The 144179-nt window shown below is 44.9% G+C and overlaps 1 protein-coding gene and 1 long non-coding RNA gene across 2 annotated transcripts; both read right to left on the minus strand.

Moving 5' to 3' along the window:
* Positions 1-40183: 40183 nt before the first annotated feature.
* On the minus strand, positions 40184-46837 carry LOC135312832 (uncharacterized). Its single transcript, XR_010372454.1, has 3 exons — positions 46750-46837; positions 43780-43879; positions 40184-41029 (listed from the first exon to the last, which is right to left on the minus strand). It is a non-coding gene; the product is annotated as an uncharacterized LOC135312832 (long non-coding RNA).
* Positions 46838-64163: 17326 nt separating this feature from the next.
* Positions 64164-91419, minus strand: DUSP10 (dual specificity phosphatase 10). Its single transcript, XM_064446305.1, has 4 exons — positions 91272-91419; positions 88828-89664; positions 69761-70138; positions 64164-66434 (listed from the first exon to the last, which is right to left on the minus strand). Exons 2-4 carry the CDS (start codon positions 89618-89620, stop codon positions 66169-66171), a joined length of 1437 nt encoding a protein of 478 aa, XP_064302375.1. The 5' UTR covers positions 89621-89664; positions 91272-91419; the 3' UTR covers positions 64164-66168.
* Between the last annotated feature and the right edge of the window lie 52760 nt (positions 91420-144179).

Genomic DNA, 144179 nt, shown 5'->3' on the forward strand with positions numbered 1-144179 from the left:
TCAAAAGTTTTATGCAAATGACTTGCCACTGTTGTTTTATTTTACCCTAACCACATTGGAGATTAAAGTGTTCAGGGACAGAAGCCAATTTTAGCAAGTTCCCGAAACCAGTGCATAGCTTTTTCTGGAATAGAGATGGGCAGAGACACATGATACATTTTGGCTCCATTCGGGTGTCCCCAGTGTGCCTTTGGAACTGAGGAGCCAAACACAGAAATCCACTCTGGATCCTCAAAATAACTTTCACAACCATCTGTAAAATGGTGTGAACTAGGAAGAAATGAAAGGAAGCTGGTGGAAGGGAACAGCTGAGTAGATAAACTCTGAGCAAAGCTCTGCAGGTTTCCGAAGGGGATCTAGAGAGGGTTGGTGAGCAATCGGGTAGATCCCATAGGACAAAGAGTTGCCAGGAAAGGACCCTGAGAGAGTAAAGCTGAAGAGCTCTGATCTACAGCTGTCATCTATATTTTTTCGAACATCTAGTAAGCCAGAAATACAAAATTCAGAAATCAGGCTTGACAATGGCTCTGTTTGTTGAAGTGATTAATTTGCCAATATCAGCTGATGATTACATGGATATGACAAAACACCTTTGTTAGCAGGCCAGGAGAGAAAACTTCCCATGACTGCATCCAATGTTAACAACCATGTCTGCCAGCATTTAGAGTTACATCAATAAAGTATACCTTTAGGAAGTATCTCCAAGTGGTTGCTGGGAAAAGCTAGGAACCTGCATTTCTACCTAGTTTTGTTTTATACAAATGTGTTTGTGCTTGACTGCCCTGCCTCATGGTGTGAGGGCAAAAAGCCCAAATTTATAGGCTTACCCCTTCACGCCCATTTCTACAGTGGAGCCTCAGGCTCAGCTATCCCCAAGTGTCGTCACTGAATTTTGCCCCTGTGAGTGCTCTGATTGGGTTTTGGTTTGTGCAAGCCAGAGGCAGCAATCATATGGATGGAAAGGCAGGAGAGGCAGTGTGCAACCTGGCTGTTCCACGTCACGTGGGGGTACCAGAAACACATGTTCTCTCTGATAAAGACTGAAGGAAAGGGATCTCACAGTAGGACTGCCTCTCTGTCTTTGCATTCAAAGGTGAGAGACAGGATGATGGCAATGAACGAAGGGACGCAGGATGAATCAGTTACATGGGCACACATCAGAGGTCTGGTTCTGCACAGGGTTTTAAACTAAGAGGTCCTTAAACAATCCCAGCAAAAAGTTCAGTGTTACATATTTGCAGTTTAACGTTTTGGCTATAGCTTGTTAACTTGCCATATAACTGCTGATGATTTGTTCATTATATTAGCCTAATTGCTGTAAGCCTAGTTTGTCTGAATCAATCAAAGTTAAAACAACAGAACTACATTTTTACATAATCACATTTGACTAGAAACCAAGCTGTGCAGGAGGAGGTTCCACATGATGTTCTTAGATATCTTTAAAAAGGAATGATAATTAATTCTGCACTACTTCTTCTGAGGGGATAGAAGATGGGAAAAGATAATGGTCGGTGGTGGTTATGTAAACCCTGCCCATTTGGTTTGCTGCAGTATGCTGATAATGAACTATCTGAAGTATAAAGCTACTTTGAGCCCTAGCCCAAGGAAAGCTTAACACACGCATCGGGACAAAATGAACACCTCCATTTTCTGGACAGGAGCTGGGTGACTTTTAGCCTGGTTCACAATGACAGCTCAGACCCATTTACGATGGTTCTGGGAGGCTGAGTGGCAGCAAGCAGATTGCCTTGGAAAGCACGCTCAAGCACAGGGTGAAGACCATTTGACACACAGAGCACACCAGAGCTGAATAATCAGCTCACCAGGTCCAAATCCAGGTTTTCAATCCAGGCTAGGCACCTTAACAAGTTGACATTTACTCCCAGTTCTAGCAATGGGTTAAACTAAACTAAAGGTCCAGATGAAGGATGGTTTCTCTTTTCCTCGCTCATTCTTCCTCTCCCTGTGAACTTCTCCCTGGGACCCACAGAGGTCCTATCATCTCTGCTGAGGTGAAAATTTCTTGGAGAATATCTTCCTTTGCACTTACACACATATGCCAAGTTCCTCCTCTGAGGTCATTCTGAGAAGTGGAAGAACACATTTATGAGGAACTAGTGACATACATGGAAGAGCATATCACATACTAAGTGCCTGGGATGTTTCAGTAGAAAATCAAAATGTTTTGGAAATCCTCTGCTTTGGGAGGTTTCTGAAATTTTGTGGTTTCTGAGGAAAGTAAGGTACGCTCTTATTCAGGGAAAAATGATATTTTGACAAGACAAATGAAAGGCATTTGACCAGTAAAAATCAGATGCAGCTCTGAGCTTTGTCCAGTCTAGAAGTGGTTAGATACAATACGCCAGAGAAGGGCAGGGGGACACTTCTAGTCAAAATAAGGAAAAACTTGTATTTTCAGATTGAATCCCGGCAGAAAGCAGCAGTTATAACTGATTTGTTTGACTGTAGGTTTTAGATACCTATATGAAACAGAAACCAGATGGTACTTCTGAGCCTTGAAGAAAGCTGAGGCTGGATGAAAGTCCCAGAGTGAGCTCTCTCCTGCTTTATCCAAGCTACTTCACTCCTTTCCACTTGTGTTGCCATCTTTCCTCAGTTATCACACGATATTGTACCAACATAGCAAGGGACTGCGTTAGCCATACAATGAGCAAACTGTAGAATGAACGCACATATTAGTCACCAAAATACCTGCCATTAATTCTAATATGGCCCGATTACATTCTTAGACAGCTGGTTTTTGAATCATGCAGAGAAATGGGTTGTTTCAAAATATATGGAAAAATCTTGTGAATCCACACTGTGTAATATCGCAGTGCTCGGATATCTATTATTAATTATAATTTATCCTTACTGCAGAACCTGGAAAATGAAATGCCTGTATTTTATCTTGTAGAAGGTTCCTCCACTTTAAAACAATTTTAAATAGAAAAGTGAAACTATTTAAATTTTAAAAATGAATGAATTGTAGGGGTGTTGGCACCACTATCAGCATCACTGAAGGCTCTTGATGTAAATGACTACCATTGTCTGACTGTGGCATGTTCAAAGAAAAACTTGCTGTGATTTCACAGAACTTCAGAAAATTGTTTTTTTGGAGCTAATGCCTTCAGCAACTGGGTAAGGCAACCTAGCTAGCAATCTTTGATCTGAAAGCCATCCCGAAATTTTGCATTACTCTAGCAGAAGAATAAACACAGAGATGCTGTGGTCAGGAGCAATACATGTAGAAGCTTAGGCCAACCTAGCATTAATGCTGCCAGATCCACGTTACAAAACCTCACCCAATGCATTGAAAGCAAACACCAGCACATCTCCGAGGACTGCACAAAAGGGCTTTGTTATCTCAACCTCCATTTTAAGGACATGGCACATGAGGCATTGTGAACAGAAAGGATTTGCTTAACCTTAGTCAGGTGGTACCAAGGAGAGAGAAAATTGCTCTGCATCTCTCACGTGTTGTCTTGTAACATTTATAAATTTCTTACAATGCTAGGGGCATGCTGATGCCCCACAGAGGGACAGGGTGCTAAGAATCCCACATCAGACCAGACCCAAGCTGGTTCCCTCCTGTGGAGGAGTGCAACATTTTGCAGAGGTACCAGTTTGTGTCCTTACAGCAGGGCTTACAGCTTCAGGTGTGGCACTGTGAAGGGGTTCACTCTGCCTTCTTGTGTGAGCAATGCACCTTGCACTGGTGACCCATGCTGAAAGCTGGGGTCTCTAGGTACCACAGCAATGCACACAACATTTGTGGCATAGCAGGTGAAACAAAGCGGAGGTCTTGCAATAGGAAAGGTGTTGTCAGAAGGAGCTATTTTTCTCAAACCCAGTAAGGCTAACTGAGTTTTGGGAAGAAGGGCTTGCCACATCATTGCACATATTACTCTCATAGGTAGTGACGTTTGTTGACTTACATCATGGTTAAAAGAAGAGCAGACACACACCTACCTAATGCAAATTCATTAATGTGGTATGTTCTCCTTGTAGCTTATCTGCTATTAATTTATTCATGTGCCCCAGCCCATAAATACTTTCTGGATTTTGCCATTCCTGACACAAAACCAAAATACATATTGCCACCATAGCAATGTTAGAGAAAGTAGTAAACAAAAACTTGTTACAAGTACAGAAAATACTCTGAAGAAAAGCCTAAGTAATTTTGGATTTCAGTATCCGTTCAGCTAGTTTATACCATTAAAATAGTAATAAAAGACAGAATAGCTTTCAACCCAAGCGATTACTTCATTTAGTATCTGATGCCACTGAAGTGTTGATAGACTTCTGGTTACTTCTGCATAGTTTCCTTCCATTGTTTTCGCTATACGCCACTATCAATTTAATATTTGGAATAACAGCCACACCAGAGAAAACATGAGTTCTGACTAAGGACTCCTGCCACTGGGTCTGTATGGAAAGCATATGAAAGAAAGACATATAGAGGGTCATGGCTATGGGAAATAAGCTGTATTCTTATATTTTCTTCCCTTTCTCCTTCCCCAAATTCTTAATGGGGGTCATCTCTTTCCTTGCCAGGAACATGGGAACCATGAAGGTGGAAAGGCATCTCTTCCTTCAGTGGATGGGAAGAGAACTATGATGTCTCTGGGAGGAGCAACTGCACCAGGGAATCCAATGGCAACCCCCCATATTCATCTAAATTAAGTCTCTCATGCCAGCTTTGAGGTATTTTAAAATGTATAGCTCTGTGCCTGTAGAGTCACAAGGATTGAAGGAGGCTGCAGTAAAGTGACTCTCAAATGCATTGCTGCAAGTCAGGAGAAAGGAATAGTATGCAAGCCCCCAAGCGTGGCCTGAATTTGGCCAGGGTTATGGCACTGGAAATTTGTTTTCCTAACCTCTTAAAACAGAAAAAAAAAAAATCTTTCAAGTCATAAGGTGCCACAATATCTTCAACAACAGTAAGCTGAGAAACAGCCTTCATGATTTGGGAATTTTACTGTCAGACTCAAGGGGAGAAAAATTGATCACTCAAGTTGGCAACCTATACAGAAAGTCTTAGTTTGCTCTAACCTTTGACATATCTTCAGCTTTTACGATATAAATGTTAACAGTGATTAACATGGAGCTGGCACGGGCCAAAGCAACTTGTCATAATTCAATACATAGCTATTATGACACACTCCAGGGACAAGTGGATTGAAAACAGCTGGCTTTGCAAATTTACACCAGAACTTGTCTCAGTACTATAAGGAAAATAAGATATTAATAAAAATACTCTAGAATCCCCAAATCTATATGAATTTGTGCCAAAAACTCATCCAAAACAAAATCATTATTCAATAGTCATTACTCTTCTATTTATAAAGTTTCTGTCCCTCACTGGCAAACAGAGATAATAGCATTTAACCGGGAAGACAAATCACAAACCATGGAAAGCTGAAAGTGAATTGCAAGTCATCAGCCTGAGCATGTTGCAGGCAGGCTGAAAAGTGTTGGCCCAAACTGTTCTGAGAATCTTTATGAATAACAAATACATTTGAAGAAACCCAGATCATTTCACGCACAGCTCAACCAGAGAAAAACAGGCTAAATTTATGAGCATCACTCACAGTGGACAAATTAATCAGCTTGTGATATGCTGCAACTACGATCAGAGAAAGTATCTAGCATCAAGCATGAGTAAAATTTCAAGTGGCATTCCCCAGAAACAAACTTCAACTGCTTTAATGCAGTTTCAGGCTTGTTTTCTTTCCCGGGGATGAAGTGGTAGAGATGAGTTGTCCCAGCTTGTCCATACGAACACATAATACCTCTGGTATTGGATGGGTTCTCAAGAGCGTGTACTTTGCATTCCCCTTTGCAAACAAATGGCCAACAGTTGGGAATGTTGGCAGGACATGACACAAAGGGCAGGCTACTCTGAGAGACGCAAACGGCATTAGGACAAGCATGATTTATAGCAGTGACTTTGGGGTTTCCATATCTCTTTTGGATTATTCTTGACATGAGCACACTGACTCAGAGGAGCTAAGAGCTTTGAGTTGGAATAGATACCGGATGTTTGGCTTCAGGCTTGGCAATCTTGTCATGACCTTGGCAATTACAGCCAAGGGAGAAGAGATAAAATGGAATGGATGAACTGGGTGATGGAAATAGCCCAATCAGAGCCCTGTAGGTTTCCCTCATAGCCCCATGCAGGAACACCATGCAAAGCGTGTCCAAGTCAAAACCTCAGGGTAGTATTTGTGGATAGGAAATACATCACACTAATGCATAATGAAGTGAATAGGAATCATCACAGAATAACACCACCAAAAACAAGGGTTCTGCAGCCTTACAGACCCTGCAGCTTGGGGTTATTTTCACTCCTGTCCCTCATTGCCTTCACACTCATGATCTCTCAGGCCTCTGCCTTCTCCTCACGCAGCATCTTCCTGACCTGGACCTTCTTGTCCACAGTTTCTGTAAAATCTCTGGCTTTCATCTCACCAATTTCTGTCCTCCTCTATCTATCTAGAAGATCTTAGCCTCTTCCTACTTTATTTCTGTGACCAGTGTCTATTCAGGCTCCTCACAATGCTGCTATCTTTTTTTCTGTGACATGATCACTTGGAGGCTCTGCAGATTGCCTGGTGCCACTCCCCCCTGTCCTCCTGCCCCTATTCCCTGTCACAATCTGCTCTTGCTGCTCTGTGGGACAAAGTAATGCGCCTGCTCATGCTCCCCCGTCCCATCTCTTCCTTTCCTTTGATCACATCCCTAATTTCTGTGGCTTGCTTAAGGGAAGGTGATGCATCCATAGGTTTATAAAAACACACACATGCACAGAAACTTTCGCTTCCACTGTCCTCAGCCACCACTTCTGGAAGACTCATCCTGGCAGCATGCTTCTGCGGGAGCCATAGGGCCCATTCCCCAAGACCACTTAGGCTACCTCTAAGGGTATTCAAACACCATGAGGAAAAAATGTCCAAACCTTCAGTGTCTTCCCTCAGACAAAGAAAATCATGGCATGCAACCCAGGGAAGCTGCAGTCAAGGTTAGCCTTGTTAAGGCCACCTGGTATAGGTACGTAGATGAAGCTGTAGGTTTGGGTTGCTTTGTTTTAAATTGCATCATGCAAAAATGGTCCACCAATACACACAAAAAGATGCACAGTCAAATAGCCCCGGGAAATAGAAAAAGAGACAGATGGAGAATTTGCCTGGCTAATTTTCTCCCCTGTGCCTACTGTGGTGTTTCGGTTAGAAAGAATGTGGAAGGAGGCAGAGTGAATAAATACAAACTAACTTTGTGGGATGCATAGATAACTGTAGTATTTTTTTAAGTCCACATGAAAAACACCAGTGAAAAGAAAAAAGGATTAGTGAAAGCCAGAAAAAAGACATTATAACTCAAACTAAGAGTGAAGTGAAATTTTTTTTTATTCTGGTAAAGTTCTTTGTTCAGTTTTGTGAACACGGAACACTTTTGTTCCTTAATTTAATACCTCTGAAGGGACCTAACTGTACACTTGAGGTAAAGATCATGAGAAAACATTTTACCAAAAAGAGGATTTCAATGTTTGCTTCAATTAGATCCAATGAGATTCTTTATATTTACCAAGTGTCTAGCTGTGAGCAAACCCGGGGGCTGCTCTGCCCTGCTTTGCAGAGCTGGGCAGGCATTGCTGGTGGGGCATTGAAGCTCATTAGGGCCTCATCAAATGACCTCTGAGACACAGCGTTACCTGCTGGTGCTACCTGGCAATGGGCAGGAGGATCCATCAAACTCCTGAACCAGAGCAACGGTAACGAAACATTTTCTACCCTGTCCTCTGAGCCAGGCATGCAGAGGCTGGGGGGTGTGGGCCAGGCAGGTGGTGTGGGGGGGAGGCGGGCTGGGGGAGCGGGCAGGCTGCATGGGGCACAAATGGTGCCCAGCACGGTCACTGAGTGCAGATGGCATGTGCCTGGCTGCCCAGTGGGTTCAGAATGACCTGCTTTCCTCAGAGTGACAGTCAGTGGGGGGAAGTGGCAGCTGCTCACTCATCTCCCCGAGACCTTTTGATCCATCCTTTCTCCCTGCATCCTCCCTTCAACCTCCTCAGTCAAGATTGCTGCCTGTTGTCACCTCTGGTGATTTCCAAGGAGTGGTTCTGCCATTTCAATAATTTACTGCCTTTCCCCCAGTTCACCCCAGCCAAACCTGTGGGTTCCCCAGCGCTGCTCTTGTCCCTCTGGGCAGCTGCAGCGATGTGACATGGGTCAGACCCCAGGCTGCGAGTGCAGGATGCCAGCAGCGTGCTGCAGCTGTCAGAGACATGCTTGCAGCAACATACACGTTTGGGTCGCTTGGGTTTTTTTTCTTGGTTTTTTTTTTTTTCTTGGTTTTTTTTTTTTTGCTTGCTTTGCTGGCTTGCCCTATCTCTTATTCCTCACACACCACATTAGGAAAAGGCTAGCCATAAAATCCTGTATGTATTTTTCTTAGCATCTCTGGCTGCTTAGTCAAATGTCAAAAATATATCTACTTCAGAGAAATGGTTTCCTTTTATGTACAAAAGGCGAAAGGCAGGGAAAGAGAATTCTGTCTATGTTAAGTATTTTCTTTGCTTTTGTTCACAAAGGGAAGGAATTAGGCAGTTAAAATAATACTAAAACCTGTAACATTCATTTTGAATGTTGTTTACAGTAGGGGGTTATTTTTAAGGCTTCTGTTCTCCCCCCCTCCCTTTCTCTCTTACTGAATAGAAGGGAAATTGCCTAATTTAGTTTCGTTGCTTGGTTGGCCATATTAGTGCATCTCACTCAGAAGAGCATCCCCGAGAAGAATGGCATGTTTTTAATGCCCACTTAATATCAGTTTTTGCATTTCTGCTTAGTGTTGATTAGTTTCATTACTGAAACATTCAGCTCATACATCAGATAGTAGATAAGAAGTTACTCTGAAAATCCGATTTACAAGCTATTCTCCTGGTCTCTGAAAGAATGTTAGCTATTTCTTGGCTGGAGAATTACTGTACTTGTAGCCTGACCTCCAGATGTAAACATCTGCTCTGTTCACCCCTTGTAAGGGTAAAATTGGAACATTTTCTTATATGCCCATTTTTGTACCTCCAGTTCCATCTCTCTTGAAAAGCTATATACATTGGTCCCTGAAATAGTAAGTAATCCCCTTAAATACATAGGTGAGCCTGTCTTAGATGGAGTAAACCCTGTGTACAGATGTGTTTTGGCTTCTGCAGGTACAGTAACAATTAAAGGACCAGTGAGCGATGGCAGCGGCCATTCCTATGCTCAGAGCATTTGCCTTAGAAAAGCAGCAAAAGTGACTTTGCAGAGTCAAGTTCTGCACTGGCAAGGAGGCACTGTAGTTAAACAGAGCACTTGGAAAACAAAAATATTTGTCTTTGAATTACCTCCATCCTAAAGCATGATTGCTGTCATGGAGCGGTGCCTAGGGATGATTTCTCCCATTACAAGGACCATTAGAGGGACAAGGTTTTGTCTTGGCAGGACTGAGAACCACAACCAGGAGGTCACGTAATGGTGTGTGGTTACTGGCCCAGTTTGAAGTTTTTCTGATTTTATTCTATAGCAAAGGGCCAGCACAGACAAGTGCTTGGGCTCTGTTACAGGTCCCCAAAGGTACCCTGTACAGATACTATGCCCTAGAAAGTGTGTGCATTTAATCAGAACAGACTTGACTATTTTCAGCAAACCATGTTTTCAGTGTATAGCCATCCTTTCACACATTTCATCTTTCAGCAATTACAATGCTTCCCAATTGCACCTGTTTCTCACCAACCTAACATTTGCTTTCTCAAAGAAGGAGACACTTGTTGAAAGCCTACCGAACCATGCTGGTGGAAAACCTTGTCTGACAGCTCTTGCAGAAGAGTTTCACAGGAAGCAAATAAAGTGGGCAGCACACTAATTATCTTTCTTCAAACAAATGATTTTAAACCCATTTCCTCCTACCATTAGCTGAATTTTCATGCTGGTATGGGCACTGTCAGTCATGTGCTGCTGTTGTTGCACATGGCAAAGCCGACGGCGGAGAGCAGTCTGGCACATCACTGAACACATAGCTCTCCCCATCGCTGACCTGACTTAGCCTGGGGACAAATTCAGGCCTGACATACATGGGTATTGCTTCCATTATAGCTGTTTTGCAGAGATGAGGGACACAGAAGTTAAAGAAAGAGGGCTCCAGAGCTATCTTTCATCTTTCTGTAATCTGTTTTTCCTACTGCATTTGTTTTATTAGCCTGCAAGGCTCATTCCTCATCAGAAGAGGTCATGCTAATTTGCCACTCACACCCATTTTATTACAAACACGTACCCAATGTGCAATTTACTCCCCCGGTTATAATCACAGCTGGAATTATCACAGAGCCCTCCTAGTTGTTTCTTTTTCAGTGTTTTTGCAAGCTTCTGCTGGGCTTAGTTTGGCAAACCCAGAGGAAGATCTTTCCAATGAGACAGAGGACCACCAATACTGGAGGCACTGCACCACTGCTGATGGTGGGGAGGTTCAGTGCCCAAGATGTCCTCATTGGGCAACAGGTTCCACTTGGCTTGAGAAAGCATATGAAGAGTAAGTAAAAACAATATGGAATAAAAGCACGAATACCTCCAGTTCTCTTTTCTAGTGTTTAGCAGGAAAACACGCTTGGAAACAAAAAGATTGCTCAGTCTTTAAGACAATGAGTGATACTCCCTAAACACATCTAAGTAGCTCTAAGGTCTAATTTCACCAACTTTCCAAACATAAAAAGTATCAAGGCACCTATTTCCTTACTAAAATCTGCAACAGGTAACCTAAGTACCAGGACCCTACAACCCTAGCAGGGCTGGTCATGAAACTTTGAAATCACATAAGATAATATTTGCAGAACCACATTCTTTTTCCCTCTCAAATGGGAATTTACACACCAATTCCTTCCATTTCAAGTTACTACAAATGTGGGGCAAGATATTGCTTACTGTATAAAGAAGAGTGGTGCACGCTGCAGGACTGATGGCCCAGCAAGGAAGGGCAGGATAACCCAAGCACCAGAGGAGAGCAAAGGGATACCAGCAGGACAGCACGGGATCTTTAATAGGTTTGAATAATAACCCGCACTTGGTGCTGCCTAATATATTCCCACCACTAAATGGGAACAGATTGGCTAGGCTTGTGCCAATCTGCCTGGGAAAGGCAAGAATTCAGGTGTGGTCTGGCTAAAATTAAGCCAGCAGGCAAATTTGCATATCAATTTCCTATGGCCATTACTTGCAAGACCATTTATTCTGTTGCCCATAAATGTCCCCTGGAGGTTATCAATCCGTACAATGGTTTCACAATGTCAGGTTTCTGTATCTGCTGCTGTACCCCAGCAAAACAACCCAGAAGAGTTGCTCTGTGCTCAGGTCAGTGTCAGGTCAAGCTCATTTCTCTCACTTCAGCTTTCATAAATTTCAGTTCAAATTCTCAAGACTGGTTGGCACAGAAACTGGTACAAATTCCTGATACTTTTCCTGGGCAGACCTATTGCAGCAATGGATGAACTTTGCACAGAATCAGCTTTTTCTATCCCTCTTCCACCTCTCTGCTTCTCTGAGTGACTGCCCTGCAACCTCTTTCTCTAAGCTGCCGGAGGCTGAGACAGGCAGGGCCAGAGTGATGGGGATGCTCAGGCGTTGTGCTGGGGCTAGTGAGACCTCACTGTGGCAGGGGTGGGCAGGATCCACCTGCACATAACACAGCAAATCTGGAAACCTCTGTCTCATCTTTTATGAGAAAAACCAACACGGTACATCTAGTGCAGGACCATGGCACTGAGGCAGAGACAGGAGCTGTCTAAAAAGATGAAGTCAGAAGAAAAGGAGAACTGTGTTTTGTCCCAGAATGAGACCTCCCATGAAAATTTTCAAGTAGAAGTATTTGGCCTAGCCTTCCCTACTGCCTTTGAAGCTTTCCGTAGGGATGGCTTCATTTTTCCACTCCAGCCACTGATGCGCAACCTCCACATGACAGTGCCCTTCCCTTGGCTTATAAATCTCATAAATTCCCCTTTATAGGCACTGGCAGTTCTGCAATGAGTGGTGTGAGACTTATCTCCCTGCTGAGATTAGATGTGCATGCGATACCAACTCTGCGTTATCTGTACATCCCCCAGGGCTGTCAGATGCGATAAGGATCCCCTACAGGATGGATGTAACTGGCAGAGCGAGGAGAAGTGGGCATTCAGAGGGAAGGAAGAGGTGAGATGCCCTCTGGCAGGAGCTGTACACCTTGCTTCCAGATGATTTTGTTCTGTAGGCCTTGGGTTGCTGTTCTGCAATTTCACTGCCTGGGGATTGCAGAGGACAAAAATATTTCTCCCCTTACCAGCTATGCTGAAGTAGAAGTTGTCTGCAAGCACAGCTATCCAGTGTTTGGTATATGACGAGCCAGTGATCTGAGCCTAACTCCTAATACAAAGGATCCTGGAAAAACTGCCATATCTCTGCAATCTAATAAAAATGGTGTTCAGAAAACCCCCTTAAAAACTGAGCTTCAAAGGCAAGTTCTCTAATGGTAGATGGTAGGATCAAATTGCCCATTCAAATTTTATTTTGCTCTTTTCTGCACATTCATTATTACGCAGCTTTTAGCTACATTCTACATCCTATGAGCAAAGAGCTCTTATCTCCTTCACTGAACATGATGGATGGAATGAAGGAGGGACGTGGAGTTAAAATGTAGGTTCCTGGCAGGGAAGATTTTATCCAAACTACTGAAGTCTGGCAGACTGTAAGCAAATGAATGCAGGATTTCTCACTGCAAAGTATCTGGTAAACTTAACTGTGACAACAGCCCTAACGATAATAGTGCAGTGACTCCCACGGGAAAAACAATTTGATTTAAATACTCTTCATTCCCCTTTAAAAGTTCTGTTTACATGATAAAGATATCATATCATAAATGCATATGAAATGAGACAAGGGAGGCTTCTGGGGAGGAGGAGAGATAGGGAGGCACAGTGGGAAGACTATAGATGCTTTTGAATCAATGGGAAACAAAACTTTTAGGAAGCTGGCCAGTAGGATTGTCAGATAATGCTTCCTATAAGCTTTATGGAAAAAAAAATGTATTTATTCAAAAGAGATACAAACAGTGAAACAGCAAATCTGCTTTAAATTTTGAAAAATGTCTATTTGCTTGCAAATCTCTTGTCAGCTGCAGAAGAGATCAGAAAAAGATAGGACTGAAAGTCAATTTGCTTGCAAATCCTACAGATAAAGACAACACTGGTATTGAAGAAATAACATGCACATCGTTTTCCTCATTTTGTCATTTGGAGCTTATGAAATTTTTCTGCAGCATATCAGCAAGTGAATTTTAAGGGGTAAAAAAAAGCTGGACTGTGTTTATTTGAACAAAGTTTAGATAGCAAGTTGTCTACACTTTGGCAAACTCACAGTTCTGTGGGAGCAAAAATAAACAGTTTAATTTTATTTCCAAAGAAAGAATGAAAGATAATAAACTCAAACTGCAGGAAACAAGAGTAGTCACTCTCATTGCTGCTTTTGAAACAGTAAGCTTTGGTGTAAGTTATCTTATGTTCAAAACTCAACAACCAGAAAGGTAATATTCATAATAGATGTGCAATTTTTCCCAACTTCTTTTTTTTTCTACTTTTCTTTCTGTATTCATAAAAGTTCACAGAAGCAGAAAAACATTATATTCGCTTTGCAGATCATACGCCAAGTAGACAACTGTGTATAAGAACTGTCTTCTCTCTACATGCAAATGAGTTATTTTTTTATAGAACGTAAAGGATACAAATGCAAATTATGCAGAAGTATTTTCATCAAGCATCTTAAAAAAAAAATAAAGCTTCCAACAGCAAGATTAGCAGCTGGTGTAAATGTAGCTCCACATTTCCCTTTTGTTTCTGTCAGACTAAATTCTGTCTTGCTCTGGCCATAGTCCACAGGGCTCCCCACCCCAAAGCCGGCAGCAGCTCTCTGCTTTCTCACATGCCTACCTCTCTGCCTGGAGAAGTGAGGGGATGCCAGCACCCACATCTCCTGCTCCCCATCTCCAACCCTTCCATTTATACTCGCTGCTGCCATGGCACGAGCAAGGACCTTGCTGGCAAGCAACCTGCCACCGTAAGGCACCCACACCTCGTCTCTTTGCACATACGCACCTCATGCAGGTCTTCCTGCAACCTTCCTGGCACAGGGACTTTGCACAGGGACCATGCTTTCGCCATGGCATTATGGTTCATGGCTGCACACACACGTGGTCTGGTGAAAGGAAATAATATGGTGTCTGAAAGAAAAGCTTTACCAGTGCGAGCAGTGGAAGAAACAGTCGATATCACATGTGCAATGAGGGGGCTGAGGCTTTAGCAGTACTGCCCCAACCAACCATCTCGGCTGAACAGAGCTAAAAAATGATGCAGGCAGAACACAGCAGCACAAAGCTGAGTAGGTAAAACAGGAAAAACCCTCAAATAAGGGCGGACCCCAAGAAATGTAAACCATAGGTGGCAACTGGAGCATATGCAGTCCATATTGCTGTTCAAAAGCCACCCCACCTTGACCCCACGCTTTCTCAAAACACCCCTCAGCAGTTTCCATTCACTGGGGCTTTTGCTGTTTGCCTAGCAAGTCTTCAGAGGGCAGGCTAAGGTTTTTAACATGCAAGATGAGTAGCTACCCCACGATCAGGCTGGGATCATGCAGCTGCCTGTGTCCTCAGGTACCATGTGTCATCAGAGCATTTCTGGCTCTGTTCAGTCCCCTCTTCGCTAATGTGAGCCCTGGGGTTATTTCTAGTGAAACAGGAGCATGGGAGATGAACCCTCCCCAAGCATCCTGTGCTACATCCCAAACACCTTCCCTGTACAGTTAAAGACCTCAACTTTTATTATAAAACAAAGATTTGGCCCTTGCCTGCGGGGTCGATGTGCCCATGAGTCAGAGATGGCTGCGGTGGCCATGGCTGGGAGGGGGAGGCATTTCACGCAAGGGGCAGCCTCTCAGAGGGGCACTGATGAATTGGGTCACAGCCCACCTTGAAGATCCTTTGCAACACCTTCATCTTCCCACAAGTTTTCCTCAGTCAAGGAATCCTGCTCAAAGCTGAAAGCCCTCATGCTATTGACTGCAAGAGAGAGAAATTAAATCTAGTCCAACCCATTCTTTCTTTCCTCCACAAAAGAAAAACCACTAATCCTAGCAGATCTTTGACCAAGAAAAAAAAAGAGAGAACGGCACAAACTCCATGAAACCCCTAAAGGAGATGGCTACGTGTAAGAAGTAGGCAGATAGTCAAGTGAACAGTGCCAGTAAAAGGCCGAAGTCAAGAGGCATGGCCATCCTCCCTGCTCCCCTTCAGCTGTCAGCCCCATCCTGTCCCAGCTGGCTCAGACACACACTGACCCATGGCTGGCTGGAGCTGTCTGGCTTCAGCGGGGCTGGGTATGGGACCAGCACAGACCTTACCACCCAAGCGACTTGTTGCATCTCCGAGTGTATGTATGCTGCTGTGACTGAGTTAGATTGCCTGAAAAGTTGGGCCTGCCTGGGCAAAACTAAGCTTTTTCCTCCCAGCAGCCTCCAGGAGATGGGCAGCACTGAGAGCATTAGTTCCCCAGAACATTTGTTTCCATGCTGCTAAACCAGCAAGGAAACCAGCAACAAACATAAGCAGTGGGGACTGCCATTTAGACTGATAATGCTTCATTAAGCCGTTCCCATTGGTTGCAAAGCTACTCTGGGATGAACTTCAGCATTCATGGCTCAGCATGAGGAAGTGTGAAGAATTACTGCAGAATGAAAGCCCGAGAAGGGAAAGGCTCATTCATTCTTACTGTGTGAATGCACACACTGTAATTGTGTATTTTAAAAGCATTCTAATTTTCACAGCTATTACGTCAGTCAATGCAGCTTGAAGAGACAGTTGACTATTTATATGTCTCTGCTTTCCAACAGGAGAAGAATAAGGGTATTACTGATGATAAATACGGCATCTTGCTTACTTTGCTGAATTTAACATCAGCCAAAACTTCACATTTTTGTGAGGGCTGGGTAATCAGGTAAGCCCCAGAATGATTTTGTCATTTCCAGCAGTAGTCTCACTCAGGTATGTGGGAGGGATAGTATTTTTTTCACTGACTGCACACAATTTCTTCCATTATCTTTTTCTCAAAGTAAAATAGGCTGTGCCAAATTTTCAGGACTTCACAAGCATGGCTGGTAAAGAAATATCTTCCCTGTTCTGATAGTCAATTCAGAGGCCAGCAGGCCAAACAGCTTTGCATCCTGAAGAAGTGGGATCAACATGAAGAAGGGAACAGGTCTGTGGCTTAGGCACTGGGTTACAGTGCAAGAAAATGGAATTTAATTCCTGGCCATAGTGATTGTCCGTGCCTCTCAGCAATTCCTTCACTCTTGGTGTGCTCCAGCTCTCCACCTGTAGGAAGCTTCCCTTACACCTTCAAGTTACAGGGGTTCTGCAAAGATAATCTCATCATATTTAAGTGTCAGAGAAAAACAGAAGCATTAATAACTTCTGCAGCTTCCACTGGTTTTTGTTATTATTATGTTATGCCCAAATGGACTGAGAATTATTCATGGTAGGAGGTAGGTAGGTGGCAGATTGAAGAGATGTATCTTTTTGTCCCAGAAGGATGCATCAGAAAGTGTTAAAGCAGCAAGATCCCGTTAGTTGCAATTTCAGCCAAATGCAGAATTTTGGATGAAAATTTCCTGAGAGGTTGGGGTGTTTGCCTCCACAGTTGTATTTCTGGCAGATGTCATGTTTAATCTATTTTGTCAAACACATAGCCTTAATCAGGGAATGTTATATGAGGGCTAAGCACAAACAGATCACAAAGGAACATACTGTCTTCAGAATACTAATGAAAGATTAGCTCTTCAATTCAGCCTCTGAATTTTGAGGAATATTTTGTTTTGTTTTTAGGTTAAACTAAGGGCAGAATAAGCAGCAAAGCATGCAGACGAGGCACTGCCATGAGAAAATAATAATTTGTTTCACTGCAATATGAAATCTCATTTACATAAAATGAGAAATAATTAAATTGGAGCTGAACTGTGTGTCTATCAGTTTAATTGAATCTGAGATACATGTCTATGGCTGTTTTATCAGGGCTGGTTCCTGGAAAGCATTTATTATTAGTCATGTTTGCAGCAAAAAGATGAATCAACACTTTTTAACTGAGCAAGAGAAATAAGTCCTGGAATAAACTCCTGCTGAGCACCACAGATCAATACAAACAACAGTGCTGTGCCTGTAGAGCTGTGGAGACCTTAGTCAACAGGGAATTTAAAATATTGGTGAAGAAAGCCTTCTGTGTATAATTGATGCCAAAGATGACTGCTATAGCTATCCACTCTGACCATTTTAACAACTCAGGCCATACGATTTCTCCACATAACTTCTTCCTTCCTAACTACTTCCTTACTACATGAACAATAAAGCCCTTAGTGAAGGTAGAACATGTTGTTCAAGATTGAAGTTTCCCCATCAAGGAAGTCCATCCAGCCAATTTATGTTCAGAAAGTCCTCCAGAGTTGCCTGCCATCAAAGATTGTGTTTTATTTTCCTGTTTGCTTTTAATCTCAATATTCATTCATTGCATATCCTCCCATTTTCCTCCTAAACTATGAAAGCCCTCAGAAATCACATGTTGTCTAGAAAAACACAGACCATCAATAACAGGGCTTTCACCCTTTTCTTAGAGAAGTCTAGTCAATTGAAAATCCTGCTTCCCAACTACAAGGCACATCCCCTAGAGCTTTACACTATTTCATGGGTCTTTCTGAAATCCCTCCAGACACCTTGACTACACAGCATTTCCAACTGTGACTTGATCTCACCTTTTTGTATACACGTACCTCTTTCAAATTTCTTGAGCCTTAAGGGAAAGTTTCCGGTATGCCCATCTATATGGTAATGAGGTCCCCAGCTTCTCTGTTTCTTCAGCCGAGGAACTTGACTGTTCCTTTCAATACCCCCAATCCCAACCAGCTACACCTGAAAAATCACCTTTTCCCCATCCCTGTTTGACACAGGAATTCTTCTTTCATTACTCACAACATTTCATCAACAATCCCTGATGGAAAATACTCAGAGTGTGAGTTGGGTATGATCTAGCCTCACCAACAACATCTGATGTGTATTGGTCATCCGGATCACATGAGGTTGTTTCAAAGCTAAGATGAGACTGTAAGTTTGGGACTTACCAGATTGGTTTAAGAGTGACCGCAGAAGGTTTATCCTAAAATGAATTAAATCAATGATCTCATGCTGTATTTCAGCAAGCCTTGCCAGCTGTGAACACACTGTTCCAACATTGTGCTATGCTCCTTCCAACGCATCTTTGGAAATATATGCCACAACCTCCCACTTGTAGACCTCTGCTTCAGGTGTGGTCTCCCCTTCTGGCAGGCCAGGGCAAGAGCTGAGACTGGAAGAACAGAAAGAGCAACCTGCACTACTCAGTATGTGTTTGCCTAAGGAATTTACAGTTCATATTAAAGAAAGCTCCTGTGCTATCAGCTTCTTGGCACGGTTCAAACATGTTTGGGACTCAGACAAAGGAAAGGAAATATCAGTGGTTCATTATCACCATTATGCAATAAATGTTTTAGGCAGTCCTCAAAAAATAATGCAAAGAAGTAGATAATCTGAAGTGCCTGAGGCACTCGAAGCTTGAGTGTCCTGTTAAAACCACAAAGGAAATCTGGGCAGAATGGGAAATGGAGTGTATCCCCACTCAGTACCAAACCCCAGAATCTCTTGACTACAAAAACAATAATTCCAAAAGTTCACAAGTGTTATTCAAAACCAGTTACATTTGTGCTCTTAAATGGTGATTTTAAGTCTCACACTCACCAATGGGCATCTTCACGCTGCTGAGTAAATCTAGACAAATCTTCAGAGTTTTTTGACTACATGCAAGTGACATAGTAATGTCAGAATAAGACTAGCACTTGTGAGGTCTTGGCTTCTAGTCTTATGATTAACTCATCAACTAGAAAATATGGCCATCTCTAAAGAGTACCATTAGGGAAATGAATGGCAGGTTCATATGTGACCAAAGACTTTTTTTGTGATAAGAGCTTGAAGGAAATTTTTTCTTCTATGGATTTGTTTTGGGCAAATCAACCCACCCAAGTTTAGCCATTCTACATAAACTCAAATTGATTTTGCTGAATGATTTACTGGAAAATATCTTTACATATCTTCCTTGAAATGCCTGCCTTTTATATTTCCTCAGTGAAACAGTCAGAATTTTCTAATTGAAATGATTTTATTCCGAAGTTCCTTTTCCTTTCATTTACAACAAGAAGAAAATATTTCTTAAAAGATCATACAAATGACATAAGACCTTTTCAAAATATACTACATAATGAATCTCCAGTATTTGACCTACTAACACTACCAAGAAACACTTAAGATGCAAAAGTTCCAGAATAAAAGAGTGGACAGCTCAGCCCAGCTCCTGCAGCTCCTTTTACAGTCATCACCTCTGTCACTAGAAATATGGCAAACTTCCTGGTAATCTCAGCTCAGAGCTCAAAGCATCTGAAAACTATATCTGGAGAAGTCAAAGAGAACAGCAAAAGAAAAAGCAGAGAGGCTAGAGCAGAAGGATGCTTCAAAGGGTGTGTACTTTTGTTGTTGACTGGCCAACTGTCTGTTGCAAGCAAAATAGCAAAACATCCAACAGCTTTTTTTTCTTCATTAACTTTTCTACAGCTTCCATCTATCATGAAACTTACTGTATTTGGGGAAACATTTGTGACATACATCTTTTTATCAAATCTAGTTGAGAGTGAGCACTGGTTCGGAAGTGACTGTGAAAAGGCAAGGAGAAGAACTGGTAGACAAAACTCTCCCTTAAGCCTGATTTCCTATACCAACATATTTTTTAAAAAGCTTGTGAGAGAGAAAGAACAGGGAAATTTGAGGTTGAAAGAAGTAAAAGTGAAAACGAACAGGAAAAAATAGGGTGGGAAAAGAGGTGGATTGAAGGGTGTAACTGTCCTCCATCCCCTGGTAGGAGAGTTCCTTTGGAAAATGTTTGTTTACTGGAGACAGCATTATGCAGAGGAAGATAAAATTTTCTGGTTTTTGCAAGGGAAGGTGGCTGGAAGATGACTCTTCCAGAAGCTGGTGCATACAGGGGATGAAGCAAACTTACAGTTTTTCTATCTGATCCAAGTCCAAACTGACCACAGCCTTGGGAGAAGTAAAGCTTACTTTGGTTATCACTTGATTTGCTGTTCTCCCTCTCCTGAAACACACCTTTCAGGTAGAAGGCCTGTTTTTTCTTTACATATGAAAAACCTGACATTTTCTGCTCCTTCTGCACATTATTCTATAGGCTTTGTGTATAGGATGACTCTACTTCAAACAGCACAGCTGCATGGGGGAAGCTTGGCCAGCCTTCACCAGAAGCCAAAGGCAGTGGCTGCACAGAGAAACCCTGCCTTCATCTGGGACTCTTCTCACTAACTGCACCAAGGCCTGAGCCCAAAGAGGCCTTCTCCAGGCTAAGAGGTGCTCACATCCTCCACCTTCAAAATGTCTTTCAGGCAACATCTGAAAGACATACCTTTTGTTGGTGCTCTCTGCTTCATTTTAACTGCAAAGGTAAGACTTGGATGACGTAGCAGCCACTTAGAGTGATGTCCTCAGAATGAAATGCCTTGGAGGGCTGGGCTATAGGTATTGCCCATCCCCCTGATAAGTGCTAACTGATTGATGAGAAATCAGATTTGCTTTGCAGGGCTCAGCATTATCTCCTTCCAACTTTTTCTAGACAACCACTAGCTTCAGTCTGGTGAGGAGATCTGCCACAGGCCATTTGGGTCAGTACAATGTTCCACAGTACATTTCTTAGTAATGGACAGGGACCTTCACAAAGTGGCATTTGGTCTTCGCCAGATCTTGTCCAAGCACTATTTTTACCTTCCTACCTACATCAGTTTTGGGAGAGGGGAGTGGAGGGGGGCACAGGCTTGGAGAAGAGCTTGGGCAGGGTCATGGAGCAACACTGGATATAGAGCCACCACATGCCTCATGCTTCTCTTTTCAGTGGTGCCATAGACCCTACATGGCTCCTGATTCAGGGCCCACTAAGACTGCCTCTTGCTTGTGGCACAGTCTGTCATCTCACAAAAGCTCTGTTATGGTTATCAAGGTATTTTTATCTTTCTAGGTTGAAGGCATGTTGGAAGTTTGCTGACAGCAGGTGACGATTGCACACCAGCCATCAGGCCCCCAGGTGGGAGGTGTGGTGCCAGCAGTTCTGGGAACAGGTAACTTGCTGGGGGCCGAAGCTGGCAGAAAACCTATCCCCCTGGCACAAATCCCTTTCAGCTTTCCCTGCTCCAATATAAAACTTGGGAAAAGGGTTGTGGAGGGTCACCTTCATATGTGGTACTGCAACAAGCAACTGAAAACGGAGACAGAGCTTTTCTCGTTTTTGGCCCAAGTGGTGAATGCTTTGGGCATTTTAGCGTTGTGACTTTTTCAGTCAGTAGTTTGAAGTACTTGGTTAGGCAATGTGCTACTCCATCCAGGTACTTCTCAAGGAGAAAACTGTAATTAAGCGCAAAGAAATTAGTTTTAAAGGAATTTTATTGCTCTGTGAACCTGTCTTATTTAAGGTAAAAGCTATTAGAAAACATTTGTCTTTAAATGGGGAAATACTTCAATAAATTTGAGCACATGTCCCTCCAATGCAAATATTGTTTCTAGAGGAGATGTGAACCACCATTTATCCTCCATTTCCTGAACACAGTGCAACTTTTAGCATAATCATGGCTACAGATAGGCAGGAAATGTTTCTTCTCTTATTTGGAGATAATCCTGTGCTTAGTCCCATTCCTCAGCTGCATAACCTGCATGTGCACACAGGATTAACCCGTCAAAAGGATTTACTCACATATGTGCCATCTGAAGAGAGCTGTATTCATACTGGAGTCTGCTTTGCAGTGAGGTCACAGTGTTGTAGGAAAGGCAAAACACCCTGCATGTTGACAGAGCTCCACCTGTCATCTCTCCTGGTTCACCTAGTTTTTTCAGCCCAGCTCCATCCAAAAAACATAAATGAGTAAGTTAATGCAGTGAAGACCAGGAAAGATGCATCACCCATCAATTCAGTCACGGATCATTCACACATTTTTAAAGGTGAGTGAATGGAACGAACCTACGTCTTCCTGCCACCTGATTAAGCAGAATAATCATATTCCTTATATAATGCCATAATGGAAAAAAAGTACAACCTGCTTTTGAAATCAGCCCTATAAGATAAACAACTGTTAAGCTAAACACAGTTTGTGTGATCATAAGCCAAACACACCGTTAATGTGATCATTGCAATCATCAGAATAAAAATGTGACTCATTTTTCCCCCTACTTATGCAGCTACCACCTGCTTCCTCAAGCCTTGCCATCCTGCTGGCAGGACCCAGGTGTCAGGAAGCCTCCCAGCAGGACACTGATGACACATCTCAGCTGTAGCAGGGGAACCCGTTTAAGGTTCTCTGCCCTTGGGCTCCTCACACTTCTGGGAAATTTTGGAAGACACAGATCTGACATACCGTCTATTTGCTGAACAAAACTTCTGTGAGTTATCCCATTTGAACTCCCCTTTCCAGTGCAACTGCTCCCCTGCAAGGACTTGCAGTGGCGTGCTAACCACTACCGCTGCCCAGAGCTGGAAGGAAATCTGCTATCAGCACCTTTGTGCTTGTTTTGAATATAAACAGTTTGTACGGCAGTGGTGGGGAAGCAGCACCTCAAGACGCAAGAGCCGATTTACCCTGTGTGTGCTTTGCAAGCTGTCTCCTGGAATACTGGCATAAATGAAGAGTAATTCCAACGGCTCAATGAATTTGCAGTGCTGAAGCTAAAGTGAATGAGCAAAGGGGCAAAGCCGCTATGCCCAGGTGCAGGATTTCATCCAGCAGGCTGGAACTACCGGCTTGAATGTGGTCTGAGCTTCATCCCATATGTTCACACTTGCTATGGACACACAGGCCAGAATCGTAAAACTGTGGTGGCAGGCCTTCCTTTCCCCATTCACACCACGTCACTTGCCAGGGGTGTAAGACACCATACTTCTTGCAACCACATGTGAATTCAAGGCTCTTGTTGTACATCCTGGAGCAGAGTGCACAGTCAGAGAGCATCAGAGGGTGGAATAACGACTAATGCTTTGCACAGAGAAACAAGGCAATGGATGGTTCATTCACCTTCCCCTCAAACATCCTTTCATTCATCCAGAAAGGCTCAGCTACAGTCTGTCCCTACATCTTGCTTCGTGTATTCAGCTTTACTGGTGTTTTAGGACTATCAATTTAATTCTCATTTTTCCCTCACTGGATTGTTGTGAACAAGTTAAAAGAAAGCAAATAAAAAAACAATCCCAAAGTTGTAATTTCATGTATGGTGCATGGGGCCCAAGTGAAGACTCAAGAGGAATTTTTATTATGAACTGAGTTGTTCATCTAGCTGTGGTTATTCTGCTAGAGATATCTGCAAAAATAAGTTCGTATGAAAGCAAGATTAGACTCTGGCAGAGCACAGTTGTGCAGAGACCTCCAATGCAGACTTGGTACCTGCAATAGAAGGTGAATGGGACTTCTGTACCTACAGGCTTTTTTGACCTTTCTGGACCTCACCTTCCCTCATAAAATAGAAATGTCAGAACTTATTTATATTTTCAAAAGGCTGTAGGAAAAGTGCCCTTGCTTAGTCTCATGGTTTATTTAATTCAGTATGCTCTTTTCAGTAGCAAAGTGATCATCTTTCACAGCTAGAGTTGTGAGAACTAATTAATAGCCTTGCCTTCAAACATGTGAAGAACTATGTACGTGTCAAGTATAAGATTAGGCATGATCATTTTTAAATATTCCTAAAAGCATTTGATGCTTACTTCTGAAATGATCCATTGTTTATAGAACAGCCCAAAGGAGGCCCTAGTCTATGGAAGAAGCAGGGCAGGCAGCCAGGAGCCCCCAGCACTGTCTGGCTCAGCTTTAGTACTCCCCTATGTGCCACTGCACCCACAACGAAAGCCCTCTCAGTGCTTTGCTAAAGATGCTATGGGAAATAGTGAGGATGATAACAGTAGGGAGAAGACAGAGCAGTGGCTGCTCCTGCGGAATGACCCCACAGTTGGGTCGGGGGACAGGGCAGACACACATGGCTGGTGGGTGCTGAGCAGCTGGGATCTGAAAGTGCACCCACCACAGCCTTCAGTCAGTACAGGTGCAGTGCTGAAGGCAATACGTTCCTATTTGAAATGCAATGTCACTTTATAGTGCCTTCACTAGAAGGTCAAATGAAATTATAGCTCTGGGGAAATATCATACTTTACAACTTACAAGGTTGCCTAAGGGAATAGAGGAAACAGAGACAGATAAATAGTAAAACGCTTATACCTAATTAAATGCAATATTCTAATATTTCATTTTTTGATTGTCTGTTTTAAAGGCATAGCTGTAGATAAGATCTGTGGCCCTGAACATCACTTTTTCTTCTTTACTCTGAGCAGAAAGACTGGAGTCAGTATACTACAGCCTAGCCAAGAGTTTCTCCAGGATGGACCCAGAGCTGAATTGTTTTTCTTCCCAAGTCAAGGCTGTTATTCATTTTTTCCCCACTCAAAAATCTTGCAGATTTTGCAAGATCCTCCAGTAAAACATGGCAACACTCTGTTTGCACACAAACTCTCTCTCTTAGTTCCACGTATATTAACATTGGCCCAGTTGGGGAAAACGAAAAAAATCCAAACCCTAAGCCCTCCCCAAAATGAAAGGAGCCAAAATTAAAGCCATCTGATTGTAAAGAATCGCTGGAAAGAGGGAGAGGAAAGCCATTTTCTCTGTCCAGTCAGGACAGGAACTGGTGGTCTAAAAAACCTTCTAAAGCCAAGCATTGCAAGGATGTCAGCAGGAGGCTGCATCTGAATTCAAGAGCAGGTAAGACAATTGTTTTTCAAGGATAGTCTTAAAAAGCTAATCCCAGGTTGTGGCAGGACATGACATTTCGGAGTCCCTTCCACTGCCTTTCTTACTATTTCTGTAACAGCTACACTGATACCAGTCACACTGGCTAAGGATCAGGCCTAGAAAGATAAAATAACATTGCCCTAGCTTCTCTACATATACTCTGTAAAACCTCAGCCTGAGGCTTCACTTCAGGCTTTGCTGTTCCTGTTACATGTTCTCCACCCTGCGCCAAAACCAAATTCTCACTCCAGCCTGAGGGCAGGTCCCACTTCTCTTTCATGTAAGTGAGAGAACAAGTCAGCTGCACCAGTGAGCTAGCAAAACCCACTTAACACTTGCCATCACAAAATCCACCTGCTAGCAGTTTCATGCCAGAACTGATAGCCTACTATGACATTTCCCTAAACTAGAGTTTTCCTGCAGTAAAGATACTCCAGGGATGGCCTGGAATCACTTCCCTCAAGATGAAAGTATCAGCTTCAACACTACTATATAATTTGGTATTTCAAAATTATTTAAAATAATCTGAAAGCTGACTACTAGAGAAATGTAGGGATGCACGCTCCTTCAGACTGCAAAACCCTAGAGCAGAGGCCCTCCTAGGTCTTTTTGCAGCCTCTTTTTCTCTATGACACCAAACATGGACCCATAGAGCAGAAGCAAGAGCTATTTTTGAACCTAAATCAGAGATGCAAATGTTGCACCTCTCCAACAGCCTGAAGGAGAATTCTTCATCTCGACTTCCTCTCCCAGTACACCCTCCTCCTTCCCTTGCTTCAAAATGAATAAATAGAGAGAAGTCTGAAACTGAGTCAGTGCTAAACTGTGCAGTTTGTGTCTGCTATTCCCTCTCCTTCTTTCTAAGAGATGTTATGAAGGCTCAGTGACGGTGAGTCTCGGGAAGACTTAGTTGAGTTAATTTACTGATGAAGAAAACTGGTAGGTTCAACACACTGTTGCATAAGGAGATGCTTCACTTCATTATATCTGAATTCTGGAGAAAGGAAAGTGAACCTTAGCTCTGTGCTCACACAGGAGTGACCACGTGTCCCAGTGTTTCAGCAGCTCCTGAAGTGGAAATGAGTGACCCTGGATTTGGCTGGTCCTGTTCAACCTATGGGATGCTGCACTCCAGCCCACGTGGCCCTACTCTTCTACCATCATTTTGTATGCTGACCATAGAAGAGTCATACAACATGTATCACTTCCTATTTTGCTAGCTAAACGTGCAACTAGGAACCTCAAGAAAACTAGGATACCTTGTTTTTGGTTTTGTTGCAAAATCACAACTGATCATTTTGTGCCTGGGGCAAAGAATTAGGGTTGCCATCTTTTATACTTCTCCAGAAATTCCAATGCAATTCATGCTGATGGAGAGCTCCAGTCACTTACTAGATAGCAGCATTATGAGATGGTTTAAAGACTCATCTAGGGAAATTTTGGCCATGCTGTATATGAAAACCACTATTCCCCACAGCCGAATTACTAAGCAACACTCCATTATTTTTTAAAGAGCAACTATAGTAGTTAAAGTGGCTATGAATGAAGTTACTGTCTCACAACTGCAGACACAAAACCCTCCACTGGCAGATTCTTCCCCAATACCATTGATCTCTGCAAGTTGGTGGAAAATATCACCCTATCTTTTCCTCAGTTCAGCAGTTACTTACACTTCCTTTTATTCATTTTTCCCTGTAACCCCAACTTGTCTGATGTGGCAGCAGCAGACTAATTCCCTGGAAAATACTTGAAGCCTGCAGAGGACTGCAGAGGGTGTTGTAGAGAAGATAACTTGTCTTATGGCAGCTTGAATGTTCCATGAAGAAACATCAGCCATCCAGGTGGCTCAACAGTAACATCAGAAGCAACAGTCCAGGCAGTCATTTACCCATTCTGGCAACCTGAAGAAGAAGAACTGGTTGTGACTTGGGATGTGCACAGAAATGGCAAATCTCTGCTAATGAAAGAAAAGTATGACAGTACTTGATGGGTTGCCTTCTCTTACTCATGGGTCACTCCCACAATAATGGAGGTGGCAGTCTGGAAGAACTGCTTCAAGAGCCATTGGAGCATATAGATACCACAGTATGAGCAGGATTCTGCCTTTGATAGATCATTCATGAGGAAAACAGACTGGGCACTCTTTAAAAGGACATTGCTATGGAGCCAAGCATTTGAACTGTTCATATTATATTTGTCTGGGATGCAATGAAAACAAAACAAAATAGTCACATCTTATGCATATACTATATGCAGACATCTCTACAGGCATATATACACACACATATACCCAACATGTCTGTCTTCTCTCATATACAGAAAGAACTTCAGAGACAGGCAGAATTAATCATTAAAAATATGAAGACCTCTTAGTTCATCACCTTTGTACGTACAAGCACAGCAGCTGCAGACTCTTTGAGCCACTATAAAGGGATCCAGATGTTCTTCTTTGATAGAGTGAGATATGGGGGGCTGGAAGCAAACGGATGACAGACTGTGATCATCAGACTATGATCACGCTGCTTCAGCCCAGAAATCCTTTGCTACATTGCAATCATTTACTTTGAGAAAATGCATGGCAGAAAGGCACCAAAAGACTTAATCTAAGGACTCCTGGGCCCTAAAAAAAGCAACTTAATGTCTCTTTATTCTTACTCAGCCCTCAGTAACTGCAGCGCTGTTGATCACATTGCATTTTAAGACTTGGTGATTACAAAAAATAAAACCTGTTTGCCTACTTGCCAAGCAACTGTATTTGATCCAGAAATCCCTAAGAGACCATGAAAGAAACCTCCATTCATGTTTTCTTTCTGTACCACATTCGAATTACAAGAATTCTCTTAAAGCACTTTAAGGTCCAAAAGAGTAGTTCCTATTTTCTGCTAATTTATGTGGTTTATAATAATGCATGATTTCCTATTTTAATAAATACTTTAGCCCCTTCTTGCTGAGGAAGATGTTGCAACTCCTGCTTTATGAAACATGCAATATGAGCAGGTAAGGAATTGTCTGGTTAGAGTTTCTCACTAATTAAAGGTCTCACTAGAGGTATGAGGGGAAATGGAAGAACATTTACACTACCTACGGACAATGTCTAACTACAGGTACAAAGTAAATAAAGAAATGAAAAAAGGGGGGAGGGGATCCAATTTCTCATAGTTAAAATAATGGGAGACAGCAATGATGATTACCCACTGGAACACGTTCATTCATTGCAGTGGTAGGTGGGTGTGTTATATGTCAGTTCAATAAGTACCAAAGAAAAGTGCAGGGCACAGAACATGGCCAAGCACATTTTTCAAATATTCAATGCGTAAAGATGATTGGGGAGCACGGAGGTGTTATTGGAGAACATTTTAAAGGGTGAACTCATACCTCTCATATCTTCTACTGTAAGGTAAAAATATATATGAAGTACTAGCAGCCTCTCTGTTCGGTTCTTAGCGTGCTTCAGCTTTTGTTTTCACTCTCTTTGTGCTGCTTTTAATTGAGAGGTTTGGTTTAACCAAGGCCAGATCCTTCAAACTCTCAGGATACGTGAGGCACACTCATGCTTTCTTGTGCGCATTTGTTGTATCTGGACCTCCAGCTGCCAGTTCTGCAAGGAGGACAGACCCTTGCACCGGCACAGAGTACTCATTGGCAGCTGGGTCTTGTCACTTTCAATCAGCCTGGTCAGTACCTTGCTCTATCAGTGCTATCACCGAAACAAGAGGAATGGGGAAGCAATAAAGAACTAGTGATCAAAGGCAGCAGAACCTGGCTTTTGAGAGAACGCATACACTTTTCAGACAAATGGTTTCTCACATTTTTCATCAGACTAATCACTAGGCAAACACATCTACAGCACTACCCAAAGCAGGAACAGATCAGTAGCAAATGGAGAACTATCTCAAAACAGCAGAGAGTAGAAAAGGAAGCAGGAAGCCTTGGAAAAACTCTGCCTCTTTCATAGGGAATTAAAGGGGGGGGGGGGAATGACAGTGCCTCATCTTCATTAAATGGATAACTTGTGTGCATTTTGGATGTAACTCCAGCCTGACTTTCCATCCTATATTATGCCTTTGCAGAAAGATCTATCACATACAGGTGCCATTTCACCCCGAGCTGATCCAGAGTGTGCAGGTGCCCTAAAATGTTGGACTTCCACAATGAATGTTGCTGATGTTGCTATTTTATTCTTTCAGTCATCTATGACCTACTTATAAGCCCCTCTGATAGCCAGCACTTCCAGCACCTTCTACATGTATGCTATTTTTAGGAGGCACACTTTATACTTATACTTACATCTGTCATCAGGAGATCTATGGCCAACATCTTATTTATGCTACTGTACTTTGACACATTGTCAGGCCTGCATTTCAGCTGAAGCTTGATGTTATATTGAAGGTCATGTCTTTGGTACGATTTGGACAGGCACTTTTCTAATGCAGACTGTGAACACTGATCCCACCTAAATTCAAGTGCACTGTTTAGGGAAGGAGTCACCACTACCTTGCCACCCTCCCAGCACCAGAAGGGCAAGTGAAGGAAAAGACCAAGGGGTCTCTTTTAAACAGTAAAGCGTGGTGGGAAGGGCTAGAGCAGTATGGCATGGAAGAACTAGACCTGACTTTGGAACACCTTTGAACTTTTAATCAGGACTGACTGGACATAAAGATTTTTTTTTAAATTAAAAGCATATTTTTAAAATCCCAGAGGGAAAAAAAAAAAAGGCAAGCCTAAGGGAAAGTTACACAAAATTTGTCAGTTTTAAGTAGAACATTTTCCTTTCTACAGAAAGTGTAGTCCTTTCTAGAAGTCCCACAAGAGGCAGAGGGGAGCACTTGTCACAGCTGAGTGAGAGGCACAAATCTGACTTTCCTTCAAGTAAGATTGGTGCAATGTGGCCATCCATTTTTTATTTGTATAATTTAGAGAAGATCTGTACTCATCCCTTCATACTTTGCCTTGAGATTGGCATGTAAGGCTAGACATAAGCCAGCAAGTCATACAGAAAACTGAGACGGGTCTTCATTTACTTCATCCCCATAAGCAAACAGCTGAGTGCTGCTTTGAGACAGAGAGGTTCCTCCAGGAATGAGTTATGCTCTTAAAAGCAAAAGTACGGGGTGCTGAGAGCAGATCTCTCTACTCTGAACCCAGCCTCTGGCAAGCCTGTCACAGCCATCACTTCCTTAGCCAGGAAAAGGAGCAGCAGCCCCAGATTCCTCGCACTGTGAGATATGTCCCTTGTCCTGCAGCCACCGCAGTGACACCGCTGCATTATACGCTTCTGAGGCCAGCAAATGAAGGACAGTGCAACCTGTGACTGCTTCCCCATAAAACATACACACAAACCCAGAGATATGTGAGCTTCTGCTCTGGCGGGAAGACTTTATGCCCTTTGGGTTGAAGAGGAGCTCTTCTGACTGCTGGTTTGAATGCAATAGTTTATGTCAGGCTATGCAGGCTGACGCATCTGCTTGGGAAGGGCTGGCCATCAGGAAGCCTCTTCCCCCCACTTCTTAAGGATATTTTTTCTTACTTCTAATTTTAAATACTTTGATTTTTTCCTTTCCTCTCCAGTATGAGATCAGCAAAGCATTTGCTGAGCTATGTAGCAGGACTTGATGCAATCAGATCTCCCTGGGATAAAAATAAGAAACAGAAGTCACCTGAGCACTGGAGATCATGGGGACTGTAAACCTCAATGAGAACGGGCAAGTCAGCCTACTCTGAGTATTAACTGGAATAGCAAGGAGACAAAATTCATGCCAAGTCCATGGCATGGTTGCATTTTAAATGAAACTGTACATCTTTCACTGAAACTGAATCCCCAGAAAGCAAAATATTTTTAATGTGGATAATCTGTGTCCCCGTATGTGTTTCCTGTTCAAGACTCCTACTGTGGCATGGCCACTGAGGAGGAGGAGGATTACAGAAAGATTGCTAAGTACAACCATTATCTGTAGAGCTCCTTAAGGAGAAGGGAAAAGCTTTACAGCTCCTTCTAGATGCCACAGCTCTGTTTCAGGATTGCCTGTCTGCTAGGGGGACCTGGAACCCCAAATCTCATGTTTTCAAGAAGAGCTATATCATCTACCAGAGGAAATACCACTGCTTGCATCTTCACAGATGGGTAAGTGAGCCCAGGAACTGCTCTGAGACCAGGGGAGTTGCATTCTACATTACGGGCTAGCAGGAGCAACAGCTGGACCTGGTTTAGGGTGAGCCTGATATTTCCAGGGGCATGCAGGTACTCCAAGTGTGCCCAGACCATGCGAGGTCTTTCCTAGGGCCTTTTTTGGTCATCCCCAATGCATTTCCTAACAGAACTCTAACTTGCTCCACACCAAAAGACAGAGGACAAGCGCGTCCTGGGACTAGGAGTGCAGGCATGTGTTACCCAGTCCTAGGACGTTCCTGCAACTCAGGAGGTAGCCAGAGCCACATGCTCAGCTGCAGATCAGATCCAGCCATTAGTCCTATTTCCCAGGGGAGGAAACTGAGGCAGAGAATGACAGTAGGAGCAACCATCCTGGGTCAGACCAAGCACCTGTCTAGTTTTATTTGGTACCCCCAACATCTTTGTATTTGGGAATTACAGGGCAGCAATAGATCTATGGTTTTTAACCATACTGATAATTCCAATTACAATTAGCAGGCTTAGAAGTCAGTACAGAAAGAACACCAGGAACTGCCTATGAAAGACTAGTTTTGTTGCATTGCCCAGGATTTCAGAATAAGTTCTGTAAAAATATGAAGACTTAATGCCTGTTCATTTCTATGCAGTTCTTTAATATTGCTCTATCCTGGGTATAGAAACAACTAGACAGAATAACTCAAACCTGCAGCATAAATCACTCTATCACGTGCTCAGTGCTGCTGCTGTCTGGGGATTGGTGGATCCAGCTGAAGGAAAGCGGCAAGATTTGCCTCTAACCACTTTTTCCGGTTGTTGCTGTTGAACCCTTGCCTACCCCTCAGATGACAGGTTATGGAAACTACCACATGCAGGACCCTGTAGCCTGGGAGCTAATGTGCATGGTTACTCGCCTGGTAGGGAGTTTAACAGCTGCGGGATTACACCATGATCTTCATGTAAATCATCCTATGTAAAACTAAGGGTGCTTCGTCCAGTTTTTTGGAAACAATGCAGCCCATTTTATCCACAGCGATTGTTTGGATGGCTGAGAAGGTTTCTTGTGTGGGGCCCATGGGTGGAAGCATGGGCAGAGGTGGGATTACAAAGTATTGTTTCCACTGTTCCTGCTTGCAGCATAACCTCACCACAGACATCCCCCATGCGTGGACACTTGGCTGAGCAGCATCCCATAGGGATCTTGGTTCGATTTCTCTGTAATACAGCAAATATGTGTGCCAGATTAAACCACCTGTCCTTTGCTCCAGGTGGCCAGTCTTCATCAAAATCTATTTCCCCCAAAAATTGACAGTCAGCATCTGTACACAGCAAACCACATCCCTCTCCTCCACACTCACGCCATAGCCTTCAGCCCCAGGGACAGCTTTTCCCATTTTCTAAAGGACAAAATGTTCAGGTGACAGCATATCAGGAAAAAAATGAGAATGCTGAAACTGAGCATAAAAACTGTGTTAAATCTCATTAAGACTTTTGCCCCTGCCCCTTTCCATAGCATCTAGCACATCATAACCCTGACAACCATTACATTTTCAGTGATTCCTTTGTCAGTTTTGAAAGGCTAAACTATAAAAATATTCACTTGGAAGAGATGTCATGGGAGAGAGAGGCAAGATCTGTCTGCCTGGTTTTTAAAGCCTGGGTTTCCCTGGAGCTGGAAACCCTTTTTGAAATGGAATTGCATCATGCTGGAGAAAAACACCAGGGGACGCAAAGGCCAAGACATAGGATTAGCAACTGGAGATCCTTTTGTGAATCCCGTAAACACTTTACCAGGTGAGCAAAACTTATTGTCCTCTTTTGCTGTATGGCATTTCACAGCTACATTACATCTCCAAATATCTACCAAAAGGCACTGAGGCTAAAATGTCAAGCACTCTTAAAGTTGTTTGGAGGGAGAAACTAAGGTAATCTTGTCTACTATAACAGTCTTTAATTATATGAAGCCATGCTATTTTTTTCCCTAGCCTCTGTTTTGTTCAATAAGGAGTTATTGAGGCACACCTTCCTCTTCTCCCACACACCACATGCCCCATATCAGCTACCAAATGCTGTGACTGTTTGCCTGTGGTGCCCTGCACCAGGTATCTTCAGTGAAATTCAGGAGGATGCAGGCACCCAAGGAGATCTCTGCCCCTTAGCTGCAGAGGGGCATCAGTGGGTCACCCCATGAGGTTCAGCTAGCAGAAGAAGCTGAGGCCCAGGTCTTCACACTAGGCTCTGCAGCTGCTTTCTGGAAGTGGAGGACAAAGGCTCAGGGCCTTTTCAGACCCTGTGGAGGACATTCTTCAGTGCTCAGGTTCTTCCACCCTGTTCTTTCTCAGCCCCTTTCCAGAGCAGGTCTCCTTTCCCTCTACCTCTCACTTACTGACTCCTTGCTTATCTTGGCTCTTTTTCCAGTCTCAGTTTTGCCCCAATGCACTTGGCTTCCTCCCAAGTCCCTCAGCTTTCTCCAAGTTCACCATTCTGGTGCCACTATCCTCCTTCCCCCACTGCATCCCACTCTCAGTGCCTTCCCCACCAGGTCCTTGCCCCAGAATAACTCCACCAGTCTTCCTAGAGGAAGCCTTTGCCCTCCCTTGAATTTAAACTCAGGCTATAGCTTTAGCTTATAAAAAAAAGAAATCAAAAAGTGTTGTTTTGGGGTGCTTTTCTGAGAACCTTTTCTAGGATAATACGGCAGGCACAGGCAGCTGCAGCTGTTCTTCAACCAGCACTGCATGAAATAGCCTTCCCTTTATCCTCAAAGGTTCACATAGGTCATATCCTGCAAGCTGGCATCCCTTCAAGTCACTACCAATAATAGGTGCAATGTATTCCCCTTCCCAGGGCACTGCACATGGCCAGGCGTGCTGGGGTCTACCTTTGACAAGAGAGGTGGATCTGAGTTCAGCCGTTCCCCAGACCAGAGGGGTTCTCATTTTAGCAGCACCAGCCAGTGCTCCCACTGACTGCAGCAGCTGCAGAGTGAGCCCACAGGAGCTGCACAGAGCTCTGATGAGCATAATTATCATCACTCAGAGCACAGTACTCTGAACTGCAGATCCTAACCAATGTGAGGTACATCCTGGGTGAACGCTTAACATTCGGGGAATCTACCCTCCACACAAAATCCGAGCGTTTTCTCACCTGTTTATATGGCATATTTCACCCAATAAACGTATGAAATATTGGCTTTCCAACTAATCACTTTTAACCATCTCTGTTGCTTTGAAGCAGCTGTGAAGGCATCTGGCTGGGCTGTGCAAGCCCACACATCAGGTGTTTGCTCAGCTTCAAATCCACAGACACAATGTAAAAGAAGCAGCTGAGGATTAAAAGCAGTGTATCTCTGCAGACAACAGAGAATTTCCCTTAAGTGGCCAGATCACATCCTTTTCTTTTTCCTTCCCCTCAGTTTCCACGTGCAAGCAGAAACAAAAGACCTCATTTCTCCAAGCACCAGTCTCACCTGCTTCTGGATTTGGCAGAACACAAAATCAAGAACCTCTCTAAGCAAACAGTCCATGTTTCTTTCCCAAGACAGATTTTATTTGGAGGTTTGGCTTCCAAAGCCCTTAGTGTACTCCCTGTAAGCTAGAGTGTCTTGGGAAAAACTTTTGTTTTCTTTTTTTTTTTTTTTTTGAGAAACTCCTACAAGCATCTACAAAATGTCTCCATTGCAGAGCCCTCTTGCCAAGTTACCCACAGACAACCTGACAGCTCGTAGATTGCCAGTTGCCCCAGGTCCTCTGTCTGTGATGCTGACTAGCACCATTTTGTTATTTCCTTGTCATTTCCTGCATGTCTTAGACCATTTGGTCTCAGACTGTGGAGTTACTTGGGAGTGGGGGGCTTCAACCACAGAACACCCAGCACTGCCACGCTCTGGGTAGGAAGCAGGCAGTGACAGCTCCTCTCGAGCTTTTGCATGGGAAAAACTATAAGGTAACGTCACAACTGTTCATTACTGCAAAAGTGACACCTCTCCATCAATAAATTTCATGTTCAGTTCCATCTGAGAGCTCACTGACACAGAAGCAGGTAACAAACCACTGTCCTCTTAATGTCAGATGACGTAGCGGAGCCAGCTGGCTCCCAGGAGGGAGTGTTACGCAAAGCAGCTCCCACCTTACCTGAGCTTTGTTATCAGAGCTGTCTGCTGACACTGCACCTGCTGCTTCTAAAAAGTGATAGAGGAAATCTTATAATATACCCAGCTATTACATTACAACCCATGTGGCATGTAGCAAAGAATTGCACAAAGCCCCCAGCGACAGATTGCTAAGTTATAAATAGGTACAGGACCTACATAACTGGAGTGACTTGTAGCTGCAGAGCGGGCCTCCAAATTAATGACATTTATGAAGTTTCTTGCTGCAGCTGGCTTGCTGGCTGCCAAATAACTGACTCTGTAGACTGGGCAGCAGCAGCTTCCCTCCAAGTGCCAGCAGAGAAAGCGAGCGCATCCAGTCACAAAAAAATTGATGGAAATGTGCAAACAGAATAGAAGGCATACACGTGGGGGAAAATGTTTTTATGTAAAACTCTCCACTTACAGGGAGCGTTATGTTCACAGCATCCGCCTGTATGCAATGCCAAATCTTGTATTGTTTATCCACATAAAGCCATGCAATGACATAGTCCCAAGAGCAACGTGAACAGAAAATGACGGAGTTTTTCTATTTACTCAACCCAATTATCATCTTATCTGCCTGTTTGCATTGTTCTGACTCCTCCTTACAAGTGATTTAATTAAAAAAGAAGAAAAAAAAAGATTTCTCGATGGAGTTTTAATGATGTTTATACCATTGTTTATAGCAGAAATACCCATGACCCATGTTTAGGGCACGCATTCCCTGAATTGCTGCTCTGAGCCACAAGTCAGTACCCCACTTCAAGCACTCCCAGAAGAAGACCATCTGTCATGGCCTGCACGGCGGCTGGGTTGGGAGAGCAAACCTGTCCCCTGCACCTGGCTGGGCACGTTGGCTGAGAAGCCACCTACTCTAATTGACTGGTTTGTTTTCACATGAAGAGTCATCAGAGATGGGGCAACCATTACATCCACTGGATTTTTTTTTTCCCAGAATAGCAAAACCAGAACGTTGTCATCACATTTCAGAGTTTATAATCCACTAAAATAGGGATTATTTTATGCCTGATGAGCTGCTTCCAGCAACCTGTGGGCTCCAACACGCACAGTAGAGCATGCTAACTGATTGGCAGTAACCTTCCTTGGGCACACTCTCACCTCAAAAAGCACACAGTGTCTGAAATAGTTTAACCCTCCCTTAAAAAAAAAAAACAAAACCAAAAAACCAAGCAAACAAACAAACAAAAAAACCCCCAAAACCACCAACCTTTCCCCCCCAACCCCACTAAACTAACTTAAACCAGCTTGTATTTGCTGTGAGACAACAGCAAGCCAGCAGATGGCTATGACAGATTAGCCGAGGAGAGACAATCTGCACTTTTCCAAACCTTATGTAATTCAATTTTATATTTTGGCTGAGGTTTTAACACCTTCCTAACTCCAAGAGTTTGCAACAGCATTTTCCCTTCACGGGATGCATCTGTCAAAGCCAGTTCTTTGCCCGGGGTAAGTAGACATTTATACTGGAAATTCTCAGATGGGATTTGGTCACATTATGCTGTGTCCATACATCTTTATCATCCTGGCTATAGTCCATATCTTTATATTCTTGCCCTGAAATACTGATTGTCTAAAGAGCATGCCAAATATACTCCAGTTTCTAAGAAAGTCTTTCTTAGGCATTTAATTTTCAAACATGTTGCACAGGGTCTATAGATAGCTGAATCATGCACAGAGATGTCCCACATGCCATGGATACAGGCACTGCAAAAGGCAGGTAAGGGTACTTTAAGATTATGGGCCTTACTGACCTGGTAATGACCTATTGCAGGAGTCTTTATGCCCCTACATATTTGTATTGTATTTTATGCGATCATGGATATTACATCATGCAGCCTGATCCCTTTTTTTTTTGGCATTACCCCATATTCTTGGCTGTAAGGCCCTCCTTTAGCAGGAAGACCCCTACAATGGACAGTGTCTTAAAAACAAATATAACAAATTCTTGGTTTGCCAAGTAGTCAAATACTAAAGAGGCTACAAACCAATTCAGTCTCGCACCTCTGATCTAGAAGAGAAATTGTGCTTCTTTTCTTTCTTGTAGCCTTTTCCCTTTTTCTTGCCTTTAGTCATCTTTTAATGTAAAATCCCTGCCCCTCTATACTCCTCTTGCTCACAATTAATCCTTTTACCATTCTCTGGATCCCCCCAGGACCACCCCAACCTATTTCTTTTTCTACTTCAAACTCAGGCTCAAATACCTGATTCTCTCTCTCTCTCTCGTTTCCATTTTCCTCTTGACTCCCCCAGAAACATTTTTCCTCTTGATGGACCCACTGCTTTCAGCTTCCAAATCACTTCTCAAAGCCCCCACCACACTTCTCCTGCCCTCTCCGACCTGCCTGCCCTTGACTGGGTGCAAAATGCCATGCCTGGTAAAGGCCAGGACATTTTAATTGAGTATTTTCAGTCGCCCACCAACTTTGGCTGTGTCCAGCAGGTTGTGTTAGAGGAGATGGAGTAAAGGTTGGCATTGCATGCAGTGAGGATGCCTGGAGGAGCTATGCTGTGGGCATGCTTGGCCAGTCATCCCAGGAGCCGGGCACGCCAAGCCAAGTACAGCATCAGGCTTGTGAAGCCAATGCATAACTAGTTTTCAGAAAAGCTTAAATGCCCGCTGGAGAACTGACAGCCTAAAGATTGCAGTGTTAATAGTGGGCCTAAAAATATCCCCTTGGGAATTCAGAGTGCATAGCATAATCATTAGGACTTCTGATTTCCAATAAAGTCGGAAGGTATTTTATCTATAAAAAACACCTGATCTCATGAAAGTTTTCAAAGAAATCTTCTGGCAGTTCCAGCTCTTACTGAAGTGCTTTAGATTAGGTTTCATATTGAAGGTAAGAATAGAAATACACAAAGAAACCCCAACCCTTTCCACCAAAATAGCACCTGCAGTGTCCCATGGTAAATGTTGTCCTTCAGCAGCCTCAGCTCCTCATTCAATTCCTGCACATACAATAAAACTGCTGGTGATTGGGGACTGGGAGTTGTGGAAATACCACACAAAGCAATTTTTGGAAAGGTTAGGATGGGGTAGATAGAGTTCTGCATCCCAACTTCCCCTGTAGCTGGCAGCATTGCCTGGCAGCAGCCAAACACATGCTGCAGTATTTTGCTTTCCCTCCCTGTATCTCGCTGGAGAGCTGCTCTCGGTAGTGCAACAAGGAGCTGAAGATACTGAAACTGTTGGGTATATATTAAGTTAGAAAAATATCTGTTAGCCTGCTAAATCAATGTAAGGCATCAAGAGGCATTTTAGACACTGAGATTAGAAAACTTGGTCCTATTTCCAGTTCTGCCTCTCATCTGCTGTCTCAAGTTGGTGACTTGGCTTCCCTGCTGGTGACATTTCTCTTCCCTCTTAAAACCTCCGAAGTGCTGAGAAAAGTATGCAATGAGAGCCAGTGAGCTCCTAACTGGAACTAATACCAGAAAGAAAGAAAGAAGTAAATATTTATTTCATTACTATTTGTCTGTTGCTTTTAAGGCAACCTCTTCTCACACATCTCGAAAAAGATGCAAAAAGGCTGAAGTGAAATTGTTGTCTTAATCTGCAGCTAAAATATTTAGTAAGAAAAAACATCTCTTTCAGGCATGACTGCTGCTAACATCTCAGTGAAATCTTAAGCAGATAGGCCCCCGTGAGTAGTCCCCCTCAAAAATACAAATTTATAATCATTTGGGCCTCAGGCAATTGGGGCTAGAAATTTGGTAGCAAGAGCTGAGAGAAAACGTCATATTGCTCTGTGTAGGAAGGACAACTAAAAATAAAGTAATATCAAAGCTGAGATGACTGCGTCATGCTCTTTGGACATTATTTTGATCTTTCAGTACACTGGAAGTAAGGCTTATAAATTATAGATGTTATTGGGAGCGGCATGTAAATATCACAAGACAGAAACAGGTTATTAAAGAGAAAGTAAGGAATAAAGAAAGATGGAAAAAAAATTGAGACAGCCTGAGGAAAACAGTAAAATCTGTTCTTGGCTACAACTGTATACAGAGAGGTTTTAATTGGAAGAAGTAGCTTTTTCTGTCAAATACAGCACTATGTTGTCATTGACATCCCAGCAACAAATACAAATATATGAGTCAATGCTTTGAAAAAATACAGGACAGATTAATGAGTCATTATCTCCTACAAACCTCCAAATCATGTGAGTGAACAAGGCGACAAGCTCCTGAAGCATCCCTCTCTAACATAGCTTTCTCATTCAGCATTACAACCAGGAATTCAGTGTGAGATCTTGTTTTGGAGGAGTCAAACTGCCAGAACTAGAATATGCCTATATTTTTCAAATTATCGACAACAATTTCAACCATTTCCTGACTCAAAAAGGCTGTATCTTGACTTGTTCTGGCCAATAAAAAGGAGACACAAAATGAAAACAGAAACCAAGTGGTTACACTTTGGTACATGTGAGTGCTTTGGCTATTCGTTTTGAACATCACAGATGAACAGCCCAAACCACTGATCTAACTCTACAACCTGCCATTTCACACAGCTAAAAATATTTGACAATGAGATGGAACAAAGACACATAAAAATATGAGTTATCATTGTTTAAGAGCATTCAATAATTTTAAAAGCCCTTGGTGAAGGGCTTTTAAAGAGGAGACGTGAGCAACTGCACAGCTGAAACAACATTGAAAACCTAAGCTATAACACATAGCCAAATGCGGAAGTTGTTAACTGATAATACAAATTTAAATAGAAAATAATAGACGATTTAAAAAAGAAACTGAATTCAGCACTAAATAAAGAGAACTGGGGTTTTCTGAGGATGCTAAGAAAAGCAAACGATACAAAAACAGTGGCATTATCAGTAGTAACAACGAAAATACAGTAGCAGTCAATAGATAGTTCTGTGCTACAGAAAGAAGTAGAAGAGCATCAGCTTGTATCATATGGTGATGAAATACCCTGTGTTATAAAAATAACAGGAGAAGGTTTAATGAAAGCTAATGCGGATTCAAGTTTTCAAAAAGAACTGTCCAAAGGGTTGTTTAGATCACTGAAGCCAAATCTTTAAACCTTTGAATGTTGGAGAAGTTCCAGGAGAGTACAAGAACATGGATATTGTACCACAGGCACCTGATTTTGGCCAAGGCAAGAGGACGGCTGGTGTGGGACTTCATAACAGAGGTAGTTTAGTTTTTACCTTTCTGCAATAGCTTGCCTTCTGGACCAAAGAACGACAACAATACAAATCCATGTAGCACATGCCAAGTGGCTCTCAATTTGGACAGTGGTCAGATCTCCAGCTGCAGATAAGGGATCATTTCCAAACACAGGTGGGTTTTTGTGGGTTTCTGTGGGAACCAGTCCTCACACAGTGTTATTTACAACTTTTTGTCAGTGACCTTACAGCACAAGCAAAATCACTCTTGATCCAGGGTTACAAATGACAGACAGATCTAAAGACCAGTAAATAAGGAGGATAGGTGCTGATGCTTGGTGACCTAAATTGCTGGTAAGCTGAGAAAAAGAAAACACCTCCCACACTCCAGGAGAGCGAACTCAGCAGCTCTGTACCCGAGGGAAGAACCCAGGCCACGCTTACCAGGGAACCAGCAACTTTTAAAAAAGGCTTGTGTTTACAGCAATTATCAATCCACTGTGACTTACTGTGATCCGTATATTTAAAGCATGCAAACGGGAGTATCAAGGAGCCAAACAACCTCTCATTTGGCTCTGTTGCAACTACTGCTGTGCTCCATTCTGGTATCCACATGCCTAGAAAGCACCTGAAAAACATTAAAGGGATCAGTGAACAATGAAAACCGTTGAAGAATGAGGGATGTACAAAATTCAGTCTATTTAATTTATGGAAAAGAGTATTACAAACGTTTTCATCGCAGTTTAATCACCAACTACCACAACTGCCATAATACTAGAGGATCTTACACTGACCAAACAAGAGTATAGCGGGAGTCAATTGGTGGAAGATGAAGCTAGGCAAATTAATCCTAGAGATAAAACACAGACCAAGAGTGGAATAACTGATTGTTGGAATTATGTATCTAAAACCTTATGATGGATCTTCCCTTACCGGAAGTCTTAAATCAAGAAAAATAAAACATCATCTGAAAGCTATGCTCCAGATCAACTCTAAAGCAGACTTTGTATTATAGTTAATTCCAGGGAATTGTTATGACCTTTGCAACATAAGAGTTAATCGCTTACACCCTTATGTATTCTCCAAACAATTCTGCTTGTAACCCTGAAATTTAAAAATGGAAATCAGTATAATTCACCAAAATATACACTTTTCATACATTTTGAGGCTTCTGTGCTATCCCATGACCTCACAGTATCTCCATATGGATATATCTTTGTACATCTGTTATGCTGATCGCTGAAAGAGTAGTTTCTTGGAAGCAGCAGACAGCAGCATTAGAATTCAATATTTGGCTCAACTCCACCTCAGCAACAATATCCAAAAAGACCAGGGCAAAAGAAAAAGGTGAACTGACACACATCATAAAAATGTTCTGAGAGCAAGTGGGGCAGATTTTTGAAATCACGATGGGCTGCTCCCTCTGAAGACAAGAGGTAGCTGTGTGTCTGAGGCCCCTCATGAGCAAGGCTTTGGTCCATGGCCAGCAGTGGGACTGTGCCATGAACTTCATCAGTTTGCCCCCGCACCCTCTGAGCTGTCCTGTCCTGCTTCCCCACCCCACCATGCCGTGGAGCTGCGTGCTTGTGGCATCATTGCTATCCATTCCCCCAGCTCTTGCAGGCTGAAACAGCCACTGCCCACATTCCCATTGCTCCCTATGAGGAGCATCTAAGCTGGTAGACCCATTTTGAACTCTGAAACCCTCCTGCTTTGCTCTGTGTTGATGGATGAAGCATAAAGAGGGAGACATGCCACTTTGCTTGTGGATTTTCCCAGAAAAGTGATTTTTAAGGACAAAGATCTTCTGGTGACTGCGGAGCACAGGAACAACAAATTATGCACCTAAAAGCCAGGGTATATATTAACCTGTTTCTTGTAGCCTGGTCACACTTAACTTGCAATCCAGCAGAAATGATAACATCAGAGAAATGCTGGCAATAAAACTTCCTTCTTTCTGTCCTCTAGCCAGGCTGCAGTTTGTACTGGGACATCTCCTTTCTTCCAGAGGGAATCCAGTGTGCCAAAGCCCAAACTGGTTTTATTGTACTAGTCTGCCAAACTCAGTTTCTGTTCCCTCAATAAGCCTCTAAGATCTGATACTTTCCTTTCCTGGGTACCTGACGGAGACCCCTAAAGGTCACCTGAGACCTAAAGCACACTTGGAGCATTCCTGGGAGCTAAAGGCAAGTGCAGGGTTGCTGGGGTTGATGCTCTGCCACCTCCTCAACTCTGATGAGCCAAACACTTGGCTCTCCAGCCAGCTGAACTCATCCTGTTGCACAATGGTTGTTTTTCCCCGAGGTGAACAGCAGAGGAAGAACTGTTGCCTGTTGGTAGGAATTAGGGCACCCTAATCTCAAGCAGGGATAAAGAAGCTGTGGGAGAACTCCAGAAGCCCCCTGCCAGCTGTATTGCTCACTCATAGCATTTCTCCACATAAGCCATTAACACTTTGTGTCTTGTCTGAGTCAACTATGAAACACAATTAGGAGGTGCTGTGAGGCATAATGAAAAGCATGTTATCAAAGGCTGTCTGATGCGCAAGTTATCTAAATGCAAAACACCCCTCCTTTGCCCCTAAATGTTTACACAATGCTATGTACAAGTCAAGCACTCTCACAGAGAAGTTACTGCAAAACTCTCTTATCACTGACTCCCACAATCACTGTAGAGTCAATAAGTCATTCAAAGTTAAGCATGAAATATTCAAACAGAAATATCTTGGAAACAGCAGTCTCCGTAAAACAGCAAAGCAGGTCATGATAGAGGCCACAGGAAGATAAATTTTCATAGAAAGGGTTGTCGTATGTAAGCACTGGCCTAGTAAAAAGTCAGAGGTAAGAGGGCAGGCAGAGAGATGGAAAGAAAGATCATGCTATTTTCCAAAGGACAAGCATGAGATACAGAAAAAAACTCTAGGATGGCCCATAACACTACAGCCTGACTTCTGAAGGAACATAGGTTGGAAAATGCATTTATTATTGTCTCTAATCTATTATATCCGTCAGTGCAACAATGAAGAGAGTAATTTGATTTTGGAGCTGGAGAAAATGCTGTAGATGTTTAATCAAACCTTATCCGTAATTGCTACTGTCCATAACTGTGGTTATTTTAAGGAAGGGTGAATAAGCTACCTTGCAGGAAGAAAAGGGCTCGTCACCAGTACTTTGCAGGTGGACTGACTCCGGGAAAGGGACACTGAAATGAGGATACATTTAGCAATTCCATCCAGGCAATGCCTGGAATCAGGTTAGATTTGAGACTCAGAAAAACATACAGAAAGAAAACAAGTAGTTGAGCATCTATCCCTCAAAAATACCACGAGGGCATTGCCAAGACAATGTTACCATTCTACTGTTATGGGTTTGTCCATACCTATTTGTTCACAGCAGCCCCATGTCCCAGCCACAGTTTGCACCTCTTTGGGTGTGATTCTCTGCTGAAATAACTCAGTTGAGCATATGTCTTTGAGTTGCTGCAGAAAATAAGAGACTAAAGATATTGTATAATTGTAATCAGTTAAAAAAACTGCAGATCTTAAAAATCAAAGCTTGACTGGCAGGAAAAATAATCTAGAAAACAAGACTTTTTGCTTTATTTCCACGTGTTGAAGGGAGAGCAGTGTCTTTAAAGGCAGCCTTTTTTAGATGGGTAAGTTCACTGACACATATATGACTCACTGCTAGTGTAGGTCATGTATAGACAGCCTGAACATCAAGGGTACGGGTTTCCTGTACACATCTAGCCTACTGCATAAAAGACTCTTTGGACAGTGCAAACAAAAGGGAAGGGGCAGAGTGTATAAGTGACTGCTGATCTCTTCTTGCCCTATTAATTCAAGATCATCCATCATGTTGGATTTTTCTTTTTAAAAAGTGCATATACCTATGTATTTTATGTGCCCAAGTATGCTGTTTCTTCTTAGTATGTTGAATACCTCCCATTCAATCACTTTGAGTGATTTACCATGAAAGATCCAGCAGGTATTTCTATTGTCTGAAGTGGGGGAACCTTGCGAGAAGCTTGGGATTCCAGTCCCCATCTTATAGTGGTGCTTCTGCTGTGTTTTGGAGATAGGGAAGTGCTATATTATTTTCTGATAGGCCTTGGGGCCCAATACTACAAAAGATGACCACAAGCAGAACTCTTCTCCAAGTTTTTGTGGAGTTCCTCTCCCTGTTCTAGCTACAAAACCAGAACAGACACTACCATATTTTATATTCACTGCATATTCTCTGATAGTTCAAGTGAATTAAGTCCCATTTTGGGCAAATAGCAAATACAGCATGTCAGAAAAAAAAAAAAAAAAAGCAGCATGCATCTTTATATAAAGCTTCATTTAATGTCCTTTGAAATCAACGTAAAGCCTTGCATTGACGTCAGTGAGCTTTCAGTCAGACTCATACCACTGTGAATGTAAATTCAAGCTTTCCAGTAGTAGAACTCATGTAATAAAACCACATTTTTGATGTATTGAACAGTGCAATCAGACTTACTTTCTTTTGATGATCCACAGCAATCTTCTGTGGGTTTTAAAGTGTGTTACAAAGGGAGGCAAGCATCACCAGCCTCAATTTACAAGCAAGAAAGAAGAGGCAGGAGGAGACAAAATGATTAGCAAGGCTGCCTAATACGTCAGTAGAGAGATGAGAATATAGCACACACTTCCCAACACCAGGCTGAGGTCTCATTGTATTTAATAAGTCACACTGATAGAGGATCTAGTTTGTTACTGAGATATCAAAATAATCCTTCCTCTTTATCTTCTTAGGCAGAGCCTTCAGAAGGAATGAGCTCCAAAAGCTTCAGACGCAAATTCCAATAGATACGGACGTTAAAAAAAACCCCAACCAACCAACCAAAAAAGACACCCCCAAAAGTCATAAACAAAACTGAAATGGTGCAAAGTAAAAACCTCATGTGACCTCTGCATGATTCAAAATCAGGCTCAGGTCCACAGTGAAATTTCACATGTGAACCTTACCTTTAAATGGGCAAAGGTTCATGGGAGCTATATTTTTGATATCTCCTGGCTCCTTTCTCCTCCTGGGAGTGGGGTCCCTGACTGGATGACATCTTCTATGACATACCACTGTGTCACTTCTTGCTGAATGGGTCATCTCCATGCTTTATTGCACATCCTCCTAAGAGGAGGTGGCCCCTCATTCCAGCCAGCTGGCATTGTAGGGCAGCCACAGCTCCAATTTCCACCTGGAAGTTAACTAGCAATCAGAGAGGGCAATTGCTCTGTGCACAGCCTTAGCCCTGCCCAGTTGTGGGCATCACCCATCCCAACATTCAGCTCCTACAACAGTTAGCGGCTCCTCTGAGGGATTACCTGCATGATGCTCTACCCTCTGGACACCAAAAACCTGCCAGTGGGCTAGTCAGCTGTGGCACTGTGCAGCACCCCACCTTGGGGACCACCCATGGGCTGCAAGCCCTCAAAGTGAGAAAAATATATAAATGACTAAATTAAAGGAATAAAAAAAAGTTTCACAGTTGAAACTTTTCATATTGCTGCGGTCAGGTATAACACCATGTGCTGACCTTACGGGTGGACAGGTGGAAAAAGGAGGAAAGTCTGATCAATTTGCATTAGGCCAAGCAACTACATATTTATTCCGTTTAAAAGAACTAATATCAGGTCCATTCAAATAAAGAACCTATCTAATATTTTACACATCATTTCCCCTGCTCAGAAACTGCAGCACTGTCTTGCACCACTGTTAGTCATTTGTGAGTAGTTTGCTTTCCCTAAATTTCAATGGACAGCATGAAGATAGCAATATCAGATTGCTTGCCAGAAGTCCTCATCATTTATGCAGAGAAAAGCCTGATTAATTAATCAGTCTTTATTTAAGCACAGAAGAGGAAGGGAAAGCAGAGATACCGAGCCACTCCAAAAGAGACTCTGTAAGGAAATGCTATTTTTAATATAAAAGATTGGCTCCCAGTGCAGTGCTCAAAGTCAGAAGGACTTAAAAATTGTTTTCTATTTCTGTTAGCAGAGCAGTTGCAGTTAGGAAAGCTGGAGCCCACTGCTGTTTGTGCATCAGCAACAAACCTATTTATGTAAGCTTCCAAGTATTAATATATACAAAATTGCAGTGCACACAGTTTGTAAACAGGCAGACAATGCTGGAGAGCCAGGGACGCAAACACACACACTCAAACTTCATCTCCTCTCCAAGAGGAGCAGGAAACACTGTGCACTGAACTACCTGAACTTTGGAGGCTCTTCCAAAAGTCAAATCTGAAGCTGCCAGATAAATGTTTCCTCGGATGCATCTATGCATATTTATGACATCCTGTGGCAGGTTCAGTTAGTCTCAAGTCTCTTACCTACACTTTCCCCATGCAGCACTACAACTTTTGTCCTTCCCCACCAGCCCCAGCCCCGGGACAATGGTGGATGCAGGCGGCTGCTCCATCACAGCCTGCTCTGCTCAAGGCTGGAATGAGCAAGAGGGCTTTGTTTTAATCAGCTCCTGGGTTAATTAGTATCTTTCTGTCTTTTCTCACCTGGTGGTCAGCGTTGCACCCCTTTCCATTGATCATCTCCCCTGCTGTGGGATAGAGGCAGCACTCCGAGCCCTCCTGCTATTTTCTCCTGCTTCCCTGCGAGAGCACGCGTTTTACCAGGGGACATGGGGCATTGCCACGCTGTTTGCTGCACATCACATTGCCTTTTAATACTTCACGCACAGATCCAGAAACAGCAGTGCATTTTTTCCTGACACAGGACATAGACCACATGGCCTTACAGCCTTACAGCCCCCACCTCCAGCAATCTGTGCTTCTCTAAGGTGCTCTTATGTTTAATCTTAAATCCAGTCCCTCTCCTTAGGTAATTGCCATTCATTTAGAGGGCCACAAGCAATAGCTTTCCTCTGTGTCAGAGGAAAACCTTTGGTTTAAGTCTTTGAGATGTGCCTTGCCCCAGAGGAGGTCTTAGATGGCTTGAAGAGCTGGCTGGCAGCTTCACTGGCATGAAATACATGAAGATCCTTTATGCAGATGGCATATAGGATAACCCAGTCAGGTTGACTAGGCCTTTCCCAAGAAGGTTAAAATCTTTAACTATTTTAGAGTCTGTTGAGATGCAGCTAGTGGACTAACAAAGTCTAGGGAACAGGGCTGTGTCCCTTTCTTGATGGGTGGAGGTGATGGTGGTGATAGGGCCAGTTCAAACCTCAAGGATGAACAGTTTTTCCATTAAAAAAGATAATATAAAAGTCATCTGTATTTATTTGCAGCAGCACTTTCATAAGAGCTGACTGAAGCAATATTAGGACTGTGCCTCAATGGAATTTATTAATCATACATAAAATACATATGTTCCTCTGGGACTTGTTAACAGGGCCAGGGGCAGATGGGGCTGAGACCACACTTCTTGATGGTTAGATGGGAAAGGGAGATTTGCCTACTAGAAAGGCTTGAGAATCACTGCCGTAATGATCGGTGATTTAACGCTAGGAAAAACTGTAACCCCTCAGTAAAGGTACTTGGACTAGATTTTATGTAAGTAAATGCAGAAAATCCTTACTCATTCTTATGTCACTAACCCACACACCTCATAATTTGCACAGGGTGAGGGGAGGAGAGGAAAATCAGCACACTGCTGCTTGCCAGCCAAAACGTAACACTGATTTCTTACTACCCAGATTTCATTAATTTTCTACAAGACAATAGCAGAGTGTTTACTAACACATGCAAAACCACACACAGACCCCTGGAGGTATTAATTGCCTTTGCTCTTCAATACTCATGTATAACCAAATGTCTATGCACAGGCAGGTGTAGAGGCACAGCCTTTTTTGGCGTGCTACATTTTAATGGTCACAATGAAATGAAATTATGCCATTGGCTGTTATTTGGGGGCATCATCCTTCTTTTCCCGTATGGTTGAAACTCAAATATTTTACAGATCAGCAGGTAGTGTCTTAATGTTAAGTCAGTCTTTCTGTGCATCCTTGTGTGTTCTCTGTTCTTGGAAAGACAGCACAGTCATTATCTCCTCTGCTTTTCCATCCTTCCCTCTACCCACAAACACTTCAGAGGCATTGAGTAATTCAGTCCCTGCTTTCTCATAGCTGCCTCCTTACCTACTGCAAGAGTGTATTTTTAGATAAGAGCAACTAATGAAAGAGAGCCTTTGAGAAGGTAAGGGACCCTGCATGCACAAAGCATAGGGTCCCTTCATCAGTAGGAATACACACATGCTGAGCTCCACGTACCCCAACATACGTCATATCAACTGAGTCATATGCAGGGACTTGGTAAGCTTCCACTTCATGAAGCAATGGATGTCCTTTAAGCACCCATTGGCAGTACCCAGAAGAGTGTCTGCATAAGCAGAAAAAGAAAATTAATTAGTTGCTAAACCTTTCCCAGGAACCACATTACCCTCAGACTTGATGATGTCATCTGGTGGTTGCTGGCTTTGGGGTTCTTCTTAACAGCCTCTGATGCTCTTGGTCCTCTTTCCCTGGGAACACTGCATTTTTCATACACAGGCACATAATTGTCAAGGCCAAATGGTAACATCTGCTCTGTTCAAAGTTATTGCTCCACAAGTACACCATCATGTTATGAAAAAGTACAAGCACCCACAAATCTGTCTCATTCCTCCTTAATTGGGCCCTACAAGACCTTAGGACTACAGATAGCAATAAGGAACTGAACAAACATATCCACTAAACAAGCCAAACCAGAACTATTTAACAAAAAGTTTCCAAATGTTCTTGCCCTTAGAAATTTTGCTACCAAGTACCTTGTGGAAAGGAAAATATAATGTCCTGACCTTACTGCACCATCATTTTGTGTTTGGTAGGAGACTCTCATTGCCTCTTCAGCAAAGACCAACCAACCACCCAAATTTTGCTCTAGTGATCTGCACACGGAGCTCCCTCACACCAGCATCTGCCTTGCCCTACCCAGCAGCAGGAAATGGCCCATAGTGTCAGTCCTGACAGGTCCCGTTCACAGCAGCACTTTCACACAATACAGACATTGGTGTACTCATGCTGTGGAGCCAGAGGCAACCACGGCACTTCAGTTGGCAACAGCACTGCTCTGCTGCCTCCCTCCAAGAAAAGGGGAAGACGATGACCAGGACTACTCACTCCGTGGTCATAATCTGTTGTAACCCTCTGGGAAAATGCAGTATAAGCTTAGGGGAGCTTTAGCCTGCATGTTTGCCTGCTTGGTCTCCACAAAGGTGGGAAAAATGTATATTCAGGATCATGAGAACTTGCAAGAACATGACTGATGCCCACAACTTTGCCTAGCCACAGCCAAAAGCTTATGCTGTAGAAGAGAACTAGACATTTTGGAGACCCTCCTGAGGAAGCCTGTTCATTTTTTTTCTGAAAACAGGGCACTGGTGTATAATCAGAACTGCAAATGCAGACACTGAGTCACCCACACCTTTCTGTCACGTAGCTCTAAGAAAGCTGTGGTTCACCACAGCTGCTGCTTTAGACACTTCTAGCAATGCATGCATGAAAACTGACACCAAGTTTCATGAGTTCCGGCCAAGCTATAATTCACGCTTTCTGACAATTATTGTAATTTTATGGTTTTTAATTGTGATATTTTGATCTTATTACATCTAACTAGATAAGCCATGATTTTATGAGACTGCACTTTACACCAGTTGCTGGCTATTTAGTTATATGTGACATCCAGCATTTTATTAATTTTAGTTCCCTTTTAATTTCAGCTTTACTCCAACTTCATGCCACATTTATAACGAAATGCTGGATTCCCATATACCCTTGGGGCTCCCAGCCCTTAGGCTTGGGGAACGCAGTCCCCTGAAAACAGAGGCAGCGTGGCAGCTACATCTCACCATTCTTGTGTCACTGAGGTTCAAGTCAGGAGTCTCTGCAAACTTCCCACAGGGAGAGGAGGCAAAGCACATGGCAACACAGGCTGGTAACTCAGCATTAGCACTTCACATGTGCATGAAATTGTGTCTCATCCTCCCTGAACACTTCCCTTTCTGAGGGAAAGCATCAGAAACATCAGGATCTCTTGGAAAATCCACTGTTACTTTAGGATGAACTAGAACAGTTACCACAGTTTTTGACACACACTTTTTTGGGCAATGCGCAGATGTTCTGGACTCAAGATCATTTCCAAGTCCTTATTTAAGCACTGCATAATGATTGCATCAACCCATTATTTCCTCTGATGGAAATTCTCATTCCCAGCTGCCTATTTCCACCCTTTCTAGTCAGTTAGAAAACATTATTTCTTGGGCAAGCCCAGTCCTAACCTATGTCCTCTTAACCAAGTCCTCTCCTTCATGATCAACAAGGGACAGATGTGGAGAGAGGACTGTGGTGCTCCTTATTATCCAGAAAGCATCTTCTTTTTTAAACATCTTAAATTTGGTTTATTCAAGATATTTAATTCAACCCTTTCTCACCCCAAATTTTATGCCACTCAGAAACACTATTCAGCCCTGCCTGGAGGCAATTACTATGGTCCAAGTTTGTTTCGGGATTTATGAAAAGGCTTCTACAGATTTTGGCAACAGATTTGTTTGTTATTTTTAAGGAGCTTTCATAGTCTGCAGGTGATCACTGAAGGTGAGAGTGTTATTGCCAAAGAACTACATCCAGGTTGGCAGTAGCACTATATTAATGTAAAATAAATAAAAGGAAAGGTAGGTCAGTTTCCCTGCCCATGCACATAGACCAAGAACAACAATGCCTTTAAATGAAAGCTATTGCTTACATAGTAAAAAAAGCACGTTTTAATGGAGGACTGCAGGTTCCAACCTACAGCTGGGTTTTACTGATGCTGAAATCACAACTAACTGATGCATTTCACATATGACACAGATGTGTCTCAGCTTTTGGAAACTGCCTGGCTGGACTGGATTTCCTAAGTGACCTGACAATGCAGATGGACTTACCCTTCTGCCAAGCCACCTGATCACAAGAACCTAGAGAGTTAACACTCAAACTCAAAGCTAAATTAGTTTTTCAAGAAGAAACTTAAAGACCATGCTGTCCATTAGGAAGGAAGGCGATCACAGGAACACAGTGCTTCAGAAATTGAATTTGTCAGGTCAGAGTAGCTTAGAAGCAAGGAATGAGGTTTACTTCTTCCTGACTTAGAAGTTAATTTAAGTTATTCATTGAAATTTCAAAACCCAGTGTTACTATCAGGATTGTAATGCAGTAAGGATATAAAAACCTCAAAACAATTAGGGTAAAAAAATGATGTAAAGTACATTAATAAAATAAATACATTAAATAATTATCCCCTTATTTGCATTCAAAAAGAAATCCTTTAAAGGATTACTGAATAAGCTTGAAATAAAATTATTCAATCAACAAGCTAGTGTGTGGTTAGGATGACAGAAAGCAGACTATCTAATTGTTTGTGGAAGGTTATTTCTGTAGCATTCAACCTCGGGGTCAGTTCAGGAGAAGATGATGAAGGAGCAAAGCTGAGCAAAAGCAAAACAGTGTGAACAACTAGTAGTGGGAAAAATATACTGTCGGTGGATTGAGGTGGGTCAAATTGTAACACGACCAACGATCACCACAATCCAAAAAGCTGGTGCTAAACATGACAAAGCTTGAAAATCTGGATTTATAAGTAGCTACTTTCAAATAGGATCATAGATTTTGGCTTGAACTGCCAAAATTAGTGAGTAATTTTAAAAGTATGGGTACAGAGAGGCAGACTTATTTTGTAATCGCTCCAACATTGTGATTTTGATAACTAGACTGGAATTTGAACTTTCACTGATTTATTTTCTGGGTTAGAGTGGCGCTGATAAGGAAGAAAAAAGCACCATATTTTCTGAGAACTATTGCATTCTGTCTGGAACAGGATAATTGAGTGTTCAAAACATAATAAGGAGTGGGGGAATCTAGAAAAAAATACATTTTTCTTTACAAATTATCTCTCTCTTTCCATTTACAGAACACAACCAGAACCTGGGGAGAGGCGCAAGAGGAACCAGGTGCGTGTAATGAGCATCAAAGCCTCCAACTTTCTGAGAGCTTCAGCTTCAGGCAGTGTTCGCAGGACTTTCAAGATCAGTGGTCTGAGAGGGTTTCCCTTTGCAGGAGCTTAGAAGCTTTGGAGATTTCAGCCCCAAGGCAGTAAATAGGAAAATAAGATGCTTAAAAGGAGGTTTGCAAACTCATCAGTCACCTGGACTTTGGCAGAGGATGTGGTGCTCTAAATGTAAAACCACCAGACTGCCTCTCTAACTACATCACTTTGCACCACTGAGTGGTGAAGGGTGAAGGGTGAAGAAGTCATTTCTCTTGGAGAGCTGAGGATGCCAGTGCTCCCTTCACTAGATCACCAGCCTGACAGGTGGGACACCCCAGCCATATCCTCCATTTTCCTGGTTTCTGAACTTGGTTTTGCTCAGCTATGCCACACTGAATATTTGGACAGTTTCTAACCGGGGTCTTCCAAGAAACCACACACATCTTTCCTGAGGCTGCTGTTCAAAGACATGCAGAAAAGGCCATGACGCAAAGACTGCATGTCTCTCACTTTCTTAAAAGTTCACTCACAACTGCTAATTGCAAAGATGGTTTTGAGGAAATCAGATTGCTAATGCTGTGATCACAGGTCTGTAAAAATTTTGCTAGCAAAGTCCAAAAAGTGCTATAAAGTTTATAAAATAATTCGGAGGAAGCAATCCTAGTTTCATCCATGCAAAACCAAAACTGTGCAAACAAGATATGAAATTCTGCACTTTACATTTTAATAGAGAAAAGTTGCTGGAAAATTATTTAAAGCGATACCTTTTACCTCATCAGTGGAATTATCCGTATGAAATGAACAATTGCCCCTGGTAGCTGTCCTGCAAACAATGTGCGGATGTTTTTTAAAGACATAAGAGGTAATTTACCAACTTTTATATATATATATGAATTATGAAGATATTAAAATCCCTTTTCGGCATACTTTGCTTGCTTTTAACTCAACCTTAGATGCCAGCTTCTCCACAGGACTGGTTTCATCATAATTGTGAACCATTTTGTTCTTTTCAGCACATTCTCAGCTAATTTTCTCGTATTGTATTGCAGGTCTTTATACCAGCTTTTACTGCTTGTTCTCTTTTATCACAGGGAAACCAACTTCAACATGTTGCTTTTTTCCTTTCACAATTTTCTTGACTACACTAAACATCAAACCTCCTTTAATTTAGCATTAATCATCCCTAGTGAATACCTAAACACTTTTGCTGCATCTCTGAATGACCCAGGATAATTCTGCACAAAAGCATGGGGATCATATAGCTGAAAAGACAACAGCAATGTTTTACGCCGAGATGAACTAAATGCTCTGAATTATAAAAGCCATGTGTTGCCTTTATCTCTAGCCTGGTATTCAGGCATACCTCGATTTCTTACCAGCATCTTGCAATAGGAAAAATATGCTTTCACTCAGGCTCAGAACGAGCACGGCACTTCAGGCACAAGGCTGTCGGCACAGCTGAGCACTAGGAAAGCAGAGCTGAGCAAATCAGTCATGGGCAATGTGAGGCCCTTGGCTTTCAAGCGTATGAACTTTCATACTCCCTACTTCTTGAATTGCTCTTTGGCAATTCAAAGCACTATATTGACTTCAGTTGCATAATATTGTTTCACAAACATATTAGTGTTCCTGCTCTTGTTAACAAGCATTCCTATCCCGTTACCACATGCAGTGTCAAGTGCTCTTCAAGTGCTTTCAGGGTGAATCCAGAGAAGTACACCGGCATTTGCTCCTTAGGCCACAACTCCTCTCTGAGGACCTCCAACCTAACTTCTTCCATCCACACTCTCTGCAAGGAGCATGGAGCTCTGAGATGTAAACTATTCCCTCCCCTCATTTTACAGGCAAGAACGCTGAGCATGACAATTAAGATCACACTTCAGCACAGAAGTGTCTGCTTGTCCGGGAAGAGGACCAGAAACAAGGTAAACCTCCCCTGACATACCTGTCAGGTGAGATCCCAGATCAGGGAGATCAGCCCCTGCTGTAACCTCTACACTGGCTGGTGGCCACCTCAGGTCAGGATGTGCTCCAGGAAAGGGATGAAGCAGCTCACATTTCTCAGAGTGGGAACACAGCATTGCTATAGCCCAACCCTCAGCAGCATGGCTTGTTCTTGATGTTGGCTTGGATTCGATAGTTTCCAGGGCTGGACCCTCACATGGAGATCCAACACTGAACACCCAGCTCAAACACATGCCCAGAGTCAATAGCTCAGTCAGGAGGAGTTGCACCTTCCAAGACTACAAAGATAAAACTCCTGTAAGATCTTCTCCTACTACTTTCAGGACATCAAGTGAAGGCTTTTCTCAGTAGACATAGCTGAGTACTTCTAGCCTGAGTGCTCCAAAGGAGATCAGGCAAACAAATATTAGGAAGAAAGAAAAGAAATACCGGCATAAAGTATGTTGTTAGAAACTGTCACCTAGAAGGAAAGCTTCACTTCCCCTTAAGTCTGGCAGGCTGAAGAGACTGAAGTAGTAGTTTGGAAAAGCTTGAAACTCTGGGGAGCCTCTGTAAGTCAGTATTTTTTAAGATCTCTCATGAATGTAAGAGTATGTCATTGTTTTCTATAAAGAGAATTTCACCTTCACATTAAGACCCAATTCAGGGATAACTATTTGGCCCCCCTTTGCAATTAAATAGTCCTGGTAAAACAAATACAATGTCAACACCTACCCTCCAGGAAAGATGCAGCAGTATTGTAGGTGCTGTTAGCTGTTGACTCAGACATTTTCCTATCTCAACCATAGCCCCTTAAAGTGGGGTTTAGCAGTAGCATGACTAGGAGTCCATGCCACAGACCAAACTGCCTGAAGACAATATGAACAGGAAACAGGAGCTTCTTCCTGTTTTCTCTCTCCCACCAATGCCAGGTTGGACCCTTCTCCTACCCGGTTCCAACCACGAGTGAACTCTTGGACTCACCTGGAAGAGCAGGAGCCACATTTCAAGGTGTCAGCACACCACTCTGTCATCATTAACAGATCTGGGTAACACTCATGATGCAGGCAGTTGAGGCAGGCGCTGTGTACCAGCAGTCCCACCAGTGACCCACACAGACCCTGCACAAGCCCCTGGTGAGGCACCTCCACAGCCTCAGGGTGCTTCAAAGACTGTAAAACAAATGAGGCAGTCAGGCAAATCTCCTCTCTCTGCTCACATTTGCTATTTGGGATTATTATCCACTGCGAAATACTGACATTCTTTATTGGAAGAAGCACCATCATTTCAAAAACTGCCTGCACCAAGCCATTTACAAAATGGTTAATTTACAGATGACTGAAAAATTTTGACAAAAGTCAAAGCACTTCTCTCCAGCAGCAACTTCTTAGATATGCATTCAGAAGATGAAGCCCTTTTTTTGGGGGGTGAGCAATCAAATTATTTCATCACTAAAAAGGCCAAAGTAACACACTCTGACCCAATTATTTTCTAAACAAAAACCTTATTAGAATTACGCATTCCATGCAATGCTTTGCTGTTAATGAAATGAATAATTCTCGTTATGAAAATTAAATTATTTTCATTTTCCTAATGAATAAAAATCAAAACATCTTACTCAAAAAATCCTCGTCAGTTCAAGCTAAAAGAGGATTACCTAAGAACACAATGGAAATAAACTAAATTAGCTTCAGATGAGTGCAAAGGGCTTAGCCTTGACACCCACCCAGGATGGAAATATTTAGCCCCAAATAGCTCAAGTTCAGCGAAGTTATAAGGAACTGAAACCCGAGCCTTCTCATGATAAGTGCAAGGATAAGGAAACTGCGATGATACTAACAGAGCCAGCGGGGTGATGACAGAATGCCCAAGTCCCCTGCATGAGGCAACAGAATTTAACCTTCATAGCAAAAGGGTTGCAAGGAAGCCAAGATGGTTCTCAGGTGGGCAAAGCTGCCAATAAGCTGGACACCCAGGCTTGTCTCCCAGCATTAGGATGCCAGCTGGACCCAACTGGCTTTCGGTCATCAGGATGCAGCTAGCCCCAGGCCCTCCCTGGGAAGTTGAAAACTCCTGCAGCATCTCAAACCTTCAGATGAGAACACAATGTCTCCATTGCCTTCTGCAGGTATCCTATCCCAACCCAGCTCCCCCCACTGCCCAGAGCAGGGACTAAGGTGGACTTTTGGCCACGTAGAAACTCCCTTTCTGCTAGGGTCACTGTTTCCATCTCTCTGAACCAGGCCAATGATATCATAAAGAAATGCGTGAAGCAAAATTACTGTTTTGCTCCAGCCCAGCTCCCAGGACCCCATTCTTTTCCTGGTCAGCAGTTCATCTCAAGTGGTCCACCTACTGACTGCCAGGGGTGGTGTTCCTGATTCCCCATCACTCAGCAGAGATCCAGCATTGTCCCTCAAACCCAGGTGAGGAGGCACTCTCACTTCTGTGCCCAGGTTTCCCTGTGCGTGCCGTCCTCTCCTTCTTAGCATCTCCCAAGTGTGGTGTTTTCCAGCAAGGTGGTTATGCCTTTTCCACCCTCCAGTCATTAAAAGCCTAAATTTTTTTCACCTTAAAGGTGAAAAAAGAAACAAAGAGAAATACTATCTCCAGCTGAAGCAGAAAGGAGAATTTTAATAAGCAAGACATCATTATTCTGTGGGTGTAGACCACGCATGTAGAGTGCTACTGAAGGCATCCAGCAGGCAGAAACATAGAACAGGAGAGATTAAAGCAGCAAAAATACTATACTATATTTCCTTAGGACCTTAGAATGATCCAGAAATCCTTTTGCCCAGTTTCTCCATACATGACCCTTACTCTGACAGATTGCACTAAGTCATGGCTTCTCTGCTTCCTCATGTACAATATGAGGTCATCCTAGCGAAATCAAGGCAAAGGTAGCAGGAGTTTATTTATTTAACTCCCCAGTGGTTTATCTAGCCACGTCCAGGCCAGTCATCCCAGGAATTCACCTGAGAGGGACATTAGGTCCAGTGTATCCTGGATCAAACAACTTGCAACAAGCAGCTCTTTGCAAGGTGGTGAGTGGGAAAGGGCTTTGCGCTGCAGAGGCCTGTCTTGAACCAGGTTGGTACCGATCAAGCAGATGCAGATGGCTGTCAGATTCAGCTGACACATCAGGGTGTGCTATAAGGTGTTGCTGTCTAGCTGTTCAGTCTTCAAAGCCAATAGGATACACACAATTAAAATGAAGAAAATAGATGAGGAAAACATTCCTAGCTCTCAATTGGCATTAGCCTGTCCCAAAACCAAATCTCCTGCCTGCACGATACTTAGTGAACTGCATACCATATGGGTATGGGGCAGAAAACCAAACCCCCATTTAGCAGCCAAAACAGTGGTACCATTGCACGTGTGCTTGCCCTGTTGCTATGGTCCCTGTTTTTGCACTACTGTCCTCCAACCTGTTACACCAGGTAGGCGGCACTCTGCACCTCATGATGCACTGTGCAGCCTCTGCCCTAAGCAGGACCGTTTCCCAAGTCACTGTCTGACTCCAGCCTCAGCTTTCTCGTTTGTGTAGTACCTGACTCCAGGCTCCTACCGCAAGGATTTCAGGACGATTGCAATAGTACTGAGTGCCATTAAAGACTCAGGTTCAGATTTCAAGAGTAGCTCACACCATCTCTCGGGAGAAAATTTCTGCAATCACAGCTTAGACTGAAGTCACTGAGGACAGCAAGAAAACACAGGCTTGGCTTGTTAACAGTGCTTATTATAGCCCCCGGAAAAGCTTTGTGCAGGTGTCCAGGAAGAAAGGGGACAAATAGAAGGGAGTCTGGGCTGGGCAGGCAGGGATGGCAGCTGCTGTTCCCCAAACTGTGGAGCTGGCACACAGCAGCTCAGTGCCATCACCTGAGCCCGGCTGCATCCATCACCCCTCTCCAGGCTGGCTGCTCCATGCCCAAGGCTTCTGAGAGCAGCTGCCTTTGGGGCATCGAGCTGGAGCTTCGCCTTGGGGCTCGCTGGCCGGCTCCTGCACAACAGCACAGGCCCTTTGCCCAACAGCTCCCTCTGAATTATATCTTCTGGCTTTAAAGCGAAGGCTGTAGCAGTGTAAAGCCATGCCGGGTGGGGCCAGGGAGCAGTTCCTACCATGCTGGTGCTTGTGCTGTGCAGCTGACAGTTGCCGGCACGGGCAGCAGCCCCACCACCCCAAGTGATTAGAGATGCTGGTGTGATGTTTCACTGCTCACCGGCATGGCCACCTGTGCTGAGGCACCTGCCAAACCAGCACTCTTGCTCAGCCTAAAGTCGGGGTTGCACAGACATCCGCGCCCTCCCCAGTAGTCCCCCAAAATGCTGTGAAGCCCCTCACACCCTGGGTTATCTCTGCTGTGGAAAGGCAGCCCAGCCAAGGGCAAGTCCCTTTGAAGCTGCGCTGGAAGCTCATCTTTTCCAAATACGTCGAAAAGAGAAGGCCAGGGCTGGATGCAGGTTTGCTGAGATCAGGGCTATTCTGGTGCAGACAGGCTATGTGCTGCTGATAGGGAGGATTAATGAGCCAGGCTGCTCATCCATTGCAATTAGAAACAACACTACAACTATTTTCGTGCCATTTCTCTGCAGAGTACTCAAAAGGCTTATCAACCCCTTCTATATCTCCATGTAATCATGGCTTTGTTAAATATAGGATGGTAAACTGCCTTACATATGCATTGCTCTTCACTTAGAGCTAAGGTGCAGAGTATCATTTGCTAATGCTCATACAGCAGTAAGAAGGGATTTAGTCAATGGCACTAATAAGACTTCAGTGTCACTTCGTTGAAGCTAAAATTGCTCTGGCATTTTCAGTGCATATAGGACAGCTGGACACAATAAGGACCTAATTTGCTTTGGCTTCCAGGAGAAGAGCATCAATGTCCGAAGCTGTAGCTAATAACCACATTTATCAGCAACCAGATGAAGTTTTCAGAAATGGATTTGTAACATTAGTAAAGCAAGAGTTCTAGCTCCTGGGCTCTGCTCCTCACTCTGCTCTGTTACCATGGTCATCCCTGTCCTCTGCCCCCCCAAACTGCAAAGTGGAAGGATATCACCTGTCTAAAGCATAAGGTCTTGCCTCCTGCTTCCACAGTGTTATTTACAAGCGTGGGTGAAAATTAGCAGCAGAGAGGACTCCCAGAGAAACCCAGTGCTGCCTTATAGCCAACATACTGTTTCATACAGATCCTATAGACCTGTAAACATTTTATCTGCCTAGATTCCCCAACAAAGTTTATGTACTCATGACTGCACCAAATCCTCAATAAGCATCAGAAATTGAGCATAGGTACCAGGTTCTCATTTCAAGCTTTCTGAGATTTTTACTGAAGCTACATGGGCAGTTCAGCTGAGTCAATTGGCAGCAACAGCCCACCCAGCCTGCTTGAATTTCCCTTTCAAGCACTGCAACAGACCCCAGCCCAGAAGAGCCAAGCCCAGAGGGGTTTCTCCATAGGCTGCACTCCAGTATGATCAACAGCTGAAGCACAGCTGGACTCCACACCATGACCTGATGGTCACTGCAGCCCTTGCCACTCAAGAAGCACAGCTGAAAACAAAAGAGGGCTTGGAGAAGGAGCACAAACTGCCAGTCTGCTCCTCGGCACCACTTGTCTGCCGCTGGAAAAAAATCCCTACAAGATATCATCAGTAACTGCAAGTTTGGCCTTAGGTGTTGGAGTTTTACAAGACAGAGCAAAGGAATGTGAGGCAGATGCACAGCACTGCATCGAAACTGGATGCCTTGAAAAGAGCTTTCAGATAGATGCTAGCAGGGCAAAGCTTTGTTCAGGACTGTCAGACCTTGTTCAGACCTCTGAAAATGTAAATGGCTCCAGTCAAGCTCCTCAGCCCCGCTGCCAATATAGTTTTTCATGCCAGCATCCTTTCCACCACCCCAATGGGTTTTAACAAATGACCAGAACATGCCCTCAGGAAAGCTGCTGCCTATGCCTCTGGCTAGACGTTTTGTACCTGCATGGGTCCTGGACCAGAGAGAGATCTTACAAATCTGGTGTCTCTCTATTAAGAGTCCCTCTATTCAGACAAACTTCTGTCCATCCTTATAGCAACTTACTACTGTGCTCTACAATGTGATCTTCTTTAAATGCTCCACTGGCATCCGCCAGAAGCGCAACTTGATATGAAACCTCCAAGTGCCAGACAGCTCCTTCATCTCTCCATGACAAATAAATCTTCATGATAAATCCGTGCTCTCCAATGTCACCTCTTATATATAGACAATCAAAGAAGCTAAGGTACACAAGTGTGAAGATAAGGTATATGAATCAAATTACATTTAACCTCTGGTTAAGTGTTTTTATGTATGAGAAATTGTTTGTTACATGTTTTAACTTTACTCCCTGATTCATGTTAGGTTTTTTAAAATGTTTCTGTACTGTGCTGAACTCTTTCCCTCCCAGATCCAGCAATTCTTATCCCCAGGAATAGAACTTTAGGTTATTTTTCCTCGTCACTGAAATGAACCCAGCCCTGAGGCAGGAGTTCACAGGCTCTGTGCTCACTCTGACAAACTTGTGTCACAGCCCAGGAACATGCCAAACAGATGGGCATCTCATGGTGGAGGATTTAAGCCAGACTGGATCCAGTCATATTTAACAGGGGCTCAGACAGCTTTTGAGGCAAGGGACCGTATCTCTACATACTCCAGCATACTGGCTCCATAAAGATGCAAAGAGCAGATCAGTCACTGAGTGACCATCAGGATTTCTGGCTGCACACCGGATAAGTCCTGCTACAGCTCATTGCACACCTGACAGGCCTCCCCACACTGGGCAGGACCAACTAGAGACCAGCATGCTTCTCAGCAGGTGATTGCAGTATGCAATTTTGTCATTCCAACAGTGTCCTTTGTTTCTAGTAACAATGTGGTTGCAAGCTCACAAGCAGGAATAGCTGCAGAAGGTGATCTTGGGCTCTGGCCTCCCTAGGAGAAATGCTGTCTGGATAATACCCAAATCAAACGAGGAGCCCATCAGGGTGGCTGAAAACATTCATCCCACCACATACACCTTGAAAATGACTGGCTTTAAATAGCTTTCCTCTTGCCTGAGGAATGACAGGGTTGGAAAAGATGCAGAAGACAGCTACAGCAAGACAAGAAAGGAGACCACTCTTCCATCTCAGGCTCCACTGGGACAAGAGTCCAACAGATGGTGTGGAGATAGCAGAAGAAAGAAACCCCTCAGCAAAAGGAGCACCTGATTGAGCAGACAGGTTAATACTGCACCCAGCAGTGGGAGGATGCCGGGGGCTGGCAGCACCCAGGACTGCTGGGAACGCAGCATGGCTTGAACCACCTCACTTTGCTGCCAGCAGCATCATGCCCAGGGGGAAAACCAATGGCTCTAATTATCGGCTGCTGATGTCAGGCTGTGCTCAAACCATTTGAAACCTGCTCATCAGTAACCTCCTCCGTGGTACCTTCAGGAAAGCAGATACTACCAATGAGACAGCCATAAACCACTTGTTATCTCTCTGATTACTTTCTTAACTCAAAGAGATAGCATGCTTTATTTTTGTCCTCCCTACTGAATCAGCATCTTCAGTTCCCAGAGGCTTTCCTGCTGCTGGCAGTGCACGCGCTGGGAGCCAGCTCCATCGCGGCCGAGTGGGACCCAAGGCCAAAACGCTCCCAGTCTGCTCGGCACTTTCCCACACCCCTTGTGGCTCCTATCTCGGTCTCATCAGCTCCTGCGTGTGCTTTTGGACACGCCTCCCTGCAATGAGTTGTTGCCAGATCTTGTGACCATAAAGTAACAACGCACTCCCTACACGATTGCTTCATCTTGAAACATTCCTAGCCCATATCTGTCAAGCAGGTAGGAGAGGGACCTTTGATTTGTCTTTCTCCAAAGGGTGTTAGCACATTTGTGAAAGAGAAAGTCGTAAGAAGCCTCAGAAAATCATCTGTCAAGACAAAAAGGGGGATTTGGTTTGGTCCCTGGTGTGACCCAGAAGAATAAAGCATATGAGATACTTAGCAAGGAACTTTAAACAATCTCTTGGGTCTGAAAGTCCAACCTTGGAATCCGGATAGCTTGCAAGATCAATGAATTGAACAGTTTTAGCTTTAATAGAGATTTACAGAAGGTCTTAACACTCTCACACACTGATAGTTCACCATTCCATAGAATTCCCAGTTTATAAAGAGAAAGTAAATTCACAACCAGAAGTGACACTCACTCCAAACACCCTGCCTTGCTTTACAAGCTCAGTCTGAGGGACCTACTCATGAGACCCAGGTCTCGAGGGCAATGCTCTCAGAAACAAGTACTCAGGGGTCTATCCCAAGCGCCCAAAGGGGAGAAATGGTTAATAAGTTATGAGGTAATCAATTTTCCAGGACCGTACCTATTTTAGCATACCTTGCACACAAGCAAGAATGCTGACGCTGAGCTGGGAAAAGCAGGTCCTGCCCTCGCTGACACGCATGTGTACATCAAAGGCTATTGAAGTATTTTCCTGATTTATGTTTATTTTATCTGTGCCCTACCTTGGAGAGGCTGGGATTGTGTTGCAGCCAGCAGTAAGAGCAGGGGATTGGTGATCAAGCTTCGGTTCTGACCTTAAAGTCAGAAATAACCTTTCTGGGGGGGTTCTGTGGTAAAGCAACGCCTATGTCTGCTTAAACGCCTTTGCAACTGTAGCCCCCACCCCTTCAAGCCTTGCTTTCTCCTAGAAATGGGGCAAATCTATTTTTCTTTTTCTGGCTCTAAGGGAACAGGTCTGCACAAATGAAGGGTTTGATCCACTCTGTCTCCACTACCGACAGACCCACAGCAAACCCCACTCACAACCTCACATCGTCCCGTCCTATCATTTCCAAATTCATCACACTGGAAAGCAACATCAGGCACTACCTCCCACCATGACAAGCATAAAGACTGACAGGGTTTCTGCAGCAGGGAGCAAGCCCTCCAAACTCCACATTCATGCATGCAGGAGCAGCGCTGCTCAGCCTTACCAAGGCAAATGCATCGGACCCTCCACTGCCAGTAACTTAGGGCTGCGAGGATTATTCTTTCTTAGGTAAGAATCAAACACAAGAACTTACATGGCTGCAACCTTGATCCTGACCCAAGGAAGCATGTCGCAGCCAAGGCTGAACCAGAGAGGACGCTGTGAGTCACATCGGTGTGGCAGGCCCTTCCTCCCACTGGAGATGTTCATATCAGGCCATTTAGCACAAGCACAAGAAACCCGCAGTAACAGGGAAGACTGATTTTGAATTTAGTCCTCCTTTCCCTCACGCTTAGGAGAGCTGTGTCCCAGGTAGGCAGCTTGCACGCTCCCCTTGCTGAATAACCCATTTCCCTCACAGAGCATCAGCGCTGTTATGCAGCACTTACAGCCACAAGCACAGGCTGCGAGGACCAACTTTTCCGTCAGCCCTCAGCCCTGCTGCCGCTTTTAGTTCTCTGGAAAGGAACAAAAATATTTTCTAACCTCCTCCCTGCTATCAAATGACCCGCACCTGCAAGTTCATGGAGAACAGCTGGAAGAGGTTGAGTCCAAACACAAGGAAAGGGGGGAGGCAGACCATCTTTGTTAAGAGACCACCTTCCTCCTGGAGCACAAAGGTTCCCAACCAGCAAACAGTGACTTCTCTGTCCAGACAGTCTCTCCTTAGTCCCTGGAGCAGTCAGACTCCGAGAGGTTTTGCCACCTAGGCAATGCTTGCTGCCAAGGGTGTCTCACTGAAAGGACCAATATTAATTGTAGAAAAGAAAAAAAAAAATAAATAAAAAAATCAATTCCAGTAGAAAAATAATTTAATAAAGGGATAAGTTTCAAGAAAATACCTGTATAGTAACAACATTTTAAGTAAAATGTTCACAAAAATATACATGTCTAATGTGATTATACATAAGTTTTCTGACAGGTCCTGTTTTAAACTTGGTTCAGTCCACCTACGTTTTCATTTAGGAAAAACCTTTGCTGCTACCAGACTTCCTGGGATATATCAGTTTCCACAACAGAATCATTAAGAGAAGTGTTTTCTACCTCATTTTAGGCTCCTACAAATAAACTGTAGAGTTGGTAACAGTCCAGAAGAGATGAGGTTATAGCACATAATTAAAAAAAAGTAAATACAAAGAAAGCAAAATTCAGCCATCTAACGGACACTGTCAGGCAGAAACATCAGCCCTAGAAATACACACCACACTTAACACTGACACAGCTGGAAAAGGCAGGCAATGAAGGAAAGATGGGCAAGAGAGAGGGAAAATGCCAGGAGGAGGATTCCCAGGAATCATGGAACTGCTAGAGGAGCAGGCTATAGAGAGGCCAGGAAAAAGCACACAAGAGACCAACATATTTCTAGAAACCGGACAATTTTATAACATAGAACATAAGCTAATTGCAGAAAGATCAAAAGGAATCAGTGCAGAATATTTATTTCTTATTTTTCCAAATGGCTACTGAGCTGTAGAAATAACAGGTCTGTCCCAAAGAGCCCTCACTGATAGGGCTAATTCAGCTGAACAGCTCCGAGACTGATGTACTTCCAAAAGAGAAAAATCCGGTTACAGAAATTGAAGGATGGAACAGTACAGTAGAGACTAAAGAAAACATGTTCCACCAGCAGAGGACAGGAATGAAACACTGAAAAGGAGATGCCAAGAGTTATCAGTTTTGTCAAAGGGGAGATGTACGCTGCAACAAAAAACAAAACAAAAAGAACAGAGCATAAACCCATCCTACAGAAAGAAAACGGAAATTGCTAAAGAAATAAAAGGACACACATTTTCCAAAAGAGTTTTTGTTTTATAATCAAATTTTTTACATAGACAACTGAAACACACCAATATTCTGTGCGAAAAATATTTTTAAATAAACTTTGCTCGTTCTTAATTTTTGTACATTCTGATATACATATGTAACAAGGTTTATGGCACTGTAACCAGGATCAAAATCATACAAAGGAACGAAATAATTGCTCTCATTTATCCTTTCTGAACCAAGCTGGCTGCTGTTGCACTATTAGACTTCAAAAATTATTTATTATTAATGGGCAGCCACCTCTAATTGGTTTAAACACTCAAAATAAACCCAAAATTATTATTGCACAAGAAGCCAGTGAAGGCATATGGCATAGAATGATCAAAGTCCCTTACTGTTAAAACCTTACACCCCAAAATAGAAAAATAGAACTGGAACATGAAACACGCCAAATAAACTTTTCTTTTTCTTTAGTTTGAGTCAGGGTGTGAAAAGTGCCTTGCAGCCTTTTTAAGCTGCTCCGATTTCCATTGCATCGGTGAGCATTTAGCTAGGTTATCTTTAGCAATACCTTTGCAGAACAAAGGCCCTTATGTTTCAGGGAGGTTTTTTTCCTGCTTTGTTTTGGCTGTTTGTGTTTCATCTTCAACTTAGGTTTCTTCAGTCTATGAACCTGCACAGACTACTTCGCCATAAACTCTACAAATAGCTGGAGAAGAGGGAAAAATAAAAAGAAAAAAAAAGCCCCATATTTCTTCTTCTTGTTTTGATTTTAAGAAGTACTCCTTCTGCTCTGAAGCCTCCCTGCTCTGCCAGCGTCTGGGAAGGAAATCACAACAGCATCCCAAACACGGGGAAGTTCTTGGATCTCTTAAAAACCTTTCCTTACAAAAAAAGGTTTTTATTCACAAAAAGTTTGCCACAAAACCCCCCTTGAAAGCTAAAAAGAAAAACCCACAACCCACCCATCACTGCCCCAAATCAGGTGAAGAATAGGTTAACCCCTTCATTGACCACCTCCTCACAGCTTTGCCATCACACGACAGTCTCTACGCCGATCAACTTTGGTGTGAGGATTCGTGGTGTAACACCGTTGTTTAGATCTTCTTCAAACTCCAGTAACTGCCCCATAAAGTTAAGGTTAGGGGAAATGATTGGTCGTTTGCCTTTTACAAATTTATAGGCATCCGTCATGGTCATGCGCGTGTGCTTCATTAAGTATGCGATAACTATGGTGGCAGATCGGGAGACACCAGCCTGGCAGTGGATGAGGAGACCTTTTCCACACTGATGAGCTTCCTCTGGAAACAAGAAAGACAGAAGAAAGCAAGATTATTTTTTTTGCCAGTTTGTGAATCAGAAAAGGCTCAGTGCAATTAAGAGTAACTTAATATGGAAAGACCCTTTATTTCATTAAAAGCACAGCAGTTTGTGTCCCATCCTCCACCCCATCCAGTCCATCTTCCTTTGGGGTTTCAGAGTTACTGAATGTGAAACACAGGCCAGTCTAACACTGAAGATACTCATATCGATTATCATCTCTTTATTAGATGAGCTGCACACAGAGACACTGCAGCACCGCTCCCGTGTGCTGCCAGGGGGCATTTACTAAGGAGGTCATGGCCCACAGTGAGGCAGCCTGGACCCCATCTCCACCTCTATCACAACACCGCTGCATTTTGTCAGCATCTCAACCTCCCTGTCTTTCAGAGCAGGACACCCCCTTTCCAAAAAACCAGGTATTTTCAGATTCAATTCATAACAATACATCTGTTTCAAAGCCCTATTCTTTAAGACCTCAAATTCTGACTCCTCACCTTCTGCATATCAAGCTCTTTTTGTTTTGACTTGATCACCTTCAGCGGTGTGAAAAAGGGATTTGCCATCCCTGTCTCTTCATGATTTAAGCACACCATCGCATCCTGCTGAACGCTACCCCTCCAGAGCTGCTCACTGGGAATGGTGGGGAAAGGATAAGGTGGGGAGGGAGGGTGAACAAACCATGCTCACACTCCCCACCAAGATGCATCACTTAGAGGGATGCAACCTGGGCAGGATTTAGGGAGGGCAGAACCCCTGGAACCACATGCTAACAGGACACAAGAAAAAGGAGAGTCATCACCATACCATCCTCATCTCCGACAGCTTGCCTTTAAAACAGGAGATAAAACTTTAATGATGTGACACTTCAACCTATTTCTTCTGTTTTAATCCACAGGAGAAGCATGAATTTAGTTTACAAGTTTTGGCATGAATCCAACCCCACCAAGAGTATAGTTCCTCCTACCCCGCATGTTCAACCTGTGTTGTGAAAGCACAAATGTAGCCAACTTCCCTCTAGATATTTTTGCCAGTTATTGTTTCAGAAAACTGAAACTCTGTGCATTTTGACACACTTTCCCAGACAATTTTGGATGATTTCACTTCCTATGGCTTTAGTCTTAGCTAAACCTGGGTTTGGTTGTGGTTTTTTCGGGACTTATTTGAAGAAGCACAGGCCGATGATCTGCTCTTTAAACATTTCCAAATCTTCTCAAATGTAATTTAAAGTTTACCCTGAGGAAGGGAAGGCTTTGACTAGTTACTTCCCCAGCTGGCTAAATTTGCTATGGAAAAAACTCAATGTTTTTAATAAACAAATATTTCTCCAAAGACCCTCAAGCTATAATTATTAAAAAGGAAAGTAAAATGGGTTTTGAAACACTTTCTAAACCTTTTCAGAATAAGGCTGCTTTCTGTGCCCTCAGTAAGGTCATAAGCCAAACGCTATCTTTTAGTGGTTTCAAGAGTTCTAATCCTATAGTTCATAGGGATGCTGAGTGCAGAAGTCTCCCTCCCACCCCCAAAGGGCCTCAACAGACCTTTGCAGCTTCTTTATTTAAGCTTAGCCTATTGCATATCTCGATCTTGTTGAATTCTAAGTTTAAGGTTTTACTGGATTTCTTGACCCAGCTTTTCTTCCCAAAAGATCAAAGCAAGGTTCCCTCTCACCTGCCCTCAGAAAGGGCTTCCCTTCACCCAAAACAGGGCATTCACCTTCCCATGCACATAGTAACTAGCAGTTTGGGGAGCTGACAGCACTACTGTTAGAGCTAGGGTTGGGTTAAGAACACTAGGGAAAATTTGAGTTTACACAGGATCCTTTGATCCTCTACACTATAGAGGACAAGCTCAAGGGCTCCTAGTAGAAGCTGTCAGTGGTAAGACTCAAGCTTTAACACTGCACGCCATCTGAACTGCAGTGTAAGCAGTGATTTGCCTATTCACCTTCACTAAGGTAGCATGGCTACTGACTGCATGTGTCCGTGCACAATGACCCCCTGCCAACATAAACACAGCCGGACTAGGCTGACAAGCTGCTGGCTTCAGAGCATACGGCAGGGGCAGATGGGCTCAGAAGAATATGCTGAGCTTGGACCTCCTGCCCTGGGATCCAGTCCCATGACTGGGGCCCAGTCTTTGCTGAGTCCCAGAGCACCTCCACAGAGCCAGCACAAGCAGGCTTGAGTTTCAGGAGCCATGTACCCACGTCCTGACTCAAGGGACAAACATTGACAGTTTTGAAGGCAGGGAGGAAGATGGCTCTGCACCCACTTCAGCTGACCCACTTGGCGTCAGCTAAGGACCTAAGCTGTGACACAGCAGAGAAGCACAATTCCTTTGTCTAGTCCTCCACCATCAAGCCTGAAGTATTGGTAAAGAGACTGCCCCAGCCTCAGGACAAGAAAGTAAATTTATGTCAGTGGTCCCCCCCAGCATTTTTCAGAAAACCTCTCAGGACATGTACTTGGGCTGGGGAAGCACAAGTGGACATTTGCTATGCTGCAAAAGCTGTGCCCACAAAGCCATAGAGAGGGGCAAGGGAAGGTCCTCAAAAGCTTTAAAATCTTTCAGGATCATGTGCTGACCACCTCTCTGACCAGCCTTGCTTAAAGAGGCCACCTGGCTTTAGCCTACATGACCAACCACAGCTGAACACACCCCTAAACTTGGCTGAGAGTTGTGCTCTGTGGATTGCAGCGATGTTCAGAGCAACGTGGGTAACGTTGCTGGGTCATTTCTTCAATATCATCCCCAATAAGCTGCATGTCCGTGGTGAACTCTCTCACACAGCCTACAGGTTTAGAGGCTTATTAATATAAGTTTTCCTCACAATCCACTCATCCACACATAGACTCTGAAGTTATAAATCTAATAGCAGAACAAGTGAAGTATGAAAGTTCTCATGAAATTAAGTTAGGAAAGACTCAGCCATCATTAAGAACAGTTACTATGAAAAATTGGCTGGAAGCCACTGTGGAAACTAGGAATGCAAAGGAATCAAGAAGAGGGGATGATAAAAGTCTCAGTTTTCTGGGGTTTCCCGAATTCAGAGGCCTGGAGGTAGGTATCGCTATCCACGGATAAAAATTGTACCCCCAGGCTACTTAACTGGATATGCCAGAGATGAGAATAGACACATGAGGTACTTAGCATTTCTGACAACTTAAAGGTAAATATGGCCTTACACAGCCCTTAGGGTAGTTAACAAAGCATAAAATTCACTCTAGGTTCTTATAACAGGTAAAAAAACCCATCTAGCAAAAAAAAAACCCAAACAGGAGTATTTTCAGTCAAGGGTAATTACCAATGAACTCAAAAGCCTCTTCAAAATACTGCCTGAGATTCTGCTTGTTGCTGTCAGTGGCCGGGAGCCGCTTGTAGTTGAACATGCCTTTCTCATAATGGTACAGGGGCAGGTGTGTGGTCACATTGATTACGTAGCCTATGTTCATCCTCTGCATTTTCTCCAAGTCCTGAGCATCGTGCTCGTTTCCGAGGAAGAGGAAGGGCAGGATGGGGGTGAGCTCAGCGTTCTCGATGTCCGGCGTGGTGGGGATGGACTGAGGTAGTGTGGGGGGCACAGCAGATGCACCGCCCCCTCCTCCCCCCTCCGGGCACTCTTGCAGCTGGAGGGAGTTATCGCAGAGGTTTTCATGGTTCTGCTTGAAACCGCTGAGTCCTCCTGGGAAGACAGACCAAGCAGATATTTTGGTTAGACACTCTGAGGTCAGTGATGCTTTGGGCCCACCTTTCTTCAGAGAATGTACTGTGGTCACCAGGACCAGAGCTGGTTCTATCATCACCACCACCACCGTCACAGTGACTGATGCTGGGCATGGCCACCAACAGCAAGGGTGGCATGAATCAGTGGCACACATTGTCCTCCCCTCCACGAGGCTGACAGTGCCAAGAACAGGCTCACAGACAAACATGCCTCTGTGCAACACCAGTGCACTGGGGCTGCCTCACCTACGAGCCTGTGGGAGGAAGCAAGGCAGGGGGGACAAAAGGCATTTTTCCAAGAAGGAAAACATTGCCAAAACTACAAGCAAATGGGCTAGCAGCACACCAAAACAGAACAGCAAGCCAGCTGGGTCGGTCTTTTAGCTTTACCTGTCCACAGCAGATGTGCCTGCTGGGAGCGGCCCTGCAGGGCAACCCCGCCAAGGGGGAGTGGGTGCACCTCATACCAGCATCACTTGGGGATGTACATGTTTGTGCAGCCGAACAAAAGAAAACTGCTCCTGTAACCCAACAGCAACTGAGGTGCTCTTTTAACATGTGGCAAACAGTTCTACTTTTTCTGCCCTGGTTGCCTGAAAATATCTAGCAAGGGTTATTTTTAGGACATTAATATGGATTGGGAAACGGATCTGAGGGGGAAGAGAGAAGTAATTTTTTTGGCTTGCACCTCCCCTGTCTCTACTGCACATTTTGCTGGTGTTTTGGGTTTTTTTATCCCCCCCCAAGAAGCATTTCTCCCCCCACCCCCACTTTTTTTTTTCCCCCCCCTCAGGAGGGTGGCTCTGCAGAACTGGAGCAAGAAAAGCAGACCTCCTTTCTACACCTCATTGGGCAATTACATCAGCCCTAGGCTCCCCACCTGCCTGGTTTCCATAGCAATTACACAAAGCACACAATGACATCAGCTAGCATGACATCAGCTCTTTGAGCGCAAACAATACAAGAAGAACTACTTTGTGTAAGGCCTTTGGTAGGAGGCCGCGTTCCTGGGAGCCGCTGATGTAATGCTAACAGGTGGCTCCTCCAAAAGAAAAAGGCGGAAAGAGAAGAAATGCAATGATATATTCCCCCCCCGCCTCGCCCGCAAAAGCGCACGTTTGTGTTGTACCAGGATACTTGGAGTCATGCACCACATTGAGACAGGCCAAGCGTTCAGACTCAATTGCACTTTTTTTTTGGCTTGCATTTCACAAACCACAAACAACCACACACACCCAAGGAGGGGGGAGAGCTACACTGAAGTTACTAGAAAGAGCTACACTAGCCAAAATAAATTCTGAATATCACCATTCCACTAATCTGCTGCCTTTTTTTTTTTAAAAGAGGTTATTTTCTTTTCCATACTCTTTGACAGTGATCTGGCAAATAAAAATTTTAAAGAGGAAATGACGTTGTCACACCAGCTTTGGATTAGATAGAGCAAAGGGCTTCCATGCCTGTACCTCAAGTGCTGCAACTCCAAACGCCCACAGGCCTGCCCATAGGGCGGGACCCACCCAGGGCCCATCTTGGTGCCCTATGCAGTACGCGATGGGCACGAGGTACCCAGACCAGGTCACAAACATCTGAGCCCCTCTAATACTAGTGCCATTTTCACCATCCAGACTTCAGTTCTTCAAATGCCACTAGTAACTTACTTTCCCAGAAATCCCTGAATCACCCACAAAACACAGTATTTACCCCACCTCAAAAGCATGCTTGTCTTCAGCTGTTTCTGCTGTTTACAGTACACAGAACAAACAGATTTGCCTTAAAGATATCTACTCACAACATTGTGGTAATAGGGGAGCAGGACAGAAGGAAGAGCAAGGACAAAAACCTGAGCTTGACTGCCAACTGCACCACCTGGCCTTGACAGGGTCTGAAAAGTTTTCTCAGTCCACTCAAGAAAAAAACAAACAAGACTATCATCCCCACGCTGAAGAGGTTTCAAGCCTCATGCAACCTGACAGCCCCAGCCTAGAGACTGGGCCAAAGGCTAAGCCCTAACCCACATTCCCATCCTTCTGCATAGACAAGCAACCCATTCAGCTTAAATATTGCTGTTTAAACAATAACTAAAGCATGCTGGATTCCCAGGAAAACCCCTGAAGAATAAGCTGCTTTAGTGACTCCAGAGTCAATGCTCATTTTCCACCTCTCTTGCAGCCTTCTGGGAATAAGCGGCCACAGGCGGAGGTAGGATCCCATTGCTTCATCACTCAGGTGCAGACACACTGATCGTGTGGCAGACACCATCCTGCTTCACCAGCTGCCTTGTAATATACAGGAGACCTTCATAGTCTAGAGCAAGACCTTTCCTCACCACCTACATCCTTCTTTTGGGGCCTCTGCCTACCCTGTTGGCCAGAAGACACTATTACTCCTGTTACCCACTCCTCAGTGTGAGCTTTGGTCCAGCACATGAGAACAGGGAGAACAGGACAGGGCAAAAGACCATTACATTGTGTGTTATCACTGTACCCAGAAGAGAGAAAGTGGTGCAAGGCAATTACCACCACTCCAGCAGGAGCATCAGGCCAAAGGACAGGAAGGCAACCCCAAAAACACCATGTGGAAGATGCCCAAACAAGTGGAGTAGCCAAACATACAATAGCTTCACCCACAACTTCATTTCTGACATTCACCAGCGAAGAGGTCAACTTCCCTAATGTCACTCCACATCCCCCCTCCCTCTGCTCTCCTCCCTTATGTGGGTAGGGAGTTAAAAAGTCAGTTCAAGCAATATTTAAAGTACCATACCCAAGCACCTCTCGGAGCAAATGTTCCTAAAACAACATGTTACTGGGCAGAGGATTAATAACCTGAACTGGCTCAGACATGTGAGCAAGGGAGAACTGGACAAGAGTACTGGTACCCAGAAAGGATGCAGCAAGAAGCAGTCAGAGGGAAGCTGAATTCTAAAACCAACAGTAGGAGCTTAGCTTGGATCTGCACTACCATACGAGTCATGCAGGTCCCAAAAGAGGATCCAGAAACCTCACAAGTGCAGTTCCCTTAATCAACTCCCCCCATGCTCACCACACACGCTCCTTGCTCCTAGTTGATTTATGAGGCCCTACTGTGATTTAAGTGGAGCTCATGCATCCATAATGTTCAGGTTTTTCTAAAGTTTCAGACTACTTCTCAGAAAAGGTCCAAGCAAAGTTTGTTATGACCAGTGAGAAAGAGTCGAAGAAGGATGGACTTTCCACATCAAGGCAAACACAGTGTACATGGTATTCAGGTGCATCTGTATTCCTTTGTCAAAGAGCTGCTAGTTCAGCATTTAAAGTCTTTGTGCAGTAGGGGAGAGGAGGTGGGAGAGAAGAGGCTGTACCTGGAGATGAGGCCAACACATAGCTATTGCAAGCCTGGTCTGAGTTGATTCATTAAACTCAGCAAGGATCAAGACATATCACTGTTACTGACAGCAACTCCAGAACACAAGGAAGTTCAAGGCATAGATGCAGAGACTCGTCCCATGGTTGTAACAGAAGCTGTTTTGTGGTTGAAGCTGCTGAAACCTTCCCAAACCTGGGACATGGAGAAAACATTACAGAGGGCTATAACAGGGAGTGTGGAGGAGAGGCACAACCTGGTGGAAGCCTTTCACTAGCACAAAAATAAGCTGCATTTTAAAAGCAGCTTTTCAACTGCTGTTTGCAATATGCAAAAAGCCTTCTTCATACACAGGCAGCCTAAGCAGAGAGGCAATATATCCACCAGGAAAGACCATTAGCATGCATAGCAGTGCAGTCTGAACAGCCATGAAGCCTAGACTCAGCTGCGTAGCTACCTTCGGTGACAAACCAAAATGCCAGCAGCTAAATAAGACACCATTGTTCACTTCTACAGAATGCCATGCTGGTAACCTGCCTCTTCTAGCTTTAGACATACCACATAGTTTTAATAATCAAAGTACAGCAAAAAGCCTGAACCGCCCAGCCAGTTTGACACGGCTCATGCATGGATGCAGAGAACGTGCCAAGTGATTTTGTGCACATTCTACTCCAAAACAGCTGTCAGGCAGGCTTGTAGGGAGGACTGAACCTACCCAAATCCAAATGAAAATGGACATGAAAGGATGCCCAGCCCACTGGGGAACCCCAGATATTTCTTCTATAGGGAAATGAATCAATGAAGCAGGATCCTTCACGGCAGATGGCCTTGCCTGCTATCCAGTGGAACACAACCGAAGACAGAGGGCTCTTGCTTGCCACTAATGCAAGAGCAAGACATTTTTGCAGTTATCTCTGCATAACATCTTCCAGCATCATGCCCTGCCAGATTGGTTGGTGAACAACAGACTTGGGATTGTCCAGGACCTCAAAACTTTTAGGAAGTCTCAAGTCAGCACTGTACATGCTCCAGCTATTCATACTTGTTTGTTCAAGTTCTTTGCAGCCATCTGCCCATAAACATCTCAAGGCTACTCAAAATCCCCTGCCAAGCAGGGCCTGGGCAGTAGCTGCACACAGATTTCCCAGTTCCAAAGCCACCCAGGAGACTAGGACTTGCACCATTGCTATGAGGCCAGGTGAGCAGCTGGACAGGAGCCAGAGCAGCTCTGGACAAATTAAAAAAAAAAGACAAGCAGCATGGTGCTTGCATAAAAGTCATGCCAAACATGGTGCTGTCCTTTGCCACCAGAAGAGGGCAAATGAAATGCAAAACAGGCACTACAGGTATGGCAGGAACTAGGCAACCAGCTTTTACAAGTGACCATGACCTTGCAATAGAAACAATCTTCAAAGAAGGCAAGAAAAACAAACTTTACCTGCAAGCATTTTATAGGATTTTTTGTTTTGTTTTGTTTTAAAGATTGAGAATTAAAGAAGGCAGGTGTTACTGTTCTATTTGTACTTTATCTGTATCTTCTCTGGCACCTCTTTCAACCATCACTGCTATCCTATGGCTGTGTGTCTATACACAAACTAGGATGTGGGTTTACAATATGTTTTGTTATATTTGCAATATTTTTCCTATCTGGAAACAGGCTCTTACCCCACAGAAAAGGGAGTAGGTGACCTTGTTCCCCCTAGAGCGAGAGAGCTTATAGAGAGGCACTTGCCATGAAATACCCTCACATAAAGCAATACCTTTGCATTACCTCATCGGCATGGCCATACTTTGTTCTGAGCGTGGCAGGTACTGGGTGTTCCCATTACGATTACAAACAGGAACATATTTTTATACATGACAGATTGCAGAGGCAGGATCCACATTTAGACAGAACACGTGATCCTGGGAGACAAACAGACCTTTTATACAGCTTTCAAAGCTGTCCAGGCGGATTTCTGGATCCGCTCATCCTCGATTACAATACCACAAAGCCATCTCAAAAAATAAAACCAACACACACATGCACATCAAGAGCAGAAATCCCAGGATGCTGTGAAGTATCAGCAGAAGAAACGTTCAGTCTGTAACGTCCCCTACTCTTGAGTTGCTGGGCTGTCGTGGGTTGAGCAGCAGAAAATTCAGCAATACTGAGGTTCTGGCCACCAAAAGCTTTGCTCACTTGGGAAGTAAGCCAAGTTTTAAAACACACACACTGAGTGTGTGCCCTGTCAGTACCAACACAGCAAACTGAGCCCCTGCAGCTGCATTTGAGTGTGTTCAAGGTCAAAATGTTACAGCTATCATTCGGGGTGCAGGACAGAGATATTCAGACAATTGGTGTATATCTGTTTAAGATGACGCTTTAAATTTGTGCAAGTACAGCCTGTTCCTTTAAACCTGTGACCTCATTTATTTACATTACTGCAGAAAACCACTGCCAGAAGCAACAGCTGATGACAGTCTCATGTATTTTTCCACTAAGACAACAATTAAACTGCTCCTGTGTTATTAATGAACAGATGACTTTGTGTCAAGTTGACTCAAAGTGCAGGATCCCTCAAGGTTAAGCAAATGTGACTCCAGCATGTAAAAACAAAGGCCAGGTACTGCCAGCTGCTTCACTTACCTGGTGCTGTACCCCTTCCCCACCCAGACAGGAGGGTCAGAGCCCCAGGGCCACCCCTATGGCATGCCACCAGCGGTGTCTGGAGGTCCTGCTGCAGGGTGGCACACTGCTGCTGAGCCACCACCACTTCACTGCTGTTGTTTGGGCTGCTTCTGTACCACAGCAGGGCATGCTGTGGACTGTCGCACCATGCTTGAGTGAGATGCACTTACCTTTAAGCACAGTGCTCACTTATCTTTTCTTCCTTACTGCCACATATTCCTCCCCTTTGGCTCAGGCTGCAGTCCCCACTGGCTTCAGCAGGTAGGTAGCATCATTTTGCTTGTGCTGACCTTCACATAACAGGTTTACAAACAGCCAAAACTATGAAGCTATCTCAGCTTATTTGGAGGCAGTGCCTTGTCCCCAGGTCACAGGTCTATGGTAGGAGTGCTTCCCCACACAAGGGGAACCAGCAAGCTCCAGCACAGAGGCACTCCATGGGATACCACTCCCATCTGACACAGGCTCACTTTTAGCACCAAATCCATCACAGCATGCTTGCTTCCACATAGGAAAAAAAAAGAACTGTACAGGTTGAAACAGAATTCATCAAGTACAGGCCAAGTCCACTCCTAGGATGTGGACAACAACCCAGACCATCTCTTCGTACCACTGGCCAACACAGCCATGTCTGCAGAAGTTTATGGCTGTGCACAAAGGATCTTGTATCGGGGCCGTAGCCAAACCAAAGGGCCACTACCTTATCTCCAACACCAGATGACGTGAAAAGAGTAAAAGCACCTAACTCCCCATATTTCTGTAGTACTCCCTTAGCCTCAAGCAGAGGTAGGTCTACCAGGTATCAAAGGCACTAACAGGGAGGGCACGGAGGCACTGGGGGTGCACCCACAAAGCACCCCCAGAGGTAAAACCACCTTGCAGTGGAAGATCTAGCCATCAGACTTTCCCACAGCTGTTGCTGGCACCATTCTAGCCACAGCAAAGATGGTTCATGGTGTACGCTGGGGATCGTTCTCTGTTCATCCTGAGGTACTGAAAGAAGGGATGCCCACATTTCCTGAACAACACAAGACAGCCACTTTCCTCGTCCAAGCAGGCCTCTGCACACTGTGGTGAAGAACTTGTGCTTCCCACACCTCTTCTAGAGCAACTGGGATAATCCAACCAGGTCATTGTAAGAGTGTGTTTGTACTCTCCAAGACAGATGTCCTTCTCCTCACTACAGCTGCTGCTGAGCAGTGCTCAGGGCTTGTCCTCATTGCTGTAGAAAGCTTGACATGGTTGAAAATATTGTATTTAGCCCACACAGTGGCAAGCTGAGATGAGAAAGGTAACTCCCTTCTGTCAAAAAGGGTGGGGACCTATCAGACCACACTCACCCAGGTGACATTAGCAGTTTCTCCTTTGATTTCAAGGAAATGGTGGTTTAGGTTTTGGGTGGGTTTTTTTGTTTGTTTGTTTTAAATCACTGGAGGGAGATTTATGAGGTCAAACCCACAATAGAGGAGAGCCCATCCTTCTGTAGTAAAAAGGAGACCACAGTGACACCAGGACTGCTTTACACATTACCATTCCTGCTGCTAAAGAAAAAAAGGGGGGAAATAAATCCTTTTGCAACATAAGTATCCACATTTACCTCAAGTGCCCACATTGCCCCCGTTTTCCAGAAATAAAAGGCATAACTGAAGGGTTTTCCTACTTCTGTGGCTCCTAGGAAGTAGAATAGGTCTGACCTTCTGGTCATGTGAGCGTATTTCTCGCCCGTCCACAGGAGGTTCAAAAGACCTGTTGCAGGATTTCTTTCCCTGTCACCCACATAGCATTCAGCATCAGCCTTGCTGCAAAAGACTTAAGCTTAAAACAAACACAAAAGTAAAAGTAAACATAGCTCACAAAGAACAGCTTCCACCTCGAAACAATCTAATCTAGTCTCTCTCTCTAATCAAGCTGCAATGGCACTTCAAAAAAAAGGAAAAACTCCACATTCCAGAGAACTTGCAAGGTCAGGTTTTTTCCATGTGGGAACTATCCCAAGAAGCTGGTTTGTACACAAATTCTGGCCTAGAGGAGTTACAAGCACATCCTTGACACAACCGCTTTGAGGTCCCTTTAGAAGTCACGAATGTGATGATGGATAAAGAGGAAAGGTTTCCCCACAGCATTGAGGCACGCGTGCATGCATTTGCACAGTATTTCTGATTTCATCTCGCTACTGCTCATGCCCCTTGCCACAGCACATCCTCTCCCACTTGGCCTTTGTAGTCCCTGCTCTCATCTACTTTTATTTTGTACTATGACACCAGGCAGAGAGCTGCCAGCTGCTCTAGGGACATGTCCCAGGGAGGGAGGAAAGAGATTACTGAAAGCCCCTTCACCTGCCAGGCTGGGCCAGAGATGCTGGCTCTAGCCAGCTCCAGTCTCAGCTCCTCCGGCCTCACCACCACCTGCTCTCAACCACATTGCCACCCCCAATGCCTACCACACCTCAACACGACTTGTTTCTTTCCACCATCAGCTCTTACCCCTTTGCATTTCTTCTTCTGAGGGTAACTAGATCATCCAAATCAGTTCCAACTGGAAAACAAACAATTCCCCCCCCCCTCCCCCCCATACTTGCCACTAGGGAACCTTTCCTGGGATTTCACTTTGGGGTGTTTTTTTTTGTTTGTTTGTTTCATTTGGGGTTTTTTTTGGTATCTTAAACTTAGTTTTACCTCAGACCCCCAAGTTTTGGGCCCAGGCCATCCATGCAAATCCCACATGTCCCTTCCCTCCCTTACTTGCCAGCTTTTCCAGGAGATGCTGCTAACTTCTGGACCGCTCACCAGCCTGTCCAGAAGCTGCTGTGAATTCTTCTGGACCACATCTCCGAATTCAAGACAATGGTTCCAGCTTGTAACTGGAAATCCCCCTATGCTGAGTGAGTGCAGAGTCTTCCCATTTGAAAGAAGAAAAAATATTCACAGGAAAATAAACTACATGTCAGCATCTTTCAAAGCACTGAGTTATCCTCAGGGAGCAGTCAGGAAGGTGAAAGAGGAGAAGGCCTGCTCTCAGTTTTGGTACAAGGACGAAGCTATACAATAATGTAATGAGGAACAAGACAAGAAACCCCACATCCCAAACATGCTACAGTGACAATTCCACAGCAACAGACGAGGATTGGACTTGCCCTCCCTGGAGGGCAAGCGTTTATAGCAGAAACTCAAAATTAGACACATTACAACTTCTCATAGCAAAAGTATGCATTCCCATGGGGATGTAGGCTAACATGAAGTCCAATTAAATAATCACTGGAAATGTCAGTGTAAACCCTGAAGGAATACATACTTCTACTGTGAAATGCTCCCACTGGAAATCATATTAACAAAAAGGTCATCAAGAAATGCTAAAGCTATGTACAAAGGAGGCAGGGGAAGTGAGGGGGGAGGGAACAGAAACTATTTTAATGCAATAAAGATACCACAAATGGTTTTATACTGACAAAAAGCTACGAGTCCGTTTTCACAGACAGAGGTAGAGCAGACCAGATTTGCCCAAAAAACCAGGTTTGTTTTGGTTTTTAACCTATTACCAATTCTCTCCCTGCCCATCACCATATGCATCCCTCAAGCAACTGCCCCACTTGGCCTGGAGACAGCCAGCAGCCGGTGTGAACGCACACAAGTACAACGCAGAGGACTTTGGCTCGGCATGTCTGAAGAGGGGGAAGGGTCCCGGCACCGTGTCAGACATCTGTAATCCTGGATGTGTAGGAGTGGACATTTCTGTTTAATTCACATGTTTTAGAGAACACAGATTTTCATGGTTCAGCTATCCATTTATTCACTTTACCCTTTTAAGGGCAACCTCTTCACGACAGCTTCTTTTTAAGAACAGAATGGGCTGCTTTATTTCTCCCAAGGATGAACGCAAGCTCTTTTCCAGTCCAAACCACCGCTCTTCCACATTAGAAACACCAGCAACATTTATTTGCATTAATATGAAAGAAAAACAGAGTGCTGATATACTGCACAAGTGTTTGGGACTGCCATCCATTCCTGCTGGATCTAAACTTCTTTTTTTAAGTACAGAGTTTATATCCTTTTAACTAGAAATAATAATAATATCTGGCTTTGATTTGACACTTTCCAGAAAGGTTTTTCAAAGCACATAAAAAAACCCAGAGAAAGTGAAGGGTGCTGTCTTGACATATCCCAGTGCCACATTGTCCAAAAACAAAATCAGCAAACTACTGGAACTAGCATGGTGAAAGCCAGCCCCCACACTGACACAGACTTCAGGGTCAGCACTTAAATCACAATCCTAATGGTCAAGGAAGCAAGGCTAAACCCTAAAAACGCCAAAGGGCAAGAGAAAGTTGACCTAGTTTGCATCCATATACTCCAGAGTCAAGAGAAGAAAAAAAATATACATATTTACAGAATCCAGAACTAAATAGCAATCAAAAAGGAATCTCTTCAGCCAGATCAAAACCAACCTGGGTCTCCTTTTCTCCACAGAGGAGTTAACACTAATGTTTCTCAGGAAGCATAAGCACTGTGTTATCCCTCAACAGAGATGTCATGCAGCCTTACACAACTAACACAAACACCTAGGAACCTAAGATTAACCTCATGTTAAACAATCACGTTAAGTGGTTTTGTACCTAAAATACGCCCACAAATTCTAAGCAGCAGCAAAAGGCTTATTCTTAGTTTCCATCAGCTGAGCAGAGAGACTCTCATTGTCTTAGCAGAGACCAAAAAGAATTAGAGCCCATCGCCAACACAGTACAGGTCAACTGCTCTAACAACAGCTTTTGCTTTAAAACATTATTGGTCAGTGGCTTAAATACAGCTTAATGTCACACTTTGGCATAATAAACTGGAGACAACCAATTTGCCTGATATGACAGGAGCTTGCAAGTTATCTTCTTTTTTCCAACTCTAAGATATTGTAAAAAATATATATGATAATTAATGTGTGGACAAGGAGTAACTTTTTTTCTTTTTATTAGCTTTACTTAGAAACGATTCTTCTCTGTTGCAGCAAATCAAGTGGGAATTAACCCAGGCACACTGTAGGCTTTCTGAAGCTAGAGAATAGTAAAAGAGTTGGAACCAACATGTTCACGTCATTTAATATATTTTTAAAATATTTTTTTCCAAGTCCCTTCTTCAAACCATGTATCTTGGAAATAGAGCAATGCATACATGCAAAGCAGCATCTAACCCTGGTAGGAGCAGTGGCTCCCAAGCCCTCCCACCGAGTGCATTCATGTCCCCCCAGCAGAAGTTGACGACAGATTTATAGTCACCCTGACTGCACTAACGCCAGACCCCTCTGGTGGGGACAGCCCAGTGTAGGGACACATGAGCTGGCTGGACACCAGCCAAGGGAGCTGTGGGTGTAGCTGAGCTAGACAAGGCTAGCGTTGCCCCAAGCAGCAGCAGTCAGAGGCTCGCTCCTTCAGGACAAGAGGGACTAGGTAGCACCCAGACATACAAGGTCCTAGTTGCTCCCCACAGACTTGCTGGTTCAGGTTTCTATGCACACTCCCCTGGGACATGCTCTTAGGGGTACCACTAAAAACAAGTGCCAGGAGATATGCTTGTGCCCCTTCTGGATCTTGGCCTCTTCACTGGGAGTGGAGCTTTCCTTTAGAAAGGAGATAACCTGTTCACCCAAGCAGAAAGAGACATGAAAATGAGACTTGAATTTTTAAAAGACAAAACCCTCCTAGAGGTAAATCAGATCCTACAGTTTAACACTTTAGCAAAGATGTACTTTTCAGAGACGAGGGGAAAGGGGTGCTTGCAAGCCTCTCTCCAGCTTTCTGCAACAGGCAGCTGCATTGTTCAGGGCACCACTGTGACAGCGGATGAACCTGGGTCAGCCACACTTAACACTGATGGCAACAAGAGAGATGAGCTCAGCGTTACAAACAGTGCAGAGGACAGGAAAGAAAAGCCAGACAGATTAAAATGACTTGTCCAAGGCCTCACAACAAGTCTGTTGCGTGTGCTTAGTCACAGAGCAGGGGAATGACCACCGCACAGCCTTGGTCAGAACTATCCTGGCCCCACAACTGCCCTGCTATCTAGGCACAGAGTTATCCTTCTAGCCAGATTACCCCCTTTCTGCACCACATGGAAGAGACGTTTACTTCTCCCCATCTCCCCCCTCCTCCTCAAGCCCTAAAATGCTGCTGTACAGGTCCAGAACCAAGCCCGAGACCACTTTCTGGAGGGACACATGCTCCCAGGGAACCAACATCTTTCAGAACAGGGGAGGACACACCAAAACCAACCTCCAGTGGGCTGAGATGCTTTAGACATGAAGTTGCCTTAATCATAGATATTAATTGAAGCAAAGAGTTTCCTACACTAAAAAAGTCACAAGGCATCTGAAAAAAAAAACCCACCCAAACTAACCCCGCAGCTTCACTACTGGCAAACAAAGCATCAATTGGCCACTCTGCACAGAAACCACAAGCATGCTGGAACTTCCCTGATGCAGAGATCACCCTGCTGAAGGCCTGAATGCCTTCTGCTCACAGTAGCCCCCGTTCTGTGCATTGCGTGCATTGAGAGGCACAGCCAGGACTAGTGGCCAAACCCAAAGGGACCGGTGCATGTGTGAGCTTTAGCACCATAACCATCAACAGTCATTGGATCAAGACCAGGTGAAAAGCAGCCACCTGACAGGCCCGCCAGCTAAAACTGAAGCAAGTGCAATGCTCATGACAGCACCTTTATCCAGCCTCTTCTCAACAGGACTTTCTGCCAGCTCTGACTTTTAGTGGAAGAGGGGAAAGGAGACATCCACGATATCCACCACTCTTCTTTAAGCCTCGGCTTACCAAAATACCTTTGTGATAACAAGAACCTCAACAAAGTTTAACTTCTACAGTACAGAGGTGTTTAAACACACTAAAGACATATTCAGGTGAGTACCTAGAAACAAACCTCCAGGTAAACCACTGCTCACAATAATTCAAGTCAGCCTTGTGATTTCTGTAACCAGTGATCTTCCAGGCCAACCAGAGACTTTCCAACAAGGCCAAGGATCCACACATAACCTTATGTGCAAATGGACAATGCATTAGGTCATCTTCATAGATTATCATAATCTATTTCTTTAAACAGTGTGACTTCTATAGCCCCACAAGCCCGTGCTGAATATTTGAGAAATACTGCCCTCCTGGTCGGCTGGTAAATTTGCAAAACAGATAAATGTTAAGCCTGCGTGCATGCTGCTCCTATTAATGGTATTTCTTCACTTTATTTATGCTTTCATAAATAAAAAACTAATATTTCACAAAGTAAAGAAAGAGTCATAGCCTAAAGACAAGTGGCCGATCCCCCACTTCAAATTCCAAGGTAATCTCACTAAAAACTTTCATGCTCCTAAGCATAGTAAAAACATTGGCTGCTGCTTTGGAAGGAAAACAACCCATGTATAGGTCCTAAAAAAAGGTGGTCTATCTGTATTAGTCAACATCCAGATACCACTCAAACCTCAAATACAGTTACTTTTCCACCCTGAGTCTCAAAAAAGGGCTGTGCTCACCTTAATAATAAGCAAGAAGATATACCAGCAAGCAACTCTAGATTTTACTAATATAGTGTCCCACCTCCAACAGTGTAAGGGCAGCACATCAGGCATTCAGCTCATTATAACCCAACACCTACCTACCAGGAACACTGCAGGGGATGTCCCCCCAGTTTAAACAGAGCTGGAGTCAGATTTTTCTTCACAAGCACCAGAGATATTTACCTAACGTAACAGTTTGCTTCTTGACTATTAGCTTGGTTTCCAAGCATTTGAGAAGCTGGAGAGCTAAAAAAAACCCTCCTTCCTGTTCCTCTCTTTTCAAGGCAATGTCATTGCTCTCTTCCCCCCAGGGACAGTTAAAACGTGACAGGCGCTGTGCAAGCCAGCACTTTGAACTCTCAGATGCCATCATCTGGGAAGAAATGCTACACTCCCCATTACTGTTGAATAGGCAAAGTTTAGAGGTACACGCCTCTGCAGAAGTATCCCTTGAAGTATAGAAAAGACTGTGGTCTCCAACCACACTATTGCACCAATTTATTTATATGCAAGAGGTACAGACACACACAACCAATTTTCAAGTGTTACGGCCAATAAGATTACCTATCCCAGTGAAGAAATATGTTATGCTCCAGCAATGTCTGAAAACTGAAGGTGAAATCTCAGCCCTAATAGGGCCAGCAGAAGTTTTTTCCTCAATGACTGATGGGGGCCAGATTTCCTCTGCAGCCTAGAAGGAACACGCTTTAGTTTTAAACACATTGGACACTTTGCATGCATTACTTAACACTTAAAAATACACATTTCCCTATTACAGCCATGACCTAATAATAATTATTCAGTGGAGATCTCTGGTGGAAATAAGTGCCAGGCACGTGTTTTGTTCGTCAGCTGGATTTGTTGACCATTGCATCGAGTTTTACTCTCAAATACACTTGTGCAGTGTAATCCAATTAGGGTTTAAAGTAACACTGGCACTGTTAAATTATATAATATAAATTAATAAATATTCATTATAACTGATGATAATTATTAATAATGTATTTGCAACAGATTATGACCGGGTCAGGTATTCCAAAGGCAGTTGATCATAGTCTTTTACATGAACACAGAACAACATAAAGCAGGTACTTATTCCTTTTATAGGTGCCTCGGTCCCCCTGTAGTTGTTTCAACTTCGCTGATACGCGACTTCGCTGTGGTAAGAGGTCTGAAGCTATTCTTAGACTGTGGCAGAAAGCATGAAGTGGTTTGCTGGCAGGTCTTATACTCCCCACTATAATGAGAGCGAGTCACTTCATTTATTTCCCTGTTAGATGAGCAATGAGAAGACTGAAAGCCAGAGCATAAATAAGCTCCTCAGACTAGGAATAAGGACAGAGAAGCATCCAGTTGTTATCACCACCAGCCGGTTTCTCCCCATCCCCCTTGCAGCAGTCCAGCCATCAGTTTACAACACACAGGGCGGGAGGGGGAACAAAAAAAAAGATTATTCACTAAATTACGTTTTGCACCTCTGCTCCTGAATTTGGTGTTTCCCTGCAGTCAAACACAGAAGCCTTTAAAAACTAAACACAAGACTGCAGCGGGTTGACAAGGCTCCTGCTGCTGGGGCTTGAAAGCAGAGGAGGATGGGCAGGATGAAGACAATACCGCTAGATAGTGGCCAGGGAGACAAAGGCAACTCCTCTTGTGTTAAAAGCTGTTGAAATGTGTTGGCACAGATACGTCAATTTTTTCACTTCTGTTTCATTTGTAGATTTAACTAAACTTGGAAAAGAGACACTCAACTACAAACCTAAATGTTTCATTCTGGGTAAAATAATACTTTTCATCTGAATGCAAATGAATTTCCCACTTCCTATTTTTAAGTTCCAGTACCAAACTCAAGCACACAAGGCCCCCAACACTCCAGGCCACTTTTGCTATGAGCTGCAGTGCTCAGGAAAGGCAGAGATGCCTCACTGTTGGTTTGCGGGAGAGAAAGGGGCACAATCCCACCAAGGAGGTCCAGGGTTGCTGAGCCAGACTGGGGCTGCGCTGCCACGCTCTCCTTCCCCAGATTTAGCAACAGCATTGCTGCTGGTCTCAAGCAGAAGGGACGCTGGGCTCATATCACTGGTTTTTCTTCTTCTTCCCAATACTAAGCAAAAAAAAAAAAAAAAAAATCCCCCAAAACAGAGACCTTTAGGTTTCAGTAAGCATGCAGTACCATGGTCTAGTATGAAGGTGTGTGGGTGCAGGGGGAGAAGATGACTTCTTCCTATTTTGTATACAAACAGACTGAGCAGCAGCTTCAGCCCTGACAGCACAGTGCTGCTACACGGGCTCTAGCAGCCTAAGTAGTACGCGATTCTTTTTTTTTTGTTCCATAAAAATAGGGGGTTTATACCTGTCTCAAGTGCTGTTGTGTCTTGTGAACAGAGAAATAAGCAAATTGTTGCTTCTGAAGGGCTTAAGTAAAAGTTACACAAATATTGTACTTATGAAAAAAAAAAAAACAAAACACAAAACGCTCCACATTAAGGCATTAACAGAGGGGCATAGATAGGAAGGTAGGAGAAGAGGTCTTAAAATCCCCCCATACCACAGGATACATAAAATCCCAACACTCTTGTCACACTAGTTTATATATTGGTCTGCTACATTAAAAATAAATCAGGCCACCTCTTTTTAACTTAAGTCTAATAAGGTGCCCATACATACATTATCCATAGATCACAGCCTGGCCTGTGGAAACAGCACAGACTTTTCTGCTGCTTAAAAAGACTCGGGCACCTAAAGCCTAAATACAGGCAGGGCCACGTTGCTACCTCAGTGCACTCTAAGCCAAAACTGTAACTCAACCCTCAGCTTTGCCAATCAGATTCGCCCCACAACGCGACACCATGCCACAAAAACGGCAGCGGGGCCGCGGGCTGACAGGCAGCACCAAACATGGAGAAGGTGGCACCAGATCAGGGGGACATAAACTTGGACAGCCAGGCTAGCAACCAGTGTTTGCAAACACAACACAGGGGATCAGATGGGCCGGCAATAAATTAGGACTGGACTGCAGTAAGCAGGAGAAATTGCTCGAAATAACAAGTGAGGGCAAAGAGGGCTCCCCAGCTACCCCCAGTTTCATTTTGGGGCCTGAACCCGGGGGCATGCACACGCTAGCTCCCAGCCTGCTGAAACATGATGAAAAAAAAAAAAAAAGCTATCTGACAAGTGAAACTAAATAACGAGTGCTTCCAGCACCCCTCCTCCAGCTCTGAAACTAAACCACAGCCTTCCTAAATGCTGGTTTATTGTACACTCAATGCCATTTGACTGCAGTTCAAGCCCCACTTCAAAGGGCAGGGAGAGGTTTCAAGGTGATGGGGGGAGCTCCTCATTACACACTTCCCCAGGTGAGGTCTGCTCTGGTGGGCCAGAGCAGCCGATCACTACATCCAAAAAAAAGCAAAGGATTTGGGCTTACTCTGTCTTCTAGAACACTTCCAGATCTGTTGGCAGAACAGTTTGTGGAGGGGATTTCTGCTAAGCAGGTCTTCAAGGCAGATGCTAACATTTCCCAGTGGTTGAAAACCAAAAATGGCCCAAACAACCCCACAAGCACTCAGTAAAACACAACGCAGCAGCCCGCATTGGCAGCTGGGAGAAGGGGCTGCCCAAAGGACCCGGCAGCTCAGTACTACCCAACTGTAGCTGTGTGGCTCTGTCTCAGCCAGGGCTTCGTACTTCAGGTACTGGAAAACTGCTAGTCTGAGGTCCACAGGAGCTTCAGTGCTTTCAGAGAAACACAGAAAAAAAGAGATGCCTTTCAGCATCTCACTTTTGTAAGGATAGGAAGGCTTGCAGACTACAACCATATATCTAGTTGTAATGGCTGTACAACAGAATGACTACTGCAAGAAAGAGGACTTAAGCAGTAATCTCGCCCTCCGAAGCGCCTCCTCTCCCTTTTTACAGATGAAGGGCACCATCATGACCTGAAAGACTCAATAAAAGGACCCTGGGAGCTTGAAGCAAGTGTCAAAATAAGCCCAGCATGACCATATACTTACTGGGAGCAAGAAGAAAGTTCAGTGCAATTTTAAGCTTCCACAAGATACACCCACAGAGGAGTATCTCACAGGGCCCTCAGCTCCTATAAAACTCTGAAACTAAACAGAGGAAAGGGAATAAACTACCAGCCCAATCCATTTTCCTACCACGTTGTACAGGTTAGAAGTAGTAAGCTAAACAGAAAAATTAAGTGTATTAAATACGTAACAGGATAAGCTAAGGCACAAATCCTTCCATACTTTCTCAGTGCCACAGCCAGTCTCTGGCAACCATGCCTCTGAATGGCATAAACACCCAGGGGAAAGGAGATTCAATCTAGAGGGCAGCATTGTTATAAATAGGAGCTATAGAATCAAGTGAAGAAAGGAAAGTGTCCTTGGGTGCCGCCTTAATTGGTGGGGCTCATTTCCCCCAAAGCATTAAGGGACAGACCAAACACCACATTAAAACAGGAGCCTTTACAGGAAAGCCATATACCTATGTGAGCATGCATACATGTAAACAAACACTTTCAGATCACTTTTTAGACAAAACCTCTCCCTCTGTCCATTATTCTCATCCAATACCACCAAAACAAGGCTTGACTGCTCCTCAAGTTTTGCTGACTGGCCCATGATGCAATGCCTCAGACAAATTGGCCACCCTCATCTTTCCTCCTCCCTTCTGCCCATCCCCAGCACCTATGAGTTCAGTTTTAAATGGACTAAAATAAGGCTGCTAAGTAAAGGTCAGTCTGATGAGCTAAGAGACATATACCCTCCTGGACCTCTGCCCCTTGGGCTATAAATACTCATAGCAAGCACTGGGGGAAATTCTTTGTCTGCACAGACAGACACCAGGAAGCGCGTTTCCTCCTCCTTCCAGTTCCCACCCTCTCCGCTACTCAAAGACAACAGTCAGAGAAAAGCAAGCATCTCCCCACTACGTTCATGGAAGACACTTGCTTTGCCATTGGTGACTCAAGGCACACAGGCCTTCCTAGGAATAAACACACGCTTTGAAAGTTCAACCAGCTAGACTGATGGCAGAATACACATGCTGCAAAGCAAACCATGAGGTTACGTGTGGGCAAAGAGGATTACCTTTTAGGACTAGGGGTTCCTTGCCTTCTCGCTTCAGTGACTCCAGCACTATGTGGAGTGGCTGGGAAGGCATTACTCTGCTTGGCTCATTGGTATTCTCGTCATAAACTATGATTTCTTTGGAAAAGATCCTCTTGAAGGAGTCCTTGCCTTCCCGGCAGGAGATCAAGTCCAAGACAGTGATCTTGCCCTGCTGGAGCCTCCTCCGGCTGATCTTGTCAGAACAGTTAATGTGGACAGCCCCTTGAATGTGGCTCTTATTATACTCCATGAACGGCCTGCAGTCAATGATGACAGGCCCTTGGTTCTGTTGGTGGCTCTTGCTGCATTTGGTCATCTTCTTCGCCAGATCATTGGGGTAAATGATTTTGATGCTAGCTAGTTGCTTGGTGGTGCCTGAGACCGGGCTCCCCACTCCGCCCAGCGGGCTCAAGCTACCGGTGTTCTCATTGTTGTTGACCATTTGGTTGGCAGGGCAGGCGGTGGAAGCTCCGGCGTTGACACTTGCTTGAGTTTGGGCCTGAGCGTCCTTGTCGTACGTTGCCACAGTGCAGCAACTGGCACTGCTGCATCCACAACTCAGGGAGCGTGCAGAGCCGTTAGATGAGGGCATATACGTGAGATTAGCAGTCTTTAGGGACACAACAGCTGCGCCGAGCAGACTGGAGTGGCTTTCACCGACAGAAGAGGCAGATTCAAGATAGCTAGAGTCTAAACAAAGGTTGAGATCCTGAGGTCTCACTGGCCTCGAAAGTGCCACAACTACCCTGTCGTCTAAAGGAGATGGAGGCATGAGGAGGCTGAGCACTAGCAAGTTAAGAAGAACTCAAGATCACCCTGCAAAACAAAAAAAGGGAGGGAGAATAGGAAGAAGAAAGAGGTGATGAAAACAGATCATGAAATCGCATAAGCCCACAGATATGGCAACTCACTTTCCTAACACTCATTACCCACAGTTAGTAATCCTTTCTGACAGTTACCAGCTCACAGTATTTGCTAAAGAACCTTTTCCAATTGTGCAGCAAATACCTCAGCTATCTGCATGCATGCACATGGCATGCAGAATACATGCGACTATCCTGGACTGCGCAGCTACACCCAGGAGGCGGCATTTGTCTACATGCAGATGGTGCTGAGCTATTCTGAAACCCCAGGCTACAAGGTATGCAACCAATAATGACAGAGGCATGTTCTCTTATTCCCGTTGCTTACTACAAGGGAAGCAACTACTGGACTGACCCTACTACTGGGAGGAACATTCAGGAGCTGAATGTGTCAGTGGTGATATGCAACTTTTCCAGCAAGCTAGAATAAAATTAGCTTGTGAATAAATTCTCCAAGACAGTTACAAACTTGTACACATAAAACTAAAGGAAAAACACCCAGGAAACAAAACCAGGAAAATTAGGTTCTGGAGAGCTTTACAAAAAGTAAGCGTGCACCTTGTGATTACACACACACACCCCCCCGGTTAGAGAGGTTAATCCAGCCCCAGCTAAGTCCCCAGCTCCAGGCCCGGGAAGGCTGCTGTTCCCTGGCAGTCCCGGAGCAGTAGTTCCCTCCTCCCTGGGAGGTTTCACAGCTTCTAGAAAGAGGGGTCCCCTCCGCCCCAGCAAGGTCACAGCCTGCCCAGCCTTTGGCTTGCCATTTGCTAAGAGACAGAACACAAGATTAGAAACTCCCCCATTTCCACTCGGGAGGGAAGGAAAACAACAAGAGCAAAGCAACCTAAGAAAGCCTAGACAGTGCCGCCCCTTCCCCAGCAGCTTTCGGGGCAACCGCGTCTCTCGCTGGAAAACACATCCTAGCAGCAACTTCACGAACTCCACCAAACCCCCAAAAGCTGGCGAGCGCTTGCACCACCGCTTCGCCTCCCGCGCCAGCTTCGCGCCGGGCCCCTTGATAAAGGGCACAGAGATGCCCCATCCCGAATAACGAGACCTCCTGCCGGGGCGGCCCCCAAGATGCTGTGTCGTCTCCCTCCTCCACCACATCCACCGGAGCAAACCCGCGGGCACCTCCGGAGCAAGAAGTGCCGCCACCCGCCCGCCCGGTGACGGCGGAGGTACCGGGGCCGGCCGGAGCGGCCCCGGCGGCAGCAGCGGCTCACGCGGGAGGTTTTCCAGCCTACTCTTCTTTTGCCAAAACCCTCCTCGCCCCTCTTCGTCGCTTAGAAAAAGTATAAACAAGCCCTGAGCGTCTTCGCTTGATGCAATTAAGAAAACATTTGAACAAACGAGGAAGATAACCCGGCTCCTCTGGCTGGGGACGGCGGACACAAGAAAGGAGCACCAGAGAAGCGGGAAACTCAAGTTCTACCTCCGAGCGCAGGGCCCGGGGCCGCCGCCAGGCCGGTGCCCCCCGCCGCGGCAGCCGTGCCCGGGCTCCCGCGTCCCGGGAGGCACCGCACCGCACCGCGCTCCGCACCGCCCGCCCTCACTCACCGGCGCGGCGCGCTCCGGCCCGGTACGTCGCGTCCCCGCGCGGCCGCCGCTGCGCCTCGCGCCCGCTACCCCGCGCGCGCCGCCCGCCCCGCGCCCCGCGCGCCACCCGCACCATCCTCGTTACTTTCTCTTTTGCTACCGCGTAAATGTACAGCTCGGCGGGGGCGGGGTGGGCGGTGACGGGCGGCCCCGCCGGCCAATGGGCGAGCGGGCGGCGGGAGGAGGGGCGGGGTGGGAGGCGCGGCCGGCCCGCCGGGCGCCGGGGAGGTGATGTCATCGGCAGCCAATCGGGAGGGAGCGGCGCCGGCTCGCGCCCCGGGGCAGCAGCTGCTCCCCGTTGACAGGCGGCGGTGGCCCGGCGGCGCGCGCCCCCCGCGGCAGCGCCCCCTGCAGGACGGGGTGCGCCCTAGGCGGCGCCGGGGCGCCGGCGGCGCTGCTGGAGGGGCCGGGGGCGCCGGCGGGGGCGGGGGTTAACCCGGCCTTGCTGGTGCGACCCACCTGCGCACCCGCTGAGGGAAACCGCCTGCAAAAAAAAACCAAAATAATTGAACGTCCCGAATCGGTCCCTTCATCGGGAAAAGCCACAAACTCCTCACGAACGCCAGGCCTGCCGCCCCCGGGGCTACGCCACCGTGCCTCAGAGGGATGTGCCATCCCCCCATCACCACCACCCCCCAAACTGCCTTCTGAAGAAAGCAAGCTGAGAGAGAGCGACTGCAGGTGCCTGTAGCCCAGACGCATGATTTCCATAGGCAGAGCTATTGACATTTTGATTTCAATATAAAGTTTTCCAGCAGGAAAGGGCCAGCAAAACCACAGACCGTCTTTGAAGCAGGCCCTAGGGGCTCTCCCTAGGGCTCAGGGTTTCGGGGCAGTACTGCGTGTCCTCCCCAGCCCCCACAGTAAGCTGTTCCAGTGGTGTGAAATCAAGGAGGCTTCTTTTTAGATGCTTTTCCAAACAATCCTCTTTTAACAAAAATAAACCCGCAGAGGGTACTTTGAGTAGGAAAAACAATAACTTCCCTGAATGGCAGCTATAAATCACGGGGAGGGCAGAAGATGTCCCCCACACGTACTCAGAGCCAGCTAGTCCTGGAGGTCTCCACCTGCCTGACCTCCATGTTAAAGATGGATCCAGTTGCTCTGTGTTATGCAAATTCAGATCAAATTCAGCTTCTGGCATGCTGCCAGTCCATCCTTGTCTGGCAAAGATCATGAGCGTTCAGATTAGACTGGACTCTCCCAGTGTAAAAATGAAAGCAATACAGGCTTGAGGACACAATTTCAGAGACCAGTTACGAGGACAAGTATCAATCCCTTTTGCCCTTTCTGTCAGACCTCGATATGGGTGAAAATAATGAGCTCGCATACTTGCTACAGGTGCACTACCAGGCAAAAGGTGAAAATTGATTTTCGAGCCATATGGATCAACTCATCAAACACTAGGAGAGCACCTGGCAGCAGCACGAGATTTTTGCACCCTTTCCTTCCCCACTGTGCCGTCCATTTTAGCATTTCCTAGTTCAGCAACCACATCCCATCACATATCAATCTCACGTTTCAATCTGTCACGGCAGAGATGGGGAAAGTGGCATTGCCAGAACGATGCATCTCACCCCATATATCCTCCCTGATGGAGGGGGTGCTGGAGAGTTTCACCGACAACCAGGAATGCAAACCCTTTGAGCTAGAGGAGGAAGGGTGATGTTAGAGCAGATAAGATGTTATCAGTAAGATGAGATTGAATGTAAATTAGCCCCCAAATATTTTGGTTCTGGGGTGAACGTGGAGAATTCGTTTTCAACTGCGATTTTCAAGATGTGACTACCAATCCAACTGGGACTATTACCAAAAATAGTGCAAAATATAGTAATACCAGCATTCCACAATTCAGAGTAAAAAAATCTCATGAAAACAGATAACAAGATTTCACAAGCACCGAATACTTGATTTTTTTGATTAATAGTTCTAACTTCAACAGCAAGTCGAGTCATTCTCCTCACAGCCATCCCTTCAGCAATCACTTGCTTTCCCCTAAACGTTCCTCACAGGACAGTGACTCATCCAGCACAAACTCAGCCTTTTGGTTTCCAGTCTTGCGATGCCACAGTAGGGCACCAGTTCTCCTGTATGCTGGAGAGGAAAGGGGAGCTGGGTCAAGGCTCTCGCATGCCACAGCTTCACCTCCAGCAATCTGCTCCCACTGAGAGCATGCATGTGGGCAAAGACTTTGAGCAAGTAAGTCATGGAGTGGCTTCATCCTCACACTGGCAAAGACTGCAGTCTGGAGGTATCACCTTCTGAAGCTTATAAAATATAAATCACCATGGTACCCAGCATAAAGGTAAGCTGGGCTTCTAATACTGGCATGTAGTTACTACATTAGCAGTTACCCTCCCCAACGAGACTGCAAACAGAATGATGGAGAAATGCACCGGCCTCAGACTCTCTCCACAAACGTGGTTCAGTTCCCTGGAGATGCCAGTGTGAGACACCACTGTATCTTTTTCATGGTCTCTATTCCTCTTTGTCCATGGCTTGCTGTGGTTGGCACCGGGCTCACCGCAGAGAGGAGGGTTAGCTCATGCTTCTCTCAAAACTGTCCTTTCAAGCCACGCTTGAGCTTGGGGAAGGAGCTCTCCATGGGCTTGTGCTTGATTCACCTCCTGAAGTGGTCCTTCCAACCAGGGGAGCTGGAAATGGTGTTTCTGTGTTAGGGCATCCTCCCACAGCTAGATGTGTCCTAAAGCACACTTGCTAGAAAACACTTGGAATCATTGATATAGCTATCTTTTACCTTCTGACCAAATTTCTCAGTACTAACAATGTGAACTGGGGAAATGTTTCATGACTTGTTTATGGAGGAGCTCACCTCGCAGAAGAGCCGTGCAGAGCTTACCCACGGCAAGCACTGCTCCCTTCTGAAGGATACTCAGCCTTCGCCAAGTTTTCTTACAATACAAAGGGAGGCCAAATGTAATTTTGCCTTGTATTTGACTTAACTTTATATTTTTCTAAGACTGTTGACTATAAGTTGCTATTCGTCCCTGGTTTAAGAGGATTTCCTACAGAACTTTTACTGACTTCATCTTTAATGTATTTTATTAGCCTATGACATAAGATTGGCCTCTTTCCTGCTCTCAGAAACCACAACCCGCTGTGATTTTTTCGGAGCATGTTCAATGAACAGCTTTCTAAATGCTTTTGCTTTCTGTAATTCAACACGCATAAGAGACATGACTTATCTATCCTCTAACAATTAAACTTCTATTTTCTGAAAAGCATACAAGAATTCCTACTACGAAAGCTGGCAGATCTTAGTTAAATTCGTTAAATTCCCTCTTCCAGCAGTAGCAGCACACAGGATTTTAACATCCATTTTCCTCAAATACTTTTGCCATCATGGTGCACTTGCTCAGATATTTGTAGAAAGCCACAAGCAGACAAAGAAAAATCATCTCAGAATTGAAGCAAATCCTCACAAACTCTCACAGTATACTAATTGCATAAAATCCAATCAAAACTGTTCAACCTCACAAAAAGGGTAAAGATTGCTGAAAACACATGCTGAATATTGAACAGACATGAAAAAGAAGCCATCGAAATTCTCACCAATAGCACAGACACCCCTTAAGTGCTCTCAAACTAAAGAGGCATTGTTATTGAAAGATTTCTTCCACACCGAACCATTCTTATCTTCTGCTCTACATTCAGAGACCTTTTCTCTTGCTTGCGATTAAAAAAAAGTAACTGCTTTCACGAACACAGCCATGTACAGCACCCACCCCACCGTTAAGTGGAGAGGAGGTCTGCTGTCCTGTCCCCCCTTTAACATTCAGATCTCCTTTTATGGCTCATCCCCAGTAGGGAAGCTGCTATAAAATGACCTAGGTGACAAACTGAAATGCAATACCTATGGCACCGTGTGTAGATGCTTTTTCTGCATGGTAGGCAGCCTGTGTGGGTTTGGTAAGCCGTGGTGATGCCAGGTGTCCCTTCCCCAGGGCATGCCACGGGACCATTTGGGCAAGGAGGTCACGGCAGTAAGCAACATCCCTTAAAGAAAGCAACAATGCAGGAGGTCACACATGTGAAGTCAACCCATATCTGCTGACCTCTGTGCCTGCTCCAGTTTAGCTCTTGGCTGCTGCGATGGGGTTATGATCAGATGCTCACCCCACAGCCCTTGCAGACGTTCCCACCTTCCTGGTGCTTGGTGGCAGATCTCAGCTCGAGACCACTCTGCAAGCACCCTGAGCTGCTGCAGGTGGGAGGGCTTAGGCTGAACAGCAGCTGAAGCAGGGGACAAGCTAACCCAGGAAAATTTGCCTCCAGCAGCCCCATGAGCACCCCCGTGACCCTTCTGCTGGCAGAGTGTGCAGGCAGCTGGGAGGAGCGGGAAGTGGTTTGACACCTTTAAGATGTGGCGCTCAAGTGAGATGATGATCTGTGCTCACAGCCTTGTTTATACAATTTCATTAAACAAATGCAGCTACAGATTGACATTTTAATTCCTCTACAGGACATTTACCCAGGGCTTCAAAACAAACGTATTTCCACTTACCTGGCAGTATATGCCATCTTTAAAGCAACAGAGGAATGATTAAATAGGAATTTGCTTCAATAAAGTCAGCTAGTTTTTCAAACCTGCCAGGTCCAACTTGCTCATTTGTATTTAAACTTCTCCAACTATCTCTGGCTTCAGCCTGGCCAGGGACAGTCTTTTTATGATTTCCCTGTTTAAGCTTGGCTGTTTGGGTGAGCACACAGTGACTGACCTCCCCAGGGTATGTGTACCATAGGGAGCAGAATAGACTCTGGTCATGAGAAGTCTTCAGACATGCTCCTGGAGCCCCCACACCACCAGCACGAAGCAATGCCAGGAGCACGTCAACAGGAAGGGACAGGCGGCACATCTGTGCTGTGCAGGAGGGGACATAAGGGCCAGGGAGGGAAGGACTAAGAGCGTAAAAAGAAAAAGGGAACTGCTTTCTGAAGGTCTTTATTTATAAATTGCTTTCAGGCCAGACACAGTCTTACTTCCTTTTCTTAGAGATGGGGTGAGATCCCTCACTTTGTCTCTGCTTAGGAGAGCCGAAGGGGAAGACAATGGTGATGGGGAGCTGAGCTGGGAATCAAGACCAGCTGGAGTCACTCCTACAGCTCTGTTCAGCAGTTTGGGGTCATAAAGGCTAGTCCTTCCTGGCTTCAAAAAGAGATCAGGGAAGGTGAATTATTCAAATCAGCTCTATCGGAAAATAAATACATGAATAGTTGCTGCCCTGACAATAACTGTGAGCTGATCAAGCTGAAGTGCTGTTGACAGTCAGCTGAGCCAAATCCTGCTCTCCGTTGCACCCAAACCTTATCGATTCAGTGAGAGCAAACTCTGCCATTCAGTGCACTGGCACAAGATCTCCTTCCCAGAGGCAAATATCTGATTGTCCTGTCCCGGCAGCCAGGGAACAGGACAGACGTGCATGGGGTAGGCGAGGGCACACCACAGCTGACACCACAGGACAGGGGGCTTCTGAGGGTCTTTCCAGGCCCCCAGCTGAGAGATGCTGTATGTGTCCTCCCAGGCAAACCTGAGCCCTGGTGCCCATCTGCAAAGCCAGGTAAGGCCAGCCCTTTCCTCCTTGTGGTGGGAACGACAGCTGCCTGCCTGCCAGAAGTGACAGCTCTTGCTTTTTTGTGCTCTCCTGGTTTTAATTTCACTGGCCAATGCGGCTCCTCCCTCCTGAGCCATCAGAGTGAGAATACTCCATCTTGCATATTTCTGCCTCCACCCCCATAAACAAAAGGGGAAGCAGGACGGGAGTATGACCTTTATTGCTTAGCCATACCTGGAAGCGTACCAGAACAGATCTTCGGAGATGCTTGTTTCAGCTGCCGCTGTAGCTCCTTCACCAGTGGCTCCCAGACGGCCCCTCTTTGGGAACTGCAGCTCCTGTCTTACATGAGAAGGTTCTTGTCTTCCAGAACAAGCTTCCACATCAGACCTGCCACCAAGACTGCAGTTTTGGTCCTGCTCAGCCACAAACACTGGCCAGGCTCTGAAGGTCAGGGATGTGAAAATGTACACTGCTGCGTGGCCAGATGAAGCCCTGCTAGACAGCAGATGTGCCTTTATAACGCAGCTGAGATCTTACCAGCCTTATTCACTTCCATGAGCGATCTGCCTACCAGGGGGCAAATCACAGCTCAGATAACCAGCGCTAGCAGTATTTGTTCGCAAGAACCCAGTATTTTGTGACCTGCATCACCTCCAGCTGCTGCTCCTGCCTCTCTGCCTGCTCTGCGCTCATCCAACAACGCACACAGGCACATGGCATGGGGAGGTCATGCGATGGAGACAGAAAGCAGCAGAAGAGGCGTGGATTCCCCTTCCTCTACCTCTTCTTTCACCAGGTCAGTTCTTCAATTTGCACCAGCACTTGTGCCAAAACAGCAGAGGGGAGCGAGTAGCCACCAAGGTGGGCAGCTCTGCCCCTGCCCAGGGGCACAGAGCAGAAGAGCTTCACTGGCAAAGCACCATCCATGCGGGAAAACCACCAGCTCTGCTCCTTTGCTTGAAGACCACCTGAGCCTGCACCAGCCTTTCTCAGGGGAGTCAACCACGTGGCTCACTCGCCCACTTAACCAGGGAGAAAGACCCTGGGCTCCCAGCCCTCCCTCCAGCCCAGAGGAGACGAGGGGACGGAGGGTGCTCACAGGCAGGTTGCAAGGTAAAGTCAGCCATGAACAGCGCTGTGCTCTGGCATTTGCAGGTGTTTTGAAGGAAACTAATTGAACTATCATAAACCCACTCTGAATGTTTGTCCTAAGAGAACATCCTAACTAATTTGTTTATGGCAGAGGCTTTGTATTGTAAGTTGCTGCTCATTTAGATTAGCATTCAGTGCCAGTTTCCACTCCACCCTATTTCCGTCTGTATTAGACGGAGCTGTCAGCATCTCGCCTCCAACGAAAAGAGCATCAATATTCTCTGGCAGCAGGCAGGGGAGGCTCTGAACAAAGCCAGTGTTTTAAGTTTAATGGATATGCAGACTTGTAAACCTGGGAACTTTTGCTCAGTCAAACTAGATGGTTCAGCCCAACCACCTCCCTCCTTCAGTGCAGCCTCCACCAGAAGGTAACTCTTCTGACCGCTTACCTTCTGCATGGCCACACCAATGACTGGACGGGAACAACTCCTGAACTGCACAGACCCTCTCTGTGGGCCAGAGACTAATTTCTTAAAGTACCTTTTCAAGCAACTCCTCTCCTCCTGCCTGGGCTTCAAGCAACTTCCCCTCCATGGGATAAACGGCCTCTTCCTCAGCTTGATTACAGCAATCCTAAAATTGGAACCAAGAAATTAACAGGAAGAAAGAGCTGGGATCTTATTGAGATCAACTCTATTTCTGTCACGTTGACTGAAATAGGCAGTTGACCTTGTTCTACTTATGACTGCCACAGCGCAAGCCACAGCTTGCTTTATCACCAGTGAGCAGGTACAGCAGAGGCTCCTCAGCACCCTCCACACTGGGCTCTCACCCTGCTTCACAAAACCCATGCTTCCCACCACACTTGAGTGACCTGTGATCACCCTCATGTAGCCAAAGTCAGGTAACAGGGAAAGTGGAATTCATATTAATGGGCTCCAAATTTTCATCTCGCTAGTCAACGAGCAAAGTGCTGTGGGTCACAGGGCAACCTTCTTTCCCTCCTCCTCTGCTCCCCCAAGGCGGAGAGCAGTAATTACACTCACCATCTTCCTTATGCTGATACAACAAACCAGTTTAACTACAGAGGGTGCTTCCCTTGCCAGACTATTGTACCAAAGGCCAATGAGCCCCACGTGGGTTTATGCAGCTTTCATTGAAGATATTTTCCCTTTGAAAGGGATGACAGCTTAATCAAAAGCATCTCCTGCCTCCACAGAACCTCCCTCCCACCAGAAAACTACTCCTTGCTTCCTTCTGCTCTCACAGCTGCCAGCTGGGTGTCATAACATGCCTGTGATCCCCCTTAATTTTGTCCCTTTGACCACAACACCAGGGGCTGCCAGGACTTCCCAGAGGGGGTGCAGGAGGACAAGGCCCTGCTAATCCCTGCAGATGAGGAAAGGCAATGGGGGACACCAGCTCACAGGTTGCTGGTATCAAGTTCTTTCCCTGGGAGGTCACTGCTGCTTTTAGCTTAGCACAATGCACTGGCCTTGCTGAGCCTCTAAACATTGCTTGAAGGGGAAAGGCACACTCTCTCAATGTAGATCAGGTGTTCCCTCTTCCTTTGTGAGGTGAATATATTAAAGCCACCAGGAGATGAGGAAAGGACATTGAGGGCTAAAGACGGTAGGAGAAAACTACAGATCAATATTGCTCTTACTGGGTGAGCCTGTCTCTGTGGCTCATGCTTGAGACAAAACTTTAAGCAGGCAGACGATGCTTTTACCACATACGTCAGTGTGGGTCATTCAGATAAGAGAGCAATGGGGCAGTATAATCAGCTAATCAGTATAATCAATGCTTACAATTGATAAAAATTTTAAGGCAAATCCTTCTTAGTTGACTCATAGGATTGAGGGACTTCCTAAGGGACTAGGAAAACAACATGATGTAATTGAGGGAGAAGAGGAAGCTGGCTCCCTTGTGCCCATTTGTGAGAGTACAGCAAGCAGTATTTGGCTGTAAATATAGATCTTGTGCAAAACGCTTATTCTTGCTTAGAAGGTAGATTAATCACACTTGGATTAGACTGGTTGCTCCTAATAGGAAATCACAGTGTCCTTCTCTTATATAGCAAGGAACAAAAAAACCCACCAAGTTTATTTCAGGTTAATATTAATGTCCCAGCATTTCTTACAACTTCTGTTTTCCCACACTGATGATCCTGCAGCTGATGGATTGTGAAACCACAGTGCAGGGACTCACACAACAGATGTCAGCCGTGGAGATTACACACTATGGGCTTGCTTCCCCAGCCCACTGAGGATTATCACCACACCTACCATCTACTTAGATACCTCCTGAGAGATTAATTTGTTGGTTGGACCAATAATCATTTTTCCCCCTAGCTACCCGCTGAAAGCAATTCGGCCTGCAGCCAACAGCTGACCAGTCCTTCTTCTTACTCAGTCCAGTTCCTGTAGTTCTGCTGACCTCTCATGAGCTCCTTCAGTCTTTATAAGTATCCTGTTTTCACTAGGCAGTTACATACTGCTCCTAGCTGGCTATAAAATCCCTACCAGCAAGCAGTGGCCCTGGCTCCAGAACCCAGCAGCACTCTACCTTGCAGCAGGTGCAATGTATTGGAAAGACATCTCTCAGTGAGACACTCCTGCAGTTTTGGGTTACATGGTTCTGCATAAGAGAGATGGTAGTCTCTCAAGGAGCACAGCTGTAACTTCAGTGTCTGCTGGTGGTTTTGGTCAGCTCAGCCCTTGTTTCTCTGTTCAGCAGCAAACTGCAGATATTAGGAACTGGGTGGGCAAGCTTTAACCGCAGCCCCATTCGTTTTGTCAAAGCACCACCTGAAATGGTGTATGTGGTATTCAGGGAGGTGTGGGACAGGCTGTCACTACTATAAGGATCATTAACATGCAGCACCATATTGCTCCATCGCTTCACCACAGTGGCCTTTTGCAGGTGATCTTTGTCATGGGTCATCCTTTGAGCTCTGTCTGAAAAGAGTCACTACAGATAAAAACAGTGGTAGTGCCAGTCTTCCACAGCTGAGTCAGTGTTGCCCATGCCACCCACATGACAACATCTGCACCAGGCCCCAGGTTGGCCTCCTTCCTTACCACTGAAGAACAGTTCAGAATGAGCTCACAGTTACAGACCTTGTGCGTCCTCAGAGCGTTGTCAGCACGTTGACCCATCCTCCATGCCACCTGCATGAGATGAGGAAAAGAGGACCTGGCACTTTGCAAGCCAGTCAGATGGTGCCATATGCAGAAGTGGCCCTACAAGCTCCACAGTGACCATGTGAGTGATAAGATCCTGTCCAAGGCGTGGGGGAGCATGGTGGCTTAGAGATCCCAGGTGACTTAAAAACAGACTAGGACATAAAAGGATGAGGACCAGACATAGGAGGAAGAATCCAGGGCAGATGTCTCTCAGCCCCAAGATCAAACCACTAAGAGCATGCCAGGACATGCATCAGAATTTCAGTTCTACGTGAAGCCCGCTTCAGCAGCAACACACTGAGTCTGATGGTGTAAATAATGCCTGGGTGTTTTTCACCATTGTTTCCAAATTCTGCTCTTTTTCCTAAAGCCCTGCTCAATTTTGCTTTTATAAACATGCTTGAAGAACACTGCTTCCCCTCCTTCTTCTCCAAAATAAGGCCATTAACTACAGAGATCTAATAATAAAGATAGAGTAAACTTGCAGGACTTTGTATGTTATTTATGAGGTGGTGACTCAGCCTTAAAATGCTGTGGAAGCCAGTGGAAGTGGCTGTAGCCTAGCAGAAGAGAAAGGTTTCAATAGCAAAGCCAAGTAAAACAATCACCTGTATACCACGACAGAGCATTATGCAAATATTTCCAAGCTGTGCTGCAATATTTCATTTGTGCTGCGTTTGTGCTGCATCAGGCAAATCAAGCGGATTTCCTCAAAAAGAAAAAGGATTTTTCCTAGCCCAGCAAGTGCCTTTACTATTAGTCTGATTAAAGCAGTTTTCAAATATGACTAATCCCATCTGGCCAGCAAGGGAGTAAATAACAGCATTTTTCCCCCGTCAGATGCAGCAGTACTACAGCAAACACTGTTACTCCAGGTATCACGTGGGTCTGCCTTGAGTCCCGTCAAGGGACTTTCATTCAGGATTTTAGTCCCCTTCCTTTCTAGGCAGTGATGCCATCCAGATGAGACACCCAAACCACCCAGATGAGGCACCTGACCATTGCTGCCTAAATTAGATGCCGCCCCCAGATCACTCCAGTGCTCTGAGTCACCCCCCTATCCACTACTTATCGAAGGAGATCTAAGGGGAGATGCCAAAGTCAACAGTGCGAGTAATTACTCAGGGTTTTAATCGAAGGAGTGTAAAAATTAAAAGTGATGACATAATGAAGTGAAAGATTCTTTCTTGATGAGTGTTAATTAAGTCATCGTCACACAGCCCCTGTGGGAGCTGTGAGTAGATTATGGTCTTCAGGTGGGGCAACAGATGTGGGTCTGCTGAGCCCTATGGCCATTATGGGATTAATGTTCAGCAAAGGGCAGTTACCATACCTGCACTCACCCTGCGAGAGAAAACTCTCACCATCTCCCTGATCCCTTTTGGCTCTTCCCCTTCCCAGAAAGGGGATTACACCCTCCGTCTGGTGTTAGATAATCCGGTTGCCTTCCACATCCCAGCCCCGTTCTGCTTTGCTGCTTGGCCAGGGAAAATCCACACAATAAGCAGCAGTCAGGCATGTGTGGCGTTTTGGAAACACCACAGAAAAATGCTAAGGAAGAACAATTTTTCCAAGAGGTACTTCCAGAGGCATAGCAGTAGACATACATGTTGACAATAGCAGCTAGCAGAACCCCGCATGTCTGTACAGGCACAACACATGTTCAGGAAGATTTATCTTCTCTATTTCTTTAGTTCCTACAGTGCAGAATGACCTCTTCAGAAATAAGCACTCCAAGGGGACTCTTCCCATTATATTACTGAAGATGTACTTCCCTGCCTGCATGGTCAGCCTTACATCACAATTCAGCAACTATTAGCAGTAGCAGCACTGCCCAGAGGCAGTTGGAGGATAGAAAGGGATGGGAACTGGAGTTTTATTACCCTTTTAAGGGCACGGATCATCAACTAAACAGGTTCCAAAACCAAAAATGTAAAGGACTGAAACTTACAGTCTGCATTATCTTACCAAAAAAAAAAAAAAAAAAATTATTTCTGGCATCATGGCCAAACAGGGGCCAGCAAATGTCACAACTCAGCCCAGCCATGTGTCCAGAACCACCAGTAAGCACGGTTGAGTATGCCAGCACCTTGTGTGCTGTTCTCACTGGCGTCCATTGAGAAGCTCTGGGGTATGTTATACACTCAGCCATATGTTAACCTGCTCATTTTGAGAACAGAGAACAAGCTCTGTCCACACTTGGCTAATTTCCCTTGTTGCTCTGTGCCCTGTACCTGCAAACAGCGTGCATAAGTCTGTGCCTGCAGCTAACGGATGGGGGCAAATCTATTTACTATAAATTTTGCCAAGAGTGGGGAACCTACGCTATAAAAAATGTACCCTGCATGTGTGTTCAGTGTTAGAGATGAGCAACTCAATGTCAGTTTTTAGCTCCAAACTAATTTTAACAGCTGAACCATAAGCACGCAGACAACAGGGTAATGGAAATCGTCACGAGCCCTTATCTGCCACAGCTCTGCCAGCTGCTGCTGTGATGCTGTTGCTCGCTTCTAACATCTTTTTTTCTCAAAAGAGTCTTTGCCTGTCACCTAGTTATCTGCAGGATGAGCAGAACAGGGATTGAGAAATGTGGAGCAAAATTGTTTCAGACCCATGGAGGCTCTGATAATGAATCACCAAAGCTTTCCCTGCCAGGGAACACATTTCTAATCTCAAGCACAGCCTGAGCACTGCTTCTCCTCTGCCCTCGTCTTCCTACTGCTCTCTCATCAGGGCATCAAGACCAGAAAAGAAGAGAGGTCCTGCAGTTCCCAGGCATCCTGTTTTTTGTCCTATCCACTGACTGCCCCCCTCCCAACTCTCGGATCACACCTTCATTCCCAGGAGGGGCTGAGTTAGCACAGGGCACCCGTGGCAGGGATAAACTGGTGAAGGAAATAGTGACATTCCCGCCTATAGGTTTAATAAAATCAGCACCCCTTTGGCTTTTGATTTACATACCACCTACGTCTGACTCCACTGCCTGTGATTAGCACTAACTGTAAATGCCATGGGAGTGAGCAACGTCCTCTATGTTAAACACAGCACGCACAAACAATTAGTGCTCAATATACAAATAAGGAAATGCTTCATCAGACGAAGGATGTATGCAACTGCCATGATGAACAATAAACAACAGGTCTCTTCAACTGTTCCATTAATCACTGCAAATCTAAGTCATCTCTCATCCACACCATTTCTTAAAAAACTGCATTGTATTATAAAATTATACATCCTTTCAAAACAGATTAAATAAAAACTTAGAGGACCATTGTGTGATCTTATGGATATTTAATTCATGACTAACATTTTTCTGGCAAACTTTGCATAAATAAAACTTCAGCTTGGGCTCAAGAGAGCGATGGGGGCTTCCAAGCATTCTGTCATCCTGGCTGGATTGATGTCCCACAGCCTGGCCGGCTGGGGAACAGCAGAGACCATGAGCCACTGCTCAGAGGCCTGGGATGTTCACATTCCACTAAGGCATTCCATTTTAGCTTAAACTGCAAAGTTTGGTGTGAGGATCTTTCACATAGCAGATTTGGAGAGGGAGAGGGGAGAGGAAGGGAAAAGGAGATTGGTTTAACCTTATTGATTGTTCAGCCCGTTATAAAAGAAAGAATTTGCAAAATTCAAACCTAGCTCAGTTCAGGATTTGGGAACGTGCATGCATAAGCAGCTAGGAGGCTTTGTTTTGATTTTTTTTTCCTTGATACTGCTGTCTTCATTGCTACATTTGCTGAGGTCAGTATATAAAATGGAGCCTGCAAGCAAAAAGGTGATAAATGCAACTTTTCTCCTTGACAATGTCATGCCTTCAAATTTTTCAGCCATAAAACTTAGTGAGGTCTGAACAATTATGCATATTAAATAGTCTCAATTTACATAGTGTGCATAGGTATATTTACAGGCACACGTACACACACACAATGCTTTTGGTGATTCCCTCCATGCTATACAAACCAATTGGCATTGCAGGCAATCCTTCTCTGACTCTGAGTCTCTGAGAGGAAAAGGATTCAGAAAAAGACTGAATGAACCCCTCAGTGGACAATCAAGGAACAGCTACAATATCCAAGCCTTGGCAAGTGCTCCTGAAGGCGAGACTCGTTAGTGCTTTTGATTTCTTCTAACAGAGCTGTTAGGAACAGTCTCATTAGGCCTCTAAGTGTTTCATTCACTTTCTTAATTCCACTTGCCTCTTGACCTCGAGGCTCTCTATGAAAGAAATTCCCACGTGTTAATTACACCTTGTGTAAAACAGAGTGTTATTACTCCTCACACATTTGCTGCCTGCTAATTTTTCTGGGATAGTCCCACACTGTGAGAAGCACTGTAAAAATCTGTGACCTAACTTCCCCAATTCACGTGCTAGCCAAAAGAAAAGGGCTGTGATCTCAGGCAGTTTCAGTGAGCCATTCCCTAATCTTTTGGTTTGATCTTTCCCATTACCAGAACCTTCCTGATCCTCTGTGACTTTATTCTCCTGCTAATGAAAAAAATGCCTGGGAGAAGAGTCACATTTGGGTCCGAAGGCCTGGTGAGCTCACTTGTCTTCATAAAGGGACAATGTTGCGCAATTTGCAATCATTCATGACGGTGATGACTGATCAGTCATGGGCAGACATTCACAGTACAGGAAACACTCTAAGGGAAACACGTTTGTTATCAAGTTATGGAAAAGGGAAACAAAAAATGATTCATAAGCTTTAACCATTTAGAAATCAAAACTGACACAGAGGTGGTAATTACACTGGAAAGGTGGTGCAGCATATAAAAAAAGAGGTGCCTAATTTCAGCGACTACCCTCTAACCTGTGTGCAGCTCACCCTGCCAGGTCACAAAGAAAGGACTTTCTTTTCTAAGAGAATTATACAGAATTCTTGTGAGGGAGAGGAAGAGAGTTTTGCTGAAATGCCACCACCAACAGAGGGTGTAACATGTACCCAAGGGTTTCATTGTGCCACAGTTTAACAGCAGTCAGGTGGATGTGCTATAAAACATGGCCATACCCTACGGATGCTGCAGTCTTCCCTGGGACCCAAGAGATTTCAAGAACAAGACTCCTCAGGCTGCAGAACACCTTCCTGGTGGTGCAGTACTGCTGCCCCATACCCCCTTGAGCCCACTGCATAGAGAAATGATCTGAGCGCATGCTACACATAAATACAAATTCACAAGCAGGATATGGGTCTTTCAACTTTTCAGCTCAGATCTACTTGACTGAATCATCCAGTATATTTTTGTTTTCCTCTGAAGATACCTTTTTGTTGGCAGAAAAACAAAGGATTCGTACACTTCTATGCTCATGGACTTTTTTCCAGGCTTGCAGGCTCTCGGAGTTGAATGGATACCAGAGATCAGTTACCACCGAAGCTGTAAAGGCAGGTACTGGTATTCCTGGTCCTGCAGAGTCAGACGAGCATGATAACCCATCAGTAATGCAGTAGTGCACACCCACCAAACAGTAGGAAGACCAGAGGCAGTATTTGTTGGGACAGCTGTCGGCAAGTGTAGCCAAATGTCTCAGACTGCTCCTTCCTGTACAGACATCATAAGCTAAATGTTACAGTGCATTTAAAAGCCTTTTTGCCTCCCAGTTCCTTTGGTGCATCAATTTGCGTAGTCCCATAGAGCATTAAATCCAATTCTATATAGCTGCATGCAAAATAATAAGCACCATTGGCTACCTGAAAGTTGATGTGATATTATAATGAGATCTCCGTATATAGTAAAATACACATCCCCTCCATATATATACTTTTCATAAACTAGTACATTAAAAATAACAACTCATGATAACATAAGATAAAATGAACTATGTTAGACTCATGCAACCCAGTCTAGTCACCACACATATCCCATTTGTAAAACTGGTATGAGTAATTCTGAGTGGAAACCTGAAAAAATTAGTACCAAGGCCAATGGTAACAACGAGGCCAATGTCCCCTGTTACATTGGTCAGAATAGCTCCAATGACACCAAGGGAGTTTTGCCTTTTTACTCCATTTGAGGCTTATGCCCTTAACTAAGAAGTGATAGTGGAGGCTGTTGAGAAATCCCTTTACTAATCCCGAAGAAGGGTGGATATTTTGCCATTACTACCAGATCCAGTAGTAACAACCTACTGACTGAAGGCTTTGCTCCACATAAGCATATGCCTTGAGCATTTCTGATGGACCAAATGTTTAACATTTGCCTCAGAAAAGCAAGTGACCAGCTCTGATATTGCTCAACTCTCCTGTTACTCTCCAAGCGCTGATACTTGCTGGGTGACGCAGGGAAGAGTTTCCCACTCCCCAGCTATGCTCACTGCCACAGATGGGCCAGATCTGCAGCCAGCAGGGATGGGCACAACAGCACCCATGTATCCAGCTGCTGATCCAGGTTTGCCTGCTGAAGCCAACAACAGAGCCATTGCCTCCAGCTTAAATGAGCCATTAATATATGCTCAGGATATGTGTATCCTGAGAAGAAAAGACCTGAGAAAAAATTACAGGTTTATTCAATGGTGCATTGGTGGTGCACAGCATTCAAGAATCTGTATTCCAGGTCTGGCAGTAAAATAAACATCCTGAGCCTACTGCAGATATCACAGATTTGCTACCAGTCTGCAGTTGAATGGAAGAACGGAACATCATGCAGGAGCAAGGCAAAATGAAAATTTTACTAAGTGTCATGCTGGGAGATCACTATGTCAAAAGCCTGGCTATAGTCACAACTTTCAAGAGACACTTCTGTTAGCCCTAAGGTGTCGTCTGCATTGCCATTCTCCCACTTACTGATAGGCCAGGAGAAGCAGTGCCTTACTGAATGAATGAGAGGTAGAGGATGGGAGACGACTGAACAGCCTTCCAAAATAACTCTTTATGTATAGATACATATGCACAGATGCACGGAAGCTAATGAGGTGGAGGGCTGAGGTTTTTGTTATTTTTTTTAATTACAAAGTTTCCTTGAGTGCTGGAAGCTCGAAATGGACAAATACTTATTTCACACACTCCTCCAAATCTCCTGCCGCCTCCCACAGGCAGCTGGCCAACACAGACTTCTCAGACTCACAGAGCTCCCTGTTGTGCAGAGACCGGGCGCAAGGTCCATGTGGCACCTCTGTCCCACCTAAGCTTTCAGCTACAGCTGATGTGAATCAGAAAGTGTGACAAGGGCTCCCAGACACCTAGAGGAGTGAGCTTTACCTGCAGACATCACCACAGTCCATCCTTATGTGAGAGATATGAATAAAGCTGTCTGCAAAGCTCAAGAATTTTCCCCATACCTCATGCACCAGAAATGCAAGAGACGTGCGGCTCTTGCATCACTCAGGCTCTTGCCACATCATCCCCCTTCTATTCAGAGCCCCAGCTGGAGTAAAACCCCCACCACTACTGCAACATCTCCTTGATGCTCTCATGGTCATGGGATGTCCCGTGCCCGAGCCACCTTGGCCTGAATGGTCACCTTGGGGAAGGTTCACTTTTGGAGGGAAGCAACCTCCCAGTCCATCACATGTCCTCCACCCCAGAGAAGGACTCCAGTTAGTCAAGAACGCAAGCGGGAGGCGGCAGGGACACACTGACACATCTCTCAACATACTTTCCCTAGCACGTATGTTAGCTCCCTAACTCAGCTGACTTTCTCCATGGCAGGTCTTTAGAGCAGCATACACAGGGATGGCTGCATTTGTAGGCAGAGGCTCTGTACCCGTTTATCTTTGGTGCGGATTTGACCCCTTTCTATTTATCCATATCAAGGCCTCTGTTTTCACACATGGCATTTCTACACCAGCACTTCAGTCACCCTCTTCACACCAACATCCAGCAATCATGACAGAGCATGTCAAAATAAGAGGGCAATAAAAGGAAGAAATCTACTGCAGAAGAGGGAAAAAAGAAAAAAATATTCCCCACGACTCTAGTCATGTCCTTATGCAATTACGCACCTCTGAATCCAAACCACTAACTTTTTCCTGCAATGCTTCGTGATACATGGGCCATGAAATGCAACATTAACCAAATAGATGCCAGGAGTTCTACACAAGGCTTCCTTTTTTTATGATCCTTCTTGGAAAATCCCCAGTAGCTGTAGATGAACCCTGTCTCTGGGAATCCCCCACTCATTGCAGTTCAATCCCCTTTGTCTATGGAAAAACCCAAGCTGTGTGCTGTACTCTCCTACACAGGTACCGCGAGGCCAATCTTGATGTGAACAAAGTTTGGAAAGGAGAGAAGGCAGAGGTTATTTTTGGCCACTCAGATAAGGGAAGAAGTAGAGGCTGAGGAAGATAGGGAGGGATTAGACAAGCCTCAGGTGGCATTTGTTCAACCAGAGGCAGGGGAAAGATCAGACTGAAGAGGCAGCAAGCAGGAGAATCGTATGTATCAGATGCAGCCCTTCACCATGCTCCCAGGCCTTCTGCAGCCTAAGCCAGGCAAAGGGGACATATCCTGACCATGGGGACCACGCTAAGTGCTCTGCTATGGAGAGGTGGCTTTAACCAGCACAGCACTGGTGGGATTGTTCCCTCATCCCACTGGGCTGGCTAGAAGGAGCAGCCCAATAGCCCTCTAAGGCCTAGAGTGATCAAGTCCCTCCTGGGTCACCTGGTAGCTGCGACCACCAAGCGAATTCCATGGCCATTCACAGAGCACAGCAGCTTTAAAAACTACCAGTAAACCTCAGGGACAGCTGCAGTGCCTGACAAATGCCCCTCTCCCCTCTGCCAAGAAGATTTTGGCACAAAAAAAGAGCTTGGCCTGATAAACTGAGGGCTTCCTTTCAACAAAATCAATGCTGGCAGCCATAGCGAGAATGTTTGAGGGCAGACACGTGGCTGGCACCACATGGCACTAATGTGTTGGCCTTCAGCAGCAAGGAGCGCTGCCTCCTCCCCTCTCACAAAGGGTTAAACCAATGTGATCTCATGCATGGAAGGGGGGTCCAGCATGGTACCAAAAACCAGGTCCCTGCTTCCAGCCTGAAGCTGCCCTGTGCAAGGGATGCAACTCCTCCGTGGCCAAGCTGCCACAGAAGCGTATCTGCAGGAAACTTTCCATCGCAGCTCCTAATGGGACATATGGAGAACAATTTTCACTTAGGACAACATCGGTCATGACTATTTGCCAGAACTGGAGGGAGCAGTGATGTTTCTGTGCTCAACCACAAGAAGCCACACCACTGTCTCTTCTCTTGCTACCTCATCAGAAATGGAAACTGAAAAAACCTGAAATATTCCAACAATTGCTGCCCTACAGCTGTGTGCAGTCAAGTCTGCAGACCCGAGGGATCGCAAACTGCTGAGGTCACGCTGAGAGTCTCCCTCCAAATCCTGGAGAGGAAGGCTGACCAAGAACCCAAATTTCCGTGACCTTCCCAGTGGCCTTGTTGTGTGATGGAGTGAATGCAATCTCATTGAGGACTACACAATGCTGGTGCTCCCTACAGGACTGAGCTTGGATCTCTGAAGATAAGAGAAAATGAGAGGAGGTTGAGGTCCTGTAACTTGAGCAGGAAGAGGAAGCTAACACTCGACAGACAAAGCTTTTATTGAATAAACTCTAGGTCAGACCAAATTCTGCATCATGTGGGTCCTTGAATAGCACCATTTCCTTTAACAGAATTGTAACAGGCATAAAACAATACTGACAGTTTTACATGACTGATGGTGGGGGAACACTAAGATTAAGCAGTGATCATTTATTGGTCATTCAGCAACTAATTAAGATGCAGGTAAAAGGGATAAACTCTGAACAAGGCAGTTCACGGGCAGGCGGACACACCTGCAGCCAGCTCTGCACTAGTGTGTGTGTCCCCAGGGGCCTGACTCTGATACCACCATCACACCACTACAACCCCACTGATTTTGGTGATTCAGGTGGAATCTCTGGGGGTTACCCAGTGCAACCACCCACTCACAGCAGGGCTGACCTCAAAGATGCACCCAACCTTGAAGCCAGACCCCACCGCTCAGGTTTTCTATAGAGTTTTAGTATTATAAAGGGAAAGAGAGATGGAGAGGGGAGGCAATTCCCAATCCAGCCGTCAAGCTGCAGGGACTTCCAGGTATTCCGTTCCCCACGCTGGAAGGGATGTGATGAAATGTTTGTGCTGCACAAGCTCTTTCCTGCTGAGCTGCTGCATGCGCCGTCAGCGCTGCATAAAACCCACCACTGCGGCATCACGAATCTGGGTCAGCATCTTGACGCACCCTGAGGAAATGAATGCTCCCTCCCTCCCTCTGCCCTGGCTTTGGCCGGAATATGCACCAGGATTGTCTTTTCTTCTTATCCTCTTGTTTGACAGGGATTTTCATCTGCTAGCCTTCACCCAAGAAACACACCCACCCACCATTTTTTGGATGCGTTCCCAAACTCATTTCAAGCCCCAGCAGCCACAGAGCAGACATTTTGAGCGGGTGAAATACAAAAGAAAATCCACACGGAACAACATGCCTTGCAGCTGGCATCTCAAGTGAACGAAATCATGGCATGCCCCAGATTTGCTGCAACTGCCCTGGGAAAGGTTTTTCAAAAGCCACTGTTGTGCGAGTGCTTCTGCTGTGCTGCATTCATTAAAGTCTCCTCCTAATCTCCAGTGAATATTTGCCCAAGGCCCAAGCCCATGTCTTAAAATTGACATGAGACTGGAACTCTCTGATAAAGGAAGACACGTGATAGCAGTAGCAAGAGATATCAAAGGTCAGAGTTGAAATCTATTGCAGGTCCAAGCACATTAGCCACCTCATTTTCAGCTGATTCTCATCAACATGCCACGCTTCCCCCTAAATGTTACAGACAAAATATACACAGGCTACAGTATCTGTGGGGCAAGGCCCAGTGCAGAGCTGAGACTGCTGCAGCTGTGCCTCCCCTGTAGCAGCCTCGGGGACGAGGTGCCGGGGCATCCTGCTGGACATTAGGCACTGTCAGAGGCATCCCTGCTCCCTTCCTGGGGGTTGAGAGCTGTGGCCTCTCATGGCTCCATTGCAATAGAGCATTTTCTCCAAGTAGCAGCGTTTTCTCACTCAGCCAAAGGCCTGATAGACTCATTCATATCAAAAAAATCTCACAGTCGGGGAAGGGCCTAAAATCTTTTCCCCAAACTTTCAAAGGTTCATTTTCAGCTCACAGTCATTTCCATCTCTTGTCTACCTGCTCTGCATCAGAAATATCAGTTACATGGGCAACCACCTCCCTGCCATTACAGGCTGCATCCTGCCTGACTGGGAAACACAGACAGCCATTCCTTTGATGCTTCTGACCTAATTAAGCCTTGATAGTAACAGGAAAGGAACGCAATTCAGGGGAAAATTGTATCTCGTTCCTCACCGTCCCAGAGAAGATGTCCTCCAAACTCACCCCTTCAGGAAAAAAGAGGCATCAAAAAGACCTCTACTTAAATCAAGGTATCAAGGAAAATTCCAGAGACACTTCCTGGCAAGGTATTAGCAGACAAGAATTGAAGACCTGATGCAAAAGTGAATTTTTGTGTTCAGCTGGTTTGATTTTTTTATTCCCCTTGGGCTCAGGTTGCTGGGCTGCGCCAAGAATAACAGCTCAGTTCCCATTTTCTCTGTCTCGTGAAAACAAGTCCCAGAGAACCTGACCTGAGGTAACTGCCCCCAAACAAAAACAGTTCTTTGAGTTGATTAGGCACAGTGTAATCCAGGGTTTGGAGAAATTATTGTCTCCAAATGGAAACCTTTTTTAATGTTAAATGAACTAAAACATTATTTTAAGTAGCATTTTATTATGTAAAAACTAACACCAGAAAAAAAGGAAACCAACACCTGCAACAAACTTCTGCACAGTGTGAAAGCCTGCAAAGCCTTATTTTTCATTTCCTAACAAAAATATTACCATGAAAACGTTTAAAATCTTTAATACCCTACAGAGATATGATAGCAGTCACTGACCATGCTTAATTCAAAATAATCATATCTGATCATTTTGAGTCATCAAAACTATACTGAAAATCTTGCAAAAGCAGGCACTTTGCAAGACTATCATTATTCCGCCCCTTAAATAAGCCTTATTAACAGGAAGAATCTAGGTGGCACCACGATAGCCCGCTGCATGAAAGTTAATCAGAAGGAGCTAATTTCAGATCCAATTTTCATCTAACATTCTGCAGAGTTGCTGGAAACGTTTGTTCTCATACAGCCATTAAAAAAATACATTTTTAAAGAAGTCGAATGTCAGTTTAATCCACATATGAGATTATTATTTGCCTAGCTGAGGAGAACAGCCAGCTCGCACACTGCAGATGACTACTGAAGCGAGGGCCCTGACACAAGACAAGTCCAGATGAGATTTCTGAACTGATTTAAAAGGCCTGCCTGAATATAATTTCCTTCCTTATTTGAGAACTGCTAAAAGACAATCAATAGCTATGCAGCCCTTTCTTTTGTTTAGAAGATTTTGGGGTAAGGAAGAAACATTATTCTTAGCACAAAAATCCATCTGAATGGAACATGCTTGAAACAATCCCAAGCACTAAAACTATTTTATTAACAAGTTGTGGTAATTCATTCTTCCCTGTGTCCCAGTTGGATGGCATTAGTAAGACAGTAGCTGATGGCAGGGCAGCAATCTAAACACCATGGATGCTTAAAAAAATTTCTTTTATTAGGAAAGTTGAGAACCAGTCTGCTCCAATGCCTTCATCTTTTCTGTGGTGGAGGCAGTTAATGAGGAAGAAATGAAGAGACAAGCTGTACTTTCCTCCGCCCTAGCCAATGCTTTTCTGCTAGCTGCTATGGGATCATGGCTGAGCCCCTAGGCTGGTCCGGCTTTGCCCTGCCATGGGTGCAGTCCCATTGGAAAAGCACTCAGGTGGGGCTGAACTTCCCCAGGGGTCATATGCAGCGGTCATACCCCTCTGCTTGCACATGGAAGGAGAGTAAGAAGGGGAAATGGGTGCACAGAAATAAGGAAACAATGAAGCATCTTTTTAAAAGCCCCAAAACGGGACCAGGGCCCTAGTGTAGGGCCCCAGGTGCAGGTGAGTTGCACAGGGCTTGCTCAGGGGTGCCAGTAGGGCCCAGGGCATGAGGATGGCTGTGGGAGGCTCATATTGCACCAGGCAGGGGAAACACTCCCCTCCCTCTTGCAAGCCCCAACACCTTCTGTGGGAGCTCCACTATGTTACTTACAACAAAAATTTTAAAAAGGGTTATAAATTAATCTAGTAAATAAAACCTTCCTAAGTTTTTTTGGTCTAGAAATATATTTTTTCAGATGTTGGCGTCTGGTAGGGGTTAGAGCAAGAAATGGTGTGGGCACAAGGACACATTCAAGTTAGTTAGGAAGCTGTAGTCACTTCCAGAGTTCCCAAGTTTGTGTTACAATAAGCACAAAAAGTCCAAATTTTAAGTTTTCCTGCTAACTAGAAATTCCTTTAAAATAAATCAGTTCAGAAGTGTGGAAATTCCTCATTCCTACAACAATATCACAACATAAATCACTGCTGCCTTTGATGAGTTTTAATATTAACATTCCCTTCGATGTAAACAGACCAAGTGAAAAGTAATAGGAGCATTGCAGGTTGAAACAAAATGTCTTGGTCCGATCAAAGCGATGCAGTCTGGCACTGATTGGAACAAACTGAGGATGTTGAAGCCACCACACATCCCCTCCTGCCACCTCCTGAATGCTGGTGTGCTCCCACAACATGTGTCAATTTTGACAGACTCCATTTTCTGATGCAAATGTGGTTCGGAGAAAAGCTCTGAGCCACCTCCGAGGAAAATAGCTCCAAAGCTTGCACACTGCAGCACACGTATACACAGGCTGAACACTGTCTTGTCAAAAAACAGGCACAAATTCAGTGCAAGGGGGGAGAGAAGACATTTACCAGGGGTGCAATAATCTCTTCCTTGCTTTTTATATCCCGGTGTAATGATTTCATACTCGGATTGCAAGGCCTTCTTTTTTTTCCCCTTAGCTGTGGTCCAGGCCATGCAGATACTACTGCAACGTACACATTAAACAGTTGTTGGCAGTATACTATAATCACCCAGGAATGCACTGGTGGTCACATGGGGTTTTGCTCAATACAGCTGTTAGCTGGCCCAGCTGAACAATAAACATTTGAAGTATGGCAAATGTTCTTCAAGGGTGAAGGTTTGTTATTAATGTAAATACAAAAGGACTCTTGAAACAGCCTGACAACTTCAGCTTCACTTGAGGAGTGCCTGAAGTTATGAAGCTGGATAATACAGAAGTTGAAAACCAAGATGTTATTTCCCTGTTATTCAAGCAGTGAGAATTCATTTAAAAATATCTGTATGACCTCAGGGGAGTCACAACCACAGAACCCAGAAGATTAAAGAAAATAAGCTTAAAATACCTTCCTCACAGAGTCATGCATTTCTTTCCTGATTGTAAGAAGTGATGGGCAAACCTCAAAAGGTCCAGAGGTTTGGATACATCTCCAGAGCAGCTGATGCCTTCTTAAAATCCCCCTCAGGGAACATTTCTGCTTGCATTTATTGGGAACATGAAAGATGGTAAGGTTTGAGCTCATTCCCTTGCACTGCCAACCCAAGCCCTTCATTACCTGCTTGCCCTCATGATTCTCACTGACACAAATAATCCAGTGTTCAAATCCAACACCATTAGCACCAATGCTTGTCAAACCACAGAGGAGCTCAGAAGCTGTGAAGAGCTCACAGAAAGTTGTTCAAATGGCATTTTCTGTGGACAGAGTCCTGGGAGAAATTAAACCCATTGAGAGTCACAAAATAAAAGAAAACGCAAGAAGCAGGCTTTCTTGGAGGGTGCAGTTTTCCCCATCAGAGATATTCCTCCTATCATGCCAGTCTGCCAACAGCTGATTGCATTTTCAATGCAACCAGCCGCAAGTAGCTTTTTAAAATTTACATTTACCCTGAATTACATGTTTTCTGGTGTCGGCTTTAGAGGTAAATAAAACTTAGCTGCAGCAATAGCTTTCAAATCAGCTATCATCCATGCTTCAGTCAACAGAAACCTTTAATTAAAGCATTGAGTTACACAGGTTCTGGTTACCATATAACTAGCAACATCTTCAAATATTTGGATTGTAAACAGTCTTCATAACTTGGAGACAGGCATCATCTTTCCTACTTCATGTTGAAGGCTTTGCAGGCATTTTGTAGGTGTCTGGCAACAGGGAATGACAGAAGGAAGTGCTGATAAGGTGCTGCAGCTCAACAATAAGGTAGCACAGGAAAAATACAGTAGATATGTAATGGTTTGCAATCTTTTATTTTTCTTGGTTTTGGAACAAACTCTAGGATCTCTGCACTTATATTATCCCAGACCTGGATTTGATGGTACGCCAAGCCATGAAGCTCATTTATGCTCTGGCTGAAAGTACAAAAAGATGCTGATTTTACAGGACTTACTATCCAGCTGCTTTTAATGGTGTAGAGCTATTTATTTATATGCAATACTGTAAGCATCCTATTTAATCTTGCTTTTCAGATTCAGGAAAGAGGACTTGCATATTAAAAAAGAGCACTGGACATTAGGAAAAGTATTTATGGAGAAAAAGAACAACTAAAGAGGTTCCTATTAGCTAGATGAAAAACATGAAATGTGCTAAATCAGTAAGTCTTCTGATTAGTATGCAATAAGTACCTGCTCAGTCTAAATAGACTGAGCCTGCTAAAACACTCCACAGGCCAGCTGTAAAATGGTATTTAGATGGCCTATTAAGCAACTTTAAATTCTTATTTATATCAAAGCAATAGAATTTTGTATATCTACACCTCTTTATAAGTATCTGTTATGAATTATTTCTGCCCCTACCTTCAGTCACAAAGTATAAGCCTGTTATCTATATTCCAGTACCAACATACAGGACCCTTCATGAAAGAGCAGACAAGAGAAGCAGCAGAGCAGAAGCCCATCAGTGCCCGTGGAGCGAGCAGCGGATCAGGAAAGCCATATTCTGTTATCAGATCCGAAACCTGCCTTCTGTTAGGCTCTGGGCAAATCCCATGAGGCTGTATTTTCAGATTACTCAGACACCTCAAGGTTCAGATAAATACTCAGTGGGATTCAGGTTAATTGTCACTGAAACTCTCAAGCACCTACCTGTCTAATCACTGGGGGGAAAAATACCAAAGACTTCCTTTCCTGGTGCTAGACATATAGCTATCTTTAGAAATCCTGCCCTCATCTGAAACCGTGAAATAATTGTATCTACCCATTCCGAAAAGCACTTTGAGGCCTCTGGATTTAGGTTGCATTTTAATAAAGCATTTCAGCAGAGGTGAAGCCATCCAAGTTTAAAGCCATGACCCAAAATGGAGTCTCTACTTGCCACTAGGCCCTGGAGGAACGTTCATGAGATCCCTGTTGGACTGCAACTTCATCAGGTTCATCAGAAAGCCTCTGCATGATGAGAGCTGCCCGAGGGGAACCTGATAATATCCACCCTAAGCCTCAGCTATAACGTATATGTCTCTTCCATCTTCCACTCTCCTTGAGGGATGAATCCAGCAGGCATGTTTACCCTCTCCTATAGTCATCATCTCTCAAAACTGAAACTTTAGGGTTGCCACCTCCTCCCCTATCCTTTGTATATTAACTGCATTTTTATAGCAGCTGACTGGGAAGGGGAGATTCAGCACCTTTCTCAGCCCATCTTCTACCTTCTCATGGGACATTTAATTGCCCACATGCAGTCCAGATTAGGAAGAGAGTTGGTGAAGATAGGAACCAGAGACAAGAACGGCTCTTCACCTCTCCCCTTGGAGCTTTGTCACCATGCAATAAAAAATTCACCATTCATGGGACTAGCTAGAAAGAGGGAGAGAATGAGCATGGAGGGGACATCAGTCTGCAGCCTGGTTGGGATGGATGGGTCCCTGCTTCTGAGGTTGTGTTTGGGTTTTAATCAATGAGCATTCAATATTAAGTGTCTAAACAGCCACTGAAGGAGCTCTGATCTGGGCCAATGCCTAAGAGGATGCTATTAAAATGCAACAGACATTGCCTCATTAAGAACCACGCAGCACAAAGTGCCCTATTTTGCAGGGCCAGACATGAGGCACATTGCCTCAGAAGGTTTTTAAAGGGTTACGGTATGATCCAAAGCCCATTCACCTCAATGGGAAGTTTTTCACTGACTCACTGAGGTTGGATTAGGTCATTATGGCAATAGATCTTGTTATATGCAGAGGCATATCCCCGATTCTGGAGTGCCTAGCACCCTGCTGTGCATACATTTCTGTATTAGGCCATAGGACAGGCAAGTGCTATGAATATTGTTATTCTCCAGTAAAGTATCCCACAGCCACACAACCGCTCCACTTCCAGCATCACCCCTAGGCAGTTAACATTTACTTGAAGGAGGTGTCATTCGATACACCCAAATATTCCTCTGTGCTTGTGGGCTCCCTAAAACAGGTATACTTCTCGGGGGGATTTGTGAGCAGTACTTTTAAATCCTTAATCACTGTACTGGTTAAAGAAGCAAGAAAGCATTTTGTGTTCGCAGCAGTGCAGATATGGCTAGGAAGGCCCTGCCTCCTCTAATTAAAACCACCCATTTGCTGTTTGTGTACAGAGAAACATAACACAGCAGGAAACAACTGTCATATCAAATACCCCTTTATGGTAATTGTGGTTAAATACTGACTTTTTAATGGTAACATACTTATACAGGTTTGGCAACAGATGCAAAAATAAGTAATCACTTTCTCTGGATGGCTACCAAAATGGCAGGATTCCCAAGTCAATCAGTCCGCCCAGGGACTGGGAATGTAGAAAGCAATTTAGTGCTGCAAGGAATATGACAATCTATTTATAATGGCACAGTGTGCAAAGCTGAGAGGAGAAACTGCAGCTGTCATATAAGGATTATAAGTCACTGATTGTTTCTAGCAAAATGTATTGATATATCAGAAGGAAGTACAAGTTTAGCTACCTGGCTGATTCTCTTTCCATCATACAGGTGTGGTTCCAGCTTGAAAGAAAACACAGAATCACAGAATGTTAGGGGTAGGGACCTCTAGAGATCATCTTATCCAATCCCCCCTGCTTGAGCAGGGACACCAAGAACAGGGGGCACAGGAACGCGTCCAGGCGGGTTTTGAACGTCTCCAGGGAAGGAGACTCCACAACCTCCCTGGGCAGCCTGTTCCACTGCTCTGGCACCCTCACAGTAGAGAATTTTTTTCTCATATTGCGGTGGAATTTAAATATGTTCCAACTTGTGCCCATTGCCCCTTGTCCTGTCATTGGGCACTATTGAAAAGAGCCTAGTCCCATTGTCCTGACACCCACCCTTTAGATATTTATAGGTATTTATGAAATCCCCCCTCAGTCTTTGTAGGGGAATAGACAGGGATCGGCGACCGGAAGATTACGGGATGTAACGGAAAGATAGACTCCTCCCCATAGGAGTGGCAGGAACAGGAACCGCAAGAGCTATATAAGCGTGTGACGCAGCCAAATAAACGGACATTTTGTATCCATCATGTTGATGTCTGTGCATCACTGTCCCCAGGGCGGGCAGAGCCCTGTGTCCCGGAGGTATGCGGCCCAAGATAAGTTCTCCCGTAGAAGCGTACAGCTACAAGTGGTGACCCCGACGTGATTAGCGGGGAGGCTTGGCAGGTTCGCCGGGGGGAAAGAGAGCTTGGGGCACGCAGGGGCGGGACGGGGAGCCGCAGGTCGGCGGGCGCGCCATGGATTCAGTCGTGAAGGTACTGAAGGGATTGGGGAAGGAATATGGTACTTCGATATCGAAGACGCCTACCTCAAAGGCCATCCAATGGATGATTACGCAGGGGCTCATACGAGGTCCCGCAGACATATTTGATACGGATAAGTGGGTGAGGATTAAAGAGGAGTTAGCCGAAAGGGCTATGATGGGGAAACCCCACTACATACAGGTCTGGGGAAAAATACACGGATTACTATTGAAAGCTCGGGATGATCAGGAGACGTGGCGGCAGGCGCGGCAGTGCCTGCACGGTGTTACGGGCGACAGTAGCCCGGAAAGAGACCCAGGAGGGGCGGTGGGGACGCAGACAGGGGCAAGCATCGCGGGGGATGGAAAAGAAGGGGAGAGTTCGGACGGAGTAGCCTGGCCAGCGACTCAGTCTGAGGCTCCCAAAGAGGTGGATCGGGAAGCGGCGGTGTTCCCTGTTGGGCCAACAGGGCCTTTTGAGTCCCCCCCCGCATACCCCTGGGATGATTTGGTACGCGCGCGGGAGGCCGCGCGCGGGGAGGGTGACGTGGCAGTAGACGCAGCGGGAGTGACGGAGCGGAAGGAGGAGGATGACCGGCGCCGGAAGCAGCGCCGGCAGCGGCGCAGCCCTCTGCCCGACCCTCGAGACTGGCTCCCGGGGCAACCCTTGAGATGGGAGTCGGACGAGGAGGGGGATTGGGATGCCTGGAGGGGAGGGCAGGGGGAGTATAGAACAACTTCGAGTAGCAGCGAATCAGAAATTGAGGGAGAAACCGATGCCCGTATGTGGGGAGAGAGAGCAGCTTGCCTGCGGCGCGCAAAAAAGACGCACAAAACAGCAGGGACTCGGAGGACCAATCAGAAGGAGGGAGGAGAGGGACCGTCAACAGGGGAGGTCCGGGACGCTGCAGCTCCGGAGGGGTCTCCGGAGGACGTGCTGCGGCAGCTGCGGCAGTTTATGCGCGCACTAGGGGAAGTAGCTCGGCTGCAGCCAGGATTTTTAACGAGGGGTGCACCCCAGCGACAATCAGTTGAGTTACCTAACTGGCGGCTGATAGCTAGAGATTGTAGCCTCGATGGAGTAAGGATAGAGATGCCCGGGATCTTCCCTGTCCGATTAGCTCCAGGAGGAGGAGTGGAGTGGACGCCGATAGATGCCAAACTAGTGCGAACTTTATGGCAAGAAATTAAAGAAAAGGGGCTGAAAGATGAAGGAGTAAGATTGCTGCTGGACGCTGCGCATGCAGCGCCATTGACCCCCTCTGATGCTAAGCAGTTGGCGAAAGCAATATTAGCTCCCACAATGTACATACTTTGGAAGGAGGCAATGCACAGTGCTTGCCATGCCCTTGTACAGCAAGCGGTGGCAATTCCGAGCCACCCGCTGCGGGGGACCACCCTTGACCGGCTCACTGGCAGAAGTCGTGGGCTGGAAACCTCGCAGTTGCAAGCAGCAGAATTAAGGGGCAGGGAGCTACAAGCGGTAACGGAGAGTTCCCGGAAAGCGTATAGTGAAGTGGGCAGGTATGAGAAAAAGCAGAACCTTGGCAAAAGATACAGCAAGGTCTAGCAGAGCCATTTACAACGTTTTGTGATAGGTTGCAAAAAGCTATTATGGAATCAGACTTGCCATCAGCAGCCAGGGAGGCAGTCCTTATGGATTGCCTCCGAAGTCAGGCAAATCCGCAAACACAAGATATCCTCCGCACCCTGGCGGTAGGGGCGCCATTGGGCCAAACCATCAGGCATGTCTTGCGCCAGGAAGCATTGACCCAGCATGGCGGTGCGGGAGCGCACGTCTGCCAGAACACTGACTGTGGAAGCGAAGAAAGGGCAATGGCGCAAGCAGCCGGGGTGGGGCCGATATGTCACTTGTGTGGCCGGCGAGGGCACTTTAAAGCTGGGTGCCCGCTAGCGGAAAGGGGAGGACGTAATGGAGGAGGAGCACGCCCAGTAGGGAGGTGCTGGGTGTGTGGGAAGCCAGGACACCTGGCAAGAGATTGTCCAACTACGAGGCCGGGAAACGGCCAAGGGAGGGCGAAGCAAGGGGGATTCGCGCCTCCTATGAGTCAAATGACCCCCATCACGGTGCCAACGCCAGGGGCTTGGCCCACCGTAGCGAGCCAAGAGGGAGTGAACTGTCACGCAGGGGGGCAAGATTTGCAGGTTACAGCCCCCGCGTGGCCTTGGTCATAGACTGTGATGAGAGACCCATGGCAGCAGTGATGATTACCCCGCAAGAACCGAGTTACCCAGCACGAATATGCCTGGGAATGTTAGTGGATACCGGGGCAGATGTCACCATAATGTCACTCAAACGGTGGCCATCAACTTGGCCCCTCGCCATGGGGAAACGTATAATAGGGGTAGGAGGAGAGCAACAGACGAGAACAAGTACTTGCCCTGTGAAACTCGAAGTCATGGACGAGGACGCAGGGAAGCTCCTCACGGCCGTAGTGACCATATTAGTAGCAGATGGGGTAGCAAGCCCCTTGTTAGGGCGAGACGCCCTTGCCCAGATGGGGATCGGGTTGAAAAATTTATCATAAGGGCCACTGCCTCAGAGAGGCTTCATCAGCACAAGTTAGTGTGGAAAACCGAACAGCCCGTCTGGGTGGAGCAGTGGCCCCTGACAACAGAGAAAACAGAGGCTGTAAGAGCTATAGTAAAACGAGAGCACGAAGCAGGGCACTTAGAGCCCTCGATGAGCCCGTGGAACACCCCTATATTTGCTATAAGAAAGAAAGATAAAAACCAATGGAGGATGCTGCATGATCTTAGAGCAGTAAATCAGCAAATGGAGGACATGGGGCCTCTCCAACCTGGCCTACCAGATCTGAGTGCTGTCCCAAGAGGATGGCAAGTTATTGTTTTAGATATCAAAGACTGCTTCTTCAGCATTCCGTTACATCCAGATGATAGAAAGAGATTTGCCTTTACTCTGCCTGCAGTGAACCGCACAGAACCAGGTAGTAGATGGCAGTGGACAGTACTTCCGCAGGGGATGAAAAATTCTCCAGCGATCTGCCAGAGGTATGTAGCTTCTGCATTGCAGCAAGTAAGGCAGCAGTATCAGGAGCAAATCTACATGATCCACTACATGGATGACGTCCTCATAGCTGCGCCCACCGAGGCGCTGTGTGAACAAGTCTTTTCAGACGCCCAAAGGGGCCTTGCGGAACAGGGCCTCAAGATAGCTGAGGCAAAAGTACAGCGAGGACCAGTGTGTGGATTTCTGGGTGCTAGAATAGAAGGGGATTCCATACGAGCTCAGCCTATTAAACTTACACCTAAGGTTAAAAATTTACACGATGTCCAGAAGCTGGTAGGAGCACTGCAGTGGTTGCGGACATTCGTGCGCGTCACCGGTGAGGAGATGCAACCTTTCTATGCGTTGCTGAAAGGGATCAACCCATGGGAGCCCAGGAGTTTAGACGCTGAGGCAGTCCAGCAATTGCAGATGATAGAACGTCGAATGCAAAAGGAAGGAGTATGGCGGTGGGACCCCCAGGAGGAATTAATTGCAGGTTGGGTTCTGACCGCCTGTGGAGGGTTAGGATTGCTATATCAACTACGAGCAGGGGAAGAAAAACCACTGCGATGGGTATATCAGAAGGTTCCCAAGGATGCATTCTCCACAAAAGTTAAGGTAGCCGGGGGGATGATTTGGCGTCTGCGACGGGAAAGCAAGGTAATTTTTGGGAAAGAGCCAGATAAGCTGACAGTGCCGTGGAATGGGGAGAAGTGGCAGAAGGTGGTAGAGAGTGAAGAGGATATCCAATTGGCAGTATACTCATACCCAGGGAAAATACTCACAGGCACGGTACAGAGGTGGGCCGAAACAGCCAAAGTGGTAGATTTGAGTGTGGATAGTAGAGTTTTGGATACCCCTCACCCAGGACCAACATATTTCACAGACGCTTCCTCAAAGACAAACAGAGCGGCGGTAGTGTGGAAAGAAGAGAATAGTTGGATGCGACAGACGTATGAGGAGCAAGGTAAAAGTGTGCAGTGGCTGGAGGCGAAAGCGCTAGAGATGGCCCTGCGAAAGGATATAGATCGGCATATAAATGTGTGCACAGACTCCTTATATGTGTATAAGTTAGTCATGTCCATGAAACGAGAGGGTGTACCACACACAGAAATTGCCTTGATGCTAGAGATTGCTTTATCACAGCGAGGAGCAACAGTGACAGTAATTCACATTCGCAGTCATCAGACAGGGCCTGGACCACTGATTGAGGGGAATCGCATGGCTGATGAGGCAGCCGCGGGAGTCTGGACCTTGGCGGAGGCAAAGAAACTGCATGAACAACTGCACCTGGGTGCTAAAGCCTTGGCAAAGGAGTGTGGCATCTCAATAAGAGCAGCAAGAGAAGTAGTAGCCACCTGTCCTTACTGTCAGCACTCGCCATTGTGGGAGGCAGGAGTCAACCCTCGAGGACTGGAAGCAAATTCCATCTGGCAGACTGACTTTACTGAATGCCCACAGTTGGCCCCCGGAAAGCACCTGGCAGTTACGATTGATACTTATAGTGGAGTCATCATGGCTACTCAACATCGGAAGCAGACCGCAACGCACTTGACTACGCATTGGACCACGGTGATGGCGTGGCTTGGAAAGCCTACCGAGATAAAAACAGATAATGGACCATGCTTTCGCGCTCGAAATACCCAAGAATGGTGTAAGGCTTGGAATATTGTATTGAAACACGGCATTGCTTACAATAGCACAGGGCAGGCTATAGTAGAACGCGCTCATCGCACCTTGAAGGCAAAAATAATACAGCTTGGGGAGGGGGAGGGGTATAAGGGAACTATACCCGTAGCAGCTCAGCAAGCTATTTTAATGCGTGCACTATATTCGCTTAATCATTTTATACGCGGGCAGGAGCAAGTTACAGCAGTGGAGAAGCACTTTGGCAAAGCTCAAGCAGGCGAGCGCTATCCGCAGGTACGAGTAAGGTTCCCGGGCAGTGAGCAATGGGAGAGAGGATGGAAACTGAGATGCCTGGGGAGGGGCTACGCCGCGGTCGAGAATGAAGGGCGCATAGAATGGGTGCCTGCAAAGTGTGTGAAAGCAGAACTGTGCAAGGATGTGCAGTGAATAATCCCTTTCTGAGCTGTCTCTTTGCAGGGTCTGCTGACATGGATCCTCACGCTAGCCATACCATTGGGAAAAGAAATGAGCTCCTTGACAAGATCGCAAGCAATATTGCAACGAGAGCGACACTGGGAAAGGGCGGCAAAAGAGAGATATAAACTGGAACTGGATAGTAATAATTGGGGGAATCTTGTTGTGTGTAGTAATCATGGTTACTTGTGGGCTACCATTGTTATGCTGTGTTATAAGACAAATCAAAGAGCGCCTGCGAGCGTTACATGAATATAGACCTGACCGCAATATGTATCCGCTTATGCAAGTAGCTTCGTAGAATTTTAGTAGCATGGGGAGGGGGAGATGTAGGGGAATAGACAGGGATCGGCGACCGGAAGATTACGGGATGTAACGGAAAGATAGACTCCTCCCCATAGGAGTGGCAGGAACAGGAACCGCAAGAGCTATATAAGCGTGTGACGCAGCCAAATAAACGGACATTTTGTATCCATCATGTTGATGTCTGTGCATCACTGTCCCCAGGGCGGGCAGAGCCCTGTGTCCCGGAGGTATGCGGCCCAAGATAAGTTCTCCCGTAGAAGCGTACAGCTACAAGTCTTCTTTTCTCCAGGCTGAACAAACCCAAGTCTCTCAGCCTTTCCTCATAAGAGAGATGCTCCAGTCCCCTGATCACCTTGGTAGCTCTCCACTGGACTTGCTCAAGCAGTTCCATGTCCTTCTTAAACTGGAAGACCCAAAACTGGACACAGTACTCCGAATGTGGTCTCACTAGGGCAGAGTAGAGGGGGAGGATAACCTCGCTCAGTCTGCTGGCCACACTCCTTTTGATGCACCCAGGATACCATTGGCCTTCTTGGCCACAAGGGCACAGTGCTGGCTCAGGGTCAGCTTGCTGTCCACCAGCACTCCAAGGTCCTTCTCAACAGAGCTGCATTCCAGTAGTTCAGCCCCAAGCCTGTACTGGTGCATGGGGTTGTTCCTCCCCAGGTGCAGGACCTTGAACTTGCTTCTGTTGAATTTCATGAGGTTCCCCTTGGCCCAACTCTCCAGCCTGTCCAGGTCTCATTGGATGGCAGCAGTGCCTTCTGGTGTATCAGCCACTCCTCTCAGCTTGGTATCATCAGTGAACTTGCTGAGGTTACACTCTATCCCATCATCCAGGTCATTGATGAACATATTAAACAGGACTGGACCCAGCACAGACCCCTGGGGAACACCACTAGTGACAGGCCTCCATCCAGACTCTGACCTGTTGATCACAACCCTCTGAGTTCTGTTGTTGAGCCAGTTCTCTGTCCATCTCACTGTCCACTCATCCAGCCCACACTTCCTCAGCTTGCCTATGAGGATGCTATGGGAGACAGTGTCAAATGCCTTACTGAAGTCAAGATAGACAACATCCACTGCTCTCCCTTCGTTGACCCAGCCAGTCACGCCATCATAGAAGGCTATCAAGATGGTCAAGCATGATCTTCTTTCTCTTGGTGAATCCATGCTGACTGTTTCTGATAACCTTATTGTCCTCTACATGTCTGGAGATGACCTCCAGGATGAATTGCTCCAACACCTTTCCAGGGACGGAGGTGAGGCTGACTGGCCTGGTGTTTCCCAGGTCCTCCTTCTTGCCCTTTTTGAAGTTTGGAGTGACATTTGCTTTCCTCCAGTCATCCAGCCATCAGGCACCTCTCAAATCCCAAATCAGGTGCTACAGCTAAAAATCCCATTTTGCGCTCTCACCCTCAACATGCCTGGGTAGCCTTTTCAACTCTCTTGGGGACTTACTGCATCAAAGCCCATCCAGGCTGTCTTAAAATGAACAGAAAATCTAGCCCAGTTTCAGAAAACCCCATGGGAGCATCCTGAAGGATAGAGAGCATCCCTAAGTCTTAAAAAATAGTCCTGCCTCTTCAGTTCTTGAAAAAGCTTTGCTTCCTGTTTCCTTATTTAATTTTTTTTCCAGCTGCTGTATGTATTTCTATGGGCTGTTAAATAACAGTCCCTCCATCCTAAGGGAAGGCTGCTTGCCAGCGCAGAAAAGCAAATGACTCCTGCATTCTGTGTACAGCACATTACACATGCAAGATATTATAAAGACTATTATAATATCTTTATTATTTATATCTTTATTTAGGATCAAGGACACAAATGTTACAATTTTCAGAGCACCTAAACCCAAGGGTCTTCAGAAAACCCACCATGACCCAGCAGCTGACCTACTCACAGGAGTCTCAGGCCTGTGCTGTGCTTCCCACCCTGGTTTGAAAGGGCCAAAGGACTACAGCAGCAGCAGGATGGGACTTCTCCAGCAGCATATTAAAGGCCCTACATCCTTTGTAAAGACGGAAACAGAAAACACGCTTAGTGAAATGTGCTTTATCAAGTAGGTTGCTAAGCATGATCTTGCTGTTTATATAAGCAAGGGGACTTTTCACTAGCTGATGTGGATAACCACAGTGCAGGGTGTAGTGTACCTCCTAAATCTGTGTTCACTATTTCACTGCAAGAAGATATAATCCAGGCCTGATGGCTTCTTTCCTACACTCTTATCTACTACATAGTAATCTGAAATCTGGGGGACAGAGAGAATAGTCTGATGAGAAACCTCTTGAATGTAAAGAGCTGGTTTTTACACCTTTTATGCCCTTGGGGCATGCATTTTCCATGGTTGTTTGGGCACACTCACCCCAGAGTAATGGAAGAAATCTAGTCCTCAGCTTATGCATCCCACTACCCTGACTTCCTCAAAGCCAAAAATCAGCAGATATTTAGGAACCATTAGGTCTTTTTATAGAAATTCAGGACTGAAAAAGCCACCCAAACAATTAGCTTGTCCCCCACTGCTTTGCCTTTCCCCATCACCTCATGATCATTCTTTGACATGTGAAAGTCTGCTGCACACACTGAGGCTGTCTGGCCAGTAGTGGTTACTCCATTGGGCTGTTTTCAGCTAGCACTATATGTCTTGAATAAATGACATTTCCACACATTTTTTCAAGCAGCTGGAAGAAACCCCTAATTATATGGCAGCACCAGCTAGTGACACAGACGACACCACACAAGGTGGGGGGTCACCTTAGTATTGAGAGAAAGATGAAGCAGACAGCACCACATCGTAAAGGTACCAGACTGCTGCAGATCAGGCATCAGACTGCTGCAATTCAGCCACCAGCAGTCCTTCATTTTCACCTTGCTCTAGCATTGGAAGTCACCTATATGCACACACCCTGCACCTTAAAGAGGGGTGTTTTGTGTCCTCTGCATCGTGCAGATATGACTCTACCTGCTCTCCCAGCCCTGCCCAGTGGCACAGGGGGAAAATAATTTTTTGTTACAGCCTAGGTGGGCAGCCAGGGCTTGGGAATAAGATATCTATACACAAATGCACACAGAATCCTAGCAGACCATATTCTTTCTGCATAAAAAAGGTGCATTTATACAACACCTTTCGTCAGGGATCTTAAGGCACTTTGAAATATCAAAGATCGTCAGACTCCTGTAAGAGTTGGGGTAGTCAAGAGAAACTGGGAGAGAGTTCTTAAAATGACTTGTTTCAGCAGGCCGGTGTAAGAGCAAGAAACTATCTAGGCATCCTGAGAAACAGTGTGTGGGGCTTCAGGGGATTTCTGCTTTTAGAAAGTTTCCATTTGCATCTTTCAAAACTTTTTCTTTTAAAACATCAATTAAAAGATAATTGAAAAAATGTTCAGAGACAAACCCTAATTCTGGTACCCTCTGGAAACCTGAGGTCAGCTCCCCAGCTCAGCCATGTGCACTGAATCTCTCCAACCATTGCCAAGATACACCAGCACACACATAGATGGTCTGAATACATGAAGCAGTGATAACAAGAAGCCAGTGCAATTATTCTTCACTCTTCAACAATGAAGAATGAATTAAAGGAGTGCTTTAAAATTGAAACTAACTAATTTATACCATTAAGAGGTACTTTTACCCCTTCAGATTGGTGCAATGAGGCCTTGCTGCAATTAAAATTAGACCTAAAAGGTTTTCAGTAACTAAACAAAACTAAATGAAAGACTTAAATATTAGCCACCCTTTGGCCTCACCTGAACTGTGGGACCTGGGAGCTTGCAGGACTATGCTAGAAGGGGTCCAGGTATGTAGGATTTTCTCTCCTTCCCCTTCTCAACCACCTGGTTTGTATGTGAAAGGAAACAGTTGTGTAGGCCAGAAGCCAGCTTCAGCATGCTCCAACCAGGTTCACTGGGCACCTGCAGAGCACTTCTGCCCACAGGTTATAGTCATGGCCCCTATAAGTTGCCATGGTGGACCAGAAGCTGAAAGACCACAATTTCTTCAGTCAATCACAATATGGGGCAAGAGGACATCACTCGAGGAGGATGAGAAGCAGGAACATAGTTGGGATTGCTGTAAACAGTAAAGGTGAAATATGCTGGTTCTGCATGCTATGAGAAAGCCCCCAGCAGTCCCTGCTCTATGGTTCCCTCCCCAAATTGCATGCACCCCCAACACTTTCCTGAAGCCAAAGGACAGAAAGTAAACCTTTCCCCACATCTCAGAGTCCATCCTCCCAGGGAAATTTTCCTCTGTACGCAACTATCTTCAGGTACAGGATTGTAGCAAAAACATCTGGCACAGCATCTGCTTCCTCCTCAAATCCAAGAGCTTCTCCCCACAAGACTTCCCAATTGCTCCCAAAAAGGGAGGCCAACAGCTATGACCAACCCTTCCATTGGGGTGAATAGGTGTAATGAAGTATGGCCATTTACAGCAGCAGATAGGTACCCCATGGATTCAGGTCTTCATTGCAGCTAAAGGTACTGCCAACTACCTTGCATAGTAGTATCTTGGTACTGCACCACATCATCAGTTAAAGCCAGGTAGAGAGGATGAACAACCCTTCATATTAAGAAACCCGGAAGCACTCTGATAAGGAATGCCCACACTAAGATGAAGGTGACTTAATCTTAGTGGCTGGCTCCTGCACATATCTCTTCAAGCGTGGTCTTTTTATTAGTCATATTTTGATGGGTGCCAAGAATCTAGCTACAAAGAACATTGTGTAACTCAGTCATGGAAAAAGTTAGTTCTTTGTGGTATTGCATTTTAGATGAAAAACCACTTCCTCTCCTGCATAGCAAAGCAAGAAAGCGTAGGCTTCGGGTTTATCAGTCATTGCATCTGCGCCTTCTTAACAAGCTTGAAGTCTATGAGGCAAAAATGTAAGGTTCGTGGTCTGAATTTTTCCCTCTTTTACATTCATGTAAATTTGAAACATCTATAGCTTTGTTGGCGTTTACAATGGTGGAAATGATGAATGCTGGAATTTTGTCTTTTTCATTCAAGAAGAACAAATTGTTTCACAGAAAAATATGCTTGCACTTGAGGAGGCTCAGAAGTTATTTCTCAAACTATGCCAGCAAACTACATTGTGTTTGAATGTGCTGCTGTGCATGGGTTCAGGGTGGGTTGCAGGTGAGTTATGGGCTCTGGGCTAATGGAACAGCTCTGCAGTGACAGTGGTCTCGGGAAGAAGAATTCCCCGTCGTTCACAAACCCTCTGGCCTGTGCCTCATGGTCACAGCTACAGCATGGTTTGACCACTTAAAGACCAAACTTTTCTTCTTCTGGCACTTGTTATTACTTCCACTTATTGATATTACAGCAGAAAAAATAGAGTATTCATTTTAAGGTTATCTTTATACCCTGAAGTTTCACTAGGAGGGTAAAACTGGTGACAGTGGGCAGGTGTACCCTTCTATCCTTTATTTCATGCTACTTTGTACATGTTCAGGTATCTTCTGGAGGGACATTGCTTCTTCAGTGCCTTTCCCCACTTGAGCTAAATATAATTCTCAGAGTATTTCTGTGGTCACCCCTATCTTTTTATCTGACTGTCTGCTTAGCTAGCTGTCTTGTTTGATATTTCTAGTTTGCACTTAACCAGGCTGGATATTTCCCCTTTGTCTTTCCCCATAGTCATATGCATCAATCAGAGATTTTTTCTTGCTTTTGCAGCAGAGAGGGAAGAAATATAGATGAAGCCATGCTTACCACTGCTTCCAAAGAAGAAATCTACGCCACACAAAATGGTCTGGCTATATCAACCTTAAGATGTGGTAATAATTTGAAATAGCATATACGCCTATGAAGTATTTAAAAAAAAAATTAATAACATCCTGTACTTATGTAAGAAAAAATGTTGAGCTCTTAGTAGGAACTTCAGTACAGCTAATAACAATACATCCCTGTGAGGTAAAGGCCTATTTTTTATTATAATCATTTAACCAATGGATAATTTCAGTTGTAGAAAAGGCAAAATATTTCCTACAGAAATTACACACACTTTGGTAGCAGAACAGGAAACACTGCCCAGGTCACCTTCTTTAGAGTGAGATTTACACATTCATAAGCTGTTAATAACTGGCATAATTGTTGAGGGTATTAAATTCATTGATTTTAATGAAGTATGACAATAGCTGATGAATGTTTCACCAGAATGCCACTGCTATCACTTTCCCTCTGGCATCTCAGCTTTCCAGTGTTCGGAAGACAGTTTCAGCATTCCCATTTTAGTTTTTCAATAACGAATCTCAGATCTCTAGTCGGCCTAGGATATTACATTATCAGTCTTTTTCAGAAACATCATTGTTCACACATCCTGCACCTACTGACTAAGTAGAAGGCAAGAATATCCGTCACTGGAGTTACTGTCTCCCACACAGCTGCCACTTGTAGGAAAGGGGGATCCAATGCTTCTTTCCCAATCTCCAGTCATTCCCATCTCTGATTTCTGACATGGTACGCATTTGTTGGATGACATCCTCCAATATATTTTGCCCCAGAATTTTACAAGCCTGAGACATCAAAACTCTTGGCCTGTTTCTATGATTACAGAACAGGCTCTCTACCAGCCTGCTGATTTTTCATATCTTAAGTTGTATTTTATAATAATATTTTGTCTAAAGTTATTTTATATAAAAGATTGAACTCTGGGGGAAGTTTAAACCATACCCCTCCAGGAATTACTGAGTTTGTTGACTGTGAGGAGAAAAAAAAATACAAAATTTTCAAACTTTTTAGAAACATTTTAAACAAGAACAGCTAATTAGAGCCTGATCAAAGCCAAGTGAAGCCCTCTGGAGCAGCTGCATTCCCTATATTCACGAAAATTAGGCCATTTAGATAGTTATTTAAATAAGAAGTATTGGAACTAAGCCAAAGCCCTTTGAAATCAATGGGACTTTTTAATGACTTCAATGCAATTTGTATCATAGCTTTAGAAAATGACTTTTTTTATTTAATTCATCGTTGCTACTTACTGGTGCAATATGGATTGAGAGGTTCTTCAGTTGCAGAATCTACATAGGGTGTATAAATTCACAAAGAATTGTTTAGGTTGAAAAAGACCTCCTGAGATCATGTAGTCCAACCCCCCAGCTCAAGCAGAGCCAGCTAGAGCAGGTTGCCTGTATCTCAAAGGACGGAGACTCCACAACCCCTCTGGGCAACCTGTGCCAGTGTTTGACCACCATCACAATAAAAACAAACAAACAAACAAAACTTTTACTGCTTTCCCCTTGTCCACCAAACTACTCGTCTCACTGTAGAAGACAAAATGGTTGCTCAAGTGTGATTTTGTCTTTGTAAATCCATGCTGACAACTCTCAATCACCTTCTTGTCCTTCATGTGTTTGGAAATGCCTTCCAGGAAGATTTTCTCCATCGCCCATTCAGAGACTGAGGTGTAGCTGACCAGCCTACAGTTCCCCAGATTTCCTTCCTGCCTTTCTTGAATATAGGAGTGATATTTGCTCTTTCAGTCTTCAGGAACGTTCCCCAGTCATAATGACCATTCAACATAGTCAAAGATAATCAAGAGTGGCCTTGCAATGACATCAGCCAGCTCCCTTAGCACTCATGGGTGCAACAAATCAGGCCTCGCAGGTTCATGTCCAGTATGTTTAAGTGCTCCCTAGTCTGATCCTCCTTCACTGAGGGTAAATATTCCTTATACCAGACTCTCCTTCTGATCTCAGGGGCCTGGGATTCCTGAAGGCTAATTTTACTTGTCAAATCCGAGGGAAAGAAGACATTTAGTACCTCAGCCTTTTCCATGTCATTCACCATCAGTTACCCTGCCCCATTCAGCAGCCGCTCCATGTTTTCCCAAGTCTTCCTTTTGCTGTTTATGTACCTTTAGATGCCTTTCTTGTTGCCCTTCACATCCCTTGCCAGATTCAATTGCTGACTGGCCTTGGCTTTCCTAATCCATCCCTGCATGATTAAGAGAGCAACTCTATACTCCTGCTGGGTCATCTGCCTCTGTTTCCACCTCTAGCACACTTCCTTTTTATGTCCAGGTTCACTCAGGAGCTGATTTTCCTTTTGTCATTTTCCTACTTTTCAGGATGGTCCTTTCTTGAGCTTGGAGGAGGTGATCCTTGAATATCACCCAGCTCTCCTTGACCCCTTGTCTCTCCAGGGTTGTGTCCCATGGGATTCTTCCAAGCAGGTCTCTTAAGAGAACTTCTATCCAGAAATCCAGGGCTACTTTTTTGTCCTACTCCTTCCTTTTAGAGTCCTGAACTCCACCATCTCATAGTTACTGAAGCCAAGGCTGCCTCAACTTATGTCCTAGACCAGTTCTTCCTTGTCTGTAAGTATTAGATCCAGGAAATCATCTCTTCCTGTTGGCTTCTTGACTACCTGTGCCACGAGGTTGTCATCAATGCACTCCAGAAACCTCCTGGATTGCTTGTGTCCTGCTGTATTATCTTTCCATCAGATATTGGGGTGAGTCCCCCATGAGGACAAGGGCCTATGAATGTGAGGCTTCTTTCAGTTGTTTGAAGGCCTTATCTACTACTTCTTCCTAATCAGGAGGTCCACAGCAGATACCCATTAAAACAGTACCCATATTGTACTGCCTGCTAATCTTGACCCATAAACTCTTGATCAACTCTTGGCCCATTCCAAGGCAAAAGTTGTCAAAAATCAATTTACAAGTTCCTATAAGTAAGATAGGACCATATTTTTGTAGCCATTTCTACTTTAAAGAAAACCAGACCAAATCAAAAAACCCAAACATCCCAAAACACAAACATGCAACTCTACAACTAAGTGCACTCTTCCAAATTACAATGTACACCTTAGAAGTCCCCTGTGCCAGGTCAGCCTTCAGTTTTGGAATCTCCTGCCTGGTAACACTCTAGTGTGTGATTAAACACCCAAAGACTGCTTAACTCAAAGTTAAGGTTTTCTACGACAAGGACAAGGAACTTAACAGTGATGCTGCAGGCCTGAACTAAACCCCACCAAAATGTTACACATTGGAAGTGGAAGTGAGTTTTGGAGAGGTACAGACCATGAGTGTAATAGATTGGGAAGGAACTCTGAAGGCAGTCTGTGCTGACCTGTGCAAGTACAAGCATTGGCAGAGCTGGTGATTTCACAGCGAGTCCAACATGTCCTGACACATTGCTGCTGTTGTACATGGCACTGTGCCAGAGGATCCTGAACATGCAGTGAGCCACACATCCTCTGAGGCCAACAGCACCAGGACAACACACCTGGGACTCCAGCCCTGCTAGCTGTTATCCAGAAGTTGTAACCAGGTGTGCAGAGAGTCCGGACCACAAGGCAGCTCCAAGGTCAAGCTAGAAAGTCAAGTCCAGGGGTCAGGACCTGACCCTGAATCAACAGAGCACCTGGTCAGGCAGGACCAAGGGCAAGAACAGGCTAAGGAAGTACTCCCACACAAAGAGAGCTGAGGCCTGCAGCCAGAGATGTCTGGATTAGAGCGGGGTTTCCTCCTAGAGCTTGCCCCAGGACCGGAGAGCTGTGCCCCACAGCCAACCCACTTGGAAAAGGGAGGAAGCTCAGGGCCAACACACCCTTAGAAGGAAGCAGGCAATCCAGAGACACCTGGACTTAGGGCAGCCTTCCTATTTGTGAAGCAGTGTTTATTTGCCATGAGGGAAGATTTCTATTTTTGTTTAATTTTGACATGATGAGATCCCTCTCAGGTCTTGTTTCTATGCTTTTTTAGCCTCTCCCTTACTTCACAGGGCTATTTTCTGATGGTCTAATAATAGATCACTCTGTAATTCTCATGACTAACACATAATTCTTGATGCAATCCAGGTCCTACCTCTGCTTGTCTGGAGTTCAATCTTGACTGTCTAGCAATTGCTGGAAATGAAATTCAGACAGAAACTAAGCAATGCTTGACTGACCATAGAATTTATTATTCAACTCTCTGCTACTATTATATATGGCTCAATTATCATACCCTGCCTCTTTCAGAAATCTGGATATGCACAATGTTAGATATTACCAAGACCTCACAAGAGAGAGAGTCATATTTTGTCTGAATCCAATGCTCTCCCTTTGGTTTCTTGTTTCACTCCTGTATGATAGTTCACCTTTTTTTAAGAATCTGAATTATTGTAAGTCCCAATTGGCTGATTTCCCCACATACTGTTGCCTTGGTTAAAGGCCCAGCACAGTATCACTCTACAGATGATTTGAAGGTAAAGGTTTCTACTGTGTATTAGTCTGACACCTCAGTTTGTCCATTTGGCTAGCATTTTTGAAGGCTTAATAGCTGTTTTAATGTATCATTATCAGGACGTTTGAGAAGGAGCTCAACTGATTTCTTCAGCCGGGAGGAAGTTGATTTGTGCAGTCCAGCATTTACACAATGATCTTTTAGCAGGTTGAAAAGAAAGGGCAAGTAGAGGACTGCATCACAAGTATATGGTTTTTATAAGGTTATATATAAGATATTATATAAAATCTGACTATCCATTTACAGATAATATATAATATGAAATACCATACATATATAAAAGTTGTATTGATTCCTCCCTCTCCAGCCCTTTTGTTTGTTTAAAGATTTCCCAGGGACATCTGTATTTTTGGAAAGTGCTTTAAGGCATTTCTTGTAAATGTGCTGCAAATATGGAAATTGATTGATTGATTGACCTCGTTGTGAGGCTAGCATTAATAAAACTCATTGGCAAGTTATCAAGAGACATAAAACAATGCCATCCCTGTCCTTTACCCAAAAGGCAGAAGCGTTTTTCCTGACTCTTTGTGATAGCTCATTTGCGAGTCTCAAGGTCACAGCAGCTAAATCTCCATCACCCATTACTGCCTATCCTTGATTTGTCTCGCTGCTTGCTGTTTAACCAGCAATGATGAAAGCTAGTGATCACAGTGTGGAGGCTTGCCAGCAAAAGCATGTCTGGTGTGTACTGAGGCTACACAAAAATAAGCTGTGTTCCCACTGCTGTAGAAGTGGCCCCTTCCTGTTGTGACGTTGACATGAGGCTGCTCGGCACCAGGCAACATCAGGCTCTGCATCACAGGGACAATGGTGCAATCCCTCAGGCACCCGCATCCCATTCCCAGGGCAGGTGAGAGCTTGGGTCCCTCTTCCACCATCCGTCAAAGAAAACAGGACTCCAAACTCAGGGAATTGTTCCCTGATCTTTGCTCTTAGGCAAAGGTTTTATATTATTTTTCTGTTGTTCTATTTTCCAGTGTGATGGCTACCTGATATTTTAATGGCAAGCAATGTCATTACAAGCCAGAATGGTGTCTTGGACACTTCCTCTACTGTTCATGATCCCATGTCATAACTGTTAGAATTTAAGACTAATTAAGCCATCTGATTATTTAAACTAGCTTGTAAACTATCACAGCTCCTTCAGATTCAGATATTTATTCTTCTGATGAACCCACTAATCCGTATGAACAATTGGTATATATTTGTTTCCTAAAAGACAGCCTGTCTTGTTATGAAGATATCCAGAGATGAGAATCTACTGCTTCCATTAGCAGTTTTCCCAGCAACCGATCAACACAGACTAATAAAAACATTTTCTTAACTTTTAGTATAAATGGCCTCAGCTCTCAGTCAATGGTTTCTGTTATAGGTTTTTTCCATTAAATTCAATATCCGTTTAGATTCAATACCTGCTATATTCCCTGTGTATCTGGTTTATACATCATAACCAAGGAAGCTCTTGATCTTATTTTTTGATGAGTGAAGTGTGATGAGTTCTTGAAAGTCTCTTTGGACAGCATCTTCTCCAAATGCAAGAATCATTTCCTAGGCATTTTTCTGCCCATCTTTTTCCACACAGTTTCTTTAAATGAGATCAACAGAACCAGACAGAATGTTTCACTGTTGTGCCCACCAGTATCATAAGTCACCACTCTCCACAATTCAACCTCCCTGTCTGTAACCTTAAGAGCCTCATTCAACTTTCTGCCACATTATCAGATTGGCGCTTGTGTTCACTTACCCCTAAATCCTTTTAAGGGTTTCTACTTTCCACAATATTATTATTCATGAGATAATTCTTGTCTGCATTTCCATGTGTTCATTACTTTGCAAATGGCTGTAAAACATACTTTGTTTGATTGGGGCATGCTAAGAAAGAAATTCACACTGCTCACTGTAGCTGAAAAATCCTCCACGTAATTTACCAGTGCTAGTCAGGAAAAAGTGTTGAACTGGAATTTCCCTTAGAGTTTCCCTAACCCAAATGTTTTGGGAAAACAGTTCAATTTCAATAAAGTCGCAATAGAAACCAGGCACAATATTGTAGAAATGGGAGGCACAGGGCTTCCAGGGGTCTTCACCCCTGCCTTCCTCAGTGGGAAATGTAAAAAGTTATTAATTTCTTTCCAAATCGGAGTGTTCCAACTCCACATTCTACAACAAAACCTGATTTTGAAGTCCAAGACCTCTGCAAACAAGGATCACCTTTCTCCAGAGCTCTGTCACTTGCCCCTCTACCAATCTTTGTCATTTGCAGCTTCTCACTAGCAAACTGGAAAAGCCATTGTTTATATGGAGAGTAACATAAGTAACATCTCCAATGTCTTTTTAATCTGTTTTGAATGTAGTTTAGCAGACGGAGACAAGGAGCTGAGCCAACTCCAGAAGCTCAGCCAACTCTGTGGACCATCCGAAAGTGATGATTCTTGTTTCCAGAGTGGGAAATCCTACACAATTTGTCTCTGTTTACCCTTCTGGTTGTGTCTCCTCATTAACATCCCTAAAAACAGTGTCAGTTAGCTTGCCTTATATTGTAGTTCAGTATACTCAGTATGATAATGGTTAGGGTTATATTCTCCACCATTATAAATTAGTATATTGTTCAGTGATGGTTTGTATCAACTTTACCAGTATCTTGAGATTCAGGGAAGAAAACAGAATTGACAGCAGCTTTTTCTTTTTTTAAAAAAACACAGCTTTTCAGAGTGGTTCCAAGTTCTCCTAGTTTGAACACAGAGGCTAATCAGGCATGTAATTTGACACACATAACGGTACCATGTGGGGGATGAAATAAGGATTGGACAAGGTCATGAATAACTAGTCCCTTATCATTGCTTCCAATGGAAGTGTATTCTGTGGGGCAGAAAAACTGATTTTGTAATTTGTTTTTAGTAGGTGTTTTGGAAGTCTTTTTCCTCTCCCTTTCTCCATTCCCTCTTTCCTTAGCACATTTCCTCTTGGTCAGCAACAGCAGCTCACCCTGGAGCAGAAAACTTAATCTGCTAAGGAGTACTGATGAGAAACCCTCCCCTACTCCCTTTTGACAGACTAACATGAGCAGGACTCATTAGATGTTAGTTGTTCAGGATGTCAGAGCCCAAACAGACACCCCATGGAGTCAGTTGTCACAGGCAGTAAGGCTGCCAATTTGTAATTCTTCTCCAAATGAAGATGAGGTTTGGCATAACTATGGCTAAGACACAGCTTTGTCACAGACCTCCTATGTATGCTGGCATCACAGCTCACTCTCTGCCAGGGAAGGGTAACAGGATTCCTAGGGTTATCCATTCCACTTATTGCCTTTTGGAGCTTCTGATGGCTTTTCACTACACATTCAAGGCCTACAGCACATTCATAGATCCCATGCACCCCCTGGTCCCCATTGCACAGAGGTAGCATTACAAAGGTAATCCAAAACCAGTCAAAGTCAAAGGGAGCCTAAAAGGGTCCTTCCAATCAGGCCTAAATAAAGAAGATCAAAGAAGCAATTACCCAAGAATTACAAAAAGGACATGTTACCATTTCTGATCCCTGTTGATTTGACAATAAAAATATGTAGAACGGCTGTATCTGTGCACACAGCTTAACCTACTGTTTGAACTCGGAAGAGTCTTTAACACAGCCCAAGTCACAGGTGAGTCTCTGTTCTGCTTTAAACTTGAGTTACACGCCTCAACTCTGCCCCTCCAGGAACACTGAACCAGTGCTCAAGCCCAGGGTCCATGTAAAGCAGCCAGGACTCAAGTCCTCAGCAAATGCTTCTTTGTACATGTTGATTGTTCACGTAAAACTTTGTCCTGGATGCCAAATGTATAAGCAAACTGCACCCCTCTGCTCCCCTAAATACCTTAGCCAGCATTTTAAGCAGCGTTGCTCCCAGAGGCTGCCCCAAGCTCTGCATGCAATGGATTGCCACAGACAGCCAGGAAGGCTTGTGGACCCTCTCTGAGGAGGGAGGAGCCCCAGAAATGTGTGCAGAAGGTGAGAATGTGGCAGGAAGGAGACAAATATTTGTAAGCAGTTGCATTCATCACCCAGGAGATATGAAACAGCAGGAGCAATGCTAGTCCCCTCTTCACAAATGCTTGGAAATAACACTTGTCTCACCCCTTGTCACCTTTCAGACCAAAGCCAGAAAGTAAGAGCACTAGCCCGTAACAGTCCTTCACATCAGTTGAATCCATGTTCTGCAATAACGCTGCCACCTCTCATATATTCCAAGACTTTGTTATTTTGAAATACTTAAACTTTAATGTCTTCTATTTCCCTTGAAAGACCAGCAGCAGGACTTGTCAGCAACTTACCATAGAAGAAAGAAGTGGATTGTTAACACCGATAACACTTGCTGTGAGGCTACACTTCACATGAACAAGGTGCGAGCCCTGAATGCAAACATGTGGCTCTGGCTTCTATGTCAGAGAGCTCAAGACCAGCTGCTCAAGGCATGACTGTGCAGAACAATGTCTGTATTGCCCCAGGTACCTGAGGCTTGCTTCACAGAGCCAAGAAACCAGTATTACATCCTAAAGGGATCAACAGACTCAAGAGCTCTAACCCAACAGTTGTGAACATTGGGAGGGTACAAGGGAATGTAAACAGCAGCCAAACTCTTGTTCTCCGTAAACAGCTTCTCCTATTGCTGCTGTTAGAAACCAAATGCTGGGCTAGATGGTCCCCACAGAGGACAGCTCCTATGTTCACCTGCAGCCAGATCAGCTGGAGATATGGAGCCAATTCCCATCCCCCTACAGTACCCTAAGTCTGGCCTCTTCTGCCACCCTGCTCTAGCGAATGTGTGCCTGGGCACGAGCAAAAGCTCCAAGCTTGCACAACAGTATTGACCACATAACAGTGCAGACCATAAAGCACCATGGGACTGCCTATCTTAGGGTACCTAAAGGGTGCATCCTCTCAGGTTGGGCAGTGCACCCAGAGAACAGCCTGGAGCAAAAGGTAATTGTATCTCAAGCACAACACAAGCAAACATTGGGAAGCTGGTCCTGGACTCCAGATGGCCAGCCCGACATAATGCCACCTCCATGGCGGTGCTTCCACGCAATGCCCAGCACAGTTCTGATGTGCTCAGAGCAGTCAGCCAGCCACACTGGACAGTGAGACCCCCTCTGTCCAAGCTGGGCTGGCCAGACCACCAATGCAAAAAAGTTATGCTGTTTTTCTACATGCAAGTTGTAAGCAAGTTGGGGCCTTTTAAGGCTGTTGCAAACATTTCTGCAGGATAAAATAAAAAAAGACCTTTGTCTTAACTCAGAAATATCCCCAAATCTACACCCACTCCCTTTTAAAACCTGTTGCCCGGATCTGCAGTGTTGTGTCTAAACTGGTATTAACCTAACTTGGGAAGAGAGAGGAAATATGTAAAATTATTTCTGCCATTATTGCTCAAAAATTCATGAAGTAGAAATAAAGGTTTCTGGGGAGTTATAGCACATGCCACGTACCTCCTAAGGTCTATCGATTTAAGCTACCAGAACCTCACTTCACTTTGACCTCTGAGCCGTATTTGCATTTATTGTGCAATACCTGGCAAGATAGCGCCATGTATAATGTGTCAGCTATTCAACCCCTCAGTGAAATCATCGGAGCAAATACGAAAAACAAAAAGTCACCTGACCAGTATGGCAGCTTCACAGTGTGAAGAAAACTGTGCTTGACTTAAAGAAAGAACAAGTGATGGGTTAAGTGGGGGGGGGGGGAGGGGGGTGGGGAAGAAAGTAAAAAAGATCTATGGCACTTAAGGAGAACAGTGTGGAAAATGGGAGCACTTTGCTGCAAGTTCACGCAAATAAGCCGCAGTAGTCATGGCACAAACATTGGGAAAGCACTATTAGTTCAAGAATATTTGTGGATATTTACTCTCAGTCAATGTTTTAAAGACAGTATTTGCGAAAGCGCTGAAGTGCCCCTTCCACCCTGCTGCTGAAATCCAGAGGGGGCTTCTGCTATTGATGTCAGCAGGAACCATGTTAGGCCAAACCAGATTATTTGCAAAAGTGTCTCTGAAATATAGTCAACACAGTCAAATAGTAAAATTCCTTCAGGCCTACTTGTATTTACTAGGTAGTCAAAGTATATTTGCTATATGATCCATGAAATCATAAAAAGCAAAGAGCTATGTAAAAACAAAATAAGCCTGAGCTCTTAAGTTCAATGTACAATTTTACACCATTATTTGTAAATGTGATGGTATTGCCATAAATATGTGATCTGCTGTCTTCAAGTGCGGTCACTCTTGTGTAAGGCTAGCACTGGAGTTAAAGAATCATGAGTGCTGCCCTTTTGTATGGTTCAGCATCCCCAAAATTTGCTGGGGTCTATCCTTTCCCCTTGCCTCCCTGTAACATGAAGAAAAAGGATGTTTTGGAGTGGTGTTTCTGTTCATTTTATTTTTTGAGAAGAGGGTTGCTCAAGAAGTCCTTACAAGAGGACTTCAGAGGCACAGCTGGCCCGAAGAAGACACCTCCAAGTGAAATCTCTGTTATCCTATAAAAAATTACCCTAGAAGGAGAGGGCAGTCTTTGACTCACTGTAGGATGGCTGCTTCCACAGAGACATTCATAAACTCACAGAAACATGTACAATTACAGCCCCTGAATTCACAATATTTTTCATTTCTTTTTTATGCAGACTATAAAGTGTTTTAAACTATTTTTTTAAAAGGCAATGCTGCTGGGAAGGTGGTGGAGAGTGACATAACAGAGATGAGCTCTCATCACCACTGTCTTGAGGAAGAGGAGGAGAGGTGTAGGTTTTCCTCACCACCATGCCCTGCCACCCGCATGCCTGGGTGAGCCATGCTGGCAGCCCTGCTGGTAGCATGGCCGTGATGGCCACGGGTACTACAGGTGAATCAGACAACAAGGTGGGCTACAGCAGGGCGAGGAAAATGCTGTGCCAAAAGGAGCCTCCAGGTCTTGGCAGCTGAGCCACAACCCGTCCCAACAGTGCTGCCCCTACAGAGGTCCCAGGCATTTTACAAGGACACCAGCTGCCCTCCTGAGGCCATCAGTCCAGAAACAGACTGGTGGCTCCATGATCCTGCTCTTGTCTGGCTGGGCAGGGTTGGCTGCACCTCCTGGATGAGTGGCCCAAAGCCTCCCTTTGAAGCCACCTCCTGCAGCTACAACCTCATCAGTGTGGATTTTTTAAAGGACCTTCTTCAGCCTCTGAATATCTGCTTTATTTTGCCCCTGGGATGAAAGAACAGGCTTGAAGAGAGAGCCTGGGAGAGAAGGAGTATGGGGAGCCATCAGTGACCTAAGCAGTCTTCAAGCTCAAGATTGCTTTCTTGATGCAAAGCCCCAGCTAATAAGAGAAGATATAAGCTACACTCATAGACAGGGTGGGTGCTCAACCTTGTCAACATCTGCGTACCTCTCTTTATGTCCTTTTTATTTAAGTATTTACATTTTCAGCTTAAGAACAAGAATCTCCTAACAGATGTGCCATTTGTGAGACACACCAGTAAGTTATGCAGCTTAAAAGCCTTAATTGTAACATCAAAGACAGCAGAGCATCCACAGCGACTATAAATACAGCACATCTTACTTACCACGCCTGTGATCACAGGCTAAAGAGAGCCTGCAGAGTGGAAAGATAGTCATTAGAATTTGTGAAACTCTTCTGGGATGCCTAACAGTAGCACTAATTTTGTCTCATAACTTTTCCCACAGTAACATGTATCTCTGTTGGACCCCTCCCTTAATCAATCCACAGGCGTGAAAACACCCCAGGAGGATTTATGGCCAGACCCTTGCTCCAGAAGGGCAATGTCTTTCTGACTTCCCATGATGTCAGGGACAATCTGGAGCTAGCCTTTAATGCAGAATGACAAACTGGGACCAACATGAGAGATCAGAGGTCACCACACTGCTTATCACAACACTGCATGTAACGTGCCTTCTCATGGTGGCTTTGTAAGACCTCACGTATTCACTTATGCCGTTCTCAAAGGGATGGGCATGAGTCATGAAGCAGCTCTTGGCACAGCCACACAAAAGACAATAACAAAAGGAGGGTGTGTAATTTTTATGACAAAGGAGGTATTTTTGTTTGGTTTTGATGTTTTTCCAGAGTTGTTTGGGGTTGTTTTATTTTTAACAGCAACAGATCCCAGTTACTATCCCCAGCATAAATATCTACCTAGCAAAGCATTAACTTCTGTAAGGGCCTCCCAGGAACAATATTCACCAAATCCTGCAAACCCTCACCCCATCAGGGGAATAACCCCACTCAGCCAAGCTTCCAGAGCCGACCAGACTCACCAGCTAGTGCAGCAGCTGTGCCCACAGGCAGTCACACTGCCCCACGTGCACGACTGCTGTGGCCATCGGGGCCCCGTCGACACATCCAGCAATGCTCAAAGCTCACAGCAAGCGTGGAAGCCTCAGCTCCATCATGTTTAATGAAGAGATATTAATGCCTCGCAGCAGCAAAGTGGATGAGGGGAGGGTGGTGCTTAAACAGAGTGGCTTCAAGGGTAGATTTTGGCAGGTTTTAGAGCACCTAAGAGCTGTGGGGCAGCTGGACACTGACAGCTTCCACGTACAAGAGACAGTTTTTTCTTTTTATTTTTTGTTTGTTTGGGTTTTTACGAGGCCTGTTCTTGAGCAGGTTTGATCTGGCAATCAGCTC

The sequence above is a fragment of the Phalacrocorax carbo genome, chromosome 3, assembly GCF_963921805.1.
Source record: "Phalacrocorax carbo chromosome 3, bPhaCar2.1, whole genome shotgun sequence".
NCBI lineage: Eukaryota > Metazoa > Chordata > Aves > Suliformes > Phalacrocoracidae > Phalacrocorax > Phalacrocorax carbo.

What these genes read in the sequence shown, in the direction of transcription:
- DUSP10 (XM_064446305.1), bottom strand. Translation starts at nt 89,620, where the DNA reads ATGCCTCCATCTCCTTTAGACGACAGGGTAGTTGTGGCACTTTCGAGG. An exon ending in GGAACCCCTAGTCCTAAAAG is followed by an intron (nt 70,139 to 88,827) that starts GTAATCCTCTTT and finishes CTGTCTTCCCAG; the next exon opens with GAGGACTCAGCGGTTTCAAG. An exon ending in AGAGGCTTTTGAGTTCATTG is followed by an intron (nt 66,435 to 69,760) that starts GTAATTACCCTT and finishes TCTTGTTTCCAG; the next exon opens with AGGAAGCTCATCAGTGTGGA.